Consider the following 142,478-nt stretch of genomic DNA (forward strand, 5'->3'; position numbering starts at 1 on the left):
AAACTCGGAACCTCAAGGATAATAACAATCCCTTAATCACTAAGGTCGATTGGTTCTTGCTGAATTTCGAGTTTAAATATCTAATAAGTATGTATATATTTTTTAAATAGTCTAATATTTTAACCCTACCAATATTTAATTCTGGCTTCGTCCCTACCAGAAAACATCTATGAATTAGTTTTCTTTTTCTCTTGATGCTCTGTATTACCCAAAAAATACAATAACATTTATTTAAAATAATGTCTAATAAGAGCCAATAATTTCAATTGAATTTTATCCTTTTTAATTTTCGTAGTTTATAAGATAATGATCTTATTTCAGAAATAAATATTTCGGATTTAGACTAAAATATATGTGGCCCTCAAAGGGCTCAATCGGTGCATACATTTCGCATAGTCTGCATCATGGGGGTGCCCCTAACGCCGTAAGTTCAGGTTCATACCAATTTACACTCCTTACACAAGGCAAAGTCTTGTCTTGTACGTTCTATTACACTCAAGTTGATTTATGTATATAAACATCTCACACATTTGGTATCACACTAACGTGCGATATATGATTTTTATTTTTCTAAACTTAATTCACAAGTAACTTATTTTTAGCATCAATTTCTCATTCATCGCTCAACTATTTTAAGTATATGATATACAATGATAATATAATGGTATCGTGGAGTAAAATATAAAATTTATCATTTGAATAGCCAACTTTACATGTTAAGAATATGTCTCAAAGTAACTTTACAAACGTGAAGCATTTTTCTCTGTTCTTATAGCACGTTTTTTCTACTCCCGTAGCACGCTTCTTTCTGCTCTTGTAGCACGATTTCTTGCAATATGTCGAATGTAGAATAAGATCTCGCTGGCCTGTCGATTAGTACAAGTGAAGAGGAAGGTTTACAGATTGAGATTGGCTTGGATGACACACACGAATCTTATGAACACTGTTTCGTCGGTTGTTTTCTTACGGCTAGTGTGATCAACTTTCAATCGACGAGTACTACCTTGGCGAATGTATGGCATCCTATTGGAGGAATATCCATCTCTGATCTTGGAGAAAGGAGATTCCTCTTTCGCTTGTATAATGCCATTGATGCTGATCGGTTAGAAAGAGGAGGCCCTTGGAATTTTAACTCTCATTTGTTAATTTTACACAGGTTTGCCACTGGTGATGATCCCTTGGCAATCCCATTGGTTTTTGTGGATTACTGGGTGCTAGTCCATGATGTCCCTATTGGTTTTATGTCCGAAGAAGTGGCAAGAGCTTTAGGTAATTTTCTGGGTGTTTTTATTGACTATGACTCAACAGCATCGTCCTTGGGTTATAGACGAATTATGAGAATAAGAGCTCGGCTGGACACTAGACTACCTCTCAGACAACGAAAAAAAGCTAATCCTTGGCAATGGTAATCAACATATTGTTCGTTTTGAATATGAAAAGCTCACTGTCTTTGTTTTCTCTGTGGAAAATTAGTCCATGGGGAGAGTTATTGCCCTCAACGACTTAGCAACAGCAACCAAAACATTAATCTCGAGTGGGATGCGTCACTACGAGCTCCTCCAAGAAGGGCGGCGCAACCGCAAAGCAGATGGTTGAGGAAGGGGCTGTTGACTTTCACTCATGGCAACCAAATCTGGTGGGGTATGGGGAAAAAGTTTCCAATGTTACATCCATCCCACCCACGATCAATGCCAATCACAAAATGGATATTAGGGAGCCTGCCTTGATTACTGCTCAATCATCCCAAAATGCAAGGAACAGGGATCTTAAAAATGGGGGTGACATCCAAGCATTTATGGGGACTTCCAGCTCCCCAACCATAGGAAATGAACAAATAAGTCAGAGGAGTAATTTTGGTGATTTCATGATTAATTACGTGGACTCTATGATGGACATTGATGATAAAGACAATTCAGTCAAAATTAATGAAGGTCCCAAACGTCCGCGATCTGTGGAAAATCCACCTGTTGTTTCTGGAAACCTGGATTCGAATGGTGGCAAAAATAATGTATCGGCAGGTCCTGCTCAGCAGGCCAGCCGGTCACAATGAAAACCTTCTGCTGGAACATCTGGGGTTTGGGGTTGTCCCGGCATGTTCACCTTCGTCAGATGTTGAGAGACATAGACCCCTCAATTCTTTTCCTAATCGAAACAAAGCTACATTCTTCGAAAATGGAAAGAATTCACAAATCTTGTGGTTTTCTAAATGGTATAGATGTTAATTCTTCTGGAAGCAGTGGGGGATTATCTATAGGCTGGAAAATGATATTCAGATTTCTCTTCGTTCCTTTTCGGAAAGATATATTGATGTTATGATTGACAAAGATGTTAATGGTTTTGCGTGGAGGCTCACAGGTTTCTATGGGGCACCGGAAATTCAGCATCGCTGGGAGTCTTGGCAGCGCCTACGTGACCTTAATGATAATTCCTCTATTCCCCGGTGTGTTATAGGGGATTTTAACGAAATTTTGGTCTCTTCAGAGAAACAAGGTGGACTCAATCGTAGCGAGTGGCAAATGTCAAATTTCAGGGAAGCCCTTTCGGACTGCAACCTCTATGATCTTGGATACAAGAGCAATTGGTTTACTTGGGAACGTGGCCGCACACAGTCAAATAATATTCGAGAACGACTTGACTGTGGTGTGGCTAATTCGGCTTGGGGAGACCTTTTTCAGACTATTAATTGAATCATCTAATCACTGCCCATTACTGCTTGATACATTTACTGGCACCTCTCGCTCAAGGAGGATGTGGCATTTCACATTCGAAGCAGCTTGGCTCCTTGAATCGTCTTGTGAAGAGGAAGTGAAGAAGTTGTGGAACGCTGCTGCTGCCAGTGTGCCAAAAAACTTACATTTCATAGGTTTAGGACTGGAAAGATGGTTTCAAAGAATAAGGAGGGAGAAGAAGATTATTGTTTCTGATATGAAGAAGAGAATTGCTAATTTAAATGAACAAGCAGTCATTGATGAAACTCTTGGAGACCTCATAGATGCAAAGATTGCTCTTAATCTTGAATTAGACAAAGAGGAGCTGTATTGGGAACAGAGGGCACGCGCGAATTGGTGAAAAAATAGGGATCGGAACACCCTTTTTTTCACTCTTTTGCTAGTCAAAGGAGGATAAACCATATCAATGGACTGCTCTCTAGTGACGGTCAATTTGAAGAGGATGATCAAAGTATTAGAAGGGTTGTGATGGATTATTTTTCTAATCTGTTCACTACTATGGGGTCTAACGATCCGACGGAAATTTTACAAGGCATTCCAAGATGCATCTCAGCCTCTCTTAATGAATCCTTATGTGGTAATTTCTCGCAGGAAGAGGTTTGGACTGCTATCTGTTCGATAAATCCTTTGAAGGCCTCTGGTGAGTATGGTCTCGGAGCAATTTTTTATCAAAAATTTTTGGCACATCATCGGTTCTAAGGTCTCTGATTTTTGGCACATCATCGGTTCTAAGGCCTCTGGTAACTTGATTAGTTGACTCTTTTATGCATGTGTTGCATTGATATTCTTTACCTTCATATAACCTGTTTATGTGGTTAATTGACAATGGCCTGTTATCGATGTGCAGATCGACTATCACTTCTAATAGCGCAAGAACGTTCTCACCCCCAGACTTACATTGGATGCATGAAAAAGGGTCCAGTATTTACCAATCCTAACCTGAAATGGCTAGTATTTTCGAGTATTTACTGTTTTTTTTTTTTTTGTACATTAGGAGAAAACAGAAAATTAAATTCTCAACTCGCTCGCTTCGTTCTTGTCAGCTGCCAACATCGCTTGGATTTCCGCTGGAGGCGAATGCAAAATGGAGGAATGGTCTTCTTGAATGAGCGCCAGATTCGCCAGTTTATCGGTGCATTTGTTTCCTTCTCGCCAGATGTGCCGAACTTCAGTCACCCATCCTTCCTTTATAATATCTAAACAGTCAGTAACCAACTCAAATTCCGGAAAATCTTCCTTCATGTCTCCATTGAATAGATCCACAATCCATTTAGCATCCATTTCAAGGACCAGATTTCTTGAACCAAGACTTTTAGCTAAATTAAGACCCTGACGAGCCCCCCAGATTTCCGCAATCGAACTATTAACCCTCCCTAATCTCAACATGAACCCCACAATCCAATCACCGTTACTGTCCCGGATTAAACCACCTGCAGCAGCCAAGCCTGAATTCAATTTATACACACCATCAGTATTAAGAATCCATACTCCCTCAGGAGGTTTTTTCCATTTAATCAAGAACGGATCATGAACCATCCTTCTATGCGCATTTGACAGAGACTTCTCCATATCCCTTGCAAGCTGTTTAGCATAATTTATAACTTTAAAGGGATCAAATTTCGTTTCTTTGAAGATCCTTTCATTCCTGCTCTTCCACAGTCCCCAAATTATAGCCATAAACAAAGGACCCCATTCTAATCCATCAAACCCGACCTTCTTTGATAGACAATTTCGTTTCAGCCAACTCCTAAACTCCAACGAAGTAAATTGGCTGTCCTGCTCCTTCGCTTGTAGTTCTTCCCAAACGGAATTTGCTGCTCGACACGTCCGGAATATATGGTCAATGGACTCTGTAACATCTCGGCAATCTTTGCAGTTCGCATTCTGAGTCATATTCTTCCTGCATCTAACTTCATTCGTATTAAGCTTGTCAAGGTAAGACAACCAAATAAAAAATCTGATTCTTTCAGTGGTTTTAGTTCTCCATACCCACATTAGATTGTCCCCAGTATGACCACCGACATCCATGTTAGACATGGTTTGATAGGCTGAAGTAACCGTAAATTTCCCATCCTTTGAGAAGCCCCAAGTCTTAACATCATGTTCGTTAGGATCAGTTAATTGCGGGATCGGAACTTTTTGAATTTCCAGTTTTGTTTCCTCTGCGATCATGTGCTGTATTCCTCGGATATTCCAAGATCTATCATCGTCAATGTATCTAGCCACCTCTTCAATTCTGCTCAAGTGGTCCATTAGGGGATATAAGTTTTTCAACGGTTCTTTACCTACCCACCAGTCTTGCCAGAACTTAGCTTGAACACCTGACTTAATCTGTCATTTACGCCCATGCTTTAATAAATTGCGAGTTCGTAGCAGTCCCCTCCATGTTGAAGAGTTATTTCCTCTTGAATCTGCCTCCAAGAAATCTTTATTCTTTAGATATTTTCCTTCAAACACTTTGCACCAGTGATTCTCTTGTCTGGTGAGAAGTTTCCAGCTGTTTTTTGCCATGAGAGCGATGTTCATTAATCTTGCTTTACGGATGCCTAACCCTCCCGTCTTTTTGGATTGACACACTTTATCCCAGCTGACCAGATGATTGTGAGCATTCGCTATATCTCCTCCCCACAAAAAATTACAATTGATTCTGTCCAGCTTTCTACAGACCGAAACAGGAAGTACGGAAGTTTGCATCGTGTGTATTGGAATGGCATTTGTAACGCTTTGAATGAGCGTTTTCCTACCCGCCATGGATAGGACTCTTCCTTTCCAGCCTGCCAATCTTTCATTACTTTTTCAATGAGAGGATCATAGGTTCCTGCATTAACTCTTTATGGATTATAGGGACTCCCAAGTAAGTTCCCAGATTATCCGTAAGGGGGATGCCACACAATTCACTTAGGTGTTGAGCTGTGGAAGAGTTAATATTTGGAGAAATAAACAGTTTTGATTTAAGGAGATTTACCTCGACTCCAGCTGCTCGGCTAAATTCCTCTAGGCAGCCTTTCATGTATTGCATTTGATCGGAATTCGCTTCTACAAACAGTAGGAGATCGTCCGCAAAAAATAAATGGCTTAATTTAATTCCACCCCTCGAGCTATTGAACGGTTTCCATATACCCCTATCCACTTTATCCAAGATGATGTGAGAGAGTCTTTCCATAACCAATATGAACAAGTAAGGCGATAACGGATCACCTTGGCGTAGACCTTGCTCAGGACTGAAGCTCTCGGTGATTTCCCCATTCCATAACGGTTCAATAGTAGTGGAAGTAATGCAAAACATTATTACCTCTATTAATCTTCCAGGAAAATTGAAGTCTTGGAGAGTTTTCTTGAGAAATTCCCAACTGACATTGTCATAGGCTTTTTGTAGATCAATTTTGGCGATCACTGCACCCTTTCTTCCTTTAAGGTTCATCATGGAATGTACTGCCTCCTGAACTATCAATATAATATCAGATGTGCTTCTACCTTTTAGGAAACTGTTTTGGTAAGGACCGATCATTCTTTGTAACATAGGACACAAGCGACGAACGATAATTTTTGAGAAGATCTTGTAAGACGTATTCAACAGGCTAATTGGCCGAAATTGAGTAATGTTGTCAGCTGCAGTGATTTTCGGAATTAGCACCAGGAAGGTTCTTAAGATTTTTGTCTCCATTTTTCCCAAATTCAAGGTTCTATTCACGAACTCTCGTATGGTGTCTTTAACAGTGTCCCAGTTTCGTTTATAGAAAATGGGTTGAATGCCATCCGGACTCGGAGCTTTCAAACCCTTCATGGAGAACAATGCTACTTTTACTTCCTCCATAGTGGCTTGATTCATTAGCTCGGTTATTTCTTCTTCGTTTAATCTAGGCATGAAACGATCGTAATCCCTTGACAACTGGACGTGCACTTTCGCAGTGAACAACCCCTTATAAAAGTTACAGACATGATGACAAAGGGTATTTTTATCTGTGATCCATTCATTCCCAATGTACAGCCCGACAATTTTATTAAATTTACGCCTTACCATGGTCGTGATATGAAAAAACTTTGTGTTCCTTTCTCCTTTCAAAATCCAATCCAGTCGAGATTTTTGAAGCCAAAGGATTTCCTCCTGCTCCAACACTTGTTGATACTCAGCGCCAAGGGTCTTTTCCAATTCTTGAAGATGTATCGAATGAAAGTAATTTATAGATCTTTGGATTCCTTTGATTCGTTTCAGCAGGGTCTTCTTACGTTTGAAAATGTTCCCGAAAGTACTCTCCTTCCAATCTATGATCGCTTGTTTGGTCTCTTCCACTGCCTCCGCAAGAGAGTATTTCTTTTTGTCCCATGCTGTACTGAATAGTTTGTTGAAATCCTCGTGTGTAAGCCAAGCTGCTTCAAATCTAAAAGGTCGTTTCTTTTTTTCTCCAGGAATATCCCAATTCGGTTAATCAGAATTGGATTATGGTCAGAGTACACTCTTGTTAATGTAGCCACTCGAAGGTTCGGAAAGTACTCGACCATCTCCATATTATGAAGTAACCTATCGAGTCTTTCCTGAAGAGTGACTCTTCCATGGAGGTGTCTAGTCCAAGTAAACTTGTTACCAACATATCCAGCATCCATCAGGTTGCATCTATTCCAGTGATCGCGAAACTTGACGATGCGACTCATGCAATTGGAGTTACTGCCTAAACGTTCTTCCAATGTAGCAAAGTCATTGAAGTCACCCACTATCATCCAAGGCTGATTAATAGTTGTAGAGTAATTGTAGATATTCTCCCAGGCTTCTTCTTTTTTAAGCGAATGAGGTTGGATATAGACAGTGGAAAGCAGCCATCTTTTATCGTCTTCTATAATTTCACAGTGGATAACCTGGTCTGTGTGTTGCCGAATGGTCACCTCATGCGAATTAGAATTCCAAAGAAGAATTAAACCTCCCCAGAGACCTTGAGAGGGGACCTCAAAATGATTATCGAACTTCAATTTTTTCTGGAGCAAAGGACCAATACATGTCTTTGCTTTTGTTTCGAGAAGACAAATAATGGTTGGATTCTCCTCCCGAATCAACTCTCTACAGTTCCTGATGAAATTTTGATTTCCTACTCCACGACAATTCCAAGACATCAACTTCATTGGGTGGAATTAATATTCGTGCAAGTCTCAAAGGCCATCATCTCCTTAGTGTAATCAACATGTTCCGGTTCAATTGGTTCAGTTTCCATCTCCCGAACAGCCTGGAATTCAGCTATACTAGTAGCATTTTCAACCTCCATAGATGGTTTTTTGTGATATTCCATTCTCTTTCTCACCTCTAATTCTGGTTCCATGCCAACTTTTTGATTGTTTCCACCAGTATATTTGTTGCCTTTTATTCCACCATGTTCGTCTCTCATCGCAAGGAATATTGGAGGCCGCAAAGACTCGTCTGTTTTCCTATGAAACTCACCTCCTGAGCTTTCTGTCAAGTTACGAGTTTTAGCTCTGCTGCTACCATCTTCACTTCTGGTCGATCTCATGTCTTTTGCAGACCTACCAGTCGTATTAATGTTCTTGTACACCTCTTGGTTCGGGCTGTGATCCTCCTTTTCCTTACTCATCTCATTTCCAACAATATTATTCAAACCATCAAATCTATTATGCTGTCGTGATTCATGAATTCTACTACTTTTATTCTTCTGGTTATTCCTCGTTCCTCGTAATCTCCGTTGAACCAACATCCAAGGTCCGTATCTTTCCTTATCCAGTTCTTTCCCTTCATGTTGAAATTTCTCCTGTTCATCCTCCTGTCTTTCTTGGTGTTCTTGAGCTTGTGGTTCTATGTTCACCTCTCTGCTTATAGGGGTCACTTTCTGATTGGCCAAGCAGTCTGTGACTCTATGACCCACCATGCCACAATTGAAACAGATCGAGTGCAGCCCCTCATATTCAATATTGTAGACCCTTTTCCCTATACGAACCTTAGACAACAGAGGAGAGCCTAGATCAATTTCCACGCATATTCTGGCAAATCGCCCTCTTATTGACCAAGCTGTGTGATAGTCAATCTTGATAGGTTTTCCAACAAGTTTTCCTATGTTGCACAAGACACTTTCCTCAAAATACTCTATAGGGAGCCCTGGAATGTGGATCCAAACTGCCGTGGAAGGAATACTTGCGCTTGCTGCCACGAAATTGGGACGCCATCTCTGCACCGTAATATAATGGTCCATGATCTTCCAAGGGCCTTCCATGAGAACCTTAGCTCTATCCAACATATTCTGAAATTTAATTGCATAAAATCCATACCCAAGATCGATACATTCAAACTCACCTTCTAGTTTCCACAGATTTGTTATTCTACTGATTAAGGTTTTGTAGACCACCGTTTTACCCAATACCTTGATAATAATCGCCTTTCTCCATGGTTTCCTCAACTTTCCTTTCAATTCCTGAGGAATCTCGATTGTCGGGATGTCGTCCCCTTCATAAGTTTCTTCTTCGTCTGAATCTACATCTTCAACTTCAGTCGAGAATTGAAAACTTTCGAGAAGAAGGGTCGGGCTTATCACTGCATCTTTCCATGATCTTTTTGGCATCTCCTCTTCAAAAGCGTCACCACCTTCCGTTGGTCGGAATCTCTTGTTTATTCTTTCTACATTACCTTCCCCTTCCACCGCCTGGTTCACCTTGGTGGCCGGCGGAGCCGCTTCTTGCATGAAAGTAACCTTCAGTTGGTCAGTAAACGGGACGGATAGTTGCCAGGTATATTTGGCTTTTTCTTATTTATTTACTGCTTTAACATACTATTTAGATATCTGCTTATTTCATCTGTTTCTTTACTTCATGTTTCAGATACGTGTTTCTCCTCAGTTAATGAGATTGCCTTGTGTAGTGCATAATGTTGCAACATACCTTTCGTGTTTATATCTTTCCTCTGCATTTTACTTGTACATCATTATAGACATGATTTAGCATTGTATAACACTAAAAGGATGGGCTTTATATTAGCAGAGATATTCGTATATTGTAGAGTGATTAGAACTGGCGACATTTTCGGATGTTTAGTAATGAAGATGTTACAATTGGTGCCTGGATGCTTGCGATGAATGTCAACCATGAGCATAACTGGAATTTGTGCGAGACATCGTGTTCCCAGACATCTATAGCTGTCTGGGATCTCCCCAAATGTTCAGATTGGCAATTTAAGCATACAAACTGGTAAACCAATAGTCATTCTAGGCTGGCCAACTGTAACATACACGATCCCTGAGGATTTTCGTGGCATAAATGGTTTATATTTTCCACAATTTTTCGTAGTATTCTTCTCTCAGTCATATGGCGGTACACCAGGTGATCCACGGATATATGACATTGTAGGTGATATAGACCTACTTGATCATTGATCAATGGAAAATTTTCGAATCCTTTTAAGCTAAAAATGGTTGCATTATAGACAATGGCTTCGGAATCTATATATAAGTTGTGTTCTAACATTACTCTTGTTTCGTAGGGCTATGTAATCCAGAGGCAAAGCTATTGGAACCCCATCAGCAAGAAATCTGCTCAAATAGTTTGACGTTGCCATCGGACGATTATTAGCTTTTATCGTTCTAACTTCACACCAATTTTTCTGATCTGGACGAGGTGTTTCAGAGAACTGCTTACTCTGCAAGTTGATCTTGCTGCCATGGTACACATCTTAACTTCCCTCCTCCAATCATACCAATCCAGTTTTGTCTTCTAGAAATGTTTTCAGTAACATACAAATCTTCTTTCTACCGACTATGTATGTCGCCGATATGTTTTTATAGTACCATTCTTTTTACCATTTTTAAAGGTGAAAAACGAGAAGCCAATTCACATGGTTCTATTGCCTATTGTAAAATGTACTCTGCTACAAATAGTGATACTAATGAAATTTAACGTAACCAAATAGAATACAACATCAAAGATCAAAATACATGATCATAATAAACATCAGCAGCAGCAGCAGCAACAGCAACAAAAGCTTATCGAACCTAATCTACGCACATAAAACGACTAAAACTCTTCGGTCCAACCAACGGTCGAGCCGAAAAGTTCGATCTTCTTTTGTGCTGCAAGCGTGTACATCGGAGCACCGTCGACACCATTCCGTACGACTCGGAAAATAATTTTGTCACCGGGGCTGAGACTTTTGTCTTGAACGTATTTACGCCAATCTTTTTGAAAAACCGGCTTATCATAATCGTCCCCTTTTCTTCTGATATAGTACTCGAAATTCTCCCAAATGTTACCGGAAACATCACGGACCGGGAAAGTCATTTTATATCCCTCTTCGACATGGGGTAGATGCTTGACGAAGTCAGTCGGAATCGCCAACTGCTGCTTAACATCGACCTCGGTCAGGTATTTCTCGAAGCAAGCCATGGATGAAAGAAAACGAAACTGTTCGGTTGAACACAACCATATCCCTCATTTATAAAGCTAGTTGTTGCCAGAGATCTCGGGCGATATGCCTTTTTTCATTCATTTCAATTGCGTGTAAAAAAAAGCATTTGGTGTCAACAAACAAAGTTAAACTATTCCACTTAATTTGGTGGGCTAGTGAAGCTCCCGTACCAAAGAGCTAAAAAACAATACTTTTTCAAATTTCCACTCAAAAAGTCACCTCAAATTCAACAAGTGTATGTATATATGCCTCTAACACGTTTTAAGAGGGACCCTAAGGGCACCTAATCCCAATAGGTTAAAGGAAATTTTGGCCCATAATAATTTAGTCAAGGCAAAAGTTGGCTCAATACAAATAGCGTTAATTGTCATTTTGGTCGGTAATTTTTTATTTAATTCATCAAATTTTTAAGCTTAAAAAATATCAATTTTTAAATAGTTTTAGATTGATTATAAAGTAATATATGTTCAAAATTTTCTTAACCTATTAACAATGTGCGCACTCTATAGACACAATTACTAGAACTCAAAACATGTAAGAATAATAATAAAAATTTAAGTACATATGTAAAATTGATATAAAAGAGATTTTCGTCTTGACTAGATTGAACTGATAAGAGTCGCACACTTAATTTTGGTGGATGAGTCTCTCAGTGGGAATTTTTTGTATACACAATAATTCGAACTTAAAATTTAAACAATATTAAACTATTTATCACTTGAACCAACGAGAACCATGACGTCGATCACCATGAAACAAGCTTGAACATTGCATGCATATAAAAAATATTATCCGAAAAGAAACAATATGTAATTTAAATGCTACCAAATGTAAACCACAAGTAAGCAAGGGGAAATAATATAAATATATATAGTGACCATGAAGCTCCTTTAAATAAGCAATATAGGCACGTTATATATACAGGATCCACCGAACATGGTTTGGAAGCATTTATAGTATCAATCCCTAGAGAGAGAATAAAAACCTTTGTAATTTCTTCTAGTATTGGGAGGTTAATTGCTTTCAATTAATTATTATCACGTGCTTTCATATCAAAGTCCATGCTATACCAGAGAGTTGCATTAATGATTAATTTATTTATATTATTTAGAAGACTTTATGGAGTTGATATTGTTTCTTTTATCATGGTTTTTAAAATGAGATCGACCAAATTGATTGAACTAGAAAATTAATGGTCTAATTAGTTGAACGTATATTAAAAAAGGTAAGCAAATAGGGGGACATAAAAATAAATATAAAAAGGGGAAATTACCGGATAGCCGTTACAATTAATAAACTTGGGACGAAACAGCTAAAATTCCAAATAAAAAAAGAAATGACCTAAATAGTAAATATACAGCAACTGCCACGTGCTTTCCACGTGCCGATTTATTTCTACATGACATGACAATGCCTATCCCCCAAGCTTGACGTAATTCATATGCATACCGTCTCCAGAATTTCGACACTGGTGTTATCAAATTTTTTAATTAAAGATATAATTATTTTCGTTGAATGATTCATGTCATAGTTTATATATTTTTTATTTTACAAATGAAATATTATATATATATATATATATTTTTTAATTTTGAACGTGACACATGTAATAAGTTATTTTTTACGATAGACTTCTAAAATTATAACGGAAGAAACATTAGATGAGTTATTATATTTTATACGGTGAAATTTATTTGTATTTATATCTTATTCATATTTTTTGATTAATTTTTTTCTATATAATCATCATATGATGTTAAACGGCTTATTTTTTATTAATTATTATAAAAATGTCTTAATTACATATTTGATTTATAATTATATTATAAACTTTTATTATAATTCTAAATATTTATACTATTTTAATAAAAGTATAAAACTAGCTGCTTCTAATAGAAAATAATATGTATTCACTTGAGCGATAGGGGGGAGGAATTATAGTTTTGGGTAAATTTTGCATATAGTATCTAAACTACTAATTTTGATTTGTTTTAATATTTAAATTTTAAAATTTAAGTTTAAGTATTAAAATTGATCAAAATTGATAATTTATGTATTAAATGCATTAATTTTTTTAACAACGGAGTACTAAAATGAAACAAAAATTAAACGTTAAGTATAATTTAAAAAAAAATAAAAATTTAGATACTAAAATGAATAAAAACTGATAGTTTAAATATTAAATGCATAATTTACCCTATTGTTTGATTTGAAGTAAAAATAATTCCTATCTAAGAAATACTTTTGTTATGTGATGGTAACCAATAATTCGTATGGGTCCATTCGTCGGATTCTGTGATTTGTAATTAACCCAACAATGAAAAGGATGTCTCGTGAAGCAGCAGGTAAAATTATATTATTAATTAAGCAGAAAATAAGTGAATAAATGAATCCTCTTTGTCTTCCATTACTTTCTTTCTTTCCTTTCTTTCTTTGCCTTCCAAATCTCTTTCTCTCTGTAAAACCCTTTCTTTCTCGCTCCCAAAGAAAATTCACATCCATTCTTTGCTTCTTACTTTTAATATCACGTGATCCCCATCTCTTTCTTTTCCTTCTCTTTCTCTCTCATATCTCTCTTCTTTTCTTCTGCTATAGCTGTCCTTTCCCACATTCACTTCAACGAGCTCATACTTTTTTGTTACACTCGCATTACCCTTAAAACCCACCCAGAAGAGAGAAGAGAGAAGAGAGAAGAGAGAAGAGAATTGGACTGACCCCATTTTTTTTAAAGTGAAATGTCGCATCCTTGTGGAAAGACGGTGTCGGAGTTAGGTCGGGATTTTGATAAACTCGCCGATCAACTCCGTGACTCGTTGAGTTACGATGATAACAAGCCCGATTTCCGTGAACTCGATCTGGGTTCACCCGTGTCCCCCCTCCGAACCGGGCAACAGGGTCTCACGATAATGACCACCACCGCTACGACGACGAGTTCCAGTTTTTCCAAATCCGTTTCAGGTCGGAACTCGTCCAACGCGACTGCTAGGAGATCTGAATCGGGTCGGAATAATCATTCGGTTGAGCTTTCCGGCTCGAGTGAAACGAGTCCGACTGATTCGACCGGAAATATAAAACCGGGTCAGACTAGATCCAAATCCAACTATGCCGCGACCTACCCGTTGATCTGTTCAGGTCAAAGCGCCGTCAACTCACCGCCAGTCAACGTTCTTCCGACGGGAAACATATGTCCTTCGGGGAAAATCATTAAAACCGGCATGGCGGTGAACCGGAGCTCCAGAACCGACGTTTTGGGCTCTGGGTCGGGTAATTACGACCATGGCAGCATAATGCGGGGCGGGGGAGTGGTTACTGGACCCGTTACCGCCTCCAAAGGCGGTGCCTTTGAACCCAGTAACACTATCGGAAACCGGGGGAACTCGAGTGATTTAATGAGGAAAGCAATGGGGAACTCAGAACCTGAGGATGTTAAGAGAGTTGCTAATAAGATGTACAAAAGAGGACAGTTTTTAGAGGCTTTGAGTTTGTATGATAAGGCTATAGCTTTGTCACCGACGAACGCGGCTAACCGGAGTAACAGAGCGGCCGCATTGACAGCTTTAGGGAGAGTAGGAGAGGCAGTGAAGGAATGTGAAGAAGCTGTTAGATTGAATCCTAATTATGGGACGGCTCATCAGAGACTAGCTTCATTATTGTTAAGGTGAAAAGAGCTATGATTACATTAGTGATGGAAATAGAGTCGGTGGAAACATTTTTGGTGAATGATTGTTAGATGCATTTATTCTCTTGTTTGCTATATATTCACAATTCTTATGATCCGAGCTTCTTAATATCTCATTTTAGTGGTTGATTGTTTTTGTTAGATTAGCTTGGCTAGAATTACTCATCTGCTTTTGAATCTCTCTTTAGTTCTTTGTTGATTTTAGATGTCGGGTATCCTCGGAGAAATCCAGTGAAATGTTGTCCATAGTTTGCTCCAAATGATCAACTTCGTTTAATTTTTTGCAGTAGGATCCATTGGCAAAGGGTATTAGGCAGCTGATGAACTTATCTTCTATGTTTCTATCTTCTATGAAAATTTGATATCCATGTGTTTCATTGTTTACTTTTGATGATGTCGGCCTTGTCTCATTTCATGATTGTAAGCATTTCGAAATCACTTCTTGTTTCCCACTATTAGTCAAATGTATACATTTTAAGTTACCCCAATTTGAATCAGATGTGCGAATAATATTTCGGTTGCTCTAATTTAACTCCATTCAATTTCAGGGTAGGTCATGTTGAGAATGCTAGGAAACACTTATGTTTTCTTGGGCAACCGCAAGATCCGACAGAGTTGCAGAAGTTTCAGGCAGTGGAAAGGCATCTTAGCAAGTGTACAGATGCCTGGAAAATTAGGGATTGGAGAAGTGCACTACGGGAAGCTGATGCTGCTATTGCTGCAGGTGCAGACTTTTCCCCTCAGGTAAATATCTTGTCTAAAACTCTACATCTTTAAATTTTGAAGAACTTGTGCAGCAAACAGACATTGAAAATGGCTGAACTGGTTCACTTTGAATTTACAGCTTTTTATGTGTAGAGTGGAAGCCCTTTTAAAACTGCATCAACTTGATGATGCTGAATCGAGCCTTTCAGTTGTTCCTAAATTAGAACAATGCATCAACTCCTCACAGATTAAGTTCTTTGGGATGCTTGCTGAAGCTTATCTATTTTTTGTCCAAGCACAAATGGAGATGGCACTTGGGAGGTTAGTTTAAAAACATTGTTAAGCTTCACCGGATATGATAACAAAGGCTTTGGGACTGGAGTTAGAAATTTAATGATGGATGTATTGCAGGTTTGACAGTGCAATTACAGCTGCTGAGAAGGCTGGGGAGGTTGATGCTCGAAATGTTGAAGTTTCTATACTGCTCAGCAATGTGAGGTTGGTTGCTAGAGCATGAGCACGTGGGAATGATCTTTTCAAATCTGAGAGATTTACTGAGGCCTGCTCAGCATATGGGGATGGGCTCAGGCTTGATCCATCTAATTCTGTTCTTTATTGTAACAGAGCAGCATGTTGGTTTAAGCTTGAACAGTGGGAGTCTTCTGTTGAAGACTGCGACCAAGCTTTAAGTATCCAACCGAACTACATAAAAGCCCTTCTTCGAAGGGCAACATCTAATAGCAAGGTAAACAATTCAGTTGAAGTTTTCATTCATCATACAGATAAACATCTTTGTGTATAGGTATACCCAAATTTGGTGCTTCATACTAACCATCAATCAATGTGAACTACAGCTAGAAAGATGGGCTGAGGCTGTCCGAGATTATGAAGTTTTGAGAAGGGAACTTCCATATGACAATGACGTTGCTGAATCTCTTTTTCATGCACAAGTTGCATTGAAGAAATCTTGCGGTGAAGAGGTTTATAACATGAAGTTCGGCGGTGAAGTAAAAGAAGTATCCAGTCTCGAGCAGTTCAGAGCTGCAATATCTCTGCCAGGTAGGTGTTGACTTTACATTTTAAACTGTCTTCAGTACTTCAATTGCTTTCTCTCCCAATTTTACCATCTTGCAATCCTCTCGAGATTTAATATTGATCCACAGGAATCTCTGTTGTCCATTTTAAGATGGCTTCCAACCTGCAATGCAAACAGATGTTTCCATTCGTTGATGCTCTCTGTGGTCGTTACCCCTCCATAATTTTTCTCAAGGTAAATGATCCATTTTTCTTTCTCCACTATTTATTTGTATTTGTATTTGCAGCAAGAATAACAGTTTGTTTCTACTTTTTTGTCGTTTCTTTGGAGTAAAGGTGGACATCAAGGAGAGTCCAGTGATTACAAATGCTGAAAATGTGAGGATCGTACCAACATTCAAGATATACAAAAACGGTAGCCGGGTGAAGGAACTCGTGTGCCCTAGTCGGGAAATGCTGGAGCACTCGGTGAGGCATTACAGCTTTTAGAACTAATGACTGTACTGTACTCCCAGTCCACCCTTTTTTGCATTCACTTCTTGCTACCCAAATATCCATTTTGTTGGGAACTCTTCCACTACCCTTCCAATCTTTCTTCCCCACCACATAAGGATTACCAGGTACCTGTGACATAAAACCGGAGAGCTACATAATAATCATCCCATTAGAACAGCCAATGCCCGAGGAACCCCAGATAAAATTAGCTTTTAGTTTCCCTTTTGCAGCTTTTATTTTTTAATTCATTCCCCATTGCTCTAGGGTTCCCTGTTCCTTCCTCCCTTCACCCATTTCCTTAAATTTCCATTTTGAAGTAGGCCAGCCTGGTTCTTTTGTATCACTTCTTTCATTCAGTGGGAAAAAAGGATTGAGAAATATGTGTATAATTTAATTACTAGCGGATAGTTAAATTTTAGAGAGATACAGTGAGAGGACTGGCAGACAGACAGGTAGCAAAGGAGAATCTGTACATGTATATATGTGATGATATATAAAAAATCATCTGAAGCCAGGAGGGAGATTGGATGGATGTCTGGTTTGTACTTAGTTTACTGGGTTAGTGTAAGAAGGATGGAATATGTTGTCATTAATATTGTTGTTTCTTTCTCTCTCTTGGGTACTTAGTTTATGGGTTAGTGTAAGAAGGATGAAATATGTTGTCATTAATATTGTTGTTTCTTTCTCTCTCAACCATTTCATAAATAAAAAAATTCCCATTTTTTTCATCTTTTCCTCTCTGCAACTCCATTATTAGTTTTACTTAATTGTCTGGTTTACCATGAATTTCTTAGACTTGGTCATGGTTGGTTTTCCCTTATTAAATAGTGTGTGTTTTTGGGGGGGGGTAGTTGACACCATTTATTGCTATGTACACATGAAATTCTGCCCTATAGGATAGAGATTGGCCTCAGAACAAAAACATGCCCCCCAAGGCCACCATTATCTGTTTCTTAAGTCATTAATGCATGTTATAGCTAATTACATTATAGGGTGTGATTTGATTTTATGTTTTGAATTAGTTTGCAAGTGAAGTTGTTGTATGGCATTGTCATGTGAGGGAGTAGAAATGCTTCATCTTTCTTTTTTTAATTTGTTGTGGGGAGCCTTCACAAGTGGGCATTTAAGTGTTGTTTGTGTTAAGTTTTAAACACCTAAACAAAGGGAGGGGGTCCAAAAGTGCAAGTGGTGGGTGCTCAAACAAGACCATCACAGCCATTTTTTTTTTTGGGGGGGGGGGTTTGTGCTGTGCCAATGAATGCTTTTGGGGAGAAACAAAGTGGAAAATATTGGTTTTTGATTGACTAAAACACAATAAATAAGAAAAATAAAGTTTTTAATTAATTTTTTGGGTGTATAAAAAAGATTGTTTAAAGATTCCCCAATCCAGAAACCTTTGAAATGTATGATGGGTTTGGTTTCTATGGTTCTACCATATATTGTATTTTCCTATTTACATGAGCAATTATTGAAGCCATCCCCATCATCCTAACATCATCACCATCATGAGCTTTTCAAAATCAATAATATTTGATTCATGGACCGGTTTATCTAGACCTAATATTATATAAATCTATTATGTATCATTTTAATCTACTTTGTTTCATTTATAATATCGATAATTTGAACCTAGACATTATTTAACAAATTTAGTATCTCATCTCATTTCAAGATTTCATTCCCCTTATTTGTTTCTTTTGAAATACAAAATTTGATCGAAAATATTATTAATAGGTCTTTTTTTATAAGTTTTAATACGTTTTTCTATGAGGTGAATATTTGATATTCTACTATTCAAAGATGGATTTTATAACTTGACAACACATTCAAGTTAGATTTCAATCTTCAAAATCAAATAAGTAGAGGATTAAATTTCAAAAATTGAAAGGGTAAGGGACTTGGGGCATAATAAGATATTAAGCCAATAAAAAAGATATTGAGCATGTTAAACCAAATTTTGATAGTATTCAATCATGTCGTCATAAAAATGTCATTTTACTTAAAGGAATATAAGAAATAATAATAATGATAATAATTGTATAAAAGTTTGAGATTTTATATGATTATGATATGACTGTCCATATTAATACCTTTGTGTGGTCTAAAACCAACAGTTTACTTGTCAATTAGGCCAACAATGTCAATTGGGCAATTATGGGAAAATCTTTATTTGAACAAAAGAACAAACCTATCAAAATTAATTTGATGTGATAATAATGTCGAGTTAATTAAAAATAAAGAACATTTCATAATTTGGAGGTCTCCTACGGAAGCTGCTCTCAACCTAATGTTGGGGGCAACCTACTAATCTTACCTCCCCTTATCCCATTACATATGGGAACAAGAAACAACCATTTTTTTTTTATGATGATGATGATGTTGGCACGTGTGAGAGGTGGGGTAGCACGTGTTGAAGTAAAAGCCTGTCTTTTCATTCAAAGACCGAAAGGATCCAAAAAGTACGTAAAAAGCAGCGTAGAATTTACCGTTTGTACGGCGTACGGTGAATTTTTCTGTATGTTATATGATTGATTTTTTAACCTTTTATGGCAATGCCGTTGTGCTTTGATTCATTTGACTACGAAACGCTGCCGTTTTAATTAACGACTAATAAAAATTCTGAATAAATACATAAAAAATATTAAAAGAATCAAATATGTTTCTTAACTAAGTAGTCGAAGCTCGAGTTTGTCATCTTATCTCAAACATATTTTTAATGAATTTAACGTTTGTTGTAGCGATTACTCTGGACAATTGGGTCTATGTAATAAATATTATATTAGTAAAACGAGAGACATTGACATGAGATGGCCGAGTGGTCTAAGGCGCCAGACTCAAGTTCTGGTACTCGTGAGATGGCGACGGTGAAGCAGAGGTTGTCGAGGACTCGAGGTTACAAATTGAAGAAAACTGAATGATCTGTCCAAAGCCAAGGCTTATCAGCCTTAAAGTTACAGGTAGTCTAAACAGTGTAGGTCCGAACTGAAAGAACAAGGATAAAGAATTTTAGTTTGCAACTGAACATGAGCATGGTTTTTTGTTTGAAACTAAGACTTGACCGTCCAATTCGACATGTCACAATTTCATTGGTTGTACCATATTAGAACAATAAAAAGTCCGAAAGCTAAATCGTATATTATGTCTGAAAAAATAGAAGCATAAAAGGAAATGTAAAAGAAACAAGACATACATGCATGCATTGCATAAAGAAGCTGTGGATTATATCCATCAGTTCATGTAAACAAAAACCGGAAGCAGCCTCAAGGGCATTACTTGTATTAAAAGCATAAATTATTAATCAGTTTCAATGGAGTTCAACTCCAATCCATTTTGTGGCAGTAATAGACACTTGCCACTATATATACCTCAGGAAGGTTTATGCCGAAGTGACGTACTTCTCCGATGAATAATTCATCTATCTCCTCTTGACTTAGAACAATAAGCATGCAGTTGCAAAGTAAGTTTAACCGGTGTTTTGCAGGCCGGCTGCAATACCCTTTATGGTCAGGATGAAGGTATCCTCCAAACCAGGGGCATATTCGCTTGTTGGGTTCAGTTTCACAAGTTAATCGGTGGGTTTGCTTGATTCCATAATCTCTTTGGAGATATGTGGACGCAACTTGACACTGTAGTTCGGATCACGAATTCGTTTGAGTGAATAGGCCTGGCAGACATTTAGTGTTGTGATGTATGAATCACGTAGCCGGAGTCTTTGCTTCAGGTAGGGGTCCCCTTCAAGAAGATCCTTGTGCTCAGCAATCTGAATATCAAAAAGGAAAAGAAAGAGTTAAGTTGCTCGAGTTTTTGTTCACTGGAGGCACAGGATATGTGCTCAAGGCTCATGGAGTTTACCTGGAGGAGAGGGCTTTTAGTGTCTTCATAGTTGGTTCTCAACCGCTCTCCGAAGGACCAGAGTTCTTCAGAAACAAGGAGCTTGTCGTATAAGGCTGCTATGCCGGGATCTCCTTTTGCGAAGACCATTTCAACCAAATCAATTGTCACCCTGAAGAAAGGCCATGCGTTGCACATCTCCTGCAGCATAAGGAGATTCTTAATGTCCTTCTGAATGACATGCTTAAATGCCGCTCCAAAGCCGAGCCAAACAGGGAGATGAAATCTTGTCTGTGTCCAGGCAAAGATCCATGGGATTGCACGGAGAGATTCGATACCCCCACTTGGCTTTCGCTTTGATGGTCGGCTACCAATAATCATTCTACCATACTCCAGCTCTGGTGGCCTAAAGCCAAAAGAAAAGGTATAGAATGTTCAATCCAAATCTGCTTTAACTAACTTAGAACAGATGGTGTTAAGAACATGAGAATGCAAGTTCACTTACAAGGCGGAAATATTCAACAAATCGAGGTTCTTTGAAGACGATGGAACGGTACTCCTCCGTAACAACAACAGCCATTTCATCCAGCAGTGCACGCCATTCCGGTTTTGGTGAAACTGGTGGGTGCATACCATGCTCAAGTGTGGTTGCAGTAAAACACTGGAGTGTTCTAAAGCACAAGTGTTCCTCTCCAAATGGTTGCTCAATAACTTCACCTTGGACTGTAACCAGAAGTGACCCATGGATAGTTTCTGGAGGCTGAGTTAATATAGCAAGATGGGTGGGACCACCTCCTCTTCCAACAGTTCCTCCACGACCGTGGAACATCGTTAGCTTCACACCAAATTGCCCAGCGTCTTTACCCGAATCTGAATACCAAATCATAACTTCTTGCTTGCCATTGATCCAGTTCCTGTACCAATCAACTGAGAAGAGCCGAGCCAAAGCAGCAGATGCTAAAGCAGCAGATGCTGCCTCCAGATCTACTAGCTTCTCAAACAGTGGAACAACTCTTAATGGTTGCTTCACATGGCATTCACGCTGCAGGAGCTCAACAGCAAGAACATCAAATGGGGCAGTTGCCATTAAAATGATGTATGCTCCAAAGTTGTCTACCGGGGGGCTCTGCCAGGACACTGAATGTATCCAAAACATCAGCAATTTTTCCTCTTTTAGGAAGATCAGGACCAAACAGCAGACGCTTTCCACTTAGTTCAGATAGTAAGCCATTCCTGCTTTTGTTCTTCAGACCACTCACGGTAGGAACCGATTTCCAAGAGTTGGGTAATGGCATCCAAGACATCTGTGTGTGGCGGTCAGACTCTTGACGAATGTCAAGTCTGACAAGTGAGAGGCCGAAAGTTGACACTTGCCTCAAGAAATCAAGAAGACTTCCATCAGCAATTGGCCGATCACCACAAGAGCAAAGTGATCTATAACATAGCTCAAGAGGTTCCAGAAACTGCAAAAAAAAAAAAAAAAGAGAGTTAATAGTTAATTACGTCAGACATCACAATGAGGGCAGAGAAAGTGAAATGAAAATAGTTTTCAAGACATCATTATCCCGCTCCATAAAGCAAAAAAAAGTGCAGAACAACAAAATCAGATTTTATGGCTGTTGACTATTTTTTAACAACAATCTAATAGTAAATCCGTTTGGTGAAAGTTTCTTCCTCAGGAATGTCAGAGATAACATTTGGCGAGACCTTTCACGTGTATGATACAGCTTATCCCTAACATCACCAAGAATAACACGGTAGGGTTCATTTGGAGGATCATTTTTCCAGAGCTCTGCATAATAAGTAGCATCGATGAGAACCAATACAATGATAAACCATCATTTCCTAGTCACATAGATCATCACATGGCATTTGAAATCTAGTTAGAGAAGCATATTTAGTTTTTGTTTCCCAAGTCTAAATACATTCTCTGATCATTCTTTAAAATTTCTGAAGTATACCTATGTAGTGTTTAGCATCTCTCCTAGAGGATCTATGAAGTTCTTCTGCACGAACATGAAACTCATCACTGCATAGCCACATGGACAATTGAGAAGAGACATGAAAAAGGATTGGCCTAAAATGGTTCCTTTAAATGAGGCTCCTCAGAATGTGTTAGATGATATACAAACTAAATACCTCAAACATCAGATCCTCGATTTGGGAATAGTACAAATTGGCAGCCATCATTCTAGCCAACAAGCAAACATCCCTCAGGAGTTACCCTTGGATTGCCTGCATTATGAATCAAGGAAATATTCAGTCATTTTATATAGTTAACGAAAAGAACTTTAGCACTGCAAGGTACAATCATTATATATTCAGTTATTCAAGTAGGAATGTACCATCACGATCACCACCCATCCATGAAGAAAACTGAATAAGTATGGCATTATAGGGAACACGCTATAATTTATTTGATAAATTTCTTTGTGAGTCATATATATCTATTGTTTGCTGATATCCATCCATTTTTTAGGGAATATATTCAATTTTTGGAGCCATTGCGCTTGATTTGGGAATTTTAACAACCCCGCGGCTGCATTGGATGGTTCGTGCTAGAAATAAAGGCATTGCAGCGACAGAATCTGCGTATTTTGAATAGATTTCAAGCTCTTTCAGGTTAATTGAAGCTGGAGTGTTTTCTGTAGCCATTTATTTAACTTGAAATAAACTACTTACAATTTACATTATTGTTTAGGTGCCTGCTAGACTTGATCCCAAATGAAACCCAAAGCAACAAGATGGATAACACAGTGGTGGTTGATGGGGCTGATGGTGTTGGCGGAGAGAAACTTGAAGTTTTGAAAAATATGTTGACTGGTTTAGCTATTGAGGTTCGTAATACTGGTAAAGGTGGAGGTCTACTGAGTGATGGCATTGGTGCCTATTACGTACAAAAAGAGAAGGTTGTACCACGTGGATTTGGTTCCGATGATGTTGGAATAAGGTGCGTTATCTTTTCATATTTGGCAGTAAAATACAGTTATCAACTAGTTACAAGCTGATTGTTCTTTCATCTCACTGAATTTTTTTTTCAAGGTGAAAGGGTTCATTTTCGTTTCAACTCATTCTGGCCAGTGCATATGGAAAATAAGATAACAACTAAACATGAGACAAATTAGCAATGCTTCACGAAATGATCACTAATCAAGCACTTTATCCTTCATTGAGTAGTACAACAGCTAGTTTGGATGCTGATCGTATTGTTTTGGGGCATATCTTTCTCTTAGATCTTTTTTCAGGGCCTCATTTTTATTAATCTTGTTTTATACGAAATGCAGTGAAGTATCCTAAAGGCCGGTGTTTCATACGACCATCAGGCACAGAGGATGTAATTCGAGTTTATGCAGAAGCTTCCACCCAAGAAGCTGCCGACAGCTTGGCCGACTCTGTCGCCAAAATTGTTGATCGTTTTCTAGGCTTTGGCAGCTCTGAACAGTAGCTTCCCAAATCATTTCATATTGTAAAAGGAAGTCACAAGATTACTGAGGATGCTTTATGTTTTATACTTTCATGACAATAAACTTTGTTATCTTACTTTCATTAGTACTAATTCCAGATTGAGTTTTGCCTCTACTTGGAACATTACAGAGTTCCTTCTGTCACTAAATCCAATTACAAATGCACTAGATGGATAATTGTGAATACAATTTTATTACTTGTAATATGTGATTTAAACTTACAAATATTTATTAGCAGACAAAACTAGAAAATACAGAGGGAAAAGTAGAGCTACAAAACAAATACAAACACAAGCTTCAGCAATTTACTTTAACCATTATTAGACTGATCTTCACTTGTTGGGTGCCTTTATGTAACCAACATGGGAAGTGTTTTCGGTTTTAGCAAGTGTTTTCAACTCATTAGCAATCCAACATTTTGATGTTTCCCTGTGGTAAAAGTACCCCAAACACTTGCAATCAGTGGTGCATTTCCTCCCACAATCACTCTCCTTGATCCCTTGTCCTTCATTGTACTGGCTCATGAAATGGTTAACTCCATCAACCTTGTAGTAGCTGAAAGTATTTGGACTACAACTCACCTTCTGCGCTTGACAGTTCCGGCTCCAACCGAGTAATCCGTTTGGTGATGGGCAAGCGACGCATTGGTTGTCCTCGCACACCCCGAAGTTCCCACATCTCTCCGGCAATTCACATTCTGTGCCCCATATGGAGTCCCTGGAAAAAGAGAGTAAATGTCTCTTCCCAAGCTTGTGAATCGACCTTGTCATAGTAGGTGAAAACCCTCAGGTTCCCATCGATCCCGAGCCGAAGAAACGACAACGTGCTGTTGTATTTCGGCCTCGTTAGAATGAGATTTCCGGTCCCGATGGAGGAATTAGCCACGGTGTAGTCGAGCAGAACGTCATAAGCAAAACCATCGTTTGTTTCCTCGACATTCAGTGTCACGGTCTGTAAGGTGCCATCTTGTGTATTAGGCCAAACGGATGATCTGAAGTAGACAAGTGGTTTGGGAGTGTTTGGTCCCTTGTATTGCAAAACCAGCTCTTTGGGTTCCATCACCAAGCTATAGGCTCCATCGACATTGTTTCGAGCCGAGGCCCGGCTCACAAGCTTCGTCGCCCCACCTACCCGGAGCGACTGACCCACCAAGAGTGTATCAGTTGGATGATCAAAGCTTTGCCAAATGAACTTGCCACTGGCATCATGCAGCACCATGTTACCATTAGGCAACAATTTGAACCCTACAACACCTTTGTTGGCAGTGTTACTCTGCCAAGCTACCCGACCATCGGCATCGGCCAAGACAAGGTTCCCGTCGGTCCCGAGAGAGAATGTGGCGTTCTCGCGAACAGGGTTCCCCCGGTTCGCCTCCCAAACCCACCGGAACAACGATTCGGAACGCGTGGTAGCCATGCGCAACGCAAGGGTGAAGGCATTAGGGGTGGTGTTATAAAACGCAAGCTGGAAGGGGGCAGTTCCTATACTTATCACACGGTAATCTCCACCGTACTCAACGATAAACGGCCCGAACTCTCCATCGTTGACGAACCGAAACGTCTCCGACGGAGGAACAACAGCTCCGGCACTAAAAGCTAACAGAAACAACAAGCAGAAAGACAGCAAAGACATATTGAAAGAAGGGGAAATAGACATGGAAGATATGAGGATGAAGCAGCCAGGCATGGTCTATATTTATAATGACTCAATAAAGGGTACATTGGATACCGTCTGATCCTCAATGATTTGACCTTATTAGTTATATTCTAAACTGCAGTCGATGTTGACATTGCAAATTCTGGGGAATTCTTCAGCCATATTAAGCAGAGGCTGCTACAATAATAAAGTTAATTAGTGCACCACCGACTGAGAAATGTTCATGTAAATTCTTTCACGTAGAGTGATTAATTAAGGAATTAATAGGTTTGGCAGAGAAATTAATTAGAAAATGTTTTGTTTGACCAAGTCATTAATGGATTATAGAGGGCCTCGCTGCTGTCATATTCTGTCTGGATTATTTACACTTGGCAATTTTGGAGGTGAGACGCCAAGAAACGTTTCTTCTAGTTTTGGTTAAGAAAAGACAGCTTTGATAAGCCCCTGGTTTACGTGCATGTCGCGTTAGGTTATCCCGTAATTTGCTATCTTTTCAACTTTCATAACAAGCAATCATGGACACGTAGTGTGTTTCTTTCTATATTTATTTAAGGTTTAATTATTAAATAATTGCTCAAATTATATTATTTTTTTTAAATAAATGTTTAAATTTTTTTTAATCATTCAAGTGTTTAACGTTACCAATGTTACATTGGGTGTGCCTTGGGTGGCTTTTTAACTGTTTTTTGCAGGAATGTTGTTGTGTTAATACTTGTAAAGAAGACTATGCAAAAGAGTCATGTATTTCTTGAACTCACTTTACAACAACAGTAAGCTATGCTTATATAGTTTTCTATAATAGCTCATATACTCACACAAACTACCTTAACTAACGTAACAACTTCGTAACAATTCTTAACTGCTCTTAATAGCTTTAACAACACATCCACCAACAACTTCAACTATCCTCAACTGTATAACAGTCTATAGTCTTAATATTCTCCCTGCTCTCTTTTCTTTCTCCTCTGCCAAATGGAAACACTTGAACTTTTGATCTAAACTGCTCAAACAACGGTCTGGACAGTGGCTTAGTAAGTTCATCCGCAACTTGATGGCTCGCTGGGACGTAGTTAACCATAACTTGTTTAGCAGCCACTTTCTCCCGCACAAAATATACGTCGAGTTCCACATGTTTAGCCTTTGCATGATACACCGGATTACTGCTCATGGCCACAGCACCACTATTATCACACCAGATGACTGGTATACCTTGATTCACAACACCCATATCTGTCAAAAGAGCACCGACCCAAGCCACTTCAGCTGCTGCATCAGCTACATTGCGATACTCTGCTTCCATGGTGGATCTTGACACTGTCTTTTGCTTCTTGGAAGTCCAGGATACAATGTTATCCCCTACAAGCACACAATGCCCTGATATGGACTTCCTATCATCAAGGTTTCCACCCCAATCTACGTTTGCAAAGGCTACTATCTTCATATTCACTCCATACGGGGCTATCACTAACCCATACTTAAGCGTGCCTGCAAGATACCGAAGTATCCTTTTAACAGCAACCAGGTGGCTCTGACGCGGTGCATGCATGTATTAAGCTACTTGGTTCACACTATAGGTTATGTCAGGACGAGTATGACACGCATATAGTAGTTCCCCAACAACACTGCGATACTCCTTTGCATCAATTAGTAAGTCACCAGCCTCTGATTGTAACTTGCTTAACACCATATGTGTTACTACTGGACCAGCTTTGTCCATGCCTGTTCTAGTCAGCAGTTCAAGAACAAATTTTCGTTGGCTTAATACCAACGATCCTCCACACCTTTCAATTTCTATCCCAAGAAAATAACCGAGCTTTCCCAGGTCTTTTAACGAAAACGCAAGATCCAGCTGTTGAACCATATCATCAATTTCTGTGTTCGAACTCCCAGTGACTATAATATCGTCGACATAGACTAGCATGTAAGTGTACACACCATTGTTATTACGTATGAACAATGACGTATCAGCCCTAGATTCAACGAACCCCAGCTGAAATAAACACTGCTTTAACCGAGCTTGCCAGTTCCTAGGCGCCTGTCGAAGTCCATACAGGGCCTTGTTCAACTTACACACAAGATGGCTGCCATCTTTAGCATACTGCTCAAAGCCTGATGGCTGCTGCATATATACGTCCTCATGTAATTCACCATTTAGAAACGCGTTGTTAACGTCAATCTGGCGTAGCTGCCATTGTCTTGTTACAGCCAAGGACAAAACCACATGGATTGTGGAAAATTTGACTACTGGACTGAAGGTTTCGGTGAAGTCCTGCCCTGGTACTTGCGAGTACCCCTTAGCGACCAAACGAGCCTTGTATCTTTGAACAGACCCATCTGGGTTAGTCTTAAGTTTGAACAATCATGTGCAGCCAACAACCGACCTTCTACGTGGCAGCTTCACAACAGTCCACGTCCCATTACGTTGCAATGCATCGAGCTCAGCATAAAATGTTGCTTTCCAGTTAGGGGACTTCAACGCATCATATATATTGCTTGGCTCCACTGTCTCTGAAGACATCATGAACAGCTTAGGTCGAAAAACACCACACTTACTTCTTGTCATCATAGGGTGAGCATTTACAGTAGGTATGTTTGGTATTAAGAGTTCTTGCACAGCTTCATCATCAACATTCGAAACCACAGGTTCTTGCACAACAGCACCATTAACGTTCTCACCAGTTTGACCATCATTAGAGTTTACTGTAGGAACATGTCCACCATCACCTTCAAGTATCTCATTAGTCGAAGTATCTTGCGCATTTTCTGAAGCACACTGTAGACTCTCTGAAGTACTTTGTACTGGTCCATGTACTGCATCAGTAGTTCCCACAACACCTGTTATCGCTCGTAACTGTTGAATGTTAGTTACAACCTCCAAGTCAGCCGACTCTACTACACTGTCATTTGTAGGAGCCTTGGTGGTCAGAAAACTGACTCATCAAATACAACATGACGCAAAACATAGACCCTTCCACTCAATGCAAGGCATAAGTAGCCTTTGTGTTGTGAACTATAACCCAGGAAGGTGCACGCTTGAGATCTGAACTCAAGTTTATGAGCCTGAAACAACCTGAGGTGTGGGAAGCACTTACACCCGAAGACCCTCAACGAAGTGTAATCAGGTTTTTTTCTAAATAACTTCTCATATGGGGACATGTCACTCAACACCTTGGTCGGAAGCCTATTAATGGTGTAAACTGCAGTCATGGCAGCATAAAACCAGTATTGTGTAGGCATGGATGCTTGAGCTAACAGAACTAGAGCCAGCTCAATGATATGTATGTGCTTCCTCTCCACAACTCCATTCTGCTCGGAGGTGTGAGGGCACGAAAGCCTATGATTGATGCCATCTTGCAGTAGAACACGAGACAAGCTCCTGTACTCGCCACCCCAATCGCTTTGAATCGCTTTTATCGACACACCAAACTGATTCAACACTAGTTTTTGAAACAACCGAAACACCACTATAGCTTGAGCCTTATTATGCAGAAAATAAATCCATGTGTGCCTTGAATAGGCATTAACAAACGTCAAATAATATTTAAATCCTTTGGAGGCAACATGAGCCGGTCCCCAAAGGTCAGTGAACACTAATTCGAATGAGGCACAATAAACAATAGTGGAATCAGGAAATGACAGCTTATGACTCTTGCCAATGCAACAAGCATCACATTTTTCATTCATATTCGAAGAGAATGATACATCAACGTCCCTACACGCTTTCACAATAGTATTATAAGAGGCATGTCCTAACCTCCTATGCCAAAGAGCATACAGATTAGAATTATTAACACCAGCAAGACTAACTTGGGCTTTTTCACAAACAGTCGATGAGCCAGACTCAGAGAACATATACATGCCATTCTTGACCTTCCCCGAAAGCAATACTTCACCTGTGGAGCTATCTCTAACATAACAGCCATGCGCATGAAATTCAAAGTACACCTTATTGTCCCTAGCACACTTTAAAACCGAAAGGAGGTTATTTGTTACACCAGGTATAAACAAAAGATCATTCAGAAACAACTGTCGAGATAACGAGGGTAAAATAACATTACCAACCATGTTAACTGCTAGTGACATGCCATTACCCACAACAAGATTACCTAGGCCAAAGTGTTCAGTCTGGTGAGTAATATTCTTGGATTCAGGTGTAACATGATGTGTAGCACCTGAATCAACCACCCATTGATTCGAGCTAGTTGCTAATTCAGCATGAGCCGAGGAAGTCTCTAGAGTTATCCCATGCTTCTTAACATGACAGCATTCACAGTTGGCGCTCTCCACAGTGACAAAATTAGCACCAGCTGATCCTTGCTTAGGACGAGACTACCCAACCTCATCATCAAGACCATTAGCACCAGCATTCACAGTTGGCGCTCTCCACAGAGTTGGCATTGAACGCATGGCCTCCCTCGACCACGCCCTGTGGAACGTCCACCAGAGTGATATCGATATGCTGAACTACGATTACCATCAGCAGCATTACTTGTTAATCCATGAGCAACATGCGCACTTGCCACAGCATGTTCTTATTGGGCAGCAAACCCAGCTAGTTGTGTCTCAGCATCAACTAGCATAGTATAGATCCTATCTAAGGGAAGAGACTCACCACTGGATGTTATAACAGCCATGAACGATTGGTAGTCCCTTGGGAGTCCTTTAAGAATGCTAGCAATGTGCTCTACAGCAGGAACCAGACTGCCGCAAGATGCCAACGCATCACATACCTCCTTAACCTTAGTAAGGAACACTCTCATACTGTCATCTCCCTTTCTGAGTGACTGCAGTTTATAGTGTAGATTCATAACCGACGTTGTGGATCGGTTTGCAAAAAATTGCAAGACTGTTTTCCACACAGCACCAGCCGTTTCAGCACCAACGAACTGCGGCAAGAGGTGACTGCTGATGGTGGATAAAAGCCAGGAAGCCACATCACTGTCCTGAGCAACAAAATCTCCATATGCCTCGTTAGCAGTCAGCTCACCATTATCATCAAGAACTATTGCAGGTGGAGACTGCATCGTACCAGTGAGCAATCCCTTTAAACGATGACTCCTCACAGTAAGAAGTATCTGTTGTTTCCATAGTAGAAAGTTTGACTCATCAAGAACTACATTCACTCTTTTATTGGTGAACATCTTCACTAATTCTTGAGGGAACCTTCAGCCAGCGGAACAAGAACTTCAAGCAGAGGCCTCTATTCAATTACACAGCAACAATTCCTCCTCCATAACGAATGGCAAATGATACCATGTAAAGAAGACTGTGCAAAAGAGTCATGTATTTCTTGAACTCACTTTACAACAATAGTAAGCTATGCTTATATAGTTTTCTACAATAGCTCATATACTCTCACAAACTACCTTAACTAACGTAACAACTTCTTAACAATTCTTAACTGCTCTTAATAGCTTTAACAACACATCCACCAACAACTTCAACTATCATCAACTGTATAACAGTCTATAGTCTTAATAATACTATATGGTGCTTTGTTAATTTTGTCCGAGTGGGATGGTCAATAACAAGGTTTGAGAGTTCTACACAGTTGATCCATCACTCAAGATGTTATTTGTTTTTGTTCTGTAATATAGCGATGTTTGCCTTCATTTAGGCTAGTTCGGATGATTTCTTGTTTTGTGATTTTTGGATGCTGCTCGATTATTTCATTGTCATCAGATGGTTTATCTTCACACATAGTTGTTATTAGTACGCTATTTTTAGTGCCTGCTTAGTCTTGATCTATGTTAGGATATGTTGTGAAATTAGCTCTTGGGATTGTCATGGAGGGGCCAGTGCCCGCTTTGATGTTTTCGTTTTGTAAGCATAAGTGGACTTGTACTTTGTACCTTGTTAAGAGTATTCTTTTCCTCCAACTAAGTTTAGGTGGGTTTTTAACGAGGCTCTTAATGTAGATTTATTTAATTAATAAAATTCATCTTGCCAAACAAACAAAAAAACGTTACACTTTAGGTGTCTGAACCGTAACTGTTGTTAAAATCTACTATTAAGTAAAACATTTCATATTTTGATAATTTTATTTTTTTAAATAAAAATTAAAAATATATATTAAAAAATACACAAAAAGTTAAACTAACCCTAAAACTTTGAAAATCCTCATTTCAACCCTTAAACCTACACCACCCACCGCCCTTTTCTGTTGACAAAGCTTCAACTGATGTTTTGTAACCCACAAACTCTAGGTTGAAAATTTTCACGTGATCCTGACGGATAATTGGTAACAACTATGGCTGCGTATAACTAGGAAGATGGCAGGAACTACATCAGCGGTGGTGGTCATGGCCGGCAAGGGCGACGGCGGTGGGTTACGTTTAGGGATTTAGGATTTTTAGGGATTTGGGGTCCTTTTGTAATTTAAGAGAAATTAGGTTTTTTATAAATCTAATAATATTTTTATTTTTCCCCAAAATTACCAGAATATGACACGTGCCACTTAACGAAGAAAAATAGCGGTAGTTATGACCCAAACACCTAAAGTGATAACGTTTGTAACATTTGACACTTGAATCATTCAAAAAAAAAAAGTTTGGGCATCTATTTGTGAAAAATTGTATAGTTTGGGCATTTATTTTATAATTAAGCCTTTATTTAATTATATATGATTAAATAAATAATTGAATTGTCCCATCTAGGGTTGGGATTATGTACAAGCTTCCATTAATGGAGAAAACAAAGAGACGGACTTTCTTGCACGACTGCACCCAAGTTCTATTAACAATCAAAGATATCATATAATCACGTGTTTATATTTATTTATTTATTTATCTTACTAAATGAATTATTAACGTAAATTTTAAAAATTTAAAGAAATAAATCAAGAACTCATTACAATTTACAGAAGTTTTTCAAGGACAATGGATAAATACGATGGTTGAGTCTTTTTCCGATGGCTTTGAAAGTCCAAGGCATAAGGCATTATGCTTAGCTGTGGTGCAACTAACATTGTAATGGTGGTGGGCCGTTGGAAAGATAAGCGACGACCACCACTGCCTGCGCATCCCTACGGGACCCTCGCCTGTTTGTGTTACTCCCAAACAAGTTTCACTTTTGTTTTTCTTAAAGAAAAGATTAAATGATGGCTCGAATCAGGCTCCTTAAAAAAACCTTGTTGTTCGACTCGATTTTGTTGTCTGTTAAGCTTATAAAAATTTTCATTTTAGTTTTTTTTTAATTAATCACTTGTATTCGATTTATTGACCGACTAATCCAGATCAGGTACTACAGAGGCGAGGGCGATCCTCCAACCTAATTTGCTCCATTCACAACCCAGTTTTTTTAATTCTATGTAATATATAGTAAACTAATAATTATTAATTTAACATCTTTATTATCATCTATTAACAAATTAATAATTATTAATTAAATTTTCTTTTTTTTAAATAAAATATTTTAAAGGTAATTATTAAAGAAATATAAAATATTAATGAACCATTTCCGAATTTTTAAATTGAACTTTATTTGATTGAACTCGTTAAACTCTTGAAGTACGTTAACTTGAATTAAATATCAATCGAATTGAATTAAATAAATTACGTACTGCTCAACTCGTTAAACACCATTAAAAACGATAGTAGAGATTAATGTTAACTAAGAACTTAACATGGATCTTTTACTATTTGATTCATGTCCGGTCAACACAATTTGACCATACTCCTCATCTGTTTAATAAAAGGTAAAGTGATCTTGAGTAGTATAAATAGATTGTAAAACGATTAATATTAATATATAAGAAAAATCAACAAAGTTTGTTGAAGTAATAAATTATATCATTTAAGTAAGTTTTAAGTTTTAATTATTATATATATATATAAATTTTTGTTTAAATATTCACTCATTATAATTAGACGTATAATTCAGATAGATCTAAATTAATTAAAAAAAATTGAAAACTGAAAAGGTAACTAAAAGAAAAAGAAAGATGTGAACGTATTGACACGTGATCCTGATCTGAGTTGGAAGCATTATCGCAAATTGCCGAGGTCGCTTTCTTCTTCCCCTTATGTTAAGCAAATTGGCAATCAGCCTGGCAAGTGGCAACGGGCAGTTTTTAAAAACTAAAATAAAACAAATGTGAGATAAAGCCGTTAGAGTAAGTTTGTATTATAAATTTAGTTAGATTTTATTACGAATAAGAACAAGTGACCGATTGTGGATAGGGATGACAAAAAAAAACTTGAATCTGATGGGGAAAATCGAAAATCGAATTAAACGGGGATGGGGAAAAATCGTTTATGCTAAACGGGGACGGGAAAAAACCGTTTATGCTAAAACGGAGACGGAGACGGGTTTGGTAATCTCCGCCCCGATTACCCGCCCCGATATCTGTCCCGATAAATATTAAAAATAATAATTATTATATATATAATATTAATAAATTTAATTTAAATTAAAAATATATATAATATTTATATATTTAATTTAAATATATATATACTCGGCCTGATACCCGTTTAAATAACCGTTTATGCTAAATAGAGATACACGTTTCCCCGTGATTTTTTAAACGGAGACAGGTATGGGTTTTTTAAACGGGGACGGGGGGACCAATACCCGACCCGAACCCGACCTGTTGCCATCCCTAATTGTGGGATAACAAATAGAAAAAAAATAAATATAAACTTTGTGGTAATAAAAAATTTCTCAACCCAAAATCTAACCAAAATATATTATTCTCGATTATCACTTATCATAATCGATCATCACTTATCATAATCGATCATCGTTATCAATAACCGTTGAACCTTAAAATTTTCAATTTAATTTGATTGACCTTCTATAAATCTAATATTGATTTTATAAAAAAATACCATACTCTATAAAACTTAGGCTAAAATCCTTCACCTTCGTATCCATATCTATCAAATTAAATGTAAGGTGAAACCGATTTAATGAATAATTGGTTCTATAGAATTAAGGATATTGTTTTATTAAGTCCTTCAATTATTAATTGCTACAAAATGGTCCTCCAATTATAGAATGATGTTTTGTTGAGTCCCTTGACTATTAAAAATTATAAAATGGTCACCCAACTATTCATTATGTTCCAAACACGTTTTTTTAATTAAAAATTTGACAATATTCTAAGTTAAACGTTAACTTGCTGACTGTGCTATGATAAAATCTTATCCTAAAATATCAAAGACTATCATATCTCAGTCATCATATTAACATCCAGCTTAGACAACCGCCAATTTTTAACGGTAAAGGACCAGTTTGGAACATAATAAATATTTCGGCGACCATTTTGTAACTTTTAATAGTCGATGGACATAGCAAAGTAATATTCAATAATCGAATGATCATTTTGTAACTTTTAATAGGCAAGAGACTTAATAAAACAATAAAGTTAGGGGACCATTTTTGTACTTTACCTTAAAATTAATTAGATTTCTAGATATTTTCATGTTATACAGTTGTTAAAAATTAAATATCTATTTGGCGGTAAGACTAAATCTGGGTTCAGTGCATAGTATAATCTCTTTATTGATTGACACTGTATTAAATTTCTCAGCCGAAGACAGCAAATTGAAGATAAAATTGGCAAACCAACACGGCTAACAAAGGTGTCACGGGGATTACGTTACTGGCTAATGGTAACTTGGTATTGCATGATAAAAATGGGAAATTCGTTTGGCAAAGTTTTGATCACCCGACGGATACTGTTGGTGGGTCAATCCGTTAGAATCAACGGTCGGAACAAGCTCGTTAGCCGAACATCTGACGTGGACGGTTCCAATGGACCGTATAGTATTGTACTAGACCGTAAAGGGTTCATTATGTACCTGAATAACTCCGGTCAGCAACTTATTTACGGGGGTTGGCGAGAAGAAAACTTTGGAGACATCGTGACATTTGATGCGCAGCCTGAAAACGAAAATGCAACAGCTTACGAGTTAGTATTGGTACATGAACAAGCTAATCAGAGCACTACTTCTACGACGGGAAACGGCCGACGACTTCTCCAAGTTCGTCCAACCCGCGGAGGCAACCTAGTCAACCTTAATAAACTCAACTACAACGCCACGATCTCTTTCTTACGACTCGAATCCGACGGAAACCTCAAGGCGTTCACTTATTACGACCAAGTGAGTTACCTAAAATGGGATGAGAGCTTTGCTTTCTTCTCAAGTCACTTTGAGAGGGAATGCGCTTTGCCGTCGAAATGCGGCGCTTTCGGATTATGTGACAAGAGAATGTACGTCGCTTGTCCAACTGTTGGGGTGGAGCGAAATCTGTAAACCGCCGAATCTCGTGCCTTGCCGGAGCGGAGCTAAGGTCAATTACTACAAAGATGTAGGGGCGGAACATTTTTTGAACCCACGACGGTGAAGGTCCGATGAGAGTCGAGCAATGCCGGGACAAATGTACCAAAGACCGCAAATGTGTGGGGTTCATTTACAAGGAGGATACATCAAAGTGTTTGACAGCCCCTGTTCTTGGGACATTGATAAAAGATGTTAATGCTACATCTGTGGGATATATCAAGTACTCCAAGTAATTTAATTTTTTTCTCCTGGGAGTTTTGTATTTAAGTTTGTTGAAAATAAGATTTGGGTTTGATTATATATTGGGTGATTTATGTCTAATAAGTGTATTTTTCTTTATGATTTTATATAATTTTTAAATAAAATAAATACTTATAATTCAAACACAAAATTAATAAATGCATATACAAATATCTTATCACTGATCATTTGTTGATCATATATAGGATGGTAATTTCATCCACATCCGACGGGTTCTAACTTGATTTTATTACATCGTGTTGAATTTTTTTTAAAAAAATTAGGTTCAGATTGGATCGTATTTTTTAAAAGATGAAGTCGGGTTGGGTCAGATTCGGGTGGAGTGTGAAAAAACTCTGAATCGACCCGACCCGATGATAATAATGTAATTTCCTTAAAAATTTTATACTTTAAAAAATCAGGTCGAGTCAGAGTTGGATAATATATATATATATATATATATATATATATATTCGGGTTAGATCAGATTGAGTGTAGGATATACAATTTTTAGGTCGAGTCGGATTGACCAAAAACCCGATCCATTGCCGTCCCTAATCATATATATAAGAGAAAAAGATAGGGACACATATTAGGCTTATATTTTAGATTTTCACTAATTGGGCCAATGGAATCTTCACCGGTTAGCCCAATACATGATTATATTATTTGGGCTATTTAATATTTCAATGGGCTAGAAGATTTGAGTTTATTCCAATAGAATTTGTTAAAAGTTTTCTTGGGTAAATTTGGTTAAGATGCTAATCTAATTGAGTTGATTAAAATTTTGTGTTTCTTCAACAAAATTGAATTATTTAAAATTACCAACTAATTTGGATTCAATATTATAAAGTTTTATATAGGGTGATCCTTTTAATCTGGTTTCCTATACTCACAATCTCAAGATTCAAATATCTAATCTTACTTAAAGAATCTGGTACATTATCGCACTAAACGGTTGTTGTTTGAAGAGGTCAAGAGTTTGAGTAGCAGCAACCATAGCAGGGTGATTGAATATTCATTCTCAAATGGTTGATAGTATATAGAACAGATACTACTTGTAATTACCTTATCTTAATAAAAAAATTATGGACCTCAATGTGTAAATAAACAAATATATAATATATGGATGTATTTATATATGTTTGACAAAGAGAATGCTTCTCAATTATTTTCTTGTCCAAAATCGGATTTTCTTTCAAGTTGCTCATCACGGTTATTCAAAAAATTTCTATGAGCGATTCATTACATGAACTAGTGTATCGTGCGAAGCTAAATATTTAAAAAAAATTATATATTTAGTATCAAATTTTAATTATAAATATATTAACAATTAGTTGATCAACCGAGATGATATTATATTATTTAAACAAAATTATGAATTCGAAATCATGATGTTTGTGAAGGGAACAAATTGAATTACGAATAAGGGTTGATTATCTATAAGTTTTGATGTTTAATTTACAATTAGAGTGTAATCAGAATTAAACATAAAAATGTAATTTAATATTGGGTAAACTAAATCAATGGTCACTAATATTTGACTAATTTTTTATTTTTTCACTAAAATTTTAAAAGTAATAAATCGGTCACTAATATTATTGATTTGTAACAAAATGATCACTAATGTTATCGATTTGTAACAAAAATGATCACTCTACCACCATCCCATTAAATGATGATGTGGCAACATTAACAAAAATGTTAATATTTTATTTTACCCCCAAATTACTACTAAAACATCAAATAGGTCATTGAACAATGGATTTATATTTAGTTTACCCCAAAAAGCTTTCCAATTTTTATAATTTTTTTTCAAACAATTCACCACCTTCATTATATTCGAACCAGGTTCCTTACAAAATGAAAAACACACCTAAACAATTAGGAGCACTTTCCTTAGTATTTCTTTACCAAGGAATGTACTCCTAATTGTGTGTTTTTCATTTTGTAAGAAACATGGTTCAAATATAGTGAAGGTAATAGGGTGTTTGGAAAAAAAATGGAAATTAGAAAACTTTTGGGGATAAATTAGATATAAAATCATTGTTCAATGACCTATTTGATATTTTAGCAGTAGTTTAGGGGCAAAGTGAAATATTAACATTTTTTTAACCTTGTCACATCATCAATTTAACGGAGATGACGGTGGAGTGACCATTTTGTTACAAATCAATAACTTTAATGACCGATTTGTTATTTTTGAAACTTTAGTGGAGACTTTTTTTTTACTCAAACATTAGTGATCATTAGTGTAGTTTACCCTTTAATATTTACTGATTTATATATATATGGACTATGATCTAATTACATGTAAAACTTTTTAGTTTTACACCCTTTTAGTATCATTGAATGAGAGAAAATCAAAGTATGAGATTAATAGTAGAAAATGAGAAGATATTGATTGGAAAAAAATAAAGATTTAATCGTAACATTTTATTTTTCCTCATCCAACGATCTTAAAAAAATGTAAAACTAAGTATTTTATGTATATTCTAACCATATATATATATATATATCACATTCTTCGAGGTGTAAGCTAAACCATGAAGCTGATTAAATATTGATGTACTATTTTAAGTAAATAAAATAATAGGAATTGAAAATTTCAAATCAAATATAAAGCTAAGAGAAAAATTAATTATTCAAATTAAGATTCAAATTAAAGATTGAACTCGCAACTGTCACAATCCTCAAGCAAGAAGCCAACGAGACACATCACGTGCTTCTTCATTCCCAGTCTTGAACAAAAGCCAAAGATGCTAATCCTTGATCATTATGGCTTTTAATACCCCTCAAGTAGGGCTAATAATCGATTTAAAATGTAATTAATTGGCTTCTCTCTGGAGGAATACCAATACGTGAGGAGGTGTTGGATTCGACTAAATTTGAATATGGGTACTTTTGAGTTTGACCTACTACAAGTACGAGACTTTTAGATTTTACATTTGAGTACTTTTAGTTCAAAAAGTTCGTTTTAACCGTAAAACTAACGTTAAATGGATGAAAACTGAAAAAAATATGGTAGAAACGGTGGTTTTAAACCAACCGTAAAAATTAGGCTTCATAGTTTTTTCATTCTACCTTTATGTTTAGAATCAAATTTATAATTTTTACCCTTACCATTGCATGTGTTCTACTCAATTATATATTTTCATTTTATTTTAATAACTTAATACAAATAGGGGTGTTCATTCGGTTAATTCGGTGGCCGAACCGACCGAACTACTATTTTCGAATTAACCGAACTTTTTTTTTCTTTAACCGTTAACCGAACCGAACTTTTTTTCGAAAATATTAACCAAACTGAATAAATTTTGGTTAATTCGGTTAATTTTCGAATTAACCGAATTTTTTTAGAATTTTAGAATTTAATATTTTTTTAATTAAAAAAACAATTTATAATTAATTTAAATAATATCTAATTATAAATAATATCTAATTAATTTGATTCAAACATTTTGTATTTAGTTTTGATATTATTTTAATTAATTAATATTGATTTGGGTTTTAAATGGATTTTAAATGGATTGGGCCTCTTAATATAATTATATTTAAAGGTTAATTCGGTTAATTAACCGATTTCGAACCGAATTAACCGTTAACCGAATTCCAAAAAAATCCTTAACCGTTCCCCGACCGAATTAATTCGGGCCGACCGAATTAACCGAACTAATTTGGTTCGGTCGGTTAATTCGGTTAAAACCGAATTTTGAACACTCCTAAATACAAACATCCTTAAAAAATAATTTATTACTTTTAATAATTTATTTTAATTATTTAAAAATAAATAAAATTCATGATTTATATATTAAAAATATTAATAGTGAGTTATATAAAATATAGTTTCATTATAATTATATTTTTTATTTGTATCTTTTATATTTTATTATAGTTTATATTGATATAATTCGTATATAAAATATTTTTTTGAATTTATTATAGTTTATATAATTCATATATAAGTGTAAATATAATTTAAATGTTATATTTTTAATTTACAACTTAGTATCTATAATGTATATTTAATAACTTCTTAACAACAATCTCAAATAGTTAAACTTATGAATAAAACTTTTAAAAGTTTGTTTCTATAAAGCTTTTAAAAGTCGCTTTTCAAAAGTAATGTCAAACTAGTTCTAAGTTCGTGTCTCTCTTATTCTTATCTTTTCATTTAATTTTCTTTTGATTTAAATCTAGATAGCCATCATCTTGTTTTGGTTTCTTTCTTTTCTCATATTCTTGAAGTATTGTTTTTTATCTGATTTATAACATGTTTATTCTTGTGATTTAATCCATGTGTCCTACATGTTATTTTCCTTTTTTATTTTAGGCTTAAGGGTCATCTTTATCCCTCTAGTAGACTCAATTCATTATTTTCGTCCCTATCGAATTTTTCACATAAATTTAGCTCTCAAAGTAATTTAGTTGCATCATTCTATACTTTATCCCTAACTTAAAATCATAAATTCTAAACGCTAAACTATAACCCTATAACCTCTAAAGTATAAGCTCTAAACCCTAAACCCTAGCTTAAAACCTTAAATAATAGTAAATATTTTAAACATTGATGCAATCGAGCAACTTCGAAAGACAAATTGATGCGAAAATATGATAGAGACGAAAATAATAAATTAGGTATATTACAGAAGCAAAAGTTACCGTTTTACCTTTATTTTATATTCTTAAGATGGGTTAAAATCCTATAAATAATTTCTTAAGATTCATATTTTCCTAAATTCTTTTAACCATTTTCTCTAATTTTCCCCTCATTTTGATTCTTATCACCGAAAATTTAAAATTGGATTTATCTGATCACATTTAAATATGAGAAAACGAGTTTCCCATGGAGATGAATAGTTTATTGAAAGCCATCTTTAATAAGTCTAAAAATCAACGCGTTTTACATTTTAAGAAGTGTGCATTTTTTCAAACATGTGAATGTAGTGAAATTAACTTAATCAACAATTATCAATAGAAGTTGGTTCAATTGATAAGTAGTTTAGTATCACTTGAGTAAGGTTTCAAGTTCAAGTTTTTATATATGCAAAAAAATTCTACTGAGAGAATTGTCCACCAAAACCAAGTTTACGATACAGGTCGGTTCAAATTAAACAAGACAAAACCTTAAAACTAGAAGAGCAATAGTAAAAAAAAAAACCTTAAAACGACAACGGCACGGGCCTGCATTTTATATTTGTAAATTTGTATTACCTTTCCAAATTAGGTCAAGGTTGATTTCAACCTCTAGGAAACTTTTTGGTGAAGAAATATTACATTTTGTTTTTGTGATTTTGTCGATTTAAACATTTTGTGTGTGTTGTGAAATGCTATATATATATCTTCTTTGCATAATTGTTTGATGCATTATGAATAATTGAATTTAGATTTACTAATTGACAAAAAAATTCCCAATTCAATTGTATCTCTTTATTAGAAGTATTCATTTCTCCATTTTTTTCGTTTTATTTACTCTTATTCTGTATGTTTATACGAGATGGATTGAGTTGGTGTTCGGGGCGGGGGTTGCATCCATGTAAATCTTCAATTTTCATATATTTTAAGTGTTTTCTTTATATATTTTTTATTAATGATTTAATTTTACATGTATGAAATTTTATAATTTTATATCCTCTACATTCCTCATATAACTTCTTAATAATTCACGCATCTGACATAAAACCATACTCTTTTACTCCATTATTATCGTTATAATAATTAAGAAGACAAACAACGAACAAACCAACCATGATTGGAAAATAAAAATATTAAGATTTACGATAATAAATTTAAAAGGGAAAAGCCACGAACATATGAAAATAATTCATTATAATATTAAAAATATAAGAGATTTAAACATTGTAATGTCCCAATTTTCAGGTTAGGAGTTTCGGGTTAACCCGAGAGAGGACTATATAAACCCAATAAGCTTGTGAGATGCACTTGTCCAATTATGGATTGGGTTGGACTTGGGTTGAGCCCATTATGGAACAAAAAAGAAGCATTTTGATTTGGGTTTGTTTAGGGAGGACTAAAGTTGTTATTTTCCCCACCAATTTTATAAAGGACGAAACCCATTAAATGAGACTATGTCACCACATTGGGACCATGTCCCCTTTATACTTGTCTTCTTTCTCTTTTCAAACTCATTCTATTATCTTTTCCATCTCAAGCCAAGATGATAACTTTGTAGGAAAAGATTTCCTTGCTGAATCGAAGAAGGTAAGTGGAGTAATCTCTTCTCTTAGAGCTTCATTTTAAGCCCTCCATCTCTACAATGGTTATAAAAGCCATGGAAGAGGTTTAGTGGGGTTTTGGGTTTTGAAAGCCTTGGAGTGATTCTAGTTCGTTTAATGTTTAGAAAGCACATTCTTACCTTCTTAAGCTCTTATTTGAGTCAACAACTCATTTCCATTGATTATCCTAGTGAGAGAAGTGAGTGAAAGCTCTAAGGTGAAGGGAAAAGAGAAAGAGGTGCTTGGGTGAGACTTGGGTTGATTCTTCTGCTCCTAGGTGTAAGGTAACAAACTTCTAACCTTTCCTTACTGCTTGTAGACTAGCATGTGTAGTTTTGGTGCCTCTATGAGTCTATGAAGGATTTGGATGCATTTGGGGCTTTAAACACCATTTGGGGGGTCTTGGGACTTTAAAAGGGTTTTGGAAAGGTTTAGATAAGAATAGAGTCTTTTTGGCTTAGGGTATCGGTAATAGAAGAATAGTATTGATACTGCCCGTCGTAAAATGAAAATATTCAAAGAGTTTTGTGAGGTGAGTATCGATACCCCAAGAAGTATCGATACTACTCAGTAGGTATTGGTACTAAGGGAAAAGTATCAGTACTCGTGAGCTTGATAAGATTCCAGTAAGCTATTTTGGTATCAGTACTTATAGGAGTATTGATATCAAGGTAGAGTATCGATACTCCTAATAGGGGTATCGATACCAAGGTAATTTCCAAAATATCGAATACAATTTTAGTACCGATATTCGGGGAGGTATCGATGCCATAGGAGGGGAGTACCAATACCCAATTAGGAGTATTGGTACCATTGTGAAATGTTAGGCTGTAAGTCTAGCTTGGATAAGGACGAAATCAAGGGGTTTGGTGGGGTGAAACCTTTTAATAAGCTTACAAGTGGAAATCTTAATGAATTGTGTGATAACATAAGATCTTAAAGATGTAAGACTCCATAAGACTTATGCCTTGTTTGACAGTCGGGAAACACTAAGGACATCCAGGTTACTTGTGTACGACATTGATAGTTGAGTAAGGGATTATCTGGATATATCCAATCCAGTGCTGGTGCACTTAAATGCTAGTTGGGTGTGTGTTGATGCTAAGTGACCAGTATCCCAAGTACTCTAGAGGAGTAGACTAGCCAGGCGAGGTTTTGATGCTATGTGATTTGTACCTAACTTAAAGAATAAGGAGACACTAATGTTTTGTGACCTAGGTCTCACCTAAGGTTCTTTAGTAAGGAAAGAAGGGCGTGAGTTCTGTGATGCTAAGTGACCCCAAGCTACACCCTGATGCTACTTTTATTGTCGTGATAGTGTATGCAAATGGTCATAACAATACTTGTAGCATGCTTTATATGTTGGATGCTGTAGTAAAGTAGGGTTATTTGTGTGGCACTGAGCTTGTGAGCTCAGCGTATAAAATGCATTTCCGTGCGCAGGTTCTTCAATGTCAGTCGAGTAGCTCATCGTCGGATTCTAGGAATTCCAGACTCGATCTTTTATTAGAGTATACTGTCATAGGCCCTAGATATTTATTTAAGTGTTAAACTCTATTTGTACTCGTGTATTTTGGAGACTGATGTTGGAAGTTCCCTATATTTTAATTACTTATTTTGTAAACGTATATTATTTTAGTATTTATATTATATCGAATATTAATTTGGTCAAATGCTTTAAAAATATTATCCACTTGGATGGTTCCGTGTGACATTCTAATAATCTGAATTTCGGGTCGGATCTAATTAGGGTGTTACAAACGTCACATGAATCTAAATTTGCATCTTAGCATAATTGTTATATTTTGACCTAAATTATAATTTAATTAAGTTAGATTTTATTATAATTTTATTGGTTAAAGATTACTTGGTAATTAGGTTTATTTAATAAAGTAAATATTTATTTTAAGCAAGAATTCTTATAGAATAAGAATTCTTAGTGACAAGTATTAGATTATATAAATAGCGAGATGTAATTTGTTTTGGGATCCGTGTAATTTTTGAGGTTTATGTTGTAAATATAGTTTTGTAAGAATGTTGGAAGAGTGTTTTGTGATACATGTAATATCATTTATTTGTGCTCTTCGCGTTCTCTACGTTTATATAGATTATTGTTTATCTCGTCCGTAGAAATAGGCAAAGTTAAACCACATTAAATCTTGTTCTTGTATATATCTTATTTTATGTATTTTTTACCCCCAAATTCCTAACAAATAGTAGCATGAGTTATGATTCGGGCTGTTGAATTTTGAAAGAATTTGTTACTATAAATTTGTTAACTATTTGAAAACATGCAAGAGAATTTGCTGTAATGAATTTTCAGTTGTAGAGGAATAATTCTCAATAGATCTAATAATATTTCAATGTATATTATATAAGAATTGAATTCGTTGAAAAATTAACAACAGTGATTCAACAAATATGCCACTTACGTAAATATATATATATATAATGCATTAACAGCGGTGGGAAGTGTTGATGGTGGTGCAATGGCCATATAATGATGGCTAGTGACTTCCATGTTCAAAGAGAAATTGTTGCAGTAACAGCTCAATTCTCGGAACACCATGAATTCCTCCATTGAAGCTCCGAAACGTGGCGAAGGCTCAGCCCTCTCATGGGCGTTCATGGCGTTTTGTATTGGATTTGTATCTCCATCACTGCTCATTATAATATATGGGAAAATCATCTCAAGGGTCAACCAGCTCGTCCACAAGATATACTGTAATTTTGTGCCTATCCCATCAACCAGAGTCAAAACCAAAGTGTTGGAAACAAGGAGGTGAAAATTTTTGAGTTTTTCAATCTTGTATTTATCAATTATTCATATTCGTCCGTTTAATATCTGGTTGGATTAATCTACATCAAATGTATTGAGATTTTTTTTATAAATACGATTCTTTCAGTTCAATTTATTTTATTACATAAATTTAACGATTTATTTTAAAGAAAAGTTGATAAAAGATAAGAAAATAAATGGAACAATGGTTGTCAAAATTCTAATAATTAAAGTTATCTTAAATGAATTGATAAGGACTTAACCCTATAGTTAATAAGGGCTGCCAATATTCCTCAAATTCAACATGGATTAAAGAGCATTAGTTTATTTATTAATTTATAGATACCTAAACAGAGTATTTATATAGTTAATAAGGTAACATTAATTAAGAAAAAAGTTTATTAAAATAATTTTATTTATCATCTAAAATAGAGTTAAATAGTTTTTTTTAAATTAAATATTGTATCATTTTTTAAATATTAAAACACATGATATGACCATGACCTTGCAGCACAAGGTATCCGACTGATCTGCACTCTGCAGCAGTATATCAAGTCACTCAAACTAGCTTTTAATTGACAGTAAAAAAGAAAACCAGGTGAGAAATGGTAAAACTTAGTGGTATTAGACTAATGTAGCTATAATGATTGCTTGGATGATGGAAGCATAATTATAAATAATAGAAAAAAAGTATAGTTGATGCTAATTACGATTAAAGAGAATAATGTGATAGCTAGAAAGAGAAGAACTAAAGCACTTCATAGGCCCCATTGCTTGTCCCCCTCGATTTAGCTCCCCGTTGATGTGATCTTCATCTTCCTCTATCATCTCTGCAAATTTGTTCTTCTTTGATTAGGCAAACACAATGATGTCAATCAACAAAGGGAAGGAAGTAGCTGAAGGCTCTTCAATACCAGCTGCTGTTGCTGGTACTGCTGTTGGTGGCTGGTGTTGGTGATCAGCAGAATCCGCCTCCGTTGAGCCGATACGAGTCGCAGAAGCGAAGGGATTGGAACACTTTCGGTCACTACTTAAGGAACCAAAGGCCATGGTTGCGCTTTCGCAGTGTAACGCTAACCATGTCCTCGAATTCCTTCATTACTCGATCAGTTCGGCAAGACTAAGGTGCACTTACAAGGTGTGTTCTTTGGGCAACCGGAACCGCCCGGGCCGTGCACATGCCCGCTTAGACAAGCTTGGGGTACTCGACTCTCATTGGTCGGCTCCGGGCCGCGTACGAGGAGAATGGCGGTTGCTCGAGACCAACCCTTTTGCAGCGGTGCTATAAGGATTTACCTTCGTGAAGTGAGGGATTCCCAGGCTAAAGCTCGGGGAATTCCTTATAAGAAGAAAAAGAAGAAGAGGAATCCATTGAAGGCTAATGAGTTAGTCAAGCTTCCCAATTCAGCAACCTTGATTCTCTTATGGTAATTAATTTATTATTTTCCTTCATTAATAGTCCTAGCTAATAGTATAAGATCTGCTATCCAAAATACAAGAAAATAATTGAATTTTACTATGATTATAGATTAAGTAAGCCTTAACTGTCGGTTGATTACTTTAAGAAAATTACCTGTATGAAGAAAATTACTGAAAAGAAAGAACAATTTCTTAATACCCGAAGCCCTGTTTAGAACTTATACATTTATGCCAAAACATTTCTCCCATGGATGAAAAACCCTAGAGCTTCAAACCCTAATTTGTAACTTTGTTAACTTCAAGAAAGACAAAACAGAATAACAGTACCTTAATATCAATAACAAACATGAATTTTCTATGAACACATACAAAGCTCTTCTTCTTGCTCTTCCCGTTCATTTTCTCTCTCTCACATGCAAAATCTCAGTAATCTCTTAGTGAGTCCTTGCTCTTTCAGGATTCTGCACTCATTGTGCTCGCCGTTAATGGCCATAACACTTTAATATATATATATGTCCCTTTATAATTTTAAGAAAATATCATGATTGAACTTCAAGATCATCACCAGGACAGTAGATAAACCCAAAAAACTTGTTCATTGTCTTTGTTCTTTTGCTGCAGATAACATAACCTATCTACTAAGATATCCTACATATAATAGATTAAGATATACCGGATTTCATTAGATTTATAATAATACAATAATAAAAATAATAACTTTTTTAATGATTTGATTTAACTGCCATTAAATGAATGTCCTTTTTTGGGTTATAATTCTATTTGCAATCAAGGCAAGAGAATCAGATCTTCTTTGTCTATATCAGAAAAGTGTAATTGTTTACCCCTATTTTATATAACCCACAAATGCTTTGCAGCTAATATTAGTGTCCAAGCAACATGATCATGCAAAAAACATCATAATTATGCCAAAATCATTAACAAATTTCACACACCGTATCCTTTAGAATCATCTCATCAAGAACCCCAGATTTCAAGTTCACTGATCACATGATTAAATCATATTTCAGGTCCTAAAATAGAATTGCAAGAGCTGAATCAGTTTGCTTACTAGTTCTACACCATCTTGCTAAAGTTCCACATTCTTACTGGGAATTCAGAAATCATTCCTCCTTGGATCAAGATACAGGTAGATGGCTAGATATCAGCACTGTGTTTATTGTTTTAAATGAGAATCAAAGCGGGAAATGGGACAATATATAAAAATAATAGGATATAAACTGGTAAAATATATATGGATATAAACTGGATTTGAAGAGGGTAAGTTGCTTTGTGTTTCTTCTTCTTTTTATTTTATATTTCAAGTTAGTTAATTAGTATTTTGTCAAATGCAATTAAGCATGCTTCATGAACTGTTATTCTCCAGGTATATGTATAGTATATTGATTATAAAAACGACTTTGATAATTTCATACTTCAACTGTTCTATTTTTTTTATAATTTGTAAACTAATATATGGGATCTTCTTCAACATCTAGGACTAGGAAGATAGTACATCAAAATTATTACATGTAAATTAGTTGGCTCTCTAGGACCTTTGTATATCATATTATCATCTTTGTCTGTTTGTATATCTCTAGTTATGTCATATATTATAATACAATTACAGATATTTGAATATTAGGATTTTAGGCGTAATGACAGTCGTAATAATATAAGGAAACCCCCTTTTTATATATTTTCCTATTTCATATATATATTTTCATTCCCACTTAAATTTATCTTGTCCCACATCTTCATAATGTTCTTTTGATTTGTACAGTAACGTCATTGGATCCTCTTCAGGGTTAATAAAAAAATTTACATGAGCTAGTAATTACTGTCATTAACTTTCCTTCTTCCACTCAAGGATAAAATTTCTCCTAATTCCCACTATTTCCAAGTCCTCTAACCAGCTAGTATATCTGCAATTCTTGTTAACTTCTAGTGAAAAATGGCCAAATTTTCTGATATTTTGAACACAATAACCTTATCCCTAATCAAGCTTAGTTCAAGTAGTTTTTGTAATGCTTGTCCTACTCTTTAAGAGATTGAATATATGGATAGATTGAATAAGAGGAAATTCATATATAAGAATAATTCCAAAATTCAAAAAAAAATACTTGGTTTGGAATTAATTATAGCAAACATCATGATCCCCTTTAGAAGCAAACTTGAAATGAAAAGGTGGGGCATTGAGAATATACTGTACAATTATCAAAGTAGGAACATATAAGCAAAGTAAAGATTCAAGCCAATAAAGGTTGATAAGGTATCTGGAAATTGTTGAGAAAAGTTCAGACTGAACGCTTGAACCAGGAGAGGCTGATATGCTTTGAGGGGCCAAAATCTCAAAGTTTGAGAGTATTGAAAGTATAGCTACATAGAGTTGTCCCATTACTTATCTTCTCTTTCATAGACTTCAAGATTCGAATCTCGAATATGTTCGATATCATCTCTTCTGATGTATACCTAATCAGTCTTCTAGACTTTGAAATGATATCCTTTTTAGCCATTCCTTCCCTAGATAGTATAACAGCACTAACATTGGATGTCTATCAGATTGTACTAGGGAGATGACAAATGAAACATTATATATATCAGATGGAGGAGGCACATTTGATTCTTTTAATATTAGCCTACATCAAAATGAGGAGTTTTCTCTTTTCTGTTTGCATTTTGCTTGTATGCATACATGTTTCAATGGCATGAAGCAGATAATTTGCATCATTTAAGTTTTAGATAAATGCAAATATGTATATGGAATTATTGGAGGCTAATGGGCAATCATCATATAGGTTAATTATAGTTTGAGAGCAAGAAAATATGCATTGATAGAGGTACATGATTCCTAAAATTCTTTTCAATTAGTTTAGATTGGATTATTTGAACAGTTAGATTTGGATTTGAAATTATTATTATTAAGAAGTTTGTATTATTTCGATATCACCTTTAGATTCTCTTTAAGATACAACAGACAAGAAAGATATGATTTGACCAGTAAAAATTCTTTTTATTTTAACGATCCACTTTTTCAAATAATGTCTATTCAAAAGATATTTATTTTATAATATAATCATTAAAAGATTTATAAAAGATCTTGTCGAATCATCTTTTCGATTTTTGTTTATTTCAATAGCACGATAAAACGGAATTCACACCTAAAATGATTATGCATAGGCAGTAGTGTTTAAAGATGAAAGGATGCATTTCAGCCTTTAGCATTGTCTTGTTGTGGAAGCAAGTTGAAAGACCCTAAAACCATTTGTATGTAACCTTAAACGAAGAGGGTATAAATGCAATTGCCACTCTTTTTCTCTCTCTTAAAGACCCGCATGGCAGGTGTTGTTTCAAGGGTTCTTAAAGTTGTAGCAGGTTTTCAAATAATAATCCAATCACTGTGATGGACAAGGGATTAGATAGCTGATTCCATGAAGAAAAATGATTGTCATGTCGTATAAACTCGTCTCTAATATAAAAAAAAATTGTACGTCTGTTTTTACTTATTTCAACATCGTTTTTAGGTAAGAAAGCAAAGCTTCTCGGATATAGCTGAGGCTTCTGCCACCGCAACGGAGCCGGTATCAACCCGAGGTTTGCCGATCGACCAAGCGACCGACATGATTACAGTACACAATTGTGGTACCAGCTCGATCCACCAATCCTTCATAGGAGTGATCACAATTTAACTTTTAGAAAATGGCTCTAAAGGCGAAGTCTTTTTTTCGATTTAGAAGACTGTAATTAAATTATTGGGTAAACTATGCATTTAGTGGCTAAACTATCAGTTTTTGTACGTTTTACTATCTATATTTCTAATTTTTTAAAATCATACCTAACATTTAGTTTTATTCATTTTAGTATCATGCAGTTAAAACTTAACACGTTTAGTACCTAAACTATCAGTTTTGATCGTTCTAGTACCTAAACTTTCAATCTTTCTAAAATTAACGTTAAATTTTGAACAGAAATACTAAAATGAAACAAAAACTAAAGTTTTTTACAATGATAATAAAATGAAACAAAAATTAAACTTTAGATACGATTTTGAAAAAATTAAAAATTTAAGTACTAAAACGAATCAAAATTGATAGTTTAAATATTAAATGTATAATTTACCCTAAATTATGGATTGAGTCACCACAGATGGGAAATGTTTCATCTTCGAAAAATTAACGAAAATTCAAAACTAAAATATTTCCATAAAAATAAAGAAAAATTTTCGCAAATTTTAAAAGGAGAATGTCCAATCATAACGTCGCCTCGAAAATTCTGTGAGTAATTGAAAACTTTTAAACTTTAGTGATCAAAATAAGTGTGAAGAAAGTCGAGTAATTGAAAATTTTAATTAAACCCTCTAAAATAATGCACATTATGAGGTTGTGATGCAGGAATAAGAATTGAATTAAAGCATCAAAGGACAGTTTATAGGAAAAAAAATCTCAGGATTCCGCCAAACCATAATGTTCTCAAACTAACAATTTAGATTCCTCCATGGCTTGATTTTGCGAAGAACTGTCGTACTTCAAGCTTTTCGTGACATCGAAGAAATGTGCCACGGCTTCTTCGGGAGTCCCGACAAGAACGCCGTGACCCAAATTAAGGATGTGCCTGTGTGGTCCTGCGCACTTAACGACCCTGGAAAATAGAATGCACCGGTTAGAAGCATGGTTTAAGTTATGTATAACACAGAAACGGAACTTCGAGATCGAAAAGCTTATGCATCTTTATCATTGTGACTGATATTCTAACATTGCCTTTCTAATGCCTTTGAATACACCATCTTATATTAATCAAGTGACCTTTGTGTGTGTGTGTGTGTCCATAACAATATTAGCAACCTATGAAACAAGAATCCACATTCGAATATAGATAAACTAAAATTCAAACACAAAGTTCGAATGATACAGCAAACCTTTGAATTTCCTGTGTCACTGCAGGAAGTGGGGCAAACAGGTAAGCAGGGTCGACATTTCCCTGCACACCGATATCACTACCCAACCGCTTCCTTCCGTCAGCCATATCCACTGTCCAGTCGAGTCCAATCACATCAACCCCAGTTCCTTTCATGCGCTCAAGGAGGCCACCGTTTCCATTAATGTAGAGAACAAGGGGTGTTTTAGGGCATCTTTTCCGTACTATGCTCACAATCTGCAAATTTCAAGAACCCAAAAGAGAGACATTAGAAGGTATAGAAACATGTAATCCCAGGAAAATACTCTCAAGCCACTTAATAGGAGTCGATTGCAGGTAGTAACTGGTAATAGAAGAGGCTCGCCTAATGTTTCTGTCTACTTTTTCTATATATTTATAAAAAGCGGAGCTCTTCCTTAAAATAAATGAATTTTCAAATTCATAACCTTATATGGCTTGCTAGATGGCTGCTTTTAGCCAAATAAATGTTCAGGTTCAAACCAAACAATCTCTTGAAGAAGTAAAAGACTTACAATTTAAACTTTCGATGAAGACGACATTCAGCCTTCCGGTTTTATATCGAATAATATACTTGATTAGTTTTACATTTTAGCCATTCACTCATATTAATGAAATATGATTTTGTTTCTTATAGTTTGCCGTCACCTTATACCAATTCTTCAGGAAGTAGAAAGACAGCAATCAAATAGAGCCTCAAGTATCATGCGTGGCTTAATTAGCTTTAAGACAAAAAAATAGCTGGGGAATTTCTAAGAAACGAGGCGAGAATTATTCAGTAAGGCAATACAATGATGCTTTCTCCAATCAACTAAGTTCCAAATTACCTCTGTTATGTAAGTCTTTGACCATTTCTCCCACATATCAGGTGGTAGCTGGCCACCCCATGAATCGAATATTTGTATGCAGTGTGCTCCAGACTCCACTTGGTAAATAATGTATTCAGCTATCGCCTTTGTTAAATGAGAAAGAAGGGCCCTCAGTAAATTTGGTGCTGTGTGGCACATACTCTTTATGTTTGTGTAAGTGCGGGTTGTACCTCCCTCTACTATATATGTGGCAATTGTCCAAGGAGCTCCGACAAAGCCCAGCACCGCTGCGTGATCTCCAACCTACACAAAAAAGAACTTATATAAGGAAAAGAAAAAGAAATTTTTAGAAAATTAACAAGACATTTTATATAATGCATACTATTAAAACGGAAAATAACCTCCTGGCGCAAAATCTTAAGGGACCCCCAACAAAATGTAGTTTCTCCAAGTCAATAGGATGCAATGCCTTCAAGCAATCCTCGGAGTGAATCGGTGACTGAATGACGGGACCCCTAACTTCTTCAATGTCAAACGGGACACCAAATGCAGGCAGTGGAGTGAGTATATCAGAGAAAATTATCACTCCATCAGGGCGGAAAGCTTCCCAAGGCTGCAAAGAAATTTCCACAATGAGATCAGTTGTCTCGGACCTCTCTCTGAAGGATGGATGTTTCTCTGCAAGCTTTCTGTAAACAGCCATATACCTTCCTGCCTGGCGCATCATCCATGCAGGAGGTCGACTTACAGGATCCCCTCTTGCAGCTTTAACCAACAATGGATCTAAAAACCAGATGAATGGAGACGGAGCATAAGATGATAACATCTTTAAAGTCCAAAGACAAGAATGTTCTTGCCATTCTGGATATACCAACAACAACACTAAAAAATGACTTTTCCACTAGCAAGGTGGAATAATTAGTCAAATTCGTACAGGTTACAGAGAAGGATCTCGAACTGAATACCATGGAAGTTCACAGCTTTTATAACTATACCATTAATCATATTATCATCTATTAAAAAAAATCGTCATAATACCATTGAATATTGAAGTGGTTTTACATCCTAAACCAAGGCATATCGATTCCCATCCATGCTCCAATCATTACACTACTATAAACATAGCTATAAGAGAATCTAATCCATTTCAACTATGGCCTGGTCTTATTTTCAGAACAAACAGTAGCTTGTGACAAAATGCATTCAGTTCTAAACAAAATTCTCCTAAATTACAACCTTTGATCATATTCACCAAACACCCATAATTTATAAACAAAACTACCAACCAGCCCAATCAAGGAAAAAGAAAAACGAAAACGCATTTCGAATTAACTCAACCATAAGAAACCCAGAAAACTAGAATAAAAAGAAAAGCAAAGCTATGGAATGAACTTCACCAGTAGCAGAAGAAGAGCAAGCTACAGAAAACTTCTTAGTTTTTGTTCTTTTAGGAGAAGAAACAAAAGCTCCAGGGGATTATTAGTTTCATTAGATTGAAACCCCAACTGCACTGTCAAGCTAGAGGATTTAACTCCCAAGGAACTGCAAGCACTGCTTGAAAAATTGAAGAAGAAGAAGAAAATCAGAAAAAAAAGATTAAAAAAGTTGAAATTTATATATAATTGAAATGGGATTTTGACCTTGTTAGTGAAAAGCAGCTCATTTTGTTTTCCTTTTCTGTTTACGAGGAGAATTTGCGACGCAGGTTTTAGGACTATGGTGGAAGTTTACATTGTTCTTATCTTTGAAAAGAAATGGGGAAAATACAACAAAGGTCCCTATACTTTTAATAAAAATCAATGTGACTCTAGTATTATTTTTTCTCTCAATTTAGCCCTCCAACTTAGAAAATAAACCCTGTGACATTTTGACCAACGTTTTTTAGTTGTTGACTGTTATGATATTAATGTGACAATTTACGGTGCTGACATGACAGTTCATAGTGTTGATATGACAATTCAAGATGATATAATAACATGACAGATTGATTAAATTAGTAGCTCAAACATGAAACATAGATTGTCACATCAACACCGTATACCGTCACGTCACTACTAGGGATGGCAAAAAACCCGAACCCGACGGGAAAAACCGAAAACCGAATTAAACGGGTCGGATTCGGGGATGATAAACGGGGACGGGGACTGGGACGGGGAAAATCCATTTATTTTAAATGGGGACGGGGACGGGTTTGGTAATCCCCGCCCCGATTACCCGATTACCCGCCCCGATAAAAATTAAAAATAATTATTTTATATATATATAATTAATAAATTTAATTTAAATAAAAAAATATATATTATATATTTAATTTAAATATATATATATACCCGGCCCGATTCTCGGCCCAATACCTGACCCAATACCTGGCCCAATACCCGTTTAAATAACCGTTTATGTTAAACGGGATACCCGTTTCCCCGCGGGTTTCCCCGATTACCCAATGGGGATCCCCGTTTAAATCCCTGCGGTTTTTTAAACGGGGACGGGTACCGGTTTTTTAAACGGGGACGGGGACGGAAGGACCAATACCCGGCCCGAACCCGGCCCGTTGCCATCCCTAGTCACTACCATGAACTTAAAAACCAATATTATAACAGTCAACGATGAAAAACGTTGGTTAAAGAATCACACTAAATTTATTTTCTGAATTAATTTATTTTCTGAATTAAAAATCACGTTAAAAGAAAAAATAATACAAAGATCATATTAGTTTCTTTTTAATTGCATGAAACTTTGATGTTTTTTTAACCAAAAGAAATCGAGTGTTTGACTTTAGGATATTGTAAGTTCAATTGACTCTTATGATCTTGCCACGTCAGACTATTGGATAGAAGTTAAAAGTGAATAAACTAAATATAAGTTTAAGGACTAAATTATAAGTTTATGGAGAGTAGAGGAACTTGGAGCATATTTAACCATATTAACTGCTAAGACACTGAATCCGAGAAGGTCATGTGCTTTCCCTCCCTAATACAAAAATTATTTCCTTCCATAAACTCAGCCGCGAAAGAGGAAGAAGAAAAAACCGAAATCTAAAGCCAATGTCTAAGCGGAGCCACCACTTGATGGAGCTCGGCTGCATCGCCTTCTATGATTTGACGGAATTCGGTGCCGGAAAGGAAGGTTGGCTAGCTCCTGATGCCGGCACCACCGTCCTCTGCGCTCTAGACGCCCATTCTCTCGCAATCGCTAACCGATCTCTTGTTCTCATCCTCGGATGGTCCGACCGGGATGAACAGAGAGTTAAGATCCGACCCGAACTATCACCTATCGAGGCAGAGCGCATCACGGCCATCGAGTGGCTGGTTTTCGATGATATTAAAGTGATTGCAGTCGGCACCTCCAGAGGATTCCTGCTGATTTACTCTTTGCGCGGTGATTTGATTCATAGACAGGTGATATTTCTATTTATTTTATTTTCTTCTTCTTCTTCTTCTTTTTTTTTAGTTTGCTTTGTTTGTAATTTGATATTTTCTTGAGAGGTTGGTTTAGACTCGAGAGAAAAATTATGTAATTTGATTAAATGAACAATGACTGAAAGAAAATGTTAACTATAGAGATAGTTATTTAATGTAAAAGTAGAATGATGCATTTGTTATCTTAAAAATTCCATTTTTATTGTTAATTCTTCAAAATTATTTTCATGTTATGCTTTTGGAAACAAGTAATAGAAGCATCTATAAAACTGTAGTGAGATGATTTCTAATTTATTCAATGCTGTTTTTTTTAATTTTATGCTTTTCCAACGTCATTAAGATACTGTTTCCATTGGGTTTATTGATGCTTAATGTTTTGTTGCATGCTAAGCTTGGTGTGTTAGAATGGAATAGCTCAATGGTCTTGCATGCCCCATGGTGGAAAATGAGCTTCTTGTAGTATAAAAGAAAAAAATTATGCAAAGTGAAATTAGCATCATTGGTGTTAATTTTTTTTAGCAAAGCGTAAACTTCATAGACTTATGTATTTCATAAAATAATGAGCCAGGTGAGATCTTATGTTTAAATCAGTTGTACTTGTATCTATTGTTGTTAGATGTAGATAAGTTTGATGTAAATTGTTGTTGGAAATGTAACTCGTATTTAATGTTTAATTTTATAGATGGTATATCACAGACAAATCATCAAGTTAAGAGTTCGTGGGACTAAGAAAGACCTGATGCGAGACATATCCTCAGAGGATGTATGTGTTGTCATGCCTGGTGTAATCGCTCGTTTTGATGGGTCTGATATTCAGGTGAGCTATTAGCTGCCTGAAAGTGTGATAGTTATTCTGAAAATGGCATGAATCTTTCATGTTTATTTTATGCAGAAGCAAAGTGTAGCAATGTGTATAAGTGGGACATGTTTGACTAACTCTGATTTACCTCTGGTATTGTAGAGTATGCTTCAAAGGTGGTTTCAAGATACACATTCTCATTTTTTTGATGCGAAACCGAAGGAAGATCTAGAGGACGATGGAAACTCTCATGGCAGATTGCCTTACCAGTTATGGAATGTTAGTAAGTATGGGTCATGTGTTGATGCATCAATCACTGGCATAATGCCTCCTCCACTCATGGAATTCCAGGTGTTCTTTCTTATGTTGCTTGATCTTATAAGCTCTTGATAAGATTGAAAATGTGCAATTACCAATTTTCATATTCTTAATTACTGGCTATTTGATCTTCGAATGCGCATGTGAAAAACTGCTTTTGCTGGTTCCCTCTTCATTTCTTGTTCCTTGTAGTACATTTTTATCTATGCTTTTGGTTTCTTCTCCAATGAATTATGGAAGTCCTCTGAAGTTATTCTGTTATATGAATTCAGCTGCTTTTATTGTTGGGCAGTCAAGTCAACATTACTACTGTGCACTCACCATTGGAGATGATGCTGTGATCTCAGCTTTCAGGTTAGTTTCTCTGCATTCGAGATATGATTTACCTTACACAAAAAGATGGATTCTTTTCTTCCTTTTTCTTTTGTTTTACTGATTAATTTCTTCTAACCTTGCTGAAGACTTTCAGTAGATAGGAAACGTTCCTTGGTAGGAACTATTTTGTCAAAAGTTATGCCTGCCACATTTTCCACTATTGCTTCCTTTTCAAAGATGGTATGGCGGAGTGAACCAACACCAAACAGGAAACCAGAAGAAAAGCTTCAATCATTTGCTCAAGGTGAAGTTTGCTATTTTTTTTCGTGTGATTCATTATTTGGTTTGGGTAGTGTCTTGTCCATGGTACTTTGATATTAATTAGGTTGAATCTCTGAAAGTGTGTGCTTGCCCAAAATCCATTTTGTCTTCTAATTATCCTTCAAGAAGTATTTTCTCGGAATCAAATTTTAGTGATTGAAGTTGATTTACTTTCATTTTACTGATCTTTAGTTCTAATTATCGCTTTGGTTCAATCACATTTCACAAGTATTTTTTGGCAATCTTATGTTTAAACATGGAAATGCTGCTTAGCTGCTTGCATCTTTCTCATCTCATTGTATTTACCAAGCTCATCTTTAGTCTCTTAATTTCATAATTTTCCTTCTCACTGTTGCACCTGCTTATTTATGCTGTTCATCTATGTGCTTATTCTTAACCATAGGTTCATCTTAGTGTGTTCTGATGTGCAGTTAAATATTTTAGTAGATAGAGAGTATTTAAGATAAAATTAATATGTTTCTATCATATTCTTAGATAATGAATTTGCAAGTTTATTGTGTCTTTATGTTGTGGTCTGAATATTAGCAGGCTAACTTAGCATACAAATCTTAACCCTTCTTTTAGTTATCCTTATTAATGTTTTTTCAAAACCTATTGTATAAGCCACTGATGTCATGATTTATGCCAGCTTCCCCATTGACATGTTTGAAGGACTACCCTAGAAAGGGTGAAAAGCTCACTTTATCACCCAGTCGCACTTTGGCCGCTATCACAGATTCACTCGGCCGAATATTGCTCTTAGATACTCAAGCCCTTGTAGTAGTGCGACTATGGAAGGTTTCTTTTGCTTTAACAATTCTGCATTTCTTGGAAATCAACAGCCCTTTTTCCTTGTCTTAGCATTGTTTTTCATGCACTCTTTTAGGGATATCGCGATGCAAACTGCTTTTTCATGGAAATGTTAGTCAATAGAGATGATAAACCTCCTAATTCCTCTCACCATGCACCAGGAAAGAGTGACTATTGCCTCTGTTTAGCCATTCATGCGCCCCGAAAAGGAATTATTGAGGTCTTTTTATTATTATTTTTATTTGGTTCTTGTTGTTTCTTTATTTGTAATTTCCAGATTCTAGTTTAAATGTTTGATGGCTTACAAATCTAAGATCAAGAAACCTTAGATAGAGAGTCATTGTGCTTTTTGTTTTAGGACCATGAGAACCTTTTTTCATATAACAACCATTAAGGTGAGAACAGCAATAGTCTTGCAACTTTTATCGTCATATGGTGCATTAGTATTTACCAGTGGTTTTATATCATCTAATCATCCACAAGTGTAGGGTACATCGGGGCTACACGCAAAAGCCAAGGTGGACTCTCTCCCTTAGATGGTTGTGACTTGTGATTGAGTTTTTACATAATTCAAGTAAATATAAATGTGTGAATGGGTTGATGAATTTATCTTTTTCTTAAAAGAAACATCTTAATTTATCTTTTCATGAGCGGATCCAATGTTACTAATATTACAGATATTTGGCTTTGCATGAATTGAGTTGTGTTGGGCATTGAAAGCTAGAGTAGTTTCAGATGGTTTCTTTCTATATGCAATTCTTAGAGCTCCATATATAATTACTGTTATGTACTTGGTACTGAAGTTATATGCATCTATTTCTTGTATGAAGTGATCGAGCATATGAATGGTTTTTACTTGACCGCAGGTCTGGCAGATGAGGACCGGACCACGCCTACTAGCCCTCCCCTGTGCTAAAGGTTGCAGATTGTTACAGCCAACGTACAGGTTTGGATCATTATCAGACTCTCCTTATGTTCCTCTGGAAGTCTTTTTGTTGAACGGAGACTCGGGTCAATTGTCAGTGTTGAACCGTTTTCTTAATTGAAAATTTTACATAGTTCAATCTTTGTTCTGAATTTGATTTCTCTGCCTGCAACTTTGTTTGCCTCCCTTAGGACCATAAATTAAGGTTCCATGAAATGTATGTTGTTGACAGAATCCATTCCTCATTTCATTGTAGAGTAAAGCTAGTAAATGACAAAGGAATGGCTTAATTTGATAAAGAAACTTGGCTCCTTGTTTCTATAAATGCAAGGTAAAAGAAACTTCCTACTTTTTACCTGTCTATAACTGGCATGAAATGGCAGAGATGACGCATTCATTCTATTTATATATGCAAAACATAGGCTTCAAGCCAAATCATAGGAAATCGCTTGTAATAAAAAGGAGATCAAATGCTAGTTTGTTTTTATTCCGATCTTGTGAATCCATCTTGTAAAACTCCTATGCCAATCTCTCTCAACCATTCTCACGAACCAACACAGTCTTCCAGTCTTGAAAACGATGTAACCCGGATAAAGGCTGTGGCAAAACCTTCCTCTTCCCCCAGCTTTGATGTCGGTGCCCTTGGATCCTCGTCATTGCCACATTTCTTTGACAGTGGGAAGCCGCACAAAGCCAAGTTACCGGCATAGGAATCATTATCGAAAGTGTTAAATTTATTCCCAACTGGAATCGGTCTGACAAAATTATTTTGGGACGAGTTTATCACTTCCAGAAATGTTAGTATGGTCTACTCGGCAGGAATTCTGCCACCAAGCTTGTTTGATGAGAGATAACGATTCAAGTGCTGCTATACTTCCGAGCGACGGCGGCAGGGGACCAGTTAGGCTACTATGCGAGAGGTTGAGCACCAGAAGAGAACAAAGTTCAGCAAGTACCTCAGGGATTTGTCCATCGAACCGATTGTTTGAAAAATCAATGAGAGTGAAACCAATACTTGATGACTTCTCCAGATCAAGCTCCATTTCCAACCTTTTCATGTTTAATTTTATAATTATAATTGCTTTATATTTGACTGCGTTGCAACCTTCGCAATCAGCAATACACATAACATCTGGAGTAGCTCGACCACATTTTATCGTTCGAAGATAATCTACAACTTTCATTGCCCCCAAAATCGGGAAGAATGTTGTTGGCAAGGCGCTAGTGAACTCATTTCGAGAGAGATCAATCACTTGCAAGCTTAAAAACCCAGAGGTAGCCTTGGATTTGTGCAGGCCACCATAAAATCTATTACAGCGTAGGGCAAGAACTTGCAGGTCTGGAAGACTGAGCTGATGGGGAAAAAGATCATTTAAGTTGTTATTTGCTACGTTCAAAAAACGTAACGAAGTACAATTAGCCTGTGCTTTATTTAGTTATTATTTTATCTTTAAATTGTTCCTTAATTGTTAATTTTGTGGTTGATTTATTCGTTTTGATTCATTTTCTGAACATGACGCTAGATTATGAAAATTACACTAAAATGATATAATTATATATTTTTAAATTTTCGGAATCAATGTTGGATTAGTGGACATGACTCCGGACATGATGCATCTGACGAGACGATGAGTCAGCACCTTCCGTCTATTTTTTAAATTTTATATAGTTTAGGAAGTAATAACAAATTTAACCTAGAAAACTTCTAATCTAGACGGGATTTCGGTCATTGTAAGAAGTCCAAATCATAAGTCCAGCCCAAAAGCTTAATTGCCACGTAATCTAATAATACTAATTAATGGATTAATACTTGGATAATATCAGATAATTAATGTTTAATTTTTGTTCAGGTCACTAATACAACCAATAAATAGACGAATTCTAAGAAAGAGAAGTAGAAGAAATTTTCTCCTTTCGAATCCGTACTTTCCTTTTTCTTTAATCCGAACAAAGAATTTCAAGAGCTTGCAAAAATGGCCGGAATCGGACCTTTGACTCAAGACTGGGAGCCCGTCGTGATTCGCAAAAAAGCCCCAAGCGCCGCGACCAAGAAGGATGAGAAAGTCGTCAACGCCGCCCGTCGAGCCGGCGCCGAGATCGAATCCGTCAAAAAATGTAACTTTTCCCCCCTTTTCTTTTGGGGAAAAAATAGAAATACCTAATATAATTTGCATTTTTTTAATCACGATTAGGGTTACTTTTTTCCGATGATTGAGAATAATGAAAATCTGTTTCTTGTGAATGGGAATTTGCAGCGAATGCTGGGACGAACAAGGCAGCATCTAGTGGTACTACTTTGAATACAAGGAAGCTTGATGAAGAAACTGAAAATCTAGCTCGTAAGAAATACTTTATTCCCTTTCGTTCCATCCCTCATTTTTATCATGTAGTAGTCGAATTAGTTGTTCAATATTGCTTTAAGAGATCAATTATGCTGGTATGAGTTTATTTGCATAAACTTGATGAATTACCTGATTACATGTTCCCGTGATCTCCTTCGATCTCCTTTTGTAAGAAGTGAGAGGTAGGGACGACGAATGAATTTATGTCAGGGGATGCGATCCTTGAAGCGAGATGCTCTTCTCATTTACATAATCTGCTATTATGATATGACCCTAAGCCTAGCCTCCAAGTGTTTGACCTGCTTTTAAAAAACTAATGAACAGATGAAAGAGTGCCAACAGAACTGAAGAAAGCCATCATGCAGGCTCGTATGGATAAGAAACTCACCCAGGCTCAACTTGCCCAGGTTTCTCTCTTCACCCATGTGTAGTATGCTGATGCTTATTCCCTAAGAGTGTTACAGGTCTGTTAAGTTCTTTCATTGAATCTTTCATGTCATCCTACAGATGATCAACGAGAAGCCTCAAATCATACAAGAGTATGAATCCGGAAAAGCTATTCCTAACCAGCAGATAATTGGTAAACTTGAGAGGGCACTTGGTGCGAAGCTGCGAGGGAAGAAGTGAGGAGCCTTATGGTAAAGTTAAACATAACTCGAATATGGCGTCCAGTGTCTGAGTCCTAAAACTTTGTGATGTAAATAAATGTTTGCTACCGGTACTATGCTTAGTGTGGAATAACGGTGTCTTCGACTTTGTCCGATGACTATGACTACGAAGTTTGTGTTCTTGAATGTTACACGATATTTATTGGTATGAAAACCTTGGAAAATGCCTTTTGAAGTCTCTTTTCCAAATGCTTCTAATTTTGCCTAACTGATCAAGAAGCAAGGAGCGGAAAAACAGAATAAACGAAAGAGATGAATTATCTTTTCCTAACCTCAAATTTCAAAGCATAGTAACTGTAAGAAATGCTTGCAGCCAATATTAACAGTAAGACATGTTTGCAGCCAATAATTTCAGTTAATGTTACTAGATACAAGAGAAACATGTACATGATTTGCTTTGTCTCACTAAGCCAAGGCTGTCTAGGAGATTTGAAAGTGACATTTTAAAAACACTATACTTAACATGCAGAACAACTTGTTTATATATATATATATATATATATATATATATAGTACATCGACATAGAATCACTCACAAGCCAGTTTTGTACCAAAGCTTGTAAGGCAGATGGCAAAAGCAAGAAAAGCTGACAAGGGCTGCCTATAATCCATGGTGAATGTATCATCCGCTACTTTACCAAACTGGAGAACAGTTTCCTCCTCTTCTTTCCCTCCCGGTTGGCTCTGCTCCACAGTTGCAGCCAGCTGAAAGTTTTTCACAGATGCTACAGTTACCCGACCGTGGAAATTCAAGCACCAGCACTGTAAATGTTCATGCCATCTTGGAGCTTTGTTCCTCAAAGTTGTATGGCCGGATACATCATGCTCTGGCATTTTCATCTTAGTGTTATCTAAATGCCTGTCATCAACCATATCTTCTGGCAAAGGGCACTGTATTGAGCAAATCATCCTCCTGGGACCTCTTGATTTCAAGAGATTGAACTTGTAAGACACTTGCCCAATCTCAAAATTGCCAGCTGAAACTTGGGGGCAGATTTGCTTACTTGCAAATCTGCGACTTGATCTGCTGCTGGAGGGCTTTGCACCACTATGTGGCGGCTGACTATCATAGATTTTAAAGTTGGTACCTAGAAAATCCGAACTACAAAGATTTTGAATTTGTGTGTCAGCTAAAAATTATACACTGAACCATAAAGATTAGATTTTTATTGTAGTAACAAGAAAAGAAAGTAATGGCATCATGAATATTGTTCCTTAAATATCCTGAAGAGATTTTAACGGCCACCGCATAGAAGTTTTTATTCCTTAAAAAGGTGTATAGTAAAATGTAAATTGTAATTCTATAAAAAGCATATCCAAAAAGCAGATCCTGTAAACAGAGTTCCAGCAAGAGAGAGCACAGGATATGAGCCACGTACCTTAACTTCCCGACATAGGCATTACTGCCTTGAGATAGTTCATTTGGATCAAGGGATATAATATACTCAATATGAGCACCATGTCGATATCTTCGTGCTGCTAATAGAAACTTCCCCTTGTCGGTGAATGCTGCCAACATCAGGAAAAGATTAAATAAGGTATAGATTTCAACCACTGACAAGTAGGGTCATCCACTTGCATGTTGGCCAAAAAGATAACTGCTAAAGATTGGTTAAACCATAATAAACCCTACCACATGCTCTGATTAACTATCGAAAGACAAAAATGTCTTGGTTGGTTTATAAAGAAAAGGCAACCTATATAGCTTTGCAACTGGTAGCATCGTCTTTGAGGAAAAAGAATAAATGATAGAAGACTGATTGTAACATACTTAAATCAGGCAAAGATATGTAAGGTGTAAAATTATATTGGAAATAAGATTTTAAACTCTGCACTTGGTAGTAACAAAATGACACAGGCATCTTTACTAAGGGAACCGTTAAATATATAACTGAAAGGAAGGGAATCGTTGTTATCCTAGCATGTTTTCCATTGCCCAAATTTGCCACTTCTAGAAAGAAAACATCACTACTCTGCATCTCTGAAGATGGAAAGATATTGAGAGCGTAAAAGAGAGAGAGTGGGGTGCAAAGAGGTTGCATAATCAGATCCTTACGACCTGAGTAATAGCTCCATATGCCTGTGTCAACAACATAACCAACACAGATATCAACCTGTCATCATGCCGAATACAATGCCACCACACCTAAAGAAGACTAGTGAGACCAGAAACTTGAAACATATCAAATTGTTTAGCGATCCATATCTTCACTCTCAGAAGCCACAATCATGATTTTGTTATGCTTATCACAAGTTATTACGGAAAACAACACAATTTTTTTTAAAGAAAAACCCAGCCACATGGAGAAATGAGTCCAAAGTGTAATAGCATACAGATTAGAAGCAATCACAGGAGACTTATCCACACTCTTCAAGAACTGGATATAAGAATGTGAAGGCGAGTTCTAGTAAAACAACATTAGCAAGTTAGCATCCACAACCATTTGTTTTCAAGAGAAAATGGTGAGCAGACTGGTATCATCACATTAAAAAAACCCAACTCTAAGATGATAATGTGCCATGTATAGAATAAACAAGTCCAGAGGGCTCAATGGTGTGTAAGACCGCTAAGAAAATTGAAAATCTGTCTAGACAATTATAGAGATTTTGAAAGGTTGAGTCCATGTATAACTTAGTCAAAGGTATTAGGTTAGAAGTCCAAAGTTTTGCACCTACCTAAATGGAAGTCAAAAGTCAATTTAAGACCTTTGACAAAGCAGATTATGTTCCTTTTTACCCTTTTTATTTCAGCATCAGTCTAATTAACACGCCCTCGTCAAGTTTTGCTTGTGAAGAAAAAGAAGTACTTACATGATGAAAGGGCAAGATACAGGAAAAACGTTGAGTTTTTTTGTTCCGCTTTATAATACACTGGTTTGGAAACTCCAGTGGACCAGGCTGCATAGCAAAAGAGAATAAAACCATCAACTCCAAAAGTTATTGACTTATTCATCGATTTATAACTCTAAATCCAAGAAGCTTTTTATATTCGTAACCAGCAACTGCAAAACAGCTCAAATTCTGTAAAGATCCAAACTAGTAGCAATAAGCGAATACACTTAATGATGACAAAGGACAGAAATTCTACTTTATTTATTCTCAATTCGGGTAATTTGAAAATGTCATTTTTATTCGAACTTTGCACCTCTATACCTAGTACATTTCCCCTATAATACAAAGAAGAAGTACAAACTAATTCCCTAAATTAGATACCAGGAACAAAAGGCATCAATCAATAAGATCTATCAGTAAAGAAAATTACAATAAACTATAACAAATGAACCCCAAAAAAGACTAACTTTACACCAATTCCCCACAAATCATCCCAACTCGCAAACAATCCAAATCCTAAAAAAAATAAAATTAAGCTACCCTAAACTGCAAATATTTACAACCTTAATGAAATTTATACATGCTACCTTAAAACATTTGTACCAGATAATGAAATTATATCTCAATTTCAATTAAAAACAAACAAAAAATTGAATTACCTGCTTAAGACAGGAAGGGAAAGTGATTTTGCCGCTATTTTGAGGAGAAGCCTTAACGATCTCTCTAGTAACTTCTCTCCACTTCTTACACACGCAAGCGCAAGCAACCACGTCTTTCCTCCCAGGCCACATTTCTTCACTCGCTTCCACGCGCTCCATGATCTCAACTAACAGCTCCGGCAGCAACGTCGACCACGAATCCCCTCCATCCTCCGGCATAAACGGATAAGAATCAGAAGACTCCGGCTGATCCTCCCTGGTCGAGACCGTTGCTAACGCCGCCGTTCTGGCCGATGATTGCCTCAATGACCTCGAGAATCTCCCTGAAATGCACGAGGTTTTCCTAAACGAAGAAGGAGACGACATCTTTTCAAAGACTTCAAAAAAAATATTCTTTTCGGCGAAATTTGCTTTTGAGAGAAGAGATTCAGAGGTAGGGGATTTTATGCAAAGAAAATGAACACAAAAAAGGGAAAATGGAGGAGAAAATGATGACGGTTGCAAAAATGACAGCGCGGTGAGGGAAACCAACAAGGCCAAACAATATCGGGAGTTATTGAGACGTGGCAGTAAATGATTGGTGGTTATGAAATGTAGTTCGTGACAGTTGTTCTTGTTTTAAATCTTGACTCGGTCGCTTTGAAATCGGTAATCCTAAAATGTATGTATTTTGTTCTGCCTGTCTTTAGAACTTTTCAATTTTTTAGTTGTCATTTATTTCTATTTTTAATCGATTTTTCATTATTTTATTATCATCTCGATTTTAAGATTTCGTCTTGATTAATTCAGACCGACTCGTATCGCACACTTGATTTTGGTGGGTGATTCTCTCAACAGGTATTTTTTTGCATACACAAAAGCTCAAACTCGACATATTATTTAAGCAATATCAAACTGCTTATCACTTGTACCAACCCAAATTATTATTTTTAATATTTTCAAAACAGTAAAACGAATTTATGCTGAAAATTATATATTGTATTATCGCTTGGTAGCTGTTTTTCTCAAAAAAAAAATAATTTACTTGTTAAATAGCATCATATCCTATTAAAACTACAGTTCTGCTTCTTTTATTGTATTTAAACTTAATATTTATTTTATAGACTTTAATTCAAAATAATTTAATTTCCATGAACTATCTCACTCTTGCAAAAATCATTCACTAGGAAAAGGAGCATATGTTTAAGATCAAATAAAAAAATAAATTTGAAATGGTAATTTTAAAAGAAAATAAAAGATAAAACCGAAGCAATTCGAATCCTAACTCTTTGAATAATATTAAGGGTATATTACGCAAATGGTCATTAATATTTGAGTAAGTTTTTTTCTATTGATGTTTCAAAAGTCACAAATCGATCACTAACGTTATCGTTTATTATAAATCGGTCACTCGACGTCAACAGTTTTTACTGTGAGTGACAAAAAGCTGATGTGGCGTGTTAACTACTGACTTGGTACCTTTTGACCACCATTTGACCAATCTTCCTCTTCAATCCCCACTCTATCACATAGTAGGTTAAGGGATTCCTTAAAAGGTAGTTTATTTGTTAGTTGCGTTTCATGGGATTGAGTTCTGGTGTGAGATAAGTTGAGGTTCTGTGAGCAAGTTCTTTCGAAAGGGATAGTTGTTGATTTGCTGGTTTGGCATTCGTCCGTACCTAGGTGGGGTTCAGTGGTCTTAAGCGCAGATGGGGCGTGTAAATTGCGATACGTTGAATGTTTGTCTGTTTTAGTTCTTCAGTGGGTTTAGAATATGTTTGTTCGTGTATTCAGTTGTCGTGTTGTAGCTTTACGTTGTACTCTTTTACTCCAATTAAATTTAGGGAGGTACGCAATTTAGTTTTCAGAATTGTTTTTTAATCCTAAAAGTAAAATTATCTTATAAAATCAATACCCTTTTGTTCACTTAAGCAGCTGATGGAATGGCTCAGTTGAGTCCTGCATACACAAATTAAAGAACAATAAAGACACACAAATCAGTTTTTATCTTGCTAGTCTTAGCAATAGATTAGGTAAAAACAAATCAACATTACCATTTTTTCATTACAGTTTAAAATTTATTAAATTTTATGTGTGGTCTTAGTTTAGTATATATAATAATATTCTTTTATTAGTTTGGATGATTATAAAACAATATATGTTTAGAATGTTCTCGGTCCATTTCGCTACTTACGTCATCGAGCTTTGGTTGATTATCATTCTCCAACATCAGTCCAAAATGAATGTGAGGGAAGCGAGCCCACTGCAGTTAGGACACAAAAACAAACGTCTGTTGATGATTAACTTTATGTAATCAAAATTCCCTTACACCTAGAAGAGAATTAACGTATTCGAACTCACGACTTTTAAGATATTGTAATAACAACGATGACAACCATAGAATGACTCAATCGGTCACGACTAGTGAGAAACAGATTCGAACTTACATTCTTAGCAGCGGTGCTAAATGCCTCCCTGTGAATGATATCAGGATTGCTCAGCTTGATCCTTTGGATCTCCTCCCTATAAACATACCACATGTTTTTAGTTTATAATCATGTATTAATCAATAACAAAATCGGTATAGTTAATGATCAAATTATTTGATGAACTGATTGTACAATGAAGGAGCCCTATGCCTCTTGTCAGGAGTTGGGAAAAGAAAAAGGGGAAATAGTAGTCTATGAAACCCTAAACCCTAAACTTAGAATCCAAATGTTAATGAAATGGATTAAACACAAGTAATACTCACGTCGATTAACAACCCTTTCTGGAGCGATAGTATTTAAAGTTGTTGGTCGCTTCTGTGGTAGCTGCTTGTTCTTGCTTCTCGAGGAAGAACCTAGATCAATTCTGTACTCCGACGAGGTGTAGTTAGGCACCTTAACAACATATCAGAATTTAAATTACCATCACGAAGCATGTCAATTATATAATATTGATGCAACAAAGGGAAACCCTAAAACTCTGCATTGCTAATTAGCAGCTCCTAGGGTCTTTTTCAGCTTAGAAGCCCCAAGTTTCAAGGCCCCAAGAAAAACTATAGGATTTTCCTTGGAAAAGAGAAAAAAATCCCGGAAAACCTGGATCTACAAGAAAATGAAATTGAAAAAGAAAACCTGAATATCCTTTACCCTCGATTGAAAGGAAGCTGCCAAGTTCACTGAACAAAGATTGGTGCACTGCCCACATCGGACTGTTACCGTTTCAAACGAGCTGCTGCATGGAACATTCACCTGCAGAAAATCATGTACAGATTTTAGCTCATGAAAATAATTTGCATGTTAAAAAAAATTAGGGCTTTTTTTTTGTCTAAATGGAAAATATAAATGAATAACATGGGATCTTTCCATATCCTTCAAGCAAAAGAAGATAAATGTTTTTTGTCTAAAATTCCACTCAGTACAAAATCTAGGGCTTTGTTTGATATTTTTTATTTTTATGGGTACACTGGCTGGACTTTCTCATCGTTCGAAAGCATCTTTCCTACATTAAAATGGAGCCTTTGAGGAAGACAGCAGAGCTAGTCTCTTCCGTTTTCCATTATATTAAAAGGAAAAAAGAAAAGGAAGCTTTTGGGCTTCGCAAAAAAGAAAACAAAAACATATCAAAGAAGATGGTCCCCTATTCTAATAGGGAAAAGGTTAAGGTAATCAAGGATCAAAAATATGAAGGAGATGTCATCTTCATCCAATAATGTTGTTTTCTCTTGAAAAAATGAATTAAAGACCCATTTTTAACAACTTGTCTGAGATTCAGAGGGTAAGATACGCAAAAGAGAAAGAAATTAAGGGAACTTTTGACTTTTCTGCAAAAGACTGAGAAAATAAGTCTTGGGATGGTGACCTGATTTCATTACAAGAAAACCCTAAAATAATCATACAGAAGAGAAACCCAACAAAATAAGATTCTCTTGCAAAGAAAATGAAAGAAGAAAGCTTTTGAAAGTTTGGGTCTTTGATATAAACTGAAACTGGAAACTTTATGAGCAAAAACAACTTTGGTTTATTAGTTTATATTATACATATTGAAGTACTGAAGACTTGGCATTCTTTTGCAGTAACAGAAACTGACATGATGATGATGATGTGTATTAGATTATATATAAAAAACATTAAATAAGAAGCGGAAAAGGGTTTAGGATCAAAATTAAATACCGCAAGAATGATGTTGCAAAGGTTGCAAGGGATGTAGCAGAGCTGTTCTGGTGCAGAATTGTTGGAGCTTGACATCTTATTTTCTCTGATACCAAACAGTTTTCTTTAAAAAGAAAAAGGAAATTGCTTTGAATTAAATTTAGGAGAAAGAACAGAAAAAGAAGGGTGATGAAGAGAACAAATCAAACGCATACACAAAGTACATAATTATAAGATCAAGTCATCTAACAACACAAGAATTACATCAAAGAGAAAGAAGAAAAGGGAAAGAAGATTAAATTGAAGAAACACTGAGCAAAGAAGGTAAAGGCAGGCTGAGAGAAATGGGATTTGTAGTGCCATGGCAGGCAGCAGCACTAAAAAAGAGTACACGCATTCACTCGTTAATGTTTTCAAAGACATCATAGTCAGTCACTCAGACACTCACTCTGAAGAACGAAAGCAATAAAGAGAAATGGTGAATGGGGCCATGGGAAAAAGCAGACAAAACAACATGGGGTTAGGGTTAGGAATCAACTTACAATTCAAAGGTGGTTGCTGGGTTTTTTTTTTCTTCTTTTCTGCTAAAACAAAATAAAACCTTTCACTGACATATTTGAATGAGAAATCATTGGGAATGCTCTTCTTGTTTATATAATGAATGAAATGACATGAATTGTTCTTTACTTGAATTATGGGGGGCTTTGGGTTTGATTCAGAAGACATATTCACAAAACACATGCAAATGTTGTAATATTTAGGGGACATGGTTACTTTATTCGACACTATAAAGTGTGTTCCAAAGTGTCCTATGCAAGGTATTGATGGAATACCAATGGACCCTCTTTTAGTTGGCTGTGAACTGAACCTTGATTCGTTATCTTATCAGATTTTGAACTCTCATTAATAAACACCAAATCCAAGCCGAATTAACTAGCTTTCCACAGTTCAAAATGCCTTTTTTTATTTCTGATTATGCATCAGATTTGACCAAGAATCATTGTACCGCAAATGCAGAACGAGACAAACAACTTTTGCAATACAAATTTTCGGACATGTTGGATATGGAAATTTCTTTATACATTAACGAGGGAGAGAGAGAAGTTAATGAAGTGAATAATATAAATTAAAAAAAGTGGGTTTGACCCGTCGTTTTCGATCCCAATGCTTATACAGTTCAGCGATTCGCTCTGAGCTATAAAGGAAAAAGGGGGCTATTAGTGTCTCAGACTGGGAATCCTGAGAGAGATGAACGGTAGACAAACAAATGTTCATACTTTGAGGGGAGCCGAATGTCGAAACCATATCATGTTTGCTTTTCATTTAGACAAAAAAGTACCCATTAGATATATTTCCAAACTTAGTTATCAAGTCCGAACCATGAAAAAGTTTGAGTTTAATTTGGTCCATGCAAATAGATTTGTTTGGATAAAATGATAATTTAGTTTACATTATTGAAAACTTGATAAAGTATTAATTCATTGAACAATATCGATCTTTTAAGTAAGATTACAAGTTCAAATCTTGGTATTTGTGAATGAAGAATCTCTTCTTTTATTCTTTTGAATAGTCTATTATGATTATAAGATATTATTTATTCAAATTTTTCATAACAAACTGACAACACACACTATAGAGACGCAACCACTCAAAATCAAACATCTAGAGAAAATAACATTTCATTTTATCACTTAATGAAATTGATGAGTTCAATTATTAAATCATTTTGAAGAAGCTTAGTTAGAAAGAAATGTAATTAGTTCTATGTTAATACTCAATATATCTCAAAACCCTATGAATTTAGGATTAATTCTAAAATAAGTGCCCAAACTTTGTTTGAGTCATTCAGGTATCTAACGTTACATACGTTACCACTTTAAGTGCCCAGGTAGTAACCTCTGTTAATTTTCTTCATTAAGTGAAATGTGTCACATTTTGATAATTTTTATTTTTTTAAAAATATTATTATATTTATGAAAAAATATCAATTTCTTTTAAATTACAAAAAAACCAAATCCCAAACTTTAACCCTAACCCGCCAACATTACCCTTGCCAAATAGGACCATCGTCGTCAACGTAGTTCCTGTCATCTTCCTAGTCATACGTAGCCGTAGTTATCGTCGATTGCCCATCAGGATCACGTGGGGTTGCAATTTTCAACGTAGGGTTCACGAGATACAAAACATCGATTGGTCACGATTTAATAGGGTTTTTTATCGTTGAGGGAGGTGAGGTCGGGTGGACTTCCGTCGACGAAAAAATGTGACAGTTGGTGTGAGTTTAGGGGTTGAAATGAGGGTTTTCAAAGTTTTTAGGCTATTTCAAAAATTTTGTATTTTTTAAATATAATTTTATTTTTTAAATTTTAAATAAATTTTTAAAATTACCAGAACTTAAACGTGTTCTTTAATGACAGTTACAACTGGGGAAGTGATAATATTTATAATGTTAGGTACATGGATGATTAAAAAGTTTGAACACCTATTTGAGAAAAGTGATATAATTTAAGTACTTATTTTATAATTAATCCATGAATTTAACATAAATATCATTGTTTAAACCTAGAAACACCCAACTAAGGAAGAAAAAGGAAAGGGAAGAAAGTACATACAGTGTATAATATCTATCAATGGGATTTGAGAATAGGTCAGACCTCACCTCATGAAAAAGGAATCACTCAACCTATTCAATCAAATCTAAGCCATCAACTCTACCAACACAAATATTCCAACGGCGGCTCATGAATAATTTAATTAGCCTCAGGTCTACAGGTTTTGTTTATGAACTAGGGCTTTGGTTTTCATAAAGAATAATTCTGACAAATTGTCGTATGAAGAAACACAGCCTAGGACCTGAAGAACTGGTTAAATGGTCATATATTAACAGTTGTTTTCATTAAAACTATGTTTAAAACAAGATAAGCTGAAAACTTTGAGATTTGCAGATGCTAAAGAGGGCTAGCATTTACGCTATAATGGATAAAGAAAACCTCAGCCCCATCACATGACTTTCACGCAATTTCTTGGCTGCCATATCCTCAAAGCTGCTACTTTTACAACACTATTAGGCATATATATAGACAAGACCCACCTACAATAAAAGTTTTATATTAGATCTTAGTCCATATATATAACATAATATAGAGATAGATGTAAAATTTTATATTAAAATATTAATTTATAAAATTTTAATGAAATACAAATAAATTATTAAAAAATATATAAATAAAATACTTAAATTATATAAATATTTTAAAATATTTAGGGGACCATCGCGTCCCGTCAGCCTGGTCAGTAGTTCCCATAATATATATAGACATCTATTGCTTTCCATAGATTAAGGGTCCCATGGATGCCTAACCACCGCACCATAAAATCTTAAGTGATAAATCCTTGAAAAGTGAAGTTTCATACACTTACCCCAACAATCATGTAACTCCATCTCTCTTTCTCACAGTTGATGCTTCATTATGTCGTTATGCATGGATTTGTTGTGTACACTTAACCATTATCTAAATCTCTATGTTTTTATCATCTTTATGTATATGTTTTGGTACTTGTAAACGAAAGTGTCAAGACATATTACCGTGAACACCGACTGATTGAACACCCTGATCTAAGAAATGCCTTGAATCAATATAATTTTGTTCACTTTTAATCATAATTTAACCTTTGGTTATATCTGTTTCATTTTTTTATTGTCTTTCTTCATCATTTATTTTATCTTAAAAATTATAGAAATCAAATTATAGAAATATCGAAGTGAAAAAAAAAAGGTTTTTAAGTGTCAAAGTGAAGCAAAAACAGCTTAAGTGTTAAATGAAGCAAAAAACAGTTCAAGTGTCAAAGTGAAGGCACAGATGCAAGTTAAGAATGAAATCGCAAATTTAATATTTTAAAAATCTAATTACTTACAATTATAATAATAATCAGTAATCAATAAAGTCTTCACTAGAATGAAAAAATCAAGAAATATACATACATATATACATACATACATAAACAGAACATAGAGATGATGAGAAGACTCAAAATCCAAGAAGCTTCATTGACAATGAATCATATAAATCGATTGACCTTTTTAGTTCCGATTTGGATCAAGGTTGGAGCTAAAAATTAAGTCATATGTGATCTTTAGTTACACCTAATGTTGGTTTCGGTACATTGATCAAACCTTGAACGCCTAAGACCTAAGACTTCTTTTCAACTAATACCTTAGTCTCTGGATCAAACACCCTGTTTCATTACCTTATTTGAACTGAAATCATTCGTCAGCGGGTTCAATGGCACACTCCGAAGTTTCAAAGGATCTGTGTGAAGAACCCGAAATTTATACATCCTTGTATAGCAATTGATATCTCGGTATTCGTTCTGAGGGTAGAGGGCAATGAACAATCAACTTGCCCTTCATGGCTCCCCTAAATATTGCCTGCAAGGTCAGATACGGAAGATTAACTCCAAGAGAAGACGTCAACATAAGCGTAAAAGTAGGAATCCAGAATTCAATACCAGCAGTTATTACTTTTGTAGCAACTGCCTATCCATGAAAACTACCATGAGGAGAAGATTTCTTAGCACAAACAACAAAGAAGACAGTTCACAACGAGAAAAACATTAGACACTACTAACAAGAAAGCTCACTGTTTCTAAAACTCACACAGCCTAACTTCTGATGCTTACAACCCAAGATCTCCAAAGCACGGACAGACATGCCAACATGATACTTTTGAAAACATATATATATATGCATGTATGTAGGAAACAACATGGCTGAGATACAGTATGGGGGTCTCTTATTATTCCCTTTCTTAATACCAGCACAGCATGGGAGATCTTTTCTTCACCTTCTCCATCCAGTCACCGTTGCTGCAACAACATAAATTCCTTTGTTTTTTTCTCTCTTTTCTCTGTTCTGAAACAATTTACTGTCTATCGCGGTTTCCAATTAATTTTTTTTGAACTTTTTATGCTGTATCCGGCCGACCAATTCTGGTACATAGTCTGGCATGTCAAAAGTGAAATACAGGAGCTTCAACCATGTCTGTTCTTTCTAGACCAAGATAAATCACACTAACTTTCCGAACGATGACAATTTATCAGCTATTGTGCATTTCAAAAATTAGACAGTGGCAGAAGACGTACAGACTAGGAGTTGTTAACTAGGATTAGTAATCAAGTCCGACGGATAACATAAACAAAGTAATGAGATTGATAGATCATGAAATTGTTTAGGAGCTATTTAAAGCATACCTCTAAAACATCTATGAAGTCTTGCTTTCCATGAAATGCTCCCACCCATTTCGTGTGATCGGCGGTCCTAAAGCACAATAAAACAACATTAATCCAGTGCAGAAGAACCCTAACATCTGAACTAGCCTCTAAATATCTCAAATTCAATGCAGAGATCAAATTTTTTGTTTGAAAACAAGCGATATCATTACAGTTCATAGAACCCAAATTCCAAACTTAATTAAAACACATACACGTTTGGTTAATCATGCTTTTCATGTCGGTAACTTAAGAAAAGCAAATAAGGAACAAATCAACAGCTGAATTCAATTCATTTAACCGAAATAAATTAAATTTGCGAACAAAATCATAAGGAATAAGAGGTAAAATTAAATACCCAGAATCCATCTTCATATGATGAGCATTGAAGAAGAAAATAGTCGAAGGAATCAAAATGATATCGAAATACTTAACGTAAACCTGAACATCCTCGGAATCTACGTCGACTAAAGCCACCGTCGCGAATTTGGAAACCTCACGCGCAGTCTTAGCAAGGATATCATCAAGTTGGAGACAGACAGCGTCGTCGGCACGGCCGAATCGGAGGACCAGTACCTTGTCGATTGTATCTCTGATGATCGTGTCTACTTCTTTCTTCTCCGTCAATGTCGGTAACAGGTAACTCATCTTCTGCCCCTTTCCCTCCGGAGGACCGGAACAATGAGATGTTCTTGTTTAGTTATGACTAATTTTATATGATATTTTACATTTATTTATTATTTTTTCCTAGTATAAAAATCCAATGTTTTTGGATTATTATTTATTTGAAACAATTGGATTACGTTTTTATAAGATTTTTAAAAAAATAAAATTATTATTAATACTTATTGACCAAATTATGTTAGTAGTTAGAAGGAATATTGTTATTACTAAAATATATTTTTTTTTTAAACTTTTAACCTCAATGTGATAAAAATAAATAAAAATTTATATTTTATTAGAACTCGTTATTTTGAGGTACTGAGTTTGAATAAAGAAAAATTATTTGGACGAACTCGTCACTTCGACATAAAGAATTCATTAAACACTGTAATAAATATAGTAGATCCCAAATTAAAAATCCATGTATCCTATTACCCTAATTTCTTTTTCTAAATACGGTATTGGGTCATTTTCGCCGCAAACTTAAGTTTTCCAGGTGCTCGAACTAATTTCTACCTTGTAATTTCCGATGCTCAAACTTTAACCACTGAAATAGTTTGATTCGTGTATTTAAATCTAAATAATTAAATAAATAGAGTTAAATCGACTTACATAATGTAAAACTCTTTTAGTTTTACACATATTTAGGTTCGTTCGATGAGTGAAGATTGACGGCCGAAGTTAACTCTTATTTTATTTTTTTTGCAGAAATATATTATCATTTCCTATTTTTTTTAATTTCAAAAAAGAAAAAAATATTTATTTCAAAATTTTGAATATTTTAATGTTTCTTTAAATTAAACGTATGTTTAAGTGTATTCGAACATAATAAATTAACTGAATTAAGATTTATTCGACTATATTTTTCACTATTTAACCAATAATTCACATGGTAAAAGAAATATCAGTCTTGTTTACGTCAACATTATTGATTATACCATCTTGGTTTACTTTGAAGTGTTAGTCTTCAACAGGAACACACTGGCTGAATAATTCAGATTCAAAACGTGTTATTTCCTTTGTTTCATCTTCTTGGAGAAAAAAGAAACCCTTTCAAGCTATCATCTTTAACTGCTTATTTCATACCAAGACACGAATTTTGATTGAGAAACCACTTTTTCACCAAATAAACCGATCCACGGCATCCGATTAGGGGTGATCATCGATCTGCGAAACACCAGGATTGTTACCAACTCGGTAAGGAACAACATGATACTGATGCTTACAAAAATTGTTCTCCTCCAGTACCAAATCATCTGTCTCAAGCGAGGGAGCTCGAGAGCAATGGATGCAGCATAAACGTCGGGGAAGCCTGCACCAGGTTCTGCTTGTTGTTCGAGTATCACTATCAAGCATGTGGTCGGGTCGAGTCCTTCGGTGAATTCATTCATTTTGATGTTCAGGACTTGGTATTCGGATTGGTGACCTGTTATGAGAGGAATGCCGTTGATGACAATTTCTGCGAAACGGAGAGTTTGGCTCTTGAATCGAAGCATACATGGATACCTTGACGTACAAGTGACTTTGCCATTGGCAGATATGCTTGGTGGGAATTATGATGAAAGTTGTTCAAATGCAACAAAGGTGATAATTCGTACCTTGAAGACTCCGAGTTTCTGGTTGTATTCGGATTCGAGCACTGTCAATGAAACATTGAGATGCAACCGATGATTTCACGGGATAAAACGGGGACCGATAGCCATGTTGGACTTCATATCATCCTTTGAAATGGTGCTGGTAGGATCTCCCACACCAGCTGAAGACAGTAACGGAACGAATGCTGTCGGACTTGGTTTCGTGTAATCGAAATTCAGGGTTTGTGTTTTTTGGATGATAGGCTTCACCAGCAGGCATTGTATGATGAAACCCCCAAAAAGAAACCCTGCCACCAGCAATCCAACAAGCATGAAACAAACATAGGATGCCCTTAACAATGCAACCCCAAACCTTAATGCCAAATTCCCTATTGAGTTCTTAGCTTTGGCTTTAACGGATTTGCTAGTTACATCCAACATTCTCAACAGTTTTCTCATCAAATAGCCTTTGATTTGCCTCAAAGCTTGTAATGGAAACATCAAAGAGATAAAAACAAAGTAAGAAAACCATATTGGAAATGCGAAAAAGGTAACTAGAAGATTAAATTGAAACCCCACAAGTTTGATCATAAGAACTGGAAGAAAAGTAATAAAGTTCATAAGGAATTCAGCAGTGACAGATTCATGTTTCCATGAATCAATGCAATTGGTTTTCTCATTTTTTGCATGGGAACTATACCCTAGAGAAGAATTAAGGCCATTGGAAAAAAGGATTCATTTTCCTAAATTTTGCATCTTTCAACACCATATCAGCTCCATCCATCCATCAAAAACCTGATTAAACAACATTTTAGCACATCAGATAAACTCTGAGAGTTTGCATTATTTCTGATATTGGATAAACTCTGTTCATCCATGGCTATAATTTGGAAAAAGGTTTCATTAAGGGACTTGGAGGGACTATGAAACAACTGTATTGTTGAATTTTATAACAAGGGAATGATGATGACAAGCCTACAACTTTATTTCCTTGGGATGCCAAAAGCTTGGAAAGGTTCAATTCGTTTCTGATTGCTTCATCAGTGATCAAATATTGTAAGTGAAAAGGGTGAGGATAAACTGCAGAGTGACACATTTCAAAGCCTTTTTATTGCAATATTTGTTTGATATACCGTGCTGCTGTCAAGCTTAACCATGGAGATGGTGAACCAATCATGTATGCAAATTGCAAGCTCGCTAGGCGATCGGCCTGGCTATGCTCTGCCACACTTACTGACCGTGCAGTACCATATGTATCATTTTATTTCGATATGTCGAGAACATGTAGTTTAATGTCTAATTGTTCCAATTTCACCAGATGTTCATACTAAATCATATGCAATATGATTTGTAGATAACAAACAACCATTATATGTTTTTCATTTCAGGAACAGGAAGCAAATCAAGCAACCATATTACATTATTTTGTTCAGGTATATGGTACATCTATCTATAACAAATGAAAGGCTAAAACAGAAGCATAAACCAAAATTTTTTTGACCTGGTAATCTGCCAAAAACCATCCAGAAAAGACCATGAATCTCCAAAGTTGGATCAGAGCTTTGACATAGTTAACACAATTAGCATTTCAATATTCACATGTTGTATCATTTATTTTAGGTGCACTGGGGCTCTATATACACTTCAACGGCATGCTTTGGATGTCAAACAATCAGAACTCGATGACGTTGTTTATCTGAACAGAAAATGATGAGCGGCCGACATTGGAAAGTGGTGTGTCAACTGTTACTACTATCCCCGACTTCCCGACATTTCCATTCCACTTAGAGCGTCCAAACTGCATGATTGGTAGACAGAATGACAATGTAAGTGCAACGAATTGGAAGTGCACCACCATCAAGAACACTTGAGAAAAAAATTAAAAGAATCCAATTCTAGTCGAGTAGCACCGATATCACAGTTTCACAATTTTGCAAATCCAACAGACTCAATATATGAATTGAGCTTTAAAGAAGATTTTACAATAGGATAACTTACTGATATTGATGCAAACGCAGAAGGATGTGCCGTCAGAGCACAACCACAAATCAGATTGAGATCCTCCTTCACCGTGTGCATAACTTCGGTCCGCAACCCCGGATTACTTCCACCAAATGTTGGAAACAAACTGATCACAAATGTAGAGACTGAAGTTACACCATGCAGCCGGCAAAACCTCGCATCATTTTGCTTTTCTCGGACAATTCAAGAAATAACTTGCAGATAATTTTATTTTCTAAAGGAAAAAAGGAAAAGAATCCGAGTATTTTTAAGTAATTATTCGAGATTAAATACCTCCCACAAATATTGAACTTTTAGCTTATGATCCTTAAATCATGTTAAAAACTTAAAGTGTACATTCATGTGAACATGCGAATTGAGCTCAATCTCCATTATGCAAGTATGAGGTCTAATGAAGCGTTTCAGAGGAAGTGTATGAAATGTAAGAAATATTCCTTAAAATGACTTCTAAGTAGTAGAATCTCACCTAAATTGAATGGATGGCCTCATCATGAGCCCCGATTGCTTCCAAGCCAAGGCTTGTGAAAGACCCAACGTAAATGATTTGTCTGGCAATTGCACCAACGGTGTGATACGAGTTCCCCACTTATTCTAACAAAATATTGAAACAATAAGTTCAGAACTCATAAAACATACCCAGAACAGAATAATAAATCCTAGAGAAGGGGTCTTTTAACAAATTCTTAATTGCTTCTTTGTTCCCTGTTATGCCGGTAAAATATCAGGAACTGACCTTGCAGGAGAAGCTATATCTCATTTCTCCTGGATATTGGCCTTGTGCCTGAAGAAGTCCCCCACAAAGGGGTAGGAATGCACTTGTTGTTAGCCCCTCGCCAGATACATATGTGAACTGTCCATTTGGAAATTGCAAATCTACAAATGACTGCGTAAAGAAGGAAGAGTTGAGTAAGCAGGGAGTGGTTATGTTAGAAAATCAACAATAGAATTGCAACAAAAATAGATAAAACATAGGTATTTTGGAAATTCAGTGTGTTCCACAAAAGCATAAACACTGTAGAAATGGATTCAAAATCACCATCAACTTACACAGGCTAAAGGCTTAAGACAGAGCATTGACATTAATAGCCATCTCCTATGCTTTGACCATATTGCTGGACAAAGAGAATGCATTCCATTCTGAAACAAAGAAATTATCAGCATAGAACGAAATACAGCAATTTGAGAAACATAAGTTCAGGTTTCAACATACGCATGGCCATGTAAAATGATTAAGTGCATCTTATCAGCAAGAATTAATGATGTATGAAGTCGCCTAAATGACCTGAACACTTAAAACTGGGAGGGGAAAAACAGAAATAAACAATAAGAATAGAATTTCATCATGGAACTTGACCTTAAAGTTTTGTCTTCCAACTTAAGCAAGGTCCTAGATCAGTTCAGACCAAAACATATTCGATTGTCCAGATTCCTAGGAATTTTATATCGACTTCCCTTAGCATCTTTATATTCTAGATGAGAACTATTCTCTTCTATTATAACCGTACGATAAGAGAGCCTTATAACATTTTGTAAAAGGCAACTACAAAAGCCATCCTGGCATCTCCACACCACAAACAACAATACACAAGAATAACGGAGAAAAGGGAGACAGTTGAAATAGTTTCATCTTATTTTATTGATTCAATATAAATTCTAAACATAAGACTAAATACCAAATGATGTATCCTTGGACAACAATCCACATAAACTTAATAGTATTACCACATCGAACATAACTCTCAAAAGTTATGTTCCATAAGGCCATCAGAATTAAGTTTCATAGAACATAAATGCAAATTTCTTGGTACTCTTATTTCCTATATGCAGATCCTACAGCTACCAACAATTATTCCATGAAATTATTGCCATACCTTCCTATCATAGCCATACCAAAGCAAATGTTGCTTTGATAGATGAACTGGTAAAAGAAGTGTTGTGTCCCTAACGAAGAGTACTGGTCCAAGCTGAAGAAGAAACAAAGAGTTGTCACTCCCTGATGTGGAACTTCCATTCGATGCCTCTACTCTCCATAGGTCTCCCCTTGCAACCAAAGAACTTTCTAAATTTCGTGTTCTACTCTCATATGTCGAGGTAATATTTATCATCCCCTGCTGCCAACAAAAGATTAACCATAGCGAAATGAGTTAGTCATTAACAGTGTAACGATATAGCTAGCCCAAAAAAAAATTACATTCAAGTCAAAAGGAAGACAAAACTAACAAACAGCTAACCTGGTACTATCCCATCATTTCAATTCATATGCAGGGGGAAATATTCATCATTTACCATAGCTAACATTACATCAAACAGACGTCTTTATAAAGTATTTAACGCTAGCTTAGAACTTGAAAAAGAACTATCACAGATGTCTTTATAAGTAATGGTGTGTCCAAAACTAAAAATAGATGTCTACTATACATCACAGGCAATGGTGCAATGCTATCTAAATACTAATCAACTATCGGTTCTAAACCTTTTGATTGCAAAGAAAAATGCCCAAAAACACATTAGCCTATGCATCAATTAGACAATTTCCCTTTTCCAACTGAACATGGTAATTCTTCAAGTATTTAACATAAATCAAATACATAATTGAAGCCCCTAACCATCCTCAAAGATTCTCATTTTACTTGCTTGTTTACCTGAGGCCTCCCAAGTAATCCAGCAGACTTAGAATTAAACCCTGAAACCTCTTCATCCTCCAGTCCATCGGAACCGCTCTCCTTTTCGACGAACCCGAAATCCTTCAATCGATCTGAAAACCCCACCCAACCCTCCATATCATTGCCACCCACCTCAGCCTTCTGCCGTTTTAAAATCATATCACCTCTAACCGGCAAAACCGTCCTCTCCTCGGCGCGAAAGGGGATGGGCAAACTCCTGAAGAACTGCTGCACTAGCCCATTCAATCCGGCACTGAAATCAGCCCCGACTCGGCCGATCGTGTTCCCGATATCACCGATGTCGAAAATGGTTGACTTGTCGATGGGAAGGCCAAAATCCTTTTTGGCAAAGGATTGGGAGGCGAATTCGAGGTCGAAAAGCATGGGTTTTGGAGGGTTAGGCCATGAAAAGGAAGGTGGGTTCATGTGGGAATGGATTAAGCCAGTGAAACCTTGAGCCAGCCGATCGGCAAGGTTCTGTCCATGGCGTTGGACCTCTTCCCAGGCTTCAAATGACCTTTCTACTGACATGAAGTGGTCAATCTAAGTGAGAAAAATTAAAATTGGATTCTTCTGAGGACGCAACCAATGGATAAGAAATTAACCCAAAAGCTTAAAACGTTCAAAGTCAATAAAAACTGAAAAATTCAAGCTTGAAGCCTAAATATAATCGTGCCTTGAACTGTTCAGTCTCCCAACTTTCCAATGGGAAATTCAAGGATTCATACAATAATTAAACTTTTATATCAACCCAGCGGATTAAAATATACCTTAAAAAACAAATCCAGCTTCTGTAAAGCCGAAATTTCAAGGTAAAAGCTTTTTAAAAGAAAGTAGTAAGAACAAGAAGGATCAACAATTCAAAAGCTTGAATAAACAAATTTTCCAAAAGAAAACTCTAAATTTTGCATCTTTTGAGCTCCAAATAAGGAGGAAAGAAAGTGAAACAATGGATCTAAATTAGATCTGTTTTGAGAGAGAACAAAAGGGGGATTTTACAGAAATTTGAAACCGAAGACGGGATGTAGAGAATTCAGCAAAAACCAAAGCGAGGGAGTACAAAGAAGAGCAAGAGAACACCGAATAAGAGAAATAAACCAAAATATCTGCAACAAATTTAAGGCTTAATTTGAAGGTGGAGAGAAAAAACGTCTGAAAAGAAGGGCTGAAGATTATATTTTTGGTTTGCCTTTGGTTTTCTTACACGTTGATGGATACGTGTGGCTATTCCCTGTCGGGATGGAGCTTTGTTTTGCCGCTCAAGGTTAATTTTGCGCTGGGGGCCTACTCTGATGTCATCGTCCTTGTATCTGATCCCAAAATTATATTTGTTATAATCAGATTTGTGATTGGATCGGTTAGATGATCCATTTTTATTTATTTTTTACATAAAAATTTAGGTTACTGTTAGCTCCTCTGATCTAAAATTAGGATATATTTAAGATCTAATTGAGATCTAAATAAAAAATTATAGATTGTTCATCAAGAGTAACGGTAGTTGGATTCGAACTTAATCTTACAAATTTAAATTCTTGAATCTCAATCACTTGTACCAACATTCGTTGCATCCATATTTATTTAATTAATTTAAGGCAAAAATGTATCATAAGTTTATTAAAAAAAATTATCGTGTTCAACATATTATTGTTATCTCAATATGATCTTTTAATCCAGAAAACAAATCTAATGTGACCTTTTAATTAATATTCTTTTTTATCGTTGACCGTTATGGTACTGACATGGTAGTTTATACGATGTTGATGTGGCAGTCCATATGTCTTATTTGAGTTATAATTTAACTCATCTGTATGTTATATGTCACGTTATTAATCATCATGGACTGCCACAATAACACTGTGAACCATTCACGTCGATACAGTGAATAGTCACGTCAGTACCGTAACACTCAACGACGAAAAACGTTGGTCAAAGGGTCATATTAGATTTATTTTTTGAGTTGAAGAGTCATATTAAAAAAAATACAAATACCACATTAATTTTTTTAAAAAAATACAAGAACCTCTTCTGCCTTTTTGCTTTACTTTAGTTATTGATTAAAATTTCTATATTGCTTTAATGTTTAAATCAATCAAATTATTATATTTCATTCAATATTGATGGATTAAGGAATATATTAATATTGTGTTTTGAGAATAAGATTTCTTTACAGGAGTGTAAATGAACAAAACTTTTAATGAATCATTCATATTTTTATTATATAATGTTGTTTATCAAGTTAAATTATTGAGTATGAATAATTTTTTTATGTTCATTTAATAAACGAACTAATATGAATAATGATGTGTTCAATTTATTTATGTTCACGAACAAACTCTTTTGAAAAGCTCGTTTATAAGCTCATATACTATGTTCTCTTTTTTATTTTTACGTTTTAAATTTTGGTGAAGGTGTAGACTAAATTAAACATAATATGAACTCTGAAGTTTAAACTATAAAATCTAAAGAGTTTAAGGACTAGTGACATAATTTTATCATTTTTCTGATCATACAAACAAATAGTAAACGTTGAATGAACATGTTGATGAGCATTATCTCGAGTTTTAGGCGAATCGAATACGAACATATTTAAAAATACGAACATAAAATTAAAATTTTAGGAAATTGAATATGAATATCTTGAACAAAGATATTTATTCTTGTCTGCACTTCAAATTTATCTCTACTATAAAAGTAGGGCTCACAATTTGTCAAACTTTTCCGGCTACCTTTTTTAACATCAAATGAAAAGTAACCCTACGTATGAACTTTGAATCATTCATTGAATCTAGATTAGGGTTCATTCAAGAAAGAAAGAAATCAACAGTTCAAGATCCTCATCTCTGTGCTTTTTGTTTTTCTGAAAAAAAAGATAATGTAATCATGTTAGTAAATCTTTTGGTAAAATAGCATTTAGGTCATTGTTAGTTTATGTATTAGTCAAACAAGGTCTTTGTCCCTCTCGATTTTTAGATTTAATACTTAATAGATTTACCCTAATCATATCAAAATTGATGTATTCAAACAAAAATAATGAGTGATTATTTCTATCATGTAATTCATGGAGCCTATAAAGCATGCCTTGTTTTCCCTAGAAAATTATTAAGTATGAAATAGTGGAAGTAAATGTCAATAGTATTGTTATATAGACTTCATCTGATCTTATGGCTGCCTAATTTGAATCCTTTTTCCTCTATAAATTCTGAAAAACTGCTGTTAAATCTGTCAAGTGTTATATTTTGGAAGATTTGTCCATGGAGTCTAGCTTTCCAGCGGCATTTTCTTCTTTGCTTGATGAACTCCCGAAAGAAACATGGTGCGGTTCAGATCTTTACGACTGTGAAGGCTTCTGGTATCCAAGTTCTTACCTTCATGTTGCCATGGCTGCCAGGAAGAACTTCCAAGCAAACGATTGTGATGTATTTTTAACCTCTTCTAGGAAGAGCTTCCAATCATGAACCCCATCGGTCGCACAAATGATGATAGCCACTCCAAGACTCTTCCGAACACATGTCCCTTACCCTATGTTACCCGAATCTGCTTGAAACTCGGCTTGCAAGATCGTTTACATTACTCGAGACCCAAAGGACACGTTTGTATCATCAAAATTACATAAACATGGAAAACATCCTAAAGGAAACAAGATAAGAGACTGCAAATAAGAAACAAATTCTTAAAGCATCTGTCTTCACAAATTCCATCTTCCTCAACGATATTTCTTGAATCTCCTCAAAATTCTGTTGCCTGCTCCTTGAATCATCCCAACAAGCCATTTTGGTTTTCGAATTGTCATCATGATATATCCTGCAGAAAATCTGAATGCCAATCCACAGCCATAACCCATCATCACAAATTTCCAATCCAATCTGAACGCAGAATCATCATCATGTTGATAAAATCCTGGTGCTGGTGATTCATTGTGGCCACAACCTTTCGAAACTGGAAACCCACATAATCCTGAATTGCCAATGTAGGAATCGTTGAACAAGGTATTGAATTGATTTCCCTGAGGAATGAGTCCAACTAGATAATTCTTTGACAGGTTCAAGACTTCAAGAAAAAGAAAACGAGTCAACTCCGAAGGAATCTCCCCAACAAACTCATTGCAAGAGAGATCTAATGACTCAAGTGCTGCCAAATACCGAAAGAGGAAGGAATATGACCAGTAAAGTGGTTATGGGAAAAGTTGAGCACTTGGAGAGAAATAAGGTTTGCAACTGTTGCAGGAATTGTCCCTTCGAATCTGTTGCTGGACATATCAAGTGTTGCAAAAATAGTGAGAATTCTCGCAAGCTCGATGTCCACACCTTTCATTGAGACAACCATGAAATCTTTGTAATATTCACCTTCCATTTATCCCATTTGAGCATCGGCTAAACTCATAATACCTTGAAAACTTTTAAAGTATGTTGTTGGCAGAAAACCAGAGAACTCATTATGGGAGATGTCTATGATTCGCAAGGTCAAGAAGTATGATCCATTTTCCAAATGGATTATTTGATCATGGAAATAGTTGGCTCGCAAGACAAGAACTTGTAGCCGAGGGAGAGTTTCCAACCAGTGGGAAATGTGTCATTTATCTTGTTATTTCCAAGATTCAACACTTCCAAATCATGACAATTAGCCAAGGACTTAAGTAGTGGCCCATCAAAATCATTGTTGTTGAGGTTGAGTGTTTGTAACTTCTTGTTTCCCTCAACACAAAAATCAGGGATACTTCCATGTAGATGATTCATCTGCAAATCTAGAACAGAAATATTTCTCAAGCCCAGACATCTCGGAATAGCCCCACTCAAGTTGTTATGGGACAAATCGAGAACCACAGCCTTCTCCGAATGGTTCAAATTGCATATGGAGGAAGGGATTTTGCCAGTCAATCTGTTCTTTGAGATTAAGAAAACAGATGCAGAAGGAGGTGGTGGTAGAAGTGGCCCTTCTAGCAGGTTGGATCCAAGCTTTAGAACTTTTATTCTCTTCCATGAAGAATATTCTACAACTGTTAGCAAGTTATCAGAAAGATCAGCATACTGCAGGTTGCTTCCCCAGTTCCCCCCTTCTCTGGTAATCTGTGTTGGAAATAAAACGCTCACACAAGCAACTTTTATTGAAGCTCAAAGAAATATTACAAGAACACTCTCACTCAAAAACAAGAACTACAACTCACTCTTATAAGACTTTGCTTCTTCACTCACTTAGAAGCTATTGATTTTTCTTGATGCTTAAAACTAAAATGGGAAGGGGTATTTATACTACTCAAGAACAATCCTACACCACACAAATAAACTAATTTAAACCATTACAAATTCAACAAATATCTAACTCTCACCTAACTAAATTGATGTAAGCAATGACATCATTAATTAAATGATGTAAGCAATGACATCATTAATTAAATGATGTAAGCAATGACATCTTTAATTAAATGATGTAAGTAATGACATCAATTTAGTTTGGGTTTGGGTTTAGGCTCTCATAATGGATCAAGTTTATGATCCAACACCCTCCCTTAAACTTGATCTCGTGACCCCTAGTAGGTTCCTTAATCTTAAGAAGTCTTCGTTGGTCAGTGGCTTGGTAAAAATATCAGCAACTTGATCTTGTGACTTCACATATTCAACTTCCACATCTTTTCTTGCAACACACTCCCTTATATAGTGGTAGCGAATATCAATGTGCTTGCTTCGATCATGGAATACTGGATTCTTCGCTAAGGCAATGGCTGACTTGTTGTCGACACAAACCTTGGTAGGCTCTTCTTGTATCAAACCAATCTCCTTCAATAGATTTCTAAGCCAAATTGCATGACAAACACATGAGGTAGCAGCAACATATTCCGCTTCACAAGTGGACAATGTGACAATCGGTTGTTTCTTTGACATCCATGTGAATGCAATATCTCCCATGAAAAATACGAATCCAGTAGTGCTCCTTCGATTATCTATGTCTCCACCCCAATCACTGTCGCTATATCCAACAAGCTTGTAATCATTAGAAACTGAATAGAACAAGCCAAAGTCAATTGTACCTTTCAGATAGCGAAGAATTCTCTTTGCAGCTTTAAAATGGGTGGTTGTTGGGGATTCCATGTAGCGACTAACCAATCCAACTGCGTGAAGAATATCGGGTCTCGTGCAAGTTAGATAGCGTAGACTTCCTACCAAACTTTTGAAGAATGTTGGATCTACACTTTCGCCTTCTTCATGTTTGGTCATCTTGATCCCGTATTCTGCCGGTGTGCTTATTGGATTACAGTTCTCCATCTTGAACTTCTTCAGTATCTCCTTTGCATAGCTTTCCTGTGAAATGAAAATTCCATCATTTTGTTGCTTAACTTCAATGCCAAGGTAGTACGCCATGAGCCCCATGTCTGTCATCTCGAATTCTTTCATCATCACATCCTTGAATTCATTAAACATGCTTGGGTTGCTTCCAGTGAAGATCAAATCGTCCACGTAGAGGCACACGATCAAAATATCTTCATCTTTGATCTTGATATATAGAGCATGCTCGTAGGGACATTTGTTGAAGCCATTCTCTTGGAAGTACTTGTCGATTCGGCTATTCCATGCCCTTGGTGCTTGTTTTAGCCCGTAAAGAGCCTTCTTCAACTTCAACACCTTGTCTTCATGCCCTTTGACTTCATAGCCTGATGGTTGCTGAATGTAAAGTTCCTCTTCAAGAACTCCATTTAGGAAGGCGGACTTTACATCCATCTGTTGTATCTTCCACTTGTTTTGAGCTGCCAAAGAAATGATTAGTCTGATAGTCTCCAATCGAGCAACAGGAGAAAATACCTCATCATAGTCAATTCCAGCCTTTTGACTATAGCCTTTAGCAACTAGCCTCGCCTTGTGCCTTTCAATCTCTCCTTTGGCGTTTTGCTTTGTTTTGTACACCCATTTGACACCTATCGCCTTATGTCCCTTGGGAAGTGAGGTAAGTTCCCATGTGTCATTCTTCTCGATGGCCTTGATTTCTTCGTCCATCGCATCTCTCCATTTCTTTTCTTGTACCGCTTCTTGAAAGCTCACTGGTTCACAATCGGCAAACAGACAAAATAATGTAAGATTATCTTGTCGTTCAGTTACCTCATAGAGATCTCTAAGGCTTCTTGTGCGTTGCACAACTCTTTCACTTTGACTCCCACTTGACGATGATGAAGGTGATGAGTCTCCTTGAGTGGTTGATGTTGGTGAAGTGGGTGGAGTTGCAAGCTCTTGTTGAGATTCATCTAGTTGCTCCCTCATTGTCTGCTCATCTTCTTCAAACTGAGGAAAGAAATTGAAGTCATCTGTATGAGAGTTAAAATCCCATTCTCCTTCTTCGTTGAAGACCACATCTCGACTAATCACAAACTTCTTATTGTCTGGATTGTACAACTTGTAACCCTTCGAATTAGCATCATAGCCGATGAAGATAAAACTCTCGCTTTTATCATCAAGCTTCGTTCTTCTCTCGTCTGGTACGTGAACATGGGCTATACTTCCAAAGGTTCTCAAGTGGGAAATGCCAGGCTTTCTTCCATTCCATGCCTCTTGCGGTGTCTTTCCCCATACACTTCTTGTTGGAGATCGATTTGACAAGTAGACTGCACACGATACTGCTTCCGCCCAAAATTCTTTGGGTAGTTTCTTGCTTTTGAGCATGCTTCGTGCCATGTCGAGGATTGTTCTATTCTTTCTTTCTGCCACACCATTTTGCTGGGGGGATCTAGGAACTGTCATTGGTCGACGAATTCCATTTGCTTCACAGAACTCTTGAAACTCCTTGGAAGTAAATTCTCCACCTCGATCGGATCTCATGGCTTTGATCTTTCTACCGCTTTCTCTCTCCACTGCTGCTTTGAACTTCTTAAAGACTTCAAAAACTTCTGACTTCTGTTTCAAGAAATATACCCAGGTTTTTCTTGAAAAATCATCAATGAAGAGAAGAAAATAGTTATTGTTACCGAGAGAGCTTGGCTTGATCGGTCCACACACATCGGTATGGATGAGCTCAAGTGGCTTCTTAGCTCTTGTCTCTGACTCCTTTGGAAAGCTTTTCCTGAATTGTTTCCCGACTAGACACCCTTCACAGAGTTGGTCAGGATGGTTGATGTGAGGTAGTCCTTTCACCATCTCCTTCTTAGATAATAGCTCTAGACCTCCAAAATTGAGATGCCCAAATCGAAGATGCCAAAGCCATGATGCATCTTTGTAGCAAGCTTTCAGGCACTTTGCAACATCATTTTGTATGTTGATCAAGAACATTCTATTCTTTGACATCGGCACTTTAGCAATGAAGTTATTCTTATCATCTTTTATAGAAAGATTATAATTATTCATATGAATATCATAACCTTTCTCTACCAGTTGCCCTAAACTTAAAATGTTACTTTTCATATTGGGCACATAGTAGACATTTGAAATAAATTGATGTCTCCCATCTTTCAAACGGATAAGAATATTACCTCTCCCTTTCACTGCTATTGTGGAATCATCTCCAAACGAAACATTTCCACTTACTAACTCGTCTAGCTCCACAAACATGTCTTTCCTTCCACACATGTGATTGCTTGCACCACTGTCAAGATACCAGGAATTTGCTTGGCCACCATCAGTTTCCTTTCGTGCTAGAAGAAGAGTTTCTTTGCCATCTGTCTTTTCCTCCACGTAATTAGCCTTCTCCTCAATTTTGTTGTTGGGAGCTCTACATTCTGAAGCATAATGCCCAAATTTTTGACAATTATAACATCGAATTTGAGATTTGTCATACTTTGAGTTTGGATTAATTCTTCCACGGCCTCGTGTTGAGCTTTCTCCTTTCTCATAGTTGTTGTTGGAATTGTTATTGTTGTAATTCCAGCCTCGTCCACGACCTCGACTTCCACCTCGTCCATGGCCTCTACCTCTGCCTTGGCCACGTTGGTTTCTATCATTGCGTTGGCTCTCATGCATATCCTTGAGTTGCAGCTTGAGGAGTTGCTCAGTAAACTCATGCTTCTTTTTATGCTTCTCTTCGTATGCTTGCAATGATCCTTGGAGCTGTTCGATCTTCATTTCTTCCAAGTCTTTAGTTTCTTCAATCGTCACGACGATGTGCTCAAATTTGGGATCCAACGAACGGAGTATCTTCTCTATTATCCTCACATCGTCTAACTTTTCACCATTTCTTTTTAATTGATTAGAAACAGCTACTACTCTTGAGAAATAATCTGAAATAGACTCAGATGCTTTCATGTTTAAGGATTCGAATTCACCTCTTAATGTTTGGAGACGAACCTTCTTCACTTGCTCGGATCCTTTGTAAGAGGTTTGCAGCTTCTCCCACGCTTCCTTGCTAGAGCTTGCACTTGAAATCTTTTCAAAACCATCATCATCTAATGCTTGATAGATTAGGTAGAGAGCCTTCTTGTCTCTCTTTCTTGAATCCTTCAAAGTTGTCTTTTGATCTGGTGTAAGAGTAGCAAAAACATCATCATCCGCAGGCTCATTATAGCCTTTCTCTATGATATCCCACACATCTTGTGATCCAAGAAGTGCCTTCATTTTGATACTCCAATTGTCGTAGTTGTTGTTGTTGAGTGTCGGAACTTGGAATGGTGCCATACCATTTGCCATATCTCTCAATATAATGAGATTTTGTAAAATCCGATTGCACGGATGAATCCGGAACGATGAAAAAAAAACTTTGGAGGGACTTGGACAACTCGGTCAAGAGCTCCAACTCGGCTGAATCGGCTCAACTCGGTGAGTCAACTCGATTTTCTGGCAGCAGTCTTCCGGCGGTGCGTGGCGGTGCGTCAGAACTCAGATTGAGAAAATTCTGGCGGCGTCGTATTCCTCTCGTCGAGACCTTCGATCTTTCCAACTCGCTCTGATACCACTTTGTTGGAAATAAAACGCTCACACAAGCAACTTTTATTGAAGCTCAAAGAAATATTACAAGAACACTCTCACTCAAAAACAAGAACTACAACTCACTCTTATAAGACTTTGCTTCTTCACTCACTTAGAAGCTATTGATTTTTCTTGATGCTTAAAACTAAAATGGGAAGGGGTATTTATACTACTCAAGAACAATCCTACACCACACAAATAAACTAATTTAAACCATTACAAATTCAACAAATATCTAACTCTCACCTAACTAAATTGATGTAAGCAATGACATCATTAATTAAATGATGTAAGCAATGACATCATTAATTAAATGATGTAAGCAATGACATCTTTAATTAAATGATGTAAGTAATGACATCAATTTAGTTTGGGTTTGGGTTTAGGCTCTCATAATGGATCAAGTTTATGATCCAACAATCTGGCCTTGAATGTTGTTGTTTGAAAGGTCTAAACTAATCAAACCCTCTTAAGTTGTCAAGAAATTTGAGAATCCAGTTGTATTACAAGAAGACAATAGTAAGGAAGAAAGATGGAGCAGGACAAGACTTAATGTTGTTATTGTTGTTCAGGGATAACGGCCTGTTGTGTGAAAGAACCAGTATTTGAAGCCATTTAAGCTTTACAAACATATCAGCCTCGATGGCACGGATTCTATTGTAAGAAAGGTCTAGAGAGGTCAAACCTTCTAGATTTCTTACAAAATTTAGAAATTCACTTGCGTTGCAAGAAGAAAGGTTTAATTTCCAAAGAAAAGGCAAGGAGTAATCGACGTTGCTTGCACTGGTCAATGACAGCAAACAGTTGTTCGAGAGATCGAGTTCCTCAAGCTTGCTGAGCTTTGATAATTTGTCAAATTCAAAATTGCCACTCAAGTTATTGAATGAAAGATCAATAATAGTAAGGTTGACAAGTTGGGAAAAAGAAGTAGGAATTGGGCCCCGTACAAATCAACAACCTCCAATGCACCAACCTTGTCAGATTGGTCAATAGTACCAGTAAGCTTGTTATTACTGAGCCAGAATACTTCTAATGATGGAAAAGAAAATAACCAGGAGAGTACCCTTTCACTGAGAAAGTTTTCATTAAGGCCTAGCCAATGAAGTCGCAAAATCCCACTTACTCGAGAAGGAAGGGAACCAATCAAATTGTTTCTTGAAAAATCCAGATATTCAACTTGTGTGAAGTTGAAAACTGGAATTGGCAAAAGACCACTAAGGTTGTTTTTGGAAAGATCTAAACGTTTGAGTTGTGCGAGGTTGGCAAGAGTTGCTGGAATTGGCCCTGTCAAATTGGTATAAGAAAGATCCAGTATCTCTAGAGATCTAAGATTACCAATTGAATCAGGTAATTCCTGCAAATGTGAAGATGAGAGTTCCAGTGACTTGAGGGGGCCACTCCAATTTGTCTTTGGGAGGTTGATTTCTAGTCCATGAAATTCAACATAAAAGAACTTCTCTAGGTATAGACAGTGGGAACCATTAAGAAATAACTTCATTGGGTATGGACACTGGAAACCATTAGGATAGAACATCTTTAGGTATGGACAATGGAAACCATTAAGATGGAACTTCTCTAGGTATGAAAACTGGAAAACATCTTCAGGGAATTTCCCTTGTAGTCTATTTCCCTCAGGGATAAGAGTTGTGATGTAAAAAGACATGTTAAGGAAAGAAGTAGGTTCAACCGAGGACATACTGACACCCGAGAGAAGAAGGTGCCTTAGTTGTGTCAAGTTTCCCACCACAGTTTCAAACACATGCCCCTCAAACATCAAACCATAATTATCAGATAGATCAAGGGATGATAGTTTAGAAAGGTATGAGATTTCAAGTGGGATTTTACCTGAAAAGGATGAACTAGAGATGTCGAGATGGGTCAAACCAGTCAACTGATCAAACTGGGATGCTACTGGGAACATATTGAAATCATTCCCACCGAGGTTAAGCTCCTGGAGATGGCGGAGAAGGTAGAAAGTGTTGTTAGAGGGGAAGGGCCGACAAGGCCGCTGCAACTGAGGTCAACGCCGATCACATTCCCAGTTTTGGCATCACACGTAACCTCATCCCACAAACAACAATTCATGCCTTTCTTCCACGACATTGTCTTACCCTCAGATGCATTGCACTCCGAACTGTGGGAGCAATCAATAGAAAAAGAGTTGTTGAACTGGATTAAGGCAAGGCTCTGGTCATGAGGGCATGATAACAATGATATAACAAAGGACGTATGACAAATAATGAGGAAAAACAAGACAAAATACGACTGTATGAACCACCCTTTCATGTTTCTCTCAGAAATGACAATGAAGACACCAAAAATATCAAGGTTGAGATGATATAGCAATGGAATGGAAACCACGTATTTATATAAAATTTCAAGCAATCAATGGCGCAAATGAACTTCTCTTTCATGGGATTCAGCAATTTCAAGCTCATCAAGTAATCTAGAGAGAAGTACATTGCAAATCAACACTAATCGTCCTTTTTCTATTACCTTTGAAAATTGATAATGCATGCCGCAGAGAACGGAGCCATGGTGACCCTGCCATCGTTGAGGCCAATGTTATCACTGCTGGCACCCTACTCTCAATTGATCTACAGCTTCCACATGTGATAATTTAGAGTGATTCATCGAATTTGGTTCGACAGCTACTTAATTATCGTATAGATTTATCTTTGGTGAGTTATTTTCTTCTTGTGGCAATATAACTATCTCACATCGACGTGCATTAGATCCGATGCTCGGCTAATACGCTTTAGCTCAATGATCGTCGCCCACATCTATCTTAGTTTCCTTACGAGTTCTCAAAATCCATTCCTCCTAATGTATTCCAAGATGTTATTTCTGGTTAATGCAAATTCTTATTCCTTTAAAAAGAATAAAGTTAAAAAAAACATCATTACATTATCTTAAAATAATCTTTTTAGACATTAAACTTTTAATAGTTATAAAATAAACTTTTAACTTTAGGTTTTGTTAAAAAAAAATGGACACCGTGTTATTAGCTAAGCTGCCATTAATAATTGTTAAAGGGATGACGTGGCATATTAAAGTTAACTAAAAGATTTTACATTATATTAATGGATATTACTCTTTTAAATAAAATAAAATATAGGGGTTGTTTGTTTGCCTCTTAATGGAACCATTCAGCGTGTTTATTTCGCAACTCTGAATGATTCAGTGCTGATTGATTCAGCAAAACAGTGCTGAATGATTCAGCACAGAAGTACATTCTGAATGATTCAGAGCCATTATCAAACAACATGTCACATTCAGAGCTAATTCATTCAGAGCCTCTGAATCATTCAGCGCTTAATCATTCTGAAATAAACAAACAACCCCGTACTCACAAGTGTAACAATTAGGTTTACCAACTCACATATTCATTTGATCATAGGATTGGCCATTGAGAAACGGTCATTCAGGCATTTCTTCTAATGGCAATTGGCAAACCTAACTAAAGACCAAGAAAACAACCGTACGAGTATAACGCTTCTAACTTTTCAGGAAAATCACGAAACTATCCCGTGCCTTGAGAACAAACTATGTAATTCAGAGTTATATTTTAAAAAATTAATGAAAATTAAAACAATTTTAGCTAATCTATTGAATAAGTTTGGAAACTCACCTGGTCTTGGAACTGCCAAGAGCGAGTTATAGATAATCTAATCCGCATTCTACATGGATCCTCTCCCCTTCCCATGCCTTCACTATCCCTGTTCTATTGCTTCCAAATGCAAATTCATCTGAAATAGCTTCAGACATTGGAACGTCGACTGTTTGATCTAATCCTGCAGCTATAGATGGAGAGCATGTGCCGCTTTGCCCAGGAGTCCGCATGCGGGATCCCCCACTAGCTAAAACTTCCTCCTTGAAGCCAAAGGGATTGGAGGAGACAAGACTGAATGTGGGAGAGGTTGGCCGGCTACGAGGGGTTCGAAACCCGGCAAACCATTATGGGTCCGGAACAATTTGACAACCAGGGCTAGGGGGAATCGAAGAAGGCAGGAAAGATTGCTGTTGTGCACTCCAAGCTGGATGGGTAGACTGCTCCTCCCAGTCATGTTTGATTCATGGGGTTCGAGAAGTTGGTGAGCTCAATGGAGGGGTGACAGGAGCACTAATGGAACCTCCATGAATATAGCTATACAGACGATTGGAAGAGAATGCTGATGAGAGGTTTTTGGGCCATGGAAAAAGAGAATTCACATCACCATTGATATTAACCACATAAGAAGAAGCTGGGCTTGGAAAGGATGATGACGCAGGGCTTGGCTGGTAAGATGAGCAGGGGCTCACTGTTGCAGATCCACCTACTATATCAATGCGCTCCACAGGCTTGCAACCCTGCCGAAAGTAAAGATTTTATCAGGGTCCTAAAAGCACACGCAACGGATCAAATACCATTACTGCAAAGTATGCTCAACTTTGAAAATAAGAAATTTTAAACAAATAGCACCTCGGAAAATCAAAACTCATTCCAGCATTTTATTCCACCACAGCAAGGCATTATTATATTCACTCCATTTTGCTTTTCCATCCCGATAATCTTACTTTCCATCTTAAATCATTTCATCTATGAATAACGCAAATTGATTTGAGCTTATTAACCGTGTCATATATATTTTTGTGACAAATTACTCATAACTCTTGACATTGTTACTCCATTATTTCACATGTCAGACTCACAATATCTTTCCTAGTCATTTTCCCGAATATTTCAAACAAGGCTAGTCTTATTTGGTCCTACTTTTATTATCGTTTCTACGTTTGAAATAAGCAATAATTATGTTCTCACTTGTAGTCTTATTTGGAGAAATACTGAAGTGTTGGGTACATTAAGTCAATTTCCCTTAAAACTGACATTTTTACCCAAAACATATTGAAAGTATTGATACTAATCCAAGAGTATCGATACTCCTACAAAAGTTTCGATACTTTATATAAGTACCAATACTTTTAAACATTTTGTTCTATCCAGTTTCGAAATTTTCTGGGAGTTTCGAAACTATGACTCAATGTTTCAATACTCTTGAAATAGTATCGATACTCTTACCCAGAAACTCACGAATTTGCCCAAAACGAAGAACAAGTATGATACTATTACTATAGTATCGATACTCTACCTGCAGAAGTCATAAAACAAGTACGAAAAATTCTATTTCTCAATCACAAATATCTTAGTGAGGTCCCCAACATGCTTAAAGTTTTATTTGATCAACAGGGGTCATAATAGAGGCTTATTAACATACTATAACATCAAATGAACAATCTACCATGGAAATTGCTAAACATGCTTTAATTAACTTTCTAACAAATTTTAACTTTTCATGATCTACACTTGGTATGAGAAAGCTATAACTGTGTTATATGGCTTCCTTAGATGCTAAAACTCTTCTAGAATCAACTAGGATTCACCTTACCTTCATCCTTTGCTTTGAAACTCCTTTTTCACCTTTTTAACTAAACCAAGCAAGGAAATGGATTACTACTAAACTAGAGGTTAGATTAAGCTTAAATACAACTCTTACAACTCAAATCTACCCACAAATAAACTTAAAACACTTATTTCTCTCAACTCCTAAAAACTCATTTTAGAAAACCTTGCTCAAAACTAAAGATTTGCGACATGAAAACTAATGGGTTAAGGGGATTTATCTTTTAAAACCGGCTAAGTGTAAACTACACTTTAGGTCTCTCTTATTTACTTACTTTTAAAAACACCACTTTCCTTTAACTATTGGGCCTCACTTAAGTCCAATACTTTAATAACTTAGTCCAACTATCTTGGGAAGTTTAATTGGTTTGACTTAAAGGTCTCGAATTGACCCAAACTACTAACCCGAGTTTCAGGGTATTACAACTATCATTCCTGGTACTCGAATTCGGGACCTCAAGAAATAACAACAGTTCTTTTACCATCGAGGTCACTTGATTCAAGCATATGAAGTCGAATTTTTAGTTCTAAACAAACCTAATATGTGCAGAAAGCTTTGGGGTCTATGCAAGAAAAGATATCTAGCCTTGAAAAATACGGTCGCATCATGCCAATGCCAAGGTTGTTTATTACTGTCTAAAAAGTGTAACACAAGAACAAGATCAGCAACTTGGCTGTCCACTTCAACGGGAAAATAAAACAAAATTTGACTGGAATTTTATTACTATCAAACCTTAAATTTACCCATATTGGAAACCAATACTATTTGACAAGCGGTAACTATGCAGACTTGCGCATACAGAAGAAAAAGAAATCAACTGAAATTTTATCAATTCATGATTTAGCCTTGTCTGTATATGTATTTATGTATTCAGGGTGGTCAGCAAATTGCAGTTCCATGATACAACCCAAGAGTAACTGTTGTGTATTCACAACTTCAATCATGTTGAAACAGAAAACTGTGAAAAATCTGTACAGCAGCATCCTTTTGAATTTGTTCGTCATCAGCTCGAGGTGCATCATCTTCTGTATCTGGAAAAATCTGTGAAAAAATCCCCAATTCAATCAGTGGTAACATGACTTGAAAATGTTTTAGCGTGAACTCATGAATATTTACTTGCATCTTCCTCATCCCTGATGTTATCAGAGCATGGAAGGTATATCATGTGCATTCCAGGCGGCTCCGCTAATGGTGCTTATATTATCTCAGCATTTAATGATAATGGAAAACAGAAATAAACAAGAAGTTGACAACATATAGCTAGACAAGCAATGAAGAACAATTCCCCAAATACAGACTTTCACATGAATGACCAGGATTGTATTCCCATTCCCAATGTTTATTCCTAATGCTTTCAACTTATACTTCTATATTCAATGATATGTCAATAAATCAGAGTGGCACAGCGGAAGCGTGTAGGGCCCATAACCCACACGTCCTAGGAGGAAACCTGGCTCTGATAAGCTAGACAAAGCTTCAACCTTTGACTATCCATGCCATTAGGAAGACTGACCTCTTTCATGATTCAAACCCCTAATAGTTATCATTTTCATCAGAGAAACTTACCGCAAACTAGTGAACATCAAAAAGCAAAGTCGGAATCAATGGATTTACACGTTCCGTTTTGGAGGTGCAATTGACTTAATTTGATACTTTTTCTTGGTCTTTCTCACCACTCAGCACTGCACCCTTCCATCTTGAATTTATGCTTTGCCTGTTTTACGAGTAAATCACTCCCTGTTCGGTCGCTGCCAAGTCCAGCTAATTGTTCCAAAACATAATTACCCAGAAAAGAAGTAAGAAAATGAAGATTCATGGAAGACTGGAGAGTCATTTTGAACCCGTGGAATATGGAGAAACGGTCATGAAAAAGGAAGTGATTGGATGTATATTTATTTTTTAAAGAGATGGGACCCAGGAAAAGAAATTGGGTGGAGAAAAGTCATCTTTTACGCGTAAATCACTCCCCGACTCCCTGTTCGGTCGCTGCCAAGTCCAGCTAATTGTTTCAAAACATAATTACCCAGAAAAGAGGTAAGAAAATGAAGATTCGTGGACGACTGGGGAGTCATTTTGAACCCGTGGAATATGGAGAAACGGTCATGAAAAAGGAAGTGACTGGATGTATATTTTTCCAAGAGATAGGACCCAGGAAAAGAACTTGGGGGGGGGGGGAGAGAAGTCATCTTTTATTGCAAGGCATGGATTCGATTCTAGTGTATATAAAGAATGCATTATCTATGTACCAATCTCTCTTGTGCCTTTGTTGTTATCTTCACAAAATCAAATGGCCAACACTTTCCTCAACTTAGTTCTTCTCATCATCCTCCATTCTTCTATGGCTACTTTCTCTCTTAAATCAACCACCTTACTTACAGACCAATCAGCTCTTCTTGCATTCAAAGACCATATTAGTCACGACCCTGAAAATGTTTTAGCAACTAATTGGTCAGTCTCCGTCCCTGTTTGCAATTGGTTCGGCGTCAGTTGCGGATCCAAGCACCGCAGAGTCACGGCTCTAAACCTCTCCGGGTTGGGACTCGTAGGCACCCTTCCTCCCCACTTAGGAAATTTATCATTCCTTTCTATTCTTTCCATCAGTGATAATAGTTTCCATGGCACATTACCTGTCCAATTATCCAATTTGCTCAGGCTGAAACATTTGACCTTTGGTAACAACAGCTTCAGTGGAGCAATCCCATCATGGTTGGGATCCTTAACACGACTTCGAAAACTGATTTTATACAAAAACAGCTTCCAAGGTGTTATCCCACCCTCTTTAGGCAATTTGTCTAAGCTAGAAATGTTGGGCTTAGAAGAAAACCAGATTATAGGTTCAATACCCTCCTCCATCTTCAATATATCTTCGCTGTAACTGTTTCATCTATACAATAACATGCTCACTGGTTCCATACCCTCTGTAACACGCGATTTACCTTCGCTAGAATACATAGATTTCTCCGTCAATAATCTCACCGGTTATATTCCGACGGAAATGCTTGATCATCTTCCAAATTTGAAAGTGTTGTACTTGAGTGGTAACAAGCTTTCTGGTAGAGTTCCGGCTAATTTGCTCAAGTGCAAAGAGTTGCAAGTTTTATCCATAGCATATAACCAATTGGAGGGGAATCTGCTTGGAGAAATTGGCAATTTGAGTATGCTTCAAGCCTTACTTATTGATCATAACCACTTTGAAGGTAATGGCTCATATGATGCAGGAAAAATCTTGTGAATGCTGCTTTATTTAATTTATTGCAATTATTCTAGCTAATAGATGAATTTTTAATTTTATAATTGCAGGTGAAATTCCAAAACAAATTGGAAATTTAACTCTTCTTAGATACTTTGGTTGTTCCCACAACAACCACACAGGTAAATGGATAAAAGGAAACTAATATACTGCCAAATTATTTTTATATTTACAAGAGTTCTGTAGAAATAATTTTATTTTATTTTCATATCTGATACACTAATTGTGTATAATTTCATAGATTGTCACTAAATTTATCTAAATTTTTAATAATGTGTTATTATCTTATTCATTAATATTTGAATGCGTTCATTGTATTTAGGGTTAGGAATGAACGCATAAATTTATGTTAAAGGTGAACTTCTAAAATTTAAGGAATAGATGGATTTATAAAATTTCAGGGGTGAAAACAGTTTTTCAATAGAAAATACATAGAAAAAATCTAAAATATATATTAATATTTTTAGGGGGACTGCCCTAGGGGTGTTCAATTGGTCATTTCGGTTAATCGACTGAACCGACCTGGCCAAAATCATTAACTGAAATTATTTTACCTTTAATCGTTAATCGAACTAAAATATTTTGAAATTTTTTAAACCAATCCGAACAAAGTTCAATTAATTCGGTTAGTTTCAAAATTTTAAATAATATATATTATATACTAAATATTTAATATTTTTAGTTAATTCGGTTAAAACCGAAATTTAAAAACTTCTAAAGCTAAGTAATATATAAATAATATATTAAAAATTTAAAATTTTTGGTTAATTAACCAATTTTGAACCGAATTAATTGTTAACTGAACTTTGAAAAAATCATTAACCATTAACCAACCGAACATAAAATTAATCGACCTGTTAACCGAAAAAATTCGGTTCGGTCCGTTTAATCGGTTAAAACTAATTAATGAACACCTGTAACTGGCTAACTGCGCCCACCCGTCCCCTTCGGTCCATCCCTGTTTGGGGTGTAAATGAATCGAGCTTGAACGAACAAAGATGTGTTCGTGTTCATTTATTTATTGTTCATGAACATGTTCATTTACCGTTCATGAATATGTTTGTTTAACGTTCGTGAACATATTCATTTATATATTCAAAAATGGTGAAATTATGCTACTAATCCTTTAGATCCTTAGGCTTCATAATTTGAACTTCATAGTTTACTATGCATTCAATTTAGTCCATATTTTCATCAGTATTTAAAATGTAAAAAAATAAAGCAAAAGGAGAACCGGATAAATAAGCTTATAAACGAGTCTATAAACAAGCTTGTTCATTAATAAGAACAAATCAAGCACACTTTTGTTTATATTTATTGATTTATTTATACTCATTTATTTAACTTAACGTGATATGGACAATTTATATTTGCCTAATATATTTGTTTGATGAAATTTGTGGCAGGTACAATACCACATCAGATTGGCAACCTAAAGAGTCTAGAAGTGTTGTTGGTGGGAGCCAACAATTTTGTTGGTCATATTCCTCCAGCAATATTTAACAGTTCAACTTTGTCTCTTATTGGTTTGAATTTAAATCAGCTTACTGGCCGTCTTCCATCGACAATGGGCCTTTGGCTTCCAAACCTGGAAGGATTATATCTTAGTGTAAATCACCTCATGGATTCATTCCCAATGTCTATTTCCAATGCCTCCAAGCTCACTCTTCTCGACATCTCAAATAATTACTTTTCGGGGTCCATTTCGGACGATCTTGGCAATCTAAGAAATTTAAAGAAACTCAACATGGAGGATAATAATTTAACTTCCTTAGGAATGAGCTTTCTCTCTTCTTTAACAAACTGTCGAGGCTTGGAATACTTGAGTTTCGACAGCAACCCATTGATTAGTGGTGAACTTCCAGGTTTGTTAGGGAATCTCTCGGATTCTCTTCGGATCTTTTATGCCTTCGGGTGCAGCATCAGTGGTACCATCCCGAGTGAACTTGGTAACTTAAGTAGCTTGATAAGTGTCCACCTAGCCGGCAATAAATTGACAGGATCCATTCCTACTACAATTGGAAGATTAAAAGAGTTGCAGGGTCTTTCTCTTCAGGACAATAACTTAGAAGGATCCATCCCATTCGAGTTATGTCGTCTAAACAAGCTGGCTTTCTTATCCTTGACGAATAACAAATTGTCTGGACCGATACCAGCTTGCTTGGGTAATCTCATTTCTTTGAGGAACCTGATTTTAGGCTCCAATATGTTTTCTTCCTCTATACCTTCAACCTTCACAAGCCTTACCGATCTACTCATCCTCAACTTATCGTCAAATTCTCTAAGTGGTCCACTTCCAATTGCCTTTGGAAAGTGGAAGGTTTTGATTAGTATGGACCTGTCCAACAATCAGTTCTCGAGTGATATCCCAACTGTAGTTGCAGATCTCAAGGATCTCACTTATTTTTCCTTATCCAATAATCGAATCACAGGTCCGATTCCCGAGTCATTTGGCGAGATGTTGAGTTTGGAGTTCTTGGACTTGTCAAGAAATAATCTGTCTGGAGAGATTCCCAAGTCCCTGGAAAAACTCCGTTATCTCAAACATTTCAATGTCTCTTTCAATAGGCTTGAAGGGAAAATTCCCGAAGGAGGATCATTTGGAAGCTACTCGATGGAATCATTTAAGGGGAACAAAGCATTGTGTGGTGCACCTCGACTTCATGTTCGGAGCTGCAAAACTAAACCCCTTAGGAATTCCAAGGCAAGAACTAAGCTCATACTATATGTAGCACTGCCAATTGCCTCTGCACTTTTGGTGGTGGCTATAATTATCATTATCTTGCGAGGTAGGAGGAGGAAAGACAAATTGCCAACTCAGGAAGACTTGTTACCTTTAGGAACCTGGAAACGAATTTCATACCAAGAGCTTCTTCGAGCTACTGATGGATTCAGCCAAAGCAAATTGCTTGGCAGTGGAAGCTATGGTTCTGTATACCACGGGACTCTCTCAGATGGGATAACATTTGCGGTAAAGGTCTTCAAGTTAGAGTTAGAAGGAGCTTTTAAGAGCTTCGATGTCGAATGTGAAGTTCTCCGCAATATTCGTCACCGGAATTTAATCAAAGTCATTAGTAGCTGCTCTAATGATTCTGATTTCAAAGCCTTAGTGCTTGAGTTCATCCCTAATGGGAGTCTTGATAAATGGTTGTATTCCAATAACCATTTTCTGGATATCCTACAAAGGTTAAACATAATGATAGATATTGCATCCGCTCTGGAGTATCTCCACCACGGTAATGAAACACCCATCGTTCACTGCGATTTGAAACCCAGCAATGTTCTATTAGATGAAGATATGGTTGCACATTTGAGTGATTTCGGAATTGCAAAACTCTTATGCAACGAGGACTCGATGATCCAAACCATGACGATGGCAACGGTCGGGTACATGGCACCAGGTGATATTATTTCTAACGCTACTGTATTTATTGAACTTGTTATTCACTATCATGATCATTCATTATCCATGATGTTCTTATAAATCCATACATAGAGTATGGAATAGATGGAATCGTTTCGACAAAAGGCGACGTGTATAGTTTTGGTATTCTTTTGATGGAAACCGTCGCGAGCAAAAAGCCTACCGACGAAATGTTCGCAGGAGAAAGAAGCTTGAAGAGTTGGGTGAAAGAGTCGATATCAACTCCGCTAGATCAAGTTGTAGACATGAACTTGATTAGCGCTAATGGGAGGGAACGTTCAGCAGCCAACGACTGTGCCTTGTCCATTTTGCAAGTCGGCTTAGATTGTTCAGCAGAGTTACCAGATGAGAGGAATGATATGAAAGAGATTGTGACAAAGCTAAAGAAGATAAAAATGAAGTTTCTAAAGGATAGATATTAAAAAAATATATTAAAATAATAAGTCATTTGTTATTTAAGTTTAGTTTTTAATATAAATATTGGAATTGATATAAATGTTTTAAAGAGAATGTTACTGGGAAAAAGAATGAGAATGATGCTGAGTTCTTTTAATTAAATACTTGCATTTTCAATATAACATCAACGAAAAAAATAGGATAATTTACTCTTTTTATTATTTTTAATTTTTTTAATATTTTTAAAATTTTCAATTTACTTATTAAACTTTAGACATTGTATTTTTTTTATTACTCGACCATTTACTTAATAACAACTGCATGATGGGATTCTTTTATTAATATTTTTATGCCAAATAAGATTTAAAAATAAAATAAAATTAAAATTATTAAATTTTAATCTCAACCCCAACTCCAAACCCGTCGACCACCACCCAACTCTAAAGAGTGGAGATTCTTAACTGATCTAGTCTCCAACGAGAAAAGCTCTGGAGTGGGAAAGATGATTTTAATGTTAGCCATTAATATTCTTTGGTGGTCTGTGCTTGAACAAGTTTCACAGACGCCGACATCGTGTAATTTGCCCACGATTAAAAAATTATTTACCCTACTTTTAATTTTTATTATTTATCTTAAAAAATTATTTATTTAATTCACGTTGTTAGAAAATTAACAATAGAGGATCCGTTTGTTTGGCTGTAATTGGTTTTCCGGAAAATGAATTACTGGAATTTGAATTACTGAAACTTGAATTACTGGAAAATGAATTACTGGAAAATGAATTACTTGAATTTGAATTCTGTAAAATGAATTATATTTCTCGAAAACGTTTTCCGGAAATATTTTACGTAAAATGAATTATATTTTTCTGAAAAACATATGAAAAACATTTTATGATGTTTGGAAGATGTTATTTAAACATTTTTTTCACTAGTTGAAGAGTTTTTTAAAAATTATTTATTAGAAATATTAAATACAATAAATAATATTATTTATCATAAAACTTATTTATTATTAAAAATAATTTATTTATTATTAAATAGTATTTTTATAATTTTATTAATAAAAATATTAATTTTTGTATATTTTAGTGAAATAAAAATATTAATTTTTGTATATTTTAGTGAAATAAAAATAATATAAATTATATTAATTATTTATTAAAATAATAGTTATATATTATATTTTAAAATATTAATTATTATATTTTAAATATCTTTATTAAAATATTATTTAAATATATAAATAATATTATTCATTATTAAATATAAAAAAAAATTATTATATATTATTAAAATAAATATATAATATCTTATATTATTATAATATAATTGCTTATTTTATATAATATTAAAATATTATTTATATTATAAATATAATAAATAAATAAATAATATTTTGATGAAAATTATATTAAAATATTTTATTAATATTAAATTTATAAAATAAAATTATTTTGAGTATTTATTATTTGAAGTGAAAAGTTTGAAAAATAACTTACGGAAAATGAATCTATAAGTCATTTTCCAGAAAACACAAAGGAAATTTTGTTACTAGGAAAATGAATTACGTTCCGGAAAACAAATTACGTGAAACAAACACGGGAAAACATTTTCTAGAAAACGAATTACGTGAAACAAACACGGGAATTCGGGAAAAACTAATTACGTAATTCCAATTACGGCAAACAAACAGACCCATTAAAAAAATTTAATGTCTAAAATTTGACAAGTAAATTAGAAAAATGAAAATATAGTGAATGAAATAAGAAAGAGAGTAAAATTTAATCAGTAAACGTGTAATTTACCATAAAACAAAAATAAAAGTTAAGGTGATGATAGTAATTTACCTTACGATAAGTGTGCCATCGCGTTCGACTGTCCAACGAGCTCTTAGAACTTCATTGTTATCGCAGTGCTTCGGAAGCTTATAGTTATCGTGCATCCGAAATCCGGCGAAGATCTTTGCTGCTATTGCTCTCCTCCGCCGCTCTCTCCGCTCGTTATTCTCTCTTTCTTCCCATGTCGATAGCCTCGTCCCCGACGTCATTTCAAATCAAAGGAAAGAAAAATCGATGCTAGAAGTATAAAAAATTTCCAAAAAATTTTAATTTCTGGTTAAAAAGGAAAAACGAATGATATAATTTGATTAAAATTAATAAAAAATCAAAGAAAAACAATAGGAATCCTGTGTATGATGAGTCGAGAAAAAGGTGAGTAAAAAAATATGATTTTCTGCTGCAACGACGGCCTTTCAAACGTAAATGATCGGAGAAGGATCTTTAGTTTCGAAATTTCAGATCGACGGTCGGAGATACAAACCACCGGCGTTTACTGACGGGTGAATTGGTGGGGAAGTGTAGAAGCAGATTTGATTGAGATCTAGATGGAAGTGGATTCGGATCGGCGGGTTAACGGGTGAACCGTAAACAGTCCGGGAAACTGCAAATGGTTTTTTGGTGGCGCTTGAAATTAACACGGATTTGCGAGGTGGTCAGCTAAAACTGCAATGACTATATACAATTGCCCTTGATCTCTTTGCGATCTACAACTTTGCCACTGCTACTTATGGGTAAATTTAAAAAATGGTCACTAAACTATCCCAAAAATCATTTTTTGAGCATTGAACTTTCAGGGTGCGTTTGGTTCACAGAATGTGAGATTACCAGTGGGAATAAAAGATTACCAGGGAATAAGATTAATGAGAATGTTATATTTTGTGTTTGGTTGATTTAACAGGAATGTAAGATTACCTTGTTTGGTTAAAGGAATAAAAGATTATTGGAATGTATATTTGACCAAATTGTCCTTATTATATATTTGTTTTTTAACAAGTTGGAAAATATTTATATATTTTCTTTAAAAATTTAAATTTATAAAATTTATATAATTTTTTTACAAAATTGAAAATATAAAAAGGTTTAATGAAAGGGTAAAATTTTATTTTAACCCCTGAACTTCATATAAAATTTTAATTATAGATTTTTTTGTAACTCTAAAATAGTTTAAGGATAAATTTGTAATTTAAACTTCGTAGAATTTTTATTATTCAATGACAGAAGAATTATATATTTTTGACAAAAAAATTAAGGGCATTTTAGTCCAAAACGTCGGTAATCCAACAATACCTAAGGGAATGGGAGTAATGACATTCCCGGTAATATACAAAAAAAAAATCCACTTTTAGTAATAAAACGTTACCGAGAATAACATTCTCGGATAACCAAACGGGGAATGTGGGATTCCCATGGGAACCAAACATCCCCTCAAGGTATTTTCTTAGGGTTTTTTGAGTCCATGTTTCTAGTCCTACCGTCTTCGTGCATGGTTGGTTCTAGCAACTTTGACGAGAAAGTTTATAGAAGCTTGGTTGGTTGGTTGTTTTATTTAAAAGTTATATGGCCCGACATTAAAATTCGAGTAACCTTATTGTTATAAGCATGAACTAAGCGACCTTGATAATAAAGAAATTGTTATTTCAAATAGTAGAGAGTTATCTATGAACAAATAATACCTTATATGTATCCAGATTAATAAAAAAAGCTTATTGTTATAAAAAGAACTTCATATTTGGAATATGCTTTATAAAAGCTACAAATCTAAATTCAAAGAAGCAAAGCATTTTTGCTCAATCAACAGTTGAAGCAGCATGCTTTGTTGAGTAGAAGGGGCTTTTATTTACTTCAACTATCATAGATATGCTTAGTTTAGTAATACTAGTGTATTTGGTTTCCCTTGGCTGTATATTTAATAGGTTATTCTTTCTTTCTAATAAGACTGCAAGTAATGGCCTTATTGTTGCATTATGAAGTGCAGTGCTTGTGTTGCTCCATTCTAGTTTTCTCCATGAGCCGTATGTGAAAGCCTTCCGGAAACTGTAAACCTGGAGTTCGGACTGTGTTTCCGCCTTCTATCGGTTCCCACATGAAAGGCTCGACGATTTAGACGAGTCCGATATTGCTTGGCGTAGAAACAAACATCTTGTAATTTGCTCTTACCTGTACTTGGTAACCGGGCAATGCAGAAACACAGCCATCTGCACCAGCGAAGTCTGCTCCTATGCAGAATCTCATGCCACCGCCGAATGCCATGAAATTCTTCGAGGCTTCATTGATTTCCCCTTGCTGCAGTGAAACAAGTGAGTTTTCAAGGTAAAATAATTGGGTAAGTGGATGGAATTTCCAGTATGCTATTAACCCACCTCCCATCTTGATTGATTAAAGGTCAAGGGCACAGCTGGTGGACTCACCATTACGGCCCAACCGGCCAGAATGGTATATCCTGCAGCAGCATACTATCACCAAATTTGATGTTATTATAGCTTTCTTAAACTGTTCAAAAAATGGATCCCAAAGCATACCTTTGAATTCGATTTCTCTTAGGGGGTGTTTGGATAGGGGAATGTGGGATTCCCATGGGAATGGAATCCACATTCCCCCGTTTGGTTAGCCCGGGAATCCTATTCCCGGTAATGTAAGATTACCAATAGTGGATTTTTTGGGGTATATTACCGGGAATGTCATTACCTCCCTTTCCTTAGGTATTGTTGGATTACCGGCGTTTTGGACTAAAATGCCCTTAAATTTTTAATTTTTTTCAAAAATATATTTATTCTGTAATCGAATAATAAAAATTTTACGAAGGTTAAATTACAAATTTATCCTTAAATTATTTTAGATTTACAAAAAAAATCTATAATTAAAATTTTATATGAAGTTCAAGGGTTAAAATAAAATTTTACCCTTTCATTAAACTTTTTTTTTATTTTTAATTTTGTAAAAAATATATAAATATTATGAATTTAATTTTTTTAAATAAATATATAAATATTTCCAACTTGTAATATTACACAAATATATAATTAGGACAATTTGGTCAAATATACATTCCAATAATCTTTTATTCCTTTAACCAAACACGGTAATCTTACATTCCTGCTAAGCCAACCAAACACAAAATACAACATTCTCAGTAATGCTATTCCTTGGTAATCTTACATTCCCATAGGTAATCTTATATTCCGTGAACCAAACGCACCCTTAGTGCTTTACTGAAAATCGCGGCGCTATATTTGCAAGTCTAATGGTTTCATTGATGAACTGCAACTTACACTTTGTCAGTATGGAAACAAAACCTATATACGATCAAAGGACGAAATTTTCTCCTGGAATGTGTATGTCATGGATTTATATTCTTTCCATGTAAGTTCAGAGTCTGTATTTTTCCTGCTTCGTAGAATTGCTTCATGTTCTTCCTGAAAAGTTGGTTAGTTTAAGTTCATTTTTTTTGGCAGATTTAGGAATGATTTAACCCTTAGCCTTTCCAGAACTGAAGGGTGGTCGGAGAGGAATTTTACTGCCATTGTTAGAGCAAAGGACGTTGTTTCGAAACTAGCAAATAGTAGAATGGACATCAAATCCAAAGCGATTGCTTCTGTTAAGATTGTTCCCTCTTTCTCAAGTTCTTCAAGGACAAAATCGAAGAAGTCGACTTGGTTCTTCCCACGCATTGCCGCCCGCCTTTCGTTTAGCAGCTTTTTTAGAATTTTCATTACATTTTCCCTTCCCTGTAAACATTTGTGATAGGCAGTTCCAGGAATATTCAAAGGGAAGGAGATCAATCCTTGCATGAAGGTAACGAAGTTTCCCTCAGATTCTTAGAGCCACTGCCTGGTTCACAACTTAAGCTTTTTGGCCGTCAGATCATTATACAATAAAGACTTGAACTCAAATCCGATCCAACTCAAACATAATCTCTAAAAAGCCGACTAAATCCGACCTAACTTCAAATATATTTTAAAAGAATCCAACCCGATATAATCAAGACATGTCAAAACACTTCGAGTTCAAGTCTCTTGTCACCCCTAACTTAAATCGGATGCCAATGCATGCAATTGTTTGATAGATTAATTACAGGGTAAACTACACCCATAATCATTGGACTATTGATAAGATTATATTTTTTTCACCTAGACTTTAAAATATTATATTTCCATCGCTAGAATAATCGTTATTATCATTTTATGTTATTAATTTCTAATGGGTGATGACCTTCTAATTTAATAATTAGTATAATAAAAACATTTAATTATCAAATTTTATATATTTTATTCTTTTAATTTATAATAATAATTTTATAATTTTTCAGTTTGATCTTTAATAAACTAAATAATTCCCACAAATCAAATCTTCAAATGCTTTATAATTTAAATATGTTTCAAACTCGTTTTTTTTTTAATTTGACGGTAATCTAAGTTAAACATTAACTTACTGAATATGACTTGATAAAATCATGTCTTAAAATCTCAAACGACTATCGTATGTTAATCAACATGTTAACGTCCATCTTAGACTGTCATCATTTTTTAATGAAAACGATAAGTCTAAAACAAATAAATAATCAAATAATTATTTTATAACTTTTAATAATCGATTAGCTTAACAAAATAATTTTTAATATCAGGTGGGGTGTATGAACGGCGTGGGGGTTGTGGTCAATACGTTGCTGCTCCTTCACAACATGTTCTACCAAATTCGTATCCATTAGGCTGTAAAGCTGAGGGAGACTGGTCAAGTAATTGATTCAGGTGAAAGTTAACTTCTTTTGTTCAATCATGCTCCGCAAACGTGGTTTGTGTATGTGACATCTTTAGTACCTCGATTATTATGTTTGTCCCGTTTTGACCACTTATTTTTTTTCAAAGTCATATATATTATTTAATTTTAAGATAAAAAAAGTATTAAAAAATTATACTTTAAAAAAAATCAATGTGATTCTTATATTATTTTTTTTAATATAGTCTTCTTACTTAAAAAATAAAAATAAAATATTCTTTAGATCAACATTTTCAATTATCAACCGTTACAATATTTATGTGGTAAAGAAATAAAAAAAAAGTAGAAGATTCACACGCGCATATGGAACTGTAAAATAAAAAAAAAGTATATTAAAATGATTTAAATAAACAATTGTCGGTATTAAAATAATCTTTAAAGAAACGGGTCACGTTTTATTTAAATTTAGTTTTTTTATTAAATTAATTACAATATAATATATGTTCAAAGACAACTCTCAACCTTTCGACATTAAAAATTTACACATCTGATATTTATGATACTCAACTCCGAAATCCTAAAAAAAATTACAATAATTCTTTTACTACGAAAATCACTTAATTTGTGTTAGTTAAATTTAGTGGAGTACAAGTGCGGTGGGCTCATAACCCAAGTGTCTTAGGATCAAAACCTAGCTCTTATATTTAATGCTTGCTTTTCTTTCAATTTTTTTATTATTTCTGTCTAAATGCCACCAACAGGTTGTGCTATTTTGTGTAGTTTTTCTAATTCTCATTTTGGAATGAAGAGCAGTGCCTTACTGAATAATTCTTTCCAGGATTCAACACAAATTTTCAATCAACAAACTTTAAATTTCAGACCAAAAATCCTCAGTAAACCAGCCAAGTGATCAGAGAGTGCACAGTTCGATTCAATTAGATATACTTAATTCGCTTTGTTAAAATGTTATACATAATCTTCCAAGTTCAGACAAGGCTCAAAACAACCACCATTTCTACATCAAAAGCCTAATAAACAACCTTTGCCTGTCCATGCCCAGAGGAAAACTATGACCATTGATTCGCCCATCACTCCTTTATCACTTCCTAAAGTGTCTCGTTCGACAGAGACAATGAGTTTTTATGAAGGTTATTGGATTTTGATGTTGATCGTCGTTCTCGATGGAATGTTTTATTTTTCTTCGTATATTTAGGTTTAATATTTTACTTTTGTATGAGTATTTTTGTGAATATCGTCTCCAGATTTCTCTCTATACTTCAATGTATTGTAATTTTGATTCCTTCCATTATTAATAAAATCCAGTTGCTATTATTAAAAAGAAAACAAACTATATCAATATCTTGCGACGGCTACGTGGTTGTGATCGGTTGCGATGTATCCGTTCTTTCAAACTCTTTAATTACATTAATTTTAGTTTAAATGTAATAAATTGTTTCCAATAATCTATTAAGTAATTTTAATAATAATAAAAAATAATATTTTCTTTAAAGTCTTATTTTCGAACAATTACTTACTATAATTATTTTCGTTGTAAACATCTTTTATAATCGTACTAATTTTATGTTCGATATTTTCACTTTATTTAAATGTATTTTCATATTTTAATTCTTGAAAGATAATATTTGTTTTGGAGATTTTTTATTTTCTTTATTTTTTTTCATTTTTCAAATTTTAAACACTCCTTTATTTTTTTTCTCTTTACAAATTCTTAATAGTTTTATTCAAAATTTTAGAGAATTTAATTGAGTTTTCATTTATTAATTTTAATAATTTTATATTATTTCAGTAATTGTTTTGAATATAATCCTAAATTATCTCTACTTGTTTACTTTTAAAAGGTATATAGACTAAGTTACATTTTTGGAAATGATGGATGAATCCACTTCCTTTATAAATTTATAGGATCATAAAGAGTATTTAACCTAACATTTTAATTTAATTAATGGTTGGTTTAATATAAATTTAGAAATATTTTAGACTAAAATACATTAACTACAAGTACATTTCATGGTCCTAGAATTACAAATACATTTTAACCCATAAATTTTATGGTCCTAGAATTCGTTACGTACTTAATGTCACAAGACCTTCGTTGTAATGCTTGAGAGCCCACATGCTTTGTCTACATCTTCATGACTTTACCCAAAAGTCGCTTGAAGGGCACAGAAATCGAGTTGTAGATATTTTAACTCGAGTTGATTTAAAATATTATAGTTTGAGTCCTTATGTATGCAGAATTACCTGTGATTCGAATCAGTATACTTAATTCGTTTTGTTAAAATGTTATACAGTCTTCCAAGTTCAAACAAGGTCAAACGACAACCATTTCTACATTAGAAGCCTAATAAACAACCTTTTGCCATCAATGCCCAGAGGAAAACTGTGACATCTTTCTTGATTCAAACCAATGTTATCGTTTTCATCAGAGAAACTTACAGCAACCTAGTGAACATCAAAAGTAAACATAAGTTAAACCGGAACAAAAACGAGCAGTCCTAACGTTTATAAAGGGTTTCAAAGAAGATGAATGTACATGATTTACATTCAACCTCTGCATGCATTGCATTCTGTATTCTCTCTATCTTCAACTCTCTCGGATCAAGTTGGTTGGCTCACTCAAAACATACTTCGGTAGTTCATACTTGGCACCTGTAAAAGAGAGTTGATAAAGTTGGAAGAAATTTGAAGATAGAAAATGTGATGTTTGCTAAGTTAAATATTTTCAAGGAGGTTGAATCGTAGAGGTGAAGGAAGGCTCAAAAGGTTAATCATTTATCGAAGTTCGATTCAACAAAGTAGATTTACCTCTTTCGTCGTAGCAGACAGTTAAATCAGCAGATTGCACTATGACCCCTGCACTATCCACAATAGCTTGAGCAAGGGTTAAATCAGCTTCAGCAACAGCTCGAAGTGCATCCCAGATCTCTAGTGTCAAGGAAGTTGACATTTACGAGAAGTAGAAGGTTATTTGTTAAAAGTAAAAATGCTTTACCAGAAGCAGAAGGTTATTCAGAAAGCCATACTTGTTCAATTAACTTTCAATCATAAACTTCTAATGTTTCGATTCTACAGTAAAACTACACAGCATTTTAGCAAAGAAACCAGAATTCTTGTTGAGAAAAGAAATTTAAGACGTACAGCATGTGATATTTACTCCTAATTGTTTTTAAAATCATTTTATTGTTTGAAGTTTCTTCCTTGGTTCTCTCTGTTCTTCTCCATTGCTTTTAAACTCTCCCCTTCGTTTCTCCGATTCTTTTCTTTGATTTCTTTTAAAATCATATCCCATTTCTGTATTTTCCTCCCTTGGAAGACATTCATCCATCTTGAAATCATAGTCAACAATTGAATCTCAACTGCTGTCACCGAGTACTAAGAGTTCGTACTTAGTCTAGTGATTTTCAAAACTCATTGTAAGCTCTCAGTAAGACCTGATTTTGATTAAAGTAAGTGCAACTAAAAAGTATGTTTTCCTAAAACATAAGTGACATTAGAGTTATAAACTGTCATCTTTCACTCGGCACAACTTACTCTGCCTGTGTATTTAACAGGGAAGGGAATTGACACTGCTATCAGAATCTCCTAAATGTCAATGTTTAGTTTTACAATCACATACACGGAGAACCTTCTAATGAGACCTTTAGTTCCCATTAATAACTCTACTTTCGTCAATCAACACTAAAACAAGTTATCTTTACCGTATAGTTTAACCCTCTCAAAATTCATGTTTTAATGGACTGGTTTGAGTTCCAATATTGGTCTAAATTTCGCATCACGAAAAAAATAGGCTTAAAGATCACTTTTGCCCCTGTAGTAGACCCAATTTATAATTTTCGCCCCTACAGTATTTCCGCATCAATTTAGCCCTCAAAGTTGTTTAATTATATCGTCCTATACCCTAAACCCTAACTTAAAATCGTAAATCCTAAACCCAAAACTCTACCCCTAAACAATAGTAAATATTTTAAACATTGATGCAATCGAGCAACTTCGAGGGCTAAATTGGTGCGAAAATACCATAGGGGCAAAAATGATAATTTGGGTCTACTACAGGGGCAAAAGTGATCCTTAAGCCTAAAAAATAAAAATAAAAACAGCTAAAGCAAGCAAAATTAACTAAAATCACAAGATGATTTTTATCTGTTCATTCATGTCTCTGTCTCTGTCTCAGTTTTTCTTCTATTTTCCTTATGGGTCTTATTTTCAGTGGATTACCATGCATTCTTAAGTAATATTTCAGATAATCCAAGCTCTTAACGTTACATATGAGGGACAAGGGGCTTAATGGATGTACAATACTACACATCATTGCATGAATCCAAGTATATAAGTTATAATTTTATATTTACAATCCAGGGTCTGACTTCAGAACCAACTTGAAAGGACATAGATCAATTCAGTCTGATTCAGTTTTCCAATGAAAACAGATCCCCGCATAACTAGCTAAGCATATTGGTGGTTAGTTGCCCTTATAAGATCATCATTCACTCAGTTTTTTCTATTTGGTCAACTCAAGATCAACAAAATTTCTTCTCACCTACAAAATTGATAATCATGGATAGATACTTGTAATCTTATGCATAGAAACCTAACAGTTGATTTCCAGCAACAGAGTCAATAGTGGTTATATGTTATAGGCAGCAATTACCTTTCCTTCCACCATAATGAGGTGCAGTGTCCCAAAACTCTTCACGCATCTGCACAAGTTGAGACTTTGTTATCGGCTGAGGATGTTTCCAAGGTTTTGGCTTCCGGATCTTTTTCACATTCCCTATTGGATCCAAAAGAGTTCACTGTATCATTTACTACACATAAACTTCAAATGCAAATCTAAAAGCGTGAGTTCGTATTCCATGTTTACCAGGAAGAATTAGTTAATTAATTAACAGATGGTAACAAGAAACTAACCACCCAGATACACAAGCACTACTTGTTTTGAAGATAGCATGCTTGGAGCTCAGACTACAAGGATAAAATTTTCCCACATAATAAGAATGCGGAGCTTAATTCAACCGATTCATATAGCCACCATTAAGTGGTGGCATTCAGCAAGTTCCAGATCAGAATCCAACATCCACAATCCCTTCTCCTCACACCAAACCGAGACCTTCTTTGGACCGAAACAAAGTTTCCTATATGATTATGAATTATGCTAAGCTGATCCACCGATATACATATGACGATAACATGAATGAAAAATATAATTAAATATAGCCCATTTCATGCAGCGAAGACCTTTTACTCCTCCTCCTTATTCTTCTTCCTCTTTTTGTTGCATAATTTGATCATGAATCTCCAAATTTTCAAATATTGAATCCTCAATACAAAAGCAAAATAGTAGAGTATAAACAAATTAAGAATGCAGTTTCTTGCAACTCCAGAAACGCCATATTTCTTTATTGAAAGCTGAATGGAAAACGTTACAAAATTCAGAACAGCTGGGAAACGAATTAAGTACTAATAGCAAGCTAATGATCAAACATTCAAATAATCATTCCAAATTTAGCAACTCTCAGACCCATTTGCCTTTTCCCTTTTTTTCTGAAACAAAAATTAACAAGTAAACGAAATTCAAGCGGCAGCCTTTTAGCTGCTTAGAAAATATCAGAAACTTTTACCGGTCAATCTAGAATTTGACTAGTTTAGCTCAATGTTTTCTCGAGCTCAAACAATTCACAGATGTAGTCAATTGTCATTGTTCTTTAAGCTTCCAACTTTCCCGACGATTTTCATAGCAACCAAACAAGAAGAAAAAACCAAAGCAAACAAAGTAAAATAGCCTCACCGTCTCCTTTGGCCGGCGTCGATCCTGCACATCCCATTCTGCTTCTCTTCTAAAACCCCAGATCAAAATCCCACAATTTCCAAAACCCAAAAAAGGAAATTTCTGTTCTTTTGCAGAGCAAATTCTTGTCCGTTGAAATTTGATTGAAGTCAAAGTTTGTTCTGAGAAGAGAGAAAAGGAGAAGAAATGTGCTCCGGTGATAAAAAGGCTGCGGTTTTCCTGTGAGTTGAATTAAAGGAGAAATTTGATCGATGATTGAGTAAATAATTATGTAATAAAAGGAGAAAATATATAAATATAATAATCGTGAATCGATTGAGAGAGGTGGTTGGCTATCATCTTCCTTCTTCATGACTTTACTTTCCGCTTTTATATTATTAATAATTTTTCTAACTTTTTTCTTGGGCATCCAATCATTTATTTTATCCTTTTAAGTTTTAACTTCACAAATCAAATACATTTAGCTTTAATTTCTAACAATTAAGTCCTCAAAACTTTTTTCCCATTTTTGATAACGCTTAAATGTATAGGAAGCCCTGAAGTTATATTTATTTCTTTTAATTAGGTATTTATTTATTTTAATTGAACCATATACTTAAACTATAATTCATGTTGTTATCTTTGTCTTTAAATATATAAGAAGTCTTAAAATTATATAAATTTTATCTAAAAAAGAATAAATATGTACTGTGTATGTCAAAAATATACATTTGTACGAGCATAAATATAGCGGTAACGATGACTAGTGTATTAGTCTTATTGTTATTCACTCAATAAACGCATGTTTAAAAGATTATATTTAAACACTTGAAAATTTTAATAAAATTTTCAAATCCTACATTCTTTAGATATATGAGATTTTCAAGTGTTTAAATATATCATTTTAAACATATATTTATTAAGTGATTAAAGATAAAATTAATATTCTCTCTGTCCCACCAAAAGCGTCTTCTCTGATTTTTAAAATTGTCTCATCCAAAATGTTCTATTAAAAAAGTTAACAAAAATAACATTTATATTTCATTTTTTACTCTTATATATCTCACTCTTTTACACATATAAAGACAAATATGTCAAATTTATCAATCAACTTTTAAATATAATTTTATCATTTTTCTTGATTAAATATATCTATCAAAACTATGTGCATTATCAATATAAAACAGAAATTATGGGACATAAAAAATATGTGTGTCGTCATCATTATTTAACTCGTGTAATTATGTGTCTTCGACATAGATTGTAAATATTTATTTATTTTTGACAAAGTTCATATATTTTTTATATTTTTCATTTCTCCTTTTTTTTCATTATTTTAATTTAGTTTGTGCTCATATTATTGTCATGTAAACAACGCACATTATAAGACACCCGCTTTTGTGGGGTTTTTGTCGTCATCATTATTTAACTCGTGTAATTATGTGTCTTCGACATAGATTGTAAATATTTATTTATTTTTGACAAAGTTCATATATTTTTTATATTTTTCATTTCTCCTTTTTTTTCATTATTTTAATTTAGTTTGTGCTCATTATTGTCATGTAAACAACGCACGCCTTGTGCCTTTGTAGAGGTAAAACCATCCATCCGACATAAAAGAATTTTTCAGATAACCCAATTTAATATTTGGATAAATGATCTCGTGTTCTACAAGACTTGAGGTCCACGAGATATTGAATTTATCGCGGGATTTTTAATATGGACCTCGAGTTCTACAGGCGTGAGTTTTATGCATTTCTAGCACACGATACAAGAGCTTATAGGCATATTCGAGGTGTTTTCTCGGGTTGGAAATTGGAAAATTTTCGTAATTTATAAGATTAGAGACTTAGTATTAAAACTTATCTTTCAGTTGAGGCTAATATCTGCATATACAAGACATTGTAAACGTGGTAAAAATCGCATTGAAATGGTTCCAAAGCTAGGTATTGTGCATAAAGAACAAGCTAAAATAACTTGATATGCATGTCCAACGGGAAGCTTAATATGCATATTAAATTTTATTACAAAAATTCCCCCCTATCCAAAATTATTTGAAAAAATAACCTCAAATGGTCCACCTCGCCTTTTGCAAAAAAAAAAGTTTAAACAACATTGTGTTTTGTAGGGTACGAGATCCATCTGACATAAAATAACTTTTCAGATAACTCAATTTAATATTTGGATAAACGACCTCGCGTTCTGCAAGACATGAAGTCCATGAGATATTGAATTTATCGCGGGATTTTTAATATGGATCTCGAGTTCTGCAAGCGCGAGTTTTATGCATTTCCAACACACTATACAAGATCTTATAGGCATATTCGAGGTGTTTTCTCGAGTTGAAAATTGGAAAAAATTTCGTAATTTATAAGATTAGAGGCTTAGTATTGAAACTTATCTTTCAGTTGAGGCTAATATTGGCACATACAAGATATTGTAAACGTGGTAAAAATCGCATTGAAATGGTTCCAAAGCTTTGTATTGTGCATGAAGAACAAACTAAAATGGCTTGATATGCATGTTCAATGGGTATTTTCGGGAAGATAATAAGAAATTTTTTATAATTTTTAAGTTTAGAGTCGTAGTATTGCAACTTATATGTTTCAGTTGAGGCTAATACCGACACATACGAGATATTATAAGTGAGGTAAAAATTGCATTGAAAATGGTTTCAAAGCTTAGTTTGAAACCAAAAGAAATTAAAAACTAACGAATATATTTTGTTAATTATAAAAGTAGTAGTATAATAAAAAAACACAATTAATCGATACGAGGGTCTGACCAAATAGGGCATTTATTCTTCATGTGTCCAAGATTACTACAGATAGTGCATAGTTTCAATTTTCCGGTTCTTTCTCGATGTTCAATCAAATCATCGTCACAATAAATCTGTGTTAATCGTGGACGATCCTTTTTCTTCGCGCCGTAGTGCATAATGTGGTCATATTGTAGGTTTATCATCAACTTCATCTGGATCAACTTCATTTCCAATGGGAAAAAACTCATGTCGATAAACCTTGAATACGGTTTCAAGTAAGCATATCGGATCAATGAATATTATGTAGTGAATCAGTACAAAAGAACAAGCAGCAATGACTTGCACACGTGTGTATTTGAATGTTTAGAAGACTTCGCATTCGTAGGTTTTTTTTCGTATATTAACCACATATGTGTTGTGTTGTATGTTTTCCAATGACCTCAAATATTCTGAAACACAAAATTTATTTTGTTCGCGAGAGACTCATGTCACATTCATTGCATTTGAATGCTACACAAATATTTGAGATTTTGTGCGGAGGTCTGGGTAGATTATGTAGCCACTTGACATCCGAACAATTGCTTGCTTTCTCAAGATTGCAAAAAAGGTTGCCAACTAATAATATGTCGTTTTGACAACGAAAGTAATAGGAAAATGTTGCGCTCTCTTCAGTTATGAGTTGATTGTCTTAGTCAAGTTCGTTGTCATGTGACCATATCATTTACCCCATCAAATGAGCGAAGCCATTTCTCATTTGGGATTTTAGCAAGGTAGTTATAGCCTTGTAAATTTTTTCCTTTCCCTTCTTAAAGCATCTCCTCAACCTCACGTACGGAATGCGTGTGACCTATCCATTAAAAATGAAATAGTTAATTAGAAATAATAAATGAAAATATAACTTAAACCCAAAAGAGTGAAAGACGTACTTATTTGAAGCACCATTAGGCGTCCATCTTCACTCTTGAACTTTAGCAAATAATTTGCAGCAATATAGTATAAACAATACCGCTAATAAATATAGAGAGGTTGTTAAGACTGCCACATACGCTGGATTGCCTATTTGATCTATATATCTCTGTCAGAAATAAGACATATCCCATCATGTCTATCACACATAACATGTGATAGAACATATCTTCATAAGTTCTTAAGGAAGAATTTTCAAGAGTCTATATCTTCTTTTTTGACTATTGCGAACGCAATGAGAATAGTTTTTCTATTTTCGTCTTGTGCAACCGCAAATAACAGTATTTATGTGTATATGTCGTACAACTAAGTGTCGTCGATCTGAACCATCGACTTGCAGTCGCAGAATGCTTTAACTCACTGCAAAAATGTCCAAAATAGTCAGTAGAATTGGCACACGCATTCTACGAAACGATCACTTTCGTATACTGGTACATTTTTCAATTTTACAACCATTCTCGATATGTATTTCTACATCATTTTAAGTTATGGTCGCAACTCTTTGTATGATTCCTCCCATTGGCCATACAATTTTTGTTGGGCCTGAGACCTTGTATATCATGTTATATGATAGTTAATTGTGTAGCCGTATTGATATGTAATTAGGATTTTTTTTTAATTAGGATAATTTTTAAATTAGAATTTTCTTTAAGATTAAGATTTTTCAAATTAGGATTCTTTTAATTTGGATTTTTTTAAATTAATATTTTTTAAATTTGGATTTTGTTTAAGATTAAGATTTTTTTAAAATTAGGATTTTTTAAAATTTGGTTTTTCTAGAATAGAATTTTTTTTATTCTTTTTTAAATTAGAATTTTTTTAAGATTAAGTTTTTTTTGAAATTTAGATTTTTGTTAATTATGATATATTTTTAAAATTATTATTTTTAAATTAAATTATTTTTTAATTTAGTTTTTTTTTTAAATTAGGTTCTCCTTTTATTTTTTTAATTTTAGTTTCAATTACAATAAATCTCGCCATAAATTCTTGAGCCGCTTCAATTTCTCGTGACTTCGCGTTTTGTAAAACGCGAAATCTTTCATCTAAATATTAAATTGAATTATCTGAAAAATTATTCCACGTTGAATGTCTCACGCCTTGTAAAACGCGAGGTCCTTAAGTGTTTTTTTTTCAAAAGACGAGATATTCTTATATGGCCTAGGGTCATTTTCCAAATAATTCTAGCTTATTTTTTTTTACTAAACTAATAAAAAAATTATAATAAAAATCATGCTTTTTATATGATAAAGAAGATATTAATCTAAAAGAATTTAAAATAAATTTTATTTCTATATTAACTTTTCTACGATATTTGAGTAAAAAAAATCCAATAAAGGTACAGTACATTTATGCGTATCAGATTTCTTAACAAAAACGTCCAAATTAGGGATTATAATATCCCAAAATGAATGAACGTGCCAAGTACTGCAATACTTCCCGTTGACAAATTTGACAATTTCCCCTGTCAAACTTGCCGCCTCCCTAACCACGTCACTCTCACAGTCCACGTGTCTTATCCTCATTCGCCCGACGTCGTTCCTTCTATTTAACCAACAGTAACGGAGCCGTTCACGGAACCCTACTTAAAACCCAGCCAGCACAGTTTCCCCTCAGAATTTCCGAATTCACCTCTTTACTCTACGATTCCTGCATTTCCAGTGCGTACGGTGAGCCTCATTTCTGTTCATATACCTTTGTTTTTGTTGATGTTGATGTTGATTATGATTCTCAGTTCATATTTTTTGCTTCACTTTGTTTTCTGGTGATTTGTTTGTTCTTTTAAAGATCTAATTTTGCTGATGGATATTGAGTAGGGTCTTCTGTGTATAGCGGAAATTTATTTATTTTTTCTTTTTTTTTTTAAATTTTTATTGTAAATTTCATTGAAAATTGGAAGGTTTTTGCTGGTTTAAGGATAAGTTGTTTAAGGAAATGAGGATTTGAAGCAAGTTTCTGAGTTTAGATCCCTTTCAGTACTTTCCAAATCTGTAGTTTTTTCCCGTGCATCTGTTAAGAATTTAGGGCCAGCTAAAAGAGAAACCTTTATATCGTTTGAGACACCTTGTTTAGGTGAAGATGTTGATGAGCTCATTGAAGATTATTGGTTGGAAAACTATTGGAGAGGAGAACCTCCTTTAATTTAGTAGCGGATTTTGCTGCTTCTTGCTCATACAGCTATCTGATGCATGCATGTTTATGGAATTTCTGTTTTGATGTTCCTTTCAACTGTGAAACTGCTGTGTCTTTCAAATAAAATCGAAAGGGGCAATTTGTTTTTTTTATGATATGAGAATGAGTAATCAAAGAGGAGTTTATATATACCTTAAAGTTTTGTCAACGGTTCTGTTCCTGAAAAAGATTAAAATTTGCTGGTGTGTAGTGTTTTACCTCTCCATTGTTTCTTGTTAGATACCGTCCTACTTTGAGATGTTTGACAATATTGTTCTGTTTTAACTAATATATATGTTATTATTTTTTACAGTTGGATAAAACAAGATGGGGAGTGGATTTAGAGTGCTTCATCTTGTACGACCCTTTCTTTCATTCCTGCCTGAAGTTCAGAGTGCTGACAGGAATATTCCCTTCAGAGACAAGGTCATATACACTGTGATCTCTCTTTTCATTTTCTTGGTTTGTAGCCAGCTCCCACTGTATGGCATACATTCTACAACTGGTGCAGATCCATTCTATTGGATGCGTGTTATTCTCGCTTCAAGTCGTGGGACTGTCATGGAACTTGGAATCACTCCCATTGTGACGTCTGGACTGGTGATGCAACTTCTGGCTGGTTCAAAAATCATTGAAGTGGACAACAATGTCCGTGAAGATCGTTCCCTTTTGTAAGTATCTTTTAAGGGTGTGAACTTTATTTCTGTTTTTTATATTATTCAGGTAACTATTGTCACCGAATGAAGATTGATTACTTTTTTTGTTGGCTCTCTGTTGTTCAATATTTGATGGCTTCATGACTGCCATTAGACTTTCTCTTAAGGTTACTGGTTGTCAGACAGTGGAATCAGGAACTTTGCTGATGATAGCAGCTTGATTCTTGTCCTTCAGGGTTGTGCTTTAAAATGATGTTATGATAAGTCTCGTGGAGTATGTAATATTTTCTCCATGCATGAGAGCTTCTTTTGGTGTGCATCATGTGCATTACTCATGCATGCACCTGTGTTCATGCTTTATCTCTATGAGGTTTATCTAAGCAGCCTGGTTGCTTTTTTATTTTTCTTAAGCTGCAAATTGCTTCTTTAGTGTCCAAGATGTATAATTATGTATGATGAGTACTTTTCTTACCAGAAATGGTGCGCAAAAATTGTTGGGTATCTTAATAGCCGTTGGCGAGGCAGTTGCCTATGTTCTCTCTGGGATGTATGGTACTGTTGGCCAACTTGGAGTTGGAAATGCCATTCTCATCATCCTTCAGCTTTGCTTTGCTGCTATCATTGTCATGTGTCTGGATGAACTTCTTCAGAAAGGATATGGTATGGGTTCTGGAATTTCCCTTTTCATTGCGACAAACATCTGGTGAGCATTTGTAGCTTTTAATTCCTTTCTTTGCTTTCTTAATCTACTAAAAAAAGTTTACCAAGGATTCTTATTGTCTTGCTATTGATATTATGTAGCTGATTGTTGTTCCATGATGTAATCATTAGTAGAATTACAACTGCCAACTCTCAAAAGAGATTTGATTGATATACAGTGAAAACATAATCTGGAAGGCATTTAGCCCCACAACAATTAACGCTGGAAGAGGTGCCGAGTTTGAAGGAGCCGTTATTGCATTTGTCCATAATCTTTTAACTAAAGATAACAAGATTCGTGCTCTCAGAGAAGCCTTTTATCGACAGAATCTTCCAAATGTGACAAATCTGCTTGCTACAGTCTTGATTTTTCTAATCGTTATCTACTTCCAAGGGTTCCGAGTGGTTTTGCCTGTGAGGTCAAAGAATGCCCGTGGACAGCAGGGTTCATATCCTATCAAGCTCTTCTACACCTCTAACATGCCCATCATTCTACATTCCGCTCTTGTTACAAATCTTTACTTCATCTCTCAGGTACTGGAGTTTACTTGTATACATATGACCGGCTATGTCTGTTGCTTTTTAATATGATGCATCTAATCATGTATCCCTCTGCAGTTACTGTACAGAAAGTTCAGTGGAAACTTCTTTGTGAATCTCTTAGGCAAGTGGAAGGAATCTGAATATTCAAATGGTCAATCCATTCCTGTTGGTGGCCTTGCATATTATATCACTGCACCATCGAGGTGATTTGAACCTTTACTATTTTCAAAATATAGAGTATATTTTTTCCTGCATGGTCTCCAGTGCTAACACTTTCGTTAGGTTAATAACTTTTTAATTTGGGAATCTTCCTTATCAACGTATGCTGACTCTTCTTGCTATATTATCTTGCAGCTTAGCTGATATAGCGGCCAATCCTTTTCATGCGTTGTTCTATCTCGTGTTTATGTTGTCAGCATGTGCATTGTTCTCAAAAACTTGGATTGAAGTCTCAGGGTCATCTGCTAGAGATGTTGCCAAGCAGCTCAGGGTATGTGATCTACTCTTAAAATCCATCTTAGATTTACTTTGTTTCTGTACACTTGCTTTTGTGTTTTCACTTTATAATTGTAGGTTTTAGTTTTAACTAAGAGCACAAAACTTGGAGTTACCTTTTTTTGCAGAAAGCAAAATTTACGTACTTTATAAATTAGTCGAAACACTATGATTATAATTATACTTGGTGCGGAATCTGTACTTTGTTGTGTGCGCCCTTTTTAATGAAATAATGTGGCAAGTTTTCCCTTAAGCTTCTAAGGTTTAAGCCTTCATACCAAAATTAACTTTGCAGTCCTGGGATGATTGAGTACACTAGGAAAATGAGCATGCTATGCATGTAGTTCATCAGCTGAGGCACCACTACTCTTCATTTAGCCTTTGATGATTCATTTTATGTCTGTTATTTCGCAGGAACAACAAATGGTTATGCCTGGCCATCGCGAGGCAAGCTTACAGAAAGAGCTGAACCGTTACATTCCCACAGCTGCTGCATTCGGAGGCATGTGCATCGGTGCACTCACAGTTCTGGCAGACCTTATGGGAGCAATTGGATCAGGAACCGGTATACTTCTTGCTGTAACAATCATTTATCAATATTTCGAGACTTTTGAGAAGGAGAAGGCCAGTGAGCTTGGCTTCTTTGGATTGTGAGCTTAGGCTTTGACTGAAGGAATAGTAGCTTATATACCTTGCAATATGATGAACAAATGATGAGAACACTTGTTATGTGGCTTTAGTTACTTGAGAAGAGGCTTTAAAACTTCCCCTTGGTGTGTGTAAGTTCAATGTTAAACTATACCGTCATAAGTCTAGTATTGTATAGTTCCGTCACGTCTCGAAGCAATTACATGGTGAACTTATTCATTCTTCACATTGATTTATTTATGAAATCCAAGGCTAATTTTCTTTACTTTGTATTGTTACTGCATTAATTTCAGTAGTAGTTCAAAGATATAGTAAAACTAAAGTAGTTCAATTGGAATTTTACCCATTTGACTTTATTCCTTCTCGTAGTTTGTTATCGTTTACTTCTTTGTATCATTCTCTTCATGTTTCCTCTTTTTAGATTTAGTTGGGTCTTACGTTTCTGTCTATATGCAGAGATTTTTATGCAGGAATTTATTTGCAGGAATTACTTCCCATTTTAGACGCGCATATGAAGACTGGTCAACTATGTATTTATTTATTTATTTATACATGAATTGCATTTTATCTTTATTTTTAATTTTCTGACTGTCAGAGGTCTTCCACGGAAGCTGCTCTCAACCTGGCGTTGGGGGCAGCCTACTATCCTACCTCCCCCTTATTCTATTACATATGAGAATAGGGTTTTGTTGTTGTTGTTAAAGTAGTTCAAAAACCGGTAATTAGAATTTATCGTCCGTTAAGGATGAACCAACCTATTATTCAGTAATTGGAATTTACCATCTAATAAGGATGAATCAGCCTGTAAACCGATAATTCTATACTTCACAAACTCAATCCAATATAAAATACATGAAGAGTGTCATTACAATAGACATCGCTAAATCACACATAATCATATTACGATTCGGTGCACGATAAATGCACACATCGGTAAATATATCAAATCACAATTACTCGTATATTACATGTAGTTATAGTCTCAAGCTCAGACAATCGCATCAACAAATACGATAAATAAGAGAACATATTATATATATTTAGTACTCATATACACAACATACATAAACACACTCAATCACTACTGCTGACAGCGTATTGTTTCTGCCCCATTGTGACTTGTAGTAAGCTTGGTGAACTCTTCTGGTCTTGTCTGCTCATTGCTTCCAAGAGTATTACTGTATTTTTCCCATCTAATTGAGCAGGATGTTCTTTTTTGGAGTTCTATAACTCCTTCATTGTGTTATTTGCCATTTTGCATCTTCTTATTAATATAAATGATTACCGAGCGGGAAAAATCTAAGCTATACGTTTTCCACATTCGGTAATACTAGAGTGAGAAAGTTTCGAGTCCATTGATGATCGCTCGGACAAAGTCGAGTCACCTTCAATCATTAATAATCACATATAAGTTTATTTCCAAACAATAATTGCAATAGAAAAGTCTAAATAATCAATAAGAATACTAAACAAAAGCTTTTGGATCAGAATTTGATGAAACATATTATAAAAACGAACTCAGAACGTCGAAAAATATCAATATATAAGCTTTTAAAAAAAGTCGACAGTTATTTAGTGGATTGAGTACACTATTAAAATGAGTATGCTATGCATGTAGTTCATCAACTGAGGCACTGTTACCCTTCATTTAGCGTTTGGTGAATCACTTTTTGTCTGCTATTTCGCAGGGACAAATATATTTTTAATAAATATATTATTTCAGGGTCAGGTCTAAATTTTATCTCAAAACGTTGAGTCGAATTCGAGTTGGGTGGAAGGTACATATTTTTCGAGTCGAATTGGGTGGACCAAAAATCTTATCCGACTTGACCTATGCTCATCCTAGTTATATGTACACATTGTGAAAAACTAAAAAATCATAAACGAATATTATATTATAATCACATAATAATATTATTGAAAAAATGTGATTATTTTATAGCAATATAATTTTTAATTTTATAACTTAAATTCTGTTTTATTATAATAGGAAAATAATTCTTTATTTTATTCCTCTATATACTTTTTCTGATACCACCATTTGAATAAAATATTAAGTTTGTTGTAGCTTTTTGAACTTTGATAACGTTATACGCGTCTTTTGAGCATCTCATTGAATCATTTCATTTCCATCCATTTTCTTCTTCTTCTTCCTCCTCCTCCTCCTCCTCCTCCTCCTCCTCCTCCTCCTCCTCCTCCTCCTGCCGTTGTTCTTGTCTTTCTCTTTTTTCCCGCCTTGTTGAAAAAGTGTACCTTTCTTTTTCAATTTTCAAAAGAAGGTTAAAGGGTCCCCCATTAAAGACCTCGGTCCTGTTAAAATCATTCCGCTTCTTCTCTTTTCGTCTAAGCCCTCATCGTTGTCACCATCTTCATAGATCTTTATTGCCTTTTGTTGATTCCTTCCTTCTTGCCTGTTAAAGTTGATCGAAGAAGCTCTCGCCGTTTGAGGCTACATTTGCGGATGGAAGCAGTGAGGCCATCGGCTGTTACTCCATCGAAGAGCAAATGGTCTCGAACTTTATCGAGAGTCCTTCACCGGCACGCGACGGCGGCGGGGGTTGTCCCGGACGACGGCGTTCACGAGGTTAAGCTGTATAAGGAAACCGAAGAATGGAATTATTGTAAGACGAGCAAGAGATTGTCCCAGAAATTTGACAGATTACACGATGAAGAGCGTGAAACGAAGGTGGCACTGGAAGCGATTGTTGCTAAAATATTTGCTGCTGTTTCGGGTATTAAAGCAGGATATGCTCAGTTGCAGCTGGCTCAGTCTCCTTACTATGCTGAAGGGATCCAAGGAGCCGATCAGATCATCGTCTCCGACTTGAAAAAACTGTCGGAACTGAAGCGGTGTTTCTCGAAGAAACAATACGATTTTTCCCCAGAACAAGCAATGTCTTTAGCCGAAATCCAGGAACTGAAAAGCCTTTCGACGACGTTCAAAATCACGGCAAAGAAACTGGAATCTCAGGCGAGACTCAAAGAGTCTGAGATAATTTTTCTCCGGGAAAAACTGGATGAATCCAACAAGCAAAACAGATCACTGGAGAAGAGATTAAACCAAAGCGGCCAGTTAGTCGTGCTCGACAACCTCCATCTTTCCGGTTTAAATTCCACCCAATTCATCACCGTCCTTAAACAAACCGTTAAGTCGATTCGAAGTTTTGTCAGGCTGATGATCGATGAAATGAAGTTGGCCGATTGGGATATCGATGCGGCCGCAAGTTCGATCGAAAGAGGCGTGGTGTATTGGAAGGAAGATGATAAATGTCTCGCATTTGAGTCCTTCATTTGCAGGGAAATGTTCAAATCTTTCCACCTACCATATTTCTCCATTTTTGGCAGCTCGGTACCAGAATCGAAGAAACATCCCCGAGTCTTCTTCGATCAGTTTACAGAACTCAAATCCATCAAAGTTACTGAATATCTAGCCATGAAACCGAAATCAACATTCGCCAAATTCTGCAGATGGAATCATCATTCTTTGGCAATTTGAGCAATAGAGAAATGTCGAGTTCCTATCAATTCCCAGACACAACATTCTTCACATCGTTTGCCGAAATGGCGAAAAGGGTTTGGCTTCTGCATTGCCTAGCACTCTCTTTCGTCCCAGAGGCATCAATCTTTCAAATAAGCAAAGGGTGTAGGTTCTCAGAAGTGTACATGGAAAGTGTAGGTGAGGAAGCATTCCTTTCGTCCGAATTCACACCGGAATCGGAACCAAGAGTCGCGTTCACCGTCGTCCCCGGATTTCGGATCCGAAGAACTGTAATTCAATGCCAGGTCTATCTATCACAATTCAAGACAAGGTAGTCCTTGGAGGACATGGATTTGGGGATGGTTGTTGTGGGGGATTCGTCCTTATTTTATATGGCCTTAATGATAAATGAAAGGCTAATTTGTTTGTAAGACACATTCCCCCAATTTTGTTAATCTCTTGGGACAGTTATGTTTGCCATTATTGCCATACTCTGATGCTTTCTGTATGTACATAATTATATAGTTCTTGGAACATATTTATGTGGTGCCATGCCATGTATTGCCAGAAGGGCTTATCTTTTTGTCTCCATATTTATCTTGTAGCTCTGTATTTTTTTTTTGTTAAGATCTGGGTTCCATGTCTTCGTGTATGTATATATATATGTAAAGAATCTAGATTAACTTTTAACCCAGACTTAACCTTGCAAGTCTTGTGGAGTTCAAAGAAATAATTTTAGGGTAAATTATGCGTTTAGTACTTAAACTATTAGTTTTGATCCGTTTTAGTACTTAAACTTTCAATTTTTTAAAATCATAGCTGAAATTTAGTTTTTGTTTCATTTTAGTACTCTACCGTTAAAAACTTTAGTTTTTGTTTCATTTTAGTACTCGTTCTAAATTTAACATTAAGTTTTGAAATAATTGAAAGTTTAGGTACTAAAACGGAGCAAAACTAATAGTTTAGGTACTGAACGCGTTAAGTTATAGTTACGGTACTAAAATGAAATGAAAATTAAACGTTAGACATGGTTTTGAAAAAAATTAAAAATTAAGTACTAAAACAGATCAAAACTGATAGTTTAAATACTAAATGCGTAATTTACTCATAATTTTAATTTATTATCGTGTTTAAAATTATTCGAATAAAAAAAATTAGCTGACCATATTCTCATATGTAATGGGGTAAGAGGGAGGTAGGGTAGTAGGCTGCCCCCAACGTCAGGTTGAGAGCAACTTCCGTGGAAGACCTCCAATTATGAATTGCTCACCGTGAGACTTGATCCCACGACCACAAGGTTAAGAGCCTTGAGCTCTACCAACTGAGCTAGGCGGGCAATTTATTCGAATAAGATAGTGACAAATAAAGTTCATATTATATAAATAATACAAAAAAATGCAATACAAAATCTAACGAATAATATAATGGGTAAATTACATATTTAATACCTAAATTATCAGTTTTGATCCGTTTTAGTACTTAAATTTTCATTTTTTTTTAAATTTAACGTTAAATTTTGAACATGTACTAAAATGACGCATATATCTATATGATTTTAGTAACTAAACTATCGGTTTTGACCCGTTTAAGTACTAAACACGTAATTTACCCGAATATAACTATACTAAAGATGATACATATATCTATATGTTTTGATTGATATGTATCACCTGACAATGGGTGAGCTTTGGCTTTAGATAAAAGAAAACAAAAATCCACTCCAATTCAAAGTTTATGTGGAAAAGGACTTCAAAATTGGACAGTTGTGGCATCAATATCGGGGAAGCATTGAATTGGGGGGACACATTCAATATTATCTTGCTCTATAGACATTAAATTTGATGGTCCAAGTGATTTGGAGGGTTGGGTTTATGTTAAAAGATTGCATGATTTTGGACAATTATCATACAATTATCAGCCATGAAAGAAGACCTACAAGAGTTGTTGCCTGATTATTGTCCTTCTGTCATAATTAGGGTTTCAACTGCCATGAAATAGAAAGCATTTGACTTAAGAGAAACCGTAAATGATTATCAGGTTTGAATTTGATCATGTTAAGTCTGACAAGAACTTATGAATTATCAGATGCAGGCTATGTCCTACACGTTTATGTATGTCATTGTTTTAAAAACAAGGAACGTGAACCACGGTTTGATTTGAATTATTATTATTAGGGTAAACTATACCATTGATCACCTAATTATTTCCCCTTTTTATTTTGACCATTATTTTTGAAATTTTATCAATCAGGTCACCCAACTGTTTAAATGCATTCAATTAAGCCACTTGCCGTTAACGTTTAACAAAGAAGTTGCTGTGGCAATTAAAAACTTGGTATAATTGCACATTTGGTCACTGTTACTTACATACTCTATCAATTTGGTCCTAATTTTAATAAATTAAAATAAACTTAATCCTCAAATCAAATGGTATCATGTGTCACTAGTGCTAAGTGTAATGACATGTGTCACCATCCGATCGGAAGATTAATGGTTGAAATTTTGTATCATCACCTATTTAACCAGGTTCGATTCCCTTAGGCTTCATTCCAGTGCTAAAAATTTTCTTTCCACCAGAAGGTGACACATGTCACGCTTTAATTGATGGGAAATATATATACTAAATTAAATAAATTTAATCCTCCAATTGGATGGTGACACGTTTCATTACACTGGGCACCAATGACACATGGCACTATTTGATTTGAGAGTTAAATTTATTTTAATTTTATTAAAATTAGGACAAAATTGATAGAATATGTAAGTAAAAATCATCAAATGTGTAATTATATCAAGGTTTTTAACTACCACGTTAGTTTCTTCGTTAAATGTTAACGACAAGTGACTTAATTGAACACATTTAAATAGTAAAATGATCTAATTGACCAAATTTTTAAAATGATGGTCAAAATGAAAAGAGACAATAGTTAGATAGTCACGATATAATTTACTCTTATCAATTATAGGGTAAACTACACGGGTGAGCTCTCAAATATTGTCGATAATCATTTTAACCACCGATGTTTCGATTCGATCAATCAAACCACCTAACTATTTAAATGCTTCAATCAAGCCACTCGCCGTAAAACATTTAACGGATGAGGTGACATTTCAGTTAATTTTTTTTGAATAATTACACAATTGGTCCATGTTATTTATATATTCTTTATATTTGGTCCTAATTTTAATAAATTAAAATATATTTAATCTCGAATCAGGAGGTTTCATGTCATTATTCGATTGAAGGACTAAAATAAATTCAAATAAATGTAGTCTTTCAATCGAATAATGACATGACATCTCTTAATTCGAGGGTTAAATTTATTTTGATTTATTGAAATTAGGACCAAATTAAAAGAATTTATAAATAGTAGAAACCAATTATGTAATTATACCAAAAATTTTTAACTGTCACGTCACCTCCTCCGTTAAATGTTAACGGAGAGTGGTTTGATTGAAGTATTTAAATAGTTGGGTGGTCTGATTGATCAAATCGAAACATTGATAGTCAAAATGATTTTTGACCATAATTAAGTGTTTACCGTGTGGTTTATCCTTCATTTTATTATTCTGAAGCCCCCGATGCACATCGGTATTTTGAATCTCTCGAGATTTAAATTTGTATTTGTAATAAAACTGATAATAGAGTAATTACTCATCGGAGTATTGCTACGTTGTGACTTGTGAGTCACCTTTACTAATATGGAGTGTTGATTAAGGTGAATCAAATTTGATTTAATTTGAAAAGTTACTGTTTTTAGAACAAAGTATATGAGAATATCTCTTGAGTAGGGATGAGATAAGGTCGAATTGAGTCGGATTTTTGGTCAATCCGATCTGATTCGAAAATTATGTATCTCCCACCTGAATCCGATCCGATTCAAAAATTATATATTTTCCATCTGACCCGAAAAATATATATCAACTACCCAACTCCGACCGACTCAAATTTTTAGAGTATAAATCTGATGCGATCCGATACAAAATAAGACTTAAATTAAAATAATAATAATTTTTTTATAAAAAAATTACATTATTATCTCGAGTCGTGTCAGATCAAAGTTTTTTTTTCACTCTCCATCCAACTTAAATCCGATTATTTTTAAAAATCTGATGTTATCAGATCAAAACGGATAAAGATCCATCGATTTTGGATTCAATTGCCATCCTACTCTTGAGACATTGGGTTAGGTACATTTGAACTGAAAAGCCACCAACACTATCTTTGCAGTAACTTTTTCCATTGACATGGGAGCCTGGTTAGACTTTCTTCAAAAGCAGTAATAGGCACAAAATTATGGGGATTAATGGAGATCGTCATAATGTAGACATTGGGTTAGTTTTGATTTGCAGCTCATGTATGCTATCTTTTGAAGGCATTTCTGGATTCAATGAATCGTATACACATGAAAGGCATATTATTGAAAGCACTGTCGGTTGCCTGTGTAGGCCACCTTCAAATACACCATGATCAATGTTAAAGTTTACTGAATACTACCCAAGTTTTTTATGATTATGATGATGATGATAAACATGAAGAATTTTTTGGAATTGTTGTTGAATGTTAGATGATGAAAAGTTTAGAATTCTAGTATTGTTGAGAATCTGCCATTAAAGCTAGTCAACTTAATACTATTAAAATTAAGGGTAAACTACTCGAATTACCACTCAATTATGGATGGTATCGATATGACCACCATACTTTTGATTTTGACAATAAGACAATATAATTAACTATTTAAGTGGTTTCAATGTAACTACTTGCCCACTTGTCATTACAAAACAAATAGCGTAACTGATATGATTATCATTAACTAATGGAAAGTCAAGGGTCCACATCAGATGCACCATTTACTTTGTAATGGTAAGTGGCTACATTGGAAATTCTTAAATAATTATATGGTCAAATTTTTAAAATTAAAAGTATGAAGGTCATATCGACACTGACTCTATAATTAAATGGTCATTTTAGTAGTTTACCCTAAATTTAGTGCCGCAAAATGAGAATCAAAGCGATAAAGGGAGATGATTAAGAATTTTTTTTATAGAAAGGCTATAATTTTATTAAACATAATAAATATCCATAATTATAATGAAAATTTACCAGTATAATTATAAACGTAAACTAAATTATAATTAGAACATTTTCTTATAATCATTAAGACAAAAACTAACAACCTAAATCACACAACGATCATATCGGCAAACGAACCACAAAAGGGAATAAAACTATTGAAGGATCATCGACAAATCACAAATCAGGTCAAACGACGTGAGAAAACTATCCACGAGCGCAAAACACGTATAAAAATCAATATGAGGGTCTAAAGCAGGGAAGATCAACATCATAACAAATAAGCGTCATCTTGATCCGTCGTGACGATGTCAAATCGAACATTGAGAAAAAAAGATAAACGAAAACAGCGACCAAACGACCGAAAATATCAAAAGATAGAGAAAAACATGCCACAAAGGTAGAGATAAACTTGTCATAAAGACATAGATAAACGTGTCATAAAGGATAGTTAAACATATCACAAAAACAAAATTATTCTTATTAAAAAAATTAAAAGAAAGGAAGAAAAGATAACCGACGGTCGACAACCAATATCAAAATCGGTGTCGTCGTTGACTAAACAAAATTAAGAAAGAAAAAATTGATTTGATCTGTAAAAATTGACACAAATTATAATGAAGAAAAAGGGAAAGATAGGGGGAGGGAGTGAGCGGCAGGGTTTCTCCTTCTAATCAAAATTGATATTAAGCTGGAACTATTTCTTATTCATAGCAAACCACATTGAATACATATATTAATAAATTAAGCCCCCAAGCCCAAACTACAAGAAAAAACCCCAATAAAATCAAATAGAAAGGCATACAATCTGTACTGTAAAAATGCAAGCATAGAATAATGACCATGCCTGTTTGATATAATATAGGAGAATGACAACGGATCCTTAATGCCATTTTAACGGTGACCGCCTCCGGGACTGGGGGTAGACTGCAATATTCTATCAATTTTGGCTAGATGAATGGCAAACAGCCTTTCGTTATTAGCCATTGCCTGCCCTTTATCATCAGCACCGGCAAAATCGCCCTCGAATGAAGGAGCTTGTTCCTTGTCAAAGTTCAAAAGCTTTCTAGCTTCAAAACATGCTGGATGGAAGATCAAAACGACGATAACGAAAAGCAAAACAGTGCTTGAACGAGCCATTTTAGTGAAGGAGTATTCAGCTCCCTGCCTGTTGTTGAAGGGCTTGTTGTGTGACAAATTAGTTGGATTCTAAGGTATATATAGGAATGCAGGGATTCTAACTCAGCATGAACCAAAAGGATATTTTGGCAATTTCATGCATGGATTCTTGTCCGATATTCATGGAAATTGGGTTAGGTACAAATTAACTATACCGTCCGTAAGCCAGCTTGAATGTGTTTCAAGTAACTTCATGCAATGTCCATACACTTATCACCACAAATAATTGGTCGATCGCTAACAGATGACTTCCCCTATGACCACTCTCTTCAACACTATATAAACCAACCATTTAAGGGTCGAACACCATTTCCTTCTACCTTTTTCCTGGTGCTTGATCTACAGTGCTACAGAAGATCTTGAGCATCGGAAGTTGTCTGTATAGGCAGGCCGTCCATCTGCAAGTGTAACATGTAATACGTCATATGACTCTAAAATTTATGAACCCTATACTTTGAAAAAAAATGCTAACCTAGGAAAAAATTAATTTTCTTTTGCAAGATTTAACAAAAAAAATTTCTAATTTTCTTGCTTATTATCTCAAGAATTCAATAGTAATATATTATTCCTAAAAAATCACCAAATTTATGGTGCTTAACGGAAAAACAATTTCTTATTTATGTACATCTAGTTTTAACCCTCTTAAATTTTGATACTTTATAATTTCGATTTATTATAAAATACTAGGTAAATTACGCCTTTATGGTACATAAATTATCATTTTTGATTTGTTTTAATATCTAAACTTTCAATTTTTTCAAAATCATACCTAACGTTTAGTTTTAATTTCATTTTAGTATCCCGCCTTTAAAAACTTAATGTTTAGTTATCACCTTTTTGATTAATATGATGTAAATACAAGGTAGTATCTATTAAAAGATAACACTCAATCATTTGACATTGAGTACTCTCACACCCTAACATTATTGGTGCTCGAACCCAAAATCTTAAAGAATAACAATAATTTTTTTAACATTGAGATGACTTGGTTCGTGCAATTGTTATCATTGAATAAAAGCAAAGAACCATGCACATTTTCAAGTCAATCAGATTAGGCTCTGAGATTCTAAATAAGATACGAGGAAAATGATGCTTTGATCCGGTGGCTATAAGTCTTGAGAAAGTGAGAACTCTTTTGGTTCAATATATTCATGAAGTAGACAGACATCAACTGTTGTTCCTAAAGTGATCGGTACTGTGCTGTGCTGACCACATAGGGATCGAGCATTACATAAGTCCACTTCTCTACCTAATTCCGTCAGTTTCATTCTCATTACTATAAAATCTTTACTATATATACATTGGAATCATTCTTCTCCTCAGCTTGCTGAAGTAGGATTACATGCATGAACTTTTGTTGTGGAATTTGGTTGGCTAAAGTATTTATAAGACATTGCACTAAAAAGAGACGTGAGGGTGACTTTTAACCGGCCAACATGATACGAGTTTCAAAAAATTTCAAGGTAAAGTACACAAACGGTGCCTCGACTATAGGATAATATTTTATTGAATCTCATGATTATTAAAAGTTATAAAATGATCTCTCGACTATAGGGAGTTGCTTTATTGAGTCGCTCAACTATTAAAAGTTACAAAATTACCACTCGACTATTCATTATGTTCCAAACTCGTCCTATTCCTTTATAAATTTAATGATTGTCTGAGTTAGACATTAACATGTTGACTAAGATATGATAGTCATTTTGAGATTAGAATATCATATTTTATCATATCTTAGTCAGTAAGTTAACGTACAACTCAAATTACCGTCAAAATTTTAACGAAAAAGAACAAGTTTGGAACATAATTAATAGTCAGGTGACCAGTTTATAACTTTAATAGTCGAGGGACTCAACAAAGCAACTTCCTATAATTGAGAAACATTTTATAACTTTTAATAGTCAAGAAACTTAATAAAATACTATCTTATAGTCAGGAGACCATTTATAATATTTATGCTAACAAACATTATTATATAATTGACTTACATCAAATCAATATAGCACTATACATAATTAGAAGTCATATACCATCACTTTCATGATCCAAACTCAATTTTTTTTTATTGAAAAAAAAGGTTGACCAAATACATAATCTCATCAATTAATAAGAAGCAAATTGATTAATAGCTCTCTATGCTAGGAATCTGTCCTTTACAGGATAGTTTATCCTACTTGACTTTTATTCTTTAATTTAAAATACCTTATCCAATAATAATTCGTCAAAACCTTAGCCTGCAGATTTATTGATTAAAATTATGCCAAATATACGTGACTTGAAAGCATGAACAATATCATGTTAATAACCTAAATGGATAAATTACATCATTCTTTGCTGAATTTTATTCTCTTTTTTATTTTTACTCATTATACTTTTAATTTTTTTTAATTTACTCATTGAACTTTTGAATTATTTCTGTTTTGATCATTATGGATTATTTTATTATTATTTTTGTATGATGTGGTATTTTTTTTATTATTTAATATAAAATAATTTAAAATATGAAATAAAAACAAAAGATGGTTGGACACCAACGCCGGCTGCCATCAACCGCCATAGATAGTGGTCGTTCGGTCTTAAATTTCATTGGTCGCTTTGCCTTGACACACTGAGTCCGGATCCGACCTCTATTTTGTCAGAACTTGCTCCGAAATCCACGAATTGGAGATTGAAAGTGAGGCAGCCGAAATGTTTCAGTATAGATTCACGGGTTTTAGGATATTTTTCGGTGAAACAACCACCAGATTCAGACTCAGGGTGTCGGAGTGAACCGAACCGTGAAATTTGGGACCGAACGACCGCCATCTACGACGGTCGACCATGGCGTCCGACCACCTTCTATTTTTATTTTATAATTTAAATTATTTTTATATTAAATAATAAAAAAATGCCACATCATATAAAAATAATAAAAAAATAATTCAGAGTGATCAAAATATAAGTAATTCAAAAGTTCAGTAAATAAATTAGAAAAGTTAAAAGTATAAGGAGTGAAATAGAAGAGAGAAAAAAGTTATGAATGATGTATTTTACCACCTTAATAAACAAATAGGTACTGTAATCTCTTTCAAATCAAAGAAATGGTGTTTTGCCTTGATAGACAGCTTGGAATTGCAAGCTAAAAGGTAGATGCCAGAAGCCCAGAAAAAAGTTAAATGAACTTCATCTGTTCGTTGTTTGTAGTCGCAGATTCATTCATGGACATGTAAAGTTACTAAACACCAAGTCAAATTCCATGATAGTTGACTTAGCCAATACGTAGCCAGCTGAACCCTTGCACATATATATATGTATAAACCTCAATCCACCATTAGTCTTGACTTTTAAGCAAAGCCTCTAAAATGACTCGTTTAATCACGGTTTTGATCATCTTTCTTTTCTGTTTATCTTCCAAGCACCATCATTGGCTGAAGCTAGAAAGCTTATGGACTTACAACAAGCCGAAGCCATTTTATTCAACAGCAATGTTGTTTCAAGTGTTGATTATCAGCAGAGGCTTTTTGCTCTTCATCTTGCCAAAATTGATCGAATTTTACAGTCCGTCCCAAGTCCCGGAGCAGGCCACTAGACACATTTTTATTTCGTAACCAAATTCTCCTCTTGGTGGAACAAATAATGAATAACTGTGCTGAGATTCAGCAAAAGCGTTATGCAGCTTACTTTTTAGTCAGTCCTTTTCTGCTCCAGATTTCATATTGTTCCATTGATTTGGAATATTCCAGGTTCGAAACTTGTTCAAGTGATCTTTACTGTTTGATATGGAAAACATGTCTTGTTATTCTTGAAAAATGTTGTACTGTAAAATGCTTATAACAAGTTGGTCCATGATACTGCAGAAACATCATGTTTTTGGCTTATAGAATTCAAGAAAGTGAAAGCAATTATCAAGAAATTTGTTTCTTATTCATAGTAAACTACATTGTATACTTATATTAATGAAATTAATCCCCCAACCCCAAATTACAAATAGAAAGACATACAATCTGTACGGTAAAAATGCAAGCATATAATTATAACATATGTTACTCGAACTAAGGTGCCAGTGTCCCACACGGCTATGTATCTGACACAAGCACGACTGAATTTTTCTAAATGTTCTTATTGACCAAGTGTGAGACGTGTGTGTGAGTGAGATATGAGTAGTACTTCATGAAAAATAAATGTGTGATAAAAAGTTACATATAGATATAGTAGGGGGACAATGGGAGAATTATGCCATTTCATTAGTGACCGCCTCCAGGACTTGGGTGAGACTGTAATATTCTATCGATTTCGGCTAGATGAAAAGCGAATAGCCTTTCATTACTACCCATTGCATGCCCTTTATCATCATCATCACTATCTGGAAGCATTTTTTTAGGCTCCTTGGAAAGCTTGATTCCTGCAAAATTGACCTTAAATGAAGGTGCTTGTACCATCTCAATGTTTAACAGCTTTCTAGCTTCAAAACATGTTGGATGGAAGATCAAAGCGACAATAAGGATAAGAAAAACAAGGCTAAAACGAGCCATTTTAGTATATATTATCTCTGCTAGTTACTGGGGAAGTGAGGCCTTGTATGACAAATTGCTTGTATTCTGCGGTATATATATATAAAATAGAAGGATATTTTGGTAATTTCCTGCATGGATTCTTGTGTGAGATTAATGGAAATTGGGTTAGGTACAAATTAACTATGCCGCTGGCCAGTTTGCATGTGTTTTAAGTAACTTTATGCAATGGCCATACACTTATCACCACAAATAACTGGTGTCCTTACAGAATACTTCCCCTCTGACCAATCTCTTTGACACTTTAGAAATCAAGCATTTAAGGGTCAAACACCATTTCCTTCTACTTTTTTTCCTGGTGCTAATAGTTGAAGTTTGTTATTTTTCCCACTTTACTTATACCAAAACAAAGCTTTTACTTCCGCAGTTCAATGATCTACTGGACTACAGAAGAAAACCTAACATTTTCTATACTATTCAGTGTAGCGACAGTGTTTTAGCCAATTAAGTTGCATATAAAACTGTTACATTGAAGAAAAACAGAACCATGTACATTCTCAAGTCAAAGAATAGGCTTTGAGTTTCTAGTAAGGTAATATACGGGGAAAATGATGCTTTGATCCGGCTGCTATAAGTCTTGAGAAAGTGAGAACTTTTTTTAATGCAATATATTCATGAAGTAGAAAAACATCAATTATTGTTCTTAAAGTGGTCGGTATTGTGCTGACTTCGGCGCACGTTTATTTGCCAAAAAGGTTTGATGTGCTAAAGTTTATGGTTTGCTGAAGTAGGCTAATTACATGCATGAACTGTCGGTGTGGAATTTGGTTGGCTACATTATCAACAAGACATTGCAGGAAAGAGAGACGTGAGGGTCACTTTTAACTGGCTGAGATGGTATGCATATTTGAAAAACCCTGACAAGTGTAAACAATGCAGGGAAGCTTCGTTGAAAATCAAGTCAGGTAATTCTCCACTGATCAGCTACCTTTTCGTTTCTGCTAATTCTCTTCTGTAACTCCAATTGTCAGGAAACGATTAAGGGCCTGTTGAATGCTTGGGGTTTGCAGGTGATACAAGGAGTTTTTTACAATGTGCTGCAAGTAACGTGTTGGCTAAGTCAACTATTACATGTTTGGAACGAAATAAGGGATTCATGGTACACAGCCGGCTTGATTTTCATGACTTGATGCGATGTCCAGGGATCTGTGATTACAAACAATTAACTGATAAAAGTTATTAATTAAATTCTGTGGCATCCAGCGATGGACCGAGGGGGCAGTCGGAGCCATTGATAATCTGTTTTCGTCCCTCTAAAATTTTATAAGTTCATCCATAACATAAAGTCATATGTCCATTCATGCTTACATCCATGGTTTAGCCAAGCTGTGTATGAAGGTGAAAGACCATTTTTACACATTGTTCATTCCTTGAAGTCACATAATCAATATATTTGGCATAATGTTAATTACTATACCTGCAGGCTAAGGCATAATGTTAATAAATATATCTGCAGGCTAAGGTTTAATTTAGGAATTTGACCCAAAAAAAAGTGAACTCATGAACTAATTATTATTGGCTGGCGATCTGTTTGTTCAAATTGGTGTAGGTTTTCTAAATTAAAGAATAAAAGTCAAGCAGCATAAACTATCCCTTAAAACGTATTCGCCAGCTTGGAGGGCCATTAATCAATTTGCCTCTTAATTGAATAATAATATATATTTAGTCAACCATTTTTTTCAATTAAAAAAATTGAGTTGTGATCATGAAGTTGGTAGGTTAGGACCTCACATTAATCATTTGGACTCACGGATGGATCGATGATGCTTTATAACTTCACACAGTTAAAATTCTAATATAACTTTCTAAATTCATACTCTTTGACATAAAATAAAACGTTCATCTTTGCTTGGACCAAAAGAAAATAATTTAAGCAGTAGAGGGTCCTAAATATAACTAGGAAACTATATAATTATTATAATATTTGATTAGAATAAATGTCAAAATTATATACTCAAATGTGTAATTTTATATGAACTGCTTCAACACTGAATCTCAGCTGAAATTAAAATTACAGATTTTTCAAATATTTCAGGTAACAACACAAGAGCAAGACGAACATACATATAATACTGAATTATATAAACATTTTCAGCCTCTAATGTATACAAAACAATGAATTCAAGGGCCACAGTTAAGT

At 35.3% G+C, this 142,478-nt stretch overlaps 11 protein-coding genes, 1 non-coding gene and 8 pseudogenes across 19 annotated transcripts; 7 read left to right on the top strand and 13 right to left on the bottom strand.

Annotated features, from left to right (window-relative positions):
* The first annotated feature begins 13,580 nt into the window (after positions 1-13,580).
* Positions 13,581-17,399, top strand: LOC120123728 (TPR repeat-containing thioredoxin TTL1-like). Of its 2 annotated transcripts, XM_039142544.1 has the most exons (7): positions 13,590-14,776; positions 15,346-15,541; positions 15,642-15,823; positions 15,914-16,247; positions 16,357-16,561; positions 16,666-16,772; positions 16,874-17,399. In XM_039142544.1, exons 1-4 carry the CDS (start codon positions 13,854-13,856, stop codon positions 16,017-16,019), a joined length of 1,407 nt encoding a protein of 468 aa, XP_038998475.1. In that variant the 5' UTR covers positions 13,590-13,853; the 3' UTR covers positions 16,020-16,247; positions 16,357-16,561; positions 16,666-16,772; positions 16,874-17,399. The 2 variants fall into 2 exon arrangements, with proteins under 2 accessions (XP_038998476.1, XP_038998475.1); XM_039142545.1 differs by lacking the exons at positions 15,914-16,247; positions 16,357-16,561; positions 16,666-16,772; positions 16,874-17,399 and having other exon boundaries at positions 13,581-14,776; positions 15,656-15,820.
* A 3,096-nt stretch (positions 17,400-20,495) lies between these two features.
* LOC120123878 lies at positions 20,496-22,906 on the bottom strand (annotated as a pseudogene).
* Positions 22,907-24,503: 1,597 nt separating this feature from the next.
* Positions 24,504-26,041, bottom strand: LOC120123729 (annotated as a pseudogene).
* A 9,504-nt stretch (positions 26,042-35,545) lies between these two features.
* LOC120123880 lies at positions 35,546-36,563 on the top strand (annotated as a pseudogene).
* A 14,709-nt stretch (positions 36,564-51,272) lies between these two features.
* On the bottom strand, positions 51,273-54,428 carry LOC120123816 (annotated as a pseudogene).
* A 1,234-nt stretch (positions 54,429-55,662) lies between these two features.
* LOC120123837 (rab3 GTPase-activating protein non-catalytic subunit-like) lies at positions 55,663-59,732 on the top strand. Its single transcript, XM_039142654.1, has 8 exons — positions 55,663-56,082; positions 56,786-56,920; positions 57,065-57,253; positions 57,513-57,574; positions 57,682-57,839; positions 58,506-58,654; positions 58,743-58,886; positions 59,533-59,732. Exons 1-8 carry the CDS (start codon positions 55,729-55,731, stop codon positions 59,710-59,712), a joined length of 1,371 nt encoding a protein of 456 aa, XP_038998585.1. The 5' UTR covers positions 55,663-55,728; the 3' UTR covers positions 59,713-59,732.
* A 403-nt stretch (positions 59,733-60,135) lies between these two features.
* LOC120123881 (receptor-like protein 9DC3) lies at positions 60,136-60,634 on the bottom strand. Its single transcript, XM_039142682.1, has 2 exons — positions 60,447-60,634; positions 60,136-60,346 (listed from the first exon to the last, which is right to left on the bottom strand). Exons 1-2 carry the CDS (start codon positions 60,632-60,634, stop codon positions 60,136-60,138), a joined length of 399 nt encoding a protein of 132 aa, XP_038998613.1.
* An 842-nt stretch (positions 60,635-61,476) lies between these two features.
* LOC120123853 (multiprotein-bridging factor 1a-like) lies at positions 61,477-62,727 on the top strand. The gene is made up of 4 exons (XM_039142663.1): positions 61,477-61,706; positions 61,847-61,930; positions 62,258-62,340; positions 62,441-62,727. The coding sequence occupies exons 1-4, from the start codon at positions 61,565-61,567 to the stop codon at positions 62,558-62,560; spliced, it is 429 nt and encodes a 142-aa protein (XP_038998594.1). The 5' UTR covers positions 61,477-61,564; the 3' UTR covers positions 62,561-62,727.
* A 209-nt stretch (positions 62,728-62,936) lies between these two features.
* LOC120123732 lies at positions 62,937-66,537 on the bottom strand (annotated as a pseudogene).
* A 1,418-nt stretch (positions 66,538-67,955) lies between these two features.
* LOC120123733 (axial regulator YABBY 5-like) lies at positions 67,956-70,802 on the bottom strand. Of its 3 annotated transcripts, none has more exons than XM_039142548.1 (8): positions 70,750-70,802; positions 70,229-70,313; positions 69,191-69,307; positions 68,824-68,953; positions 68,675-68,723; positions 68,519-68,594; positions 68,266-68,334; positions 67,956-68,030 (listed from the first exon to the last, which is right to left on the bottom strand). In XM_039142548.1, exons 2-8 carry the CDS (start codon positions 70,301-70,303, stop codon positions 67,995-67,997), a joined length of 552 nt encoding a protein of 183 aa, XP_038998479.1. In that variant the 5' UTR covers positions 70,304-70,313; positions 70,750-70,802; the 3' UTR covers positions 67,956-67,994. The 3 variants fall into 3 exon arrangements, with proteins under 3 accessions (XP_038998479.1, XP_038998480.1, XP_038998482.1); XM_039142549.1 differs by lacking the exon at positions 70,750-70,802 and adding an exon at positions 70,609-70,723; XM_039142551.1 differs by lacking the exon at positions 70,750-70,802 and having other exon boundaries at positions 69,206-69,307; positions 70,229-70,413.
* A 3,504-nt stretch (positions 70,803-74,306) lies between these two features.
* Positions 74,307-76,123, bottom strand: LOC120123734 (thioredoxin-like protein 4B). Its single transcript, XM_039142552.1, has 3 exons — positions 75,834-76,123; positions 75,458-75,524; positions 74,307-74,636 (listed from the first exon to the last, which is right to left on the bottom strand). Exons 1-3 carry the CDS (start codon positions 76,121-76,123, stop codon positions 74,538-74,540), a joined length of 456 nt encoding a protein of 151 aa, XP_038998483.1. The 3' UTR covers positions 74,307-74,537.
* Positions 76,124-79,110: 2,987 nt separating this feature from the next.
* LOC120123730 lies at positions 79,111-83,094 on the bottom strand. 2 transcript variants are annotated; one of them, XM_039142546.1, is made up of 7 exons: positions 82,377-83,094; positions 81,606-81,845; positions 80,782-80,871; positions 80,468-80,617; positions 80,201-80,325; positions 79,711-79,840; positions 79,111-79,510 (listed from the first exon to the last, which is right to left on the bottom strand). In XM_039142546.1, exons 1-7 carry the CDS (start codon positions 82,926-82,928, stop codon positions 79,385-79,387), a joined length of 1,413 nt encoding a protein of 470 aa, XP_038998477.1. In that variant the 5' UTR covers positions 82,929-83,094; the 3' UTR covers positions 79,111-79,384. The 2 variants fall into 2 exon arrangements, with proteins under 2 accessions (XP_038998477.1, XP_038998478.1); XM_039142547.1 differs by having other exon boundaries at positions 81,606-81,842; positions 82,377-83,093.
* A 3,793-nt stretch (positions 83,095-86,887) lies between these two features.
* LOC120123882 (receptor-like protein 9DC1) lies at positions 86,888-94,193 on the bottom strand. Its single transcript, XM_039142684.1, has 2 exons — positions 93,231-94,193; positions 86,888-87,460 (listed from the first exon to the last, which is right to left on the bottom strand). Exons 1-2 carry the CDS (start codon positions 94,191-94,193, stop codon positions 86,888-86,890), a joined length of 1,536 nt encoding a protein of 511 aa, XP_038998615.1.
* Positions 94,194-95,899: 1,706 nt separating this feature from the next.
* LOC120123736 lies at positions 95,900-106,912 on the bottom strand (annotated as a pseudogene).
* On the top strand, positions 100,593-104,531 carry LOC120123735 (putative receptor-like protein kinase At3g47110). Its single transcript, XM_039142553.1, has 3 exons — positions 100,593-100,910; positions 101,014-101,085; positions 102,370-104,531. The coding sequence occupies exons 1-3, from the start codon at positions 100,610-100,612 to the stop codon at positions 104,445-104,447; spliced, it is 2,451 nt and encodes an 816-aa protein (XP_038998484.1). The 5' UTR covers positions 100,593-100,609; the 3' UTR covers positions 104,448-104,531.
* Positions 106,913-108,560: 1,648 nt separating the features above from the next.
* Positions 108,561-110,423, bottom strand: LOC120123883 (annotated as a pseudogene).
* A 3,288-nt stretch (positions 110,424-113,711) lies between these two features.
* LOC120123737 (ubiquitin domain-containing protein 1-like) lies at positions 113,712-117,412 on the bottom strand. 3 transcript variants are annotated; one of them, XM_039142555.1, is made up of 5 exons: positions 117,143-117,412; positions 116,006-116,128; positions 114,163-114,282; positions 113,907-114,006; positions 113,712-113,799 (listed from the first exon to the last, which is right to left on the bottom strand). In XM_039142555.1, the coding sequence occupies exons 1-4, from the start codon at positions 117,177-117,179 to the stop codon at positions 113,942-113,944; spliced, it is 345 nt and encodes a 114-aa protein (XP_038998486.1). In that variant the 5' UTR covers positions 117,180-117,412; the 3' UTR covers positions 113,712-113,799; positions 113,907-113,941. The 3 variants fall into 3 exon arrangements, 2 of the variants coding, with proteins under 2 accessions (XP_038998486.1, XP_038998485.1); XR_005516214.1 differs by having other exon boundaries at positions 113,716-113,799; positions 113,891-114,006; XM_039142554.1 differs by lacking the exon at positions 113,712-113,799 and having other exon boundaries at positions 113,856-114,006.
* A 4,995-nt stretch (positions 117,413-122,407) lies between these two features.
* On the top strand, positions 122,408-126,244 carry LOC120123738 (protein transport protein Sec61 subunit alpha-like). 2 transcript variants are annotated; one of them, XM_039142556.1, is made up of 8 exons: positions 122,408-122,515; positions 123,331-123,688; positions 124,149-124,376; positions 124,552-124,906; positions 124,991-125,118; positions 125,270-125,405; positions 125,825-126,087; positions 126,187-126,213. In XM_039142556.1, the coding sequence occupies exons 2-7, from the start codon at positions 123,345-123,347 to the stop codon at positions 126,062-126,064; spliced, it is 1,431 nt and encodes a 476-aa protein (XP_038998487.1). In that variant the 5' UTR covers positions 122,408-122,515; positions 123,331-123,344; the 3' UTR covers positions 126,065-126,087; positions 126,187-126,213. The 2 variants fall into 2 exon arrangements, with proteins under 2 accessions (XP_038998487.1, XP_038998488.1); XM_039142557.1 differs by having other exon boundaries at positions 125,825-126,244.
* Positions 126,245-128,450: 2,206 nt separating this feature from the next.
* LOC120123830 lies at positions 128,451-130,053 on the top strand (annotated as a pseudogene).
* Positions 130,054-130,799: 746 nt separating this feature from the next.
* On the bottom strand, positions 130,800-130,872 carry TRNAK-CUU. Its single transcript has one exon. It is a non-coding gene; the product is annotated as a tRNA-Lys (tRNA).
* Positions 130,873-142,478: the final 11,606 nt, after the last annotated feature.

This window comes from Hibiscus syriacus, unplaced genomic scaffold (assembly GCF_006381635.1).
Source record: "Hibiscus syriacus cultivar Baekdansim isolate YM2019G1 unplaced genomic scaffold, ASM638163v2 tig00110403_pilon, whole genome shotgun sequence".
Lineage (NCBI taxonomy): Eukaryota > Viridiplantae > Streptophyta > Magnoliopsida > Malvales > Malvaceae > Hibiscus > Hibiscus syriacus.

Excerpts from the sequence above, each read along its gene's own strand:
- LOC120123730 (XM_039142546.1), bottom strand. The coding sequence starts at position 82,928 with ATGTCAGTAGAAAGGTCATTTGAAGCCTGGGAAGAGGTCCAACGCCAT. Across the intron at positions 81,846-82,376 it reads GATTACTTGGGAGGCCTCAG|CAGGGGATGATAAATATTAC; the intron begins GTAAACAAGCAA and ends TTTTGTTGGCAG. Across the intron at positions 79,511-79,710 it reads CTGCGTTTGCATCAATATCA|TTTGGACGCTCTAAGTGGAA; the intron begins GTAAGTTATCCT and ends CCAATCATGCAG.
- LOC120123733 (XM_039142548.1), bottom strand. The coding sequence starts at position 70,303 with ATGTCAAGCTCCAACAATTCTGCACCAGAACAGCTCTGCTACATCCCT. Across the intron at positions 68,954-69,190 it reads CGAGGGTAAAGGATATTCAG|GTGCCTAACTACACCTCGTC; the intron begins GTTTTCTTTTTC and ends TATGTTGTTAAG. Across the intron at positions 68,595-68,674 it reads TTGTACAATCAGTTCATCAA|GGAGGAGATCCAAAGGATCA; the intron begins ATAATTTGATCA and ends GTATGTTTATAG.
- LOC120123735 (XM_039142553.1), top strand. The coding sequence starts at position 100,610 with ATGCTCACTGGTTCCATACCCTCTGTAACACGCGATTTACCTTCGCTA. Across the intron at positions 100,911-101,013 it reads TGATCATAACCACTTTGAAG|GTGAAATTCCAAAACAAATT; the intron begins GTAATGGCTCAT and ends TTATAATTGCAG. Across the intron at positions 101,086-102,369 it reads TTCCCACAACAACCACACAG|GTACAATACCACATCAGATT; the intron begins GTAAATGGATAA and ends AATTTGTGGCAG.
- LOC120123853 (XM_039142663.1), top strand. The coding sequence starts at position 61,565 with ATGGCCGGAATCGGACCTTTGACTCAAGACTGGGAGCCCGTCGTGATT. Across the intron at positions 61,931-62,257 it reads AGAAACTGAAAATCTAGCTC|ATGAAAGAGTGCCAACAGAA; the intron begins GTAAGAAATACT and ends ACTAATGAACAG. Across the intron at positions 62,341-62,440 it reads CCCAGGCTCAACTTGCCCAG|ATGATCAACGAGAAGCCTCA; the intron begins GTTTCTCTCTTC and ends GTCATCCTACAG.
- LOC120123738 (XM_039142557.1), top strand. The coding sequence starts at position 123,345 with ATGGGGAGTGGATTTAGAGTGCTTCATCTTGTACGACCCTTTCTTTCA. Across the intron at positions 125,119-125,269 it reads TATATCACTGCACCATCGAG|CTTAGCTGATATAGCGGCCA; the intron begins GTGATTTGAACC and ends ATTATCTTGCAG. Across the intron at positions 125,406-125,824 it reads ATGTTGCCAAGCAGCTCAGG|GAACAACAAATGGTTATGCC; the intron begins GTATGTGATCTA and ends GTTATTTCGCAG.
- LOC120123734 (XM_039142552.1), bottom strand. The coding sequence starts at position 76,123 with ATGAGTTACCTGTTACCGACATTGACGGAGAAGAAAGAAGTAGACACG. Across the intron at positions 75,525-75,833 it reads CATATGAAGATGGATTCTGG|GACCGCCGATCACACGAAAT; the intron begins GTATTTAATTTT and ends ATTGTGCTTTAG. Across the intron at positions 74,637-75,457 it reads ACTTCATAGATGTTTTAGAG|GCAATATTTAGGGGAGCCAT; the intron begins GTATGCTTTAAA and ends CTGACCTTGCAG.
- LOC120123837 (XM_039142654.1), top strand. The coding sequence starts at position 55,729 with ATGTCTAAGCGGAGCCACCACTTGATGGAGCTCGGCTGCATCGCCTTC. Across the intron at positions 57,575-57,681 it reads GCTGTGATCTCAGCTTTCAG|ACTTTCAGTAGATAGGAAAC; the intron begins GTTAGTTTCTCT and ends ACCTTGCTGAAG. Across the intron at positions 58,887-59,532 it reads CCCGAAAAGGAATTATTGAG|GTCTGGCAGATGAGGACCGG; the intron begins GTCTTTTTATTA and ends ACTTGACCGCAG.
- LOC120123728 (XM_039142544.1), top strand. The coding sequence starts at position 13,854 with ATGTCGCATCCTTGTGGAAAGACGGTGTCGGAGTTAGGTCGGGATTTT. Across the intron at positions 14,777-15,345 it reads CTAGCTTCATTATTGTTAAG|GGTAGGTCATGTTGAGAATG; the intron begins GTGAAAAGAGCT and ends ATTCAATTTCAG. Across the intron at positions 15,824-15,913 it reads ATGGAGATGGCACTTGGGAG|GTTTGACAGTGCAATTACAG; the intron begins GTTAGTTTAAAA and ends GATGTATTGCAG.
- LOC120123737 (XM_039142555.1), bottom strand. The coding sequence starts at position 117,179 with ATGGGATGTGCAGGATCGACGCCGGCCAAAGGAGACG. Across the intron at positions 116,129-117,142 it reads GACGCCGGCCAAAGGAGACG|GGAATGTGAAAAAGATCCGG; the intron begins GTGAGGCTATTT and ends TGGATCCAATAG. Across the intron at positions 114,283-116,005 it reads TCATTATGGTGGAAGGAAAG|AGATCTGGGATGCACTTCGA; the intron begins GTAATTGCTGCC and ends CCTTGACACTAG.
- LOC120123881 (XM_039142682.1), bottom strand. The coding sequence starts at position 60,634 with ATGGAGCTTGATCTGGAGAAGTCATCAAGTATTGGTTTCACTCTCATT. Across the intron at positions 60,347-60,446 it reads AGTATAGCAGCACTTGAATC|ACCGATTCCAGTTGGGAATA; the intron begins GTTATCTCTCAT and ends TAATTTTGTCAG.
- LOC120123882 (XM_039142684.1), bottom strand. The coding sequence starts at position 94,193 with ATGTTCCCAGTAGCATCCCAGTTTGATCAGTTGACTGGTTTGACCCAT. Across the intron at positions 87,461-93,230 it reads ACAAGGTTGGTGCATTGGAG|ATTACCAGAGAAGGGGGGAA; the intron begins GTTGTTGATTTG and ends TTTCCAACACAG.